The sequence below is a fragment of the Musca autumnalis genome, unplaced genomic scaffold (assembly GCF_047663935.1).
Source record: "Musca autumnalis isolate F117 unplaced genomic scaffold, ASM4766393v1 scaffold_4, whole genome shotgun sequence".
NCBI classification, from domain to species: Eukaryota; Metazoa; Arthropoda; class Insecta; order Diptera; family Muscidae; genus Musca; species Musca autumnalis.
The window spans coordinates 69,895,659-70,039,837 of record NW_027411977.1 but is presented as its reverse complement, the minus strand read 5'-3'; the positions used below and the strand labels follow the sequence as shown (position 1 = coordinate 70,039,837).

The following is a 144,179-nucleotide window of genomic DNA, read 5'->3' as shown; positions in this document are numbered from 1 at the left end:
ATAAAAATAATCCTGGTATCAGAATCTATCTCTTTCGGTTAATAACACTGTGCAACATTTTTAAGGTAATCTTGTGCAAATAATTTGAAGTGAGGATTTTTTGAAAGTACAGACCCAAAGTACAAAGGCCCTAGTTCCGTTTTGTTGAGTCAGATACAGCTTGGATTTTATGGCCCCATCTAAACATTGTTAAATATCGACTTTTTAAACAACTCGGGGCTATATCTCTGAAACCAATGCAAATCTTCTTCTGACCTTTGCAGCAAATTTGTTGATAAGGGCCAAAATAAAATATTTGGAGAAATGAAAAAAACATTTTATAATATATCTAAAAATTCCATAATTTGTATACATTTCGCACCATATCTTAAAAACTGTTAAATAAAACGACAGCCGATATTCTTAAAAATTAGGCTAAGATCATCGAAATAGCGAAAATCTTGCTATAGCAAAGACAACGGCAATTCTTTGTGGTTGTAAAATTCTGCGATAAACCATAACGTGGACATGTATGATTAAAAACTTCAATATACTTCAATAAATTTTACATGGCGACATTCCGAACGTGGCCCGATATTGTCTATTTTCAATTCTAAATATCCTACTCTGTAAATATTTTAAATTGTATCCTTAGTCCCCATTTACATTAAACGATTTTTCTTGCGCAATTTTTCTCGTTCTCTTTTAAACTTGCCTCTTGCGTTTATACAGGCAATTCTGTTTTCAAAACAATGAATATAATGTTAAAAACGAAAAATATAAAAGGAATTGCCTGAAAATTGCCGGTACGAGTAATTTTTTTCACTTCCATACCCCTTACGTGTCTCTCCTACAAACTGAGACTTAATGTAAATTGGGACTAAATATTATGAATTCTTTCTATTGAATTTATATACTTTGTACCATTATTTCATATAAAATATAGAATAAAATATAGAATAGAATATGTGCCAAAATTTCCAGTCCATCGGACAAAAATTTACCGAGATATGAGCTTTCGAAGGGAAACATTTATTGTGTTTTGTATGTAGCATAGAAACTAAAAACATCTTTTCCTCGAAGTGGCACTTTGTATGTTTTTGTGGGACTATTGTACACATAAATCATGTGCTTAACCGAGAGAGTCTTTAAAAAAAAACTGCGACGGAGTCAGAAAAAATATCAATTTTGTACAGTGTTTTGTTTTTGTTAAAATCGAAATTTTGATTTTAACTGTTCAAAATTTTTAAAAATTGACTTTTTTAATTCCTTTTCGATAATGGACAAGATTATTAGGTTCGTAATGATCCCACAAAAATATATGCTGATCGGTTTATTCTTTTTCAAATTACAGTGGGTACCGCAAACTGTTTTAGTTAAAACAGTGCTTTATAAGTGGGCATTTTTGAATGTAAGATTTTTCAAAAAAAAAAAAAAAAAAAATAGAAGGTAACTTAAGGTTTAATATATTTTTTATAAAAAATGCATGAAAATAGCTTTTCTCATGCTTATAAGTGGCCATAACCCCTTAAAATAGCTTTACGTAACGCTACACAACATTTGAATTTTTCATGATTTTTGGTCAGGTTGTGCCCCCCCCGAAATGAAATCCTGCGTACGTCCCTGATTTATACCCTCCATATTATGGTGGATCGCATAAAAATGGAAAATTGAGATGCGGCTATTGCGATATCTCCGTTGTTTGACCACCTACACCGACCTATTTTGCATCGCTGTAAAGGTTATCTTTTCTACCAACATTTACAGGCTTTGACATTGGAATAATTTTAATAGAACGGAGATATTCGTATAAGAATGAGACGTTGAATTTTTCTCTAAATCAGTTTTATGCCCATTCCGATCCTTGAATATTATCCCATCATCAGCAGAATCATTAGGTTTTTCCTCTTTGGGAGACCCATCAACCACAAAGCTTTAGTGACTATCCGATCAAATTTGCCACCTGTAGCGTGATTACAAGATTTAGATGGACAAACGGACGGACGGACACACATACACCACTATGTGGAAAGGTTATTATAAGTTTGTTTTGCCAAAAATTCTTGTAACTCCGCGAAATATTCGTCGGAGATCCCTAATGTGGTATACCAATCTTCATATCTCGACGAGATAGAGTGATTTTGAGATGTGTGTCCGTCCGTCCGTCTGTCCATTATAAATTGTAATCAAACTCAAGGCCGCAATTATGGACCGATCGTCACGAAATTTTACATGGAGGTCGGGTTCAGACCAGAATAGATCCCTATTTTTATTGGTGATGATCGGGAAAGATTTAGCGGGTGAAATGGACCAAAAACATAATTTTTATCCACTTTTGTAGCGGCTCTGTAGGTGGCAATAATAGTCCCATCGCCTCGAAATTTTAAATAAGGTAAGAGTATATGACCAAGAAGAAGGTTACAAGTTGAGAGGATGATCAGAAATTTGCGAAAATTGTATAAATGTTTAATTTACAGCTTAAATCTTTATTTCTGGAAGAAACATTCCGAGTAATCAAGCTATACTGGGAAAATGAACTCTGGACCTGTCTATTGATGCCAATTGTGTTGGTGTGCATGGTCAGATAACAGAACTACATATGGTCAGATAATATATTACATATAACATATCCAGTTAATTGTTTGTAGTGTAATCATAAAAACGCTAGAGGTCGCAATTTTAACGCAATAGTCACGGAATTTTGCACGAGGTAAAAGTTTAGGTAGAAGAAGACGCCTACAATTTTGGATGATGATATGATATTATTTAACGGGTGAAATGGACCATTACTTTTGTATGAAAATATAAAAATTTCATTTTTCGTCCATATTTGAATTCTTGGAGGGCATTTACCGCCAAAGTAGCCTACATATGGAAAACGAACTACTGACTTTTCCCCTGATGAAATTTCAATAATATGTCTGCTAGATAACGGGCCTGCGGCCTAATATATAATGGGTTTTGTGCAGAGAACCACATTTTCCTCCCATGCTACAAATTGTCCCTCTCTTGACAGAGAAAGTCCAGTTTTTGCATTATTGCAAATTACGTGGAGCCATAGCGTTTTAATTTTCCAACTGGATGTTTTTATACATTTATTGCAGCATGGGGTCGCTTTGCCAATTTTTTTTCAAAATGTTCTCGATGTCGCTACCGTTAAAGTTTTTTGAAGTAATAATTTTGGTGAAGGCAAAGGCAATCAATTTTAATATCAAGAATCGTGGATGTACACTCACAACAAATTTTTGGGATACATCGGATACAGCTTCCAAACCGTGTGCATTATCAAGCATTAGTATGGCACAAGTGAAATACAAGTGGTATCTTAGGACAAGCCGTTCTGGTCAGCGATAAACTGTAGGTCCAATGTCATTGAATCAATATGAATCGGGGTGCACTCATTGATATGAGAGGAATTTTGATTTGTTGAAAAATAATTACCAGGGGTAGTGGCATGATCGGCCCCGTCTGACTATAGCCTTTGCTTACTAGTTTTGGTATACATATAAAAATATAGATAGACAACCATTATTTCGATGTGTTACAAATGTTTAGGCCAAAACCAACACATGTTGGTGTAGGGTATAACAAGGGTATACCCCTTGTGGCAAGATTCACTGTCCTTTACTCCATGATCTAATCTAACCCCACTAATAAATAAAAGTCTGAGCAAGGAACATTTAGCAGGTAGTGACATAGGTGAATTTTGCATTATGTCAAAATTTGTAAACGTGGTGAATAAAAATTAATCAACTTAACTCTTCCAATTAAAGGAACATTATTTATTATACTCTACACCACTATGGGGGAGGGTACTATAAGTTGGTTTTAGCCAACAAGTTTGTAACGCGTCTAAAAAATGGTCGTAGACCCATACATATATATACCAAAATGAATACGTCGAGAAATCAGTCGACCTGGTTATGTGCATCCGCCCTTCTATCCATCTAAACTTTGTAATTACGCTACAGGTCGCAATTTTGATCGGATCATCACCAAAGTTTGGGTGTTGATGGGGGTCTCGGAGGGGAAGAAGCCTATTGATTTTGGTGATGGTCGGATAATATTTAGGTGTCGGAGTAGGCAAAAAACTTATTTGGAGAAAAAGTCAACGTTTTTGCAAAGCGAATATCTCAGTTTCTATAAGCAAAAGCAAAACCTGTAAAGTAAGTTTTTGTAGGTGGTCATGCAACGAAGATATCAAAATAGTTGTAAATAAAACCCAACTTTTGATTTTTGGGATTTTAATTATAATGACGACTATCACAGATTTGTTTAGGGACTTTCCAAAAGCAAAGCCTGGCTATGAAAGTAGAAAATCCTATCTTTATAATGATGTAAAATATGTTGGTGCAGGTGACCAAATAACGGAGATATCGCAATAGTCGGTAATACATCCCATTTTTTCATTTTTTTTAAACCACGCTACAGGTCACAATTTTGGTCGGATCGTCACGAAATTTTGGTGATTAATGAGGTACCAGGAGGGGAAGAAGTCTACTGATTTTGGCGATGACCGAATTATATTCAGGAGTCGGAATGGGCAAAAAACTTATTTGGAGAAAATGTCAACGTTTTATTCCAAAGCAAATATCTCAGCGTCTGTAAGGGGTATATCAAAAGCAAAACCTGACAATGAAAGTAGAAAATATAACCTTGCTAGCGATGCAAAGTAGGTTGTCGTAGGTGGTTAAACAGCGAATATATCGCAGTAGTCGCTTATTAAATCCAACATTTTCATTTAATTATAATGACGAATATCACAGCTTTAGTTGGGGACCTTCTCAAAAGCAAAGACTGACTATGAAACTAGAAAATCCCATCTTTACAATGATGCAAAGTAGGTTGGCGTAGGTTCCCAAATAACGGAGATATCGCAATAGTCGGTAATACATCCCATTATTGCATTTTTTAGTAATCACGCTACAGATTGCAATTTTAATCGGATCATGACGAAATTTTGGGGTTTAATGGAGGTCCCAGAGAGGAAGAATTATATTAATGTTGGTGATGGTCGGAGAATATTCATGGGTCGGAATGGCCAAAAAACTTATGTGGAGAACATTCAACGTTATATTCATATGCGAATATCTCCACTTCTAGTAGGCGTATTCCTAAAGAAAATCCCGTCAATGGAAGAAGGTAAGATATCCTATACATTGTTGCAAAGTCTCACTACAGGTCGCAATTTTTATAGGATCGTGATTAATAGGGCTTCCATATAGGAAGAAGCACATTCAACGTTTTATTCATATGCGAATATCTCCGCTTCTAGTAGGCGTATTCCAAAAGGAAAGCCAGTCAATGTATGAGAAAAACATCACCTTTATTATGATTCTAAATATGTTGGCGCACATCCCACTTTCCACTTTTTTGTTTGAATTGTACTGAATTGTCTCAGTTTTGGTTGGATGCGTTTCAACAATGAAGTTTGATAATGAAACTGCACAATCTGAGCTTTAAATTAGCCGGTTAAGGATTGTTTAGCTGCAGGATTTTTAATTTTGGCTAAGAATGTATAAAACTAATCACCGACAGCTGAAGTGGAAATTTTTACTAAGAATTCTCCCTTAAACCAGTTATATTCAGTAATTTGGTAAAATAATACATTTCTTCCGATTTTGTTTTGGGCATAAAATTAATCAGTAAGTATTTTCTTTTTGTACTATTACTAAGCGATATTTCCAACTCATTTTCTTTTTTTAATTTAGCTTCAAATTCTACTAACGACTTGAATTCACAATTTTACTGATCGAAAAAATCACAAGAAATAGTTTACAAACGACTCTTTGTTAAATTAAATAAAATTAGCTTCAGTCGAAATTAAAATTATCTTACAGGTTTTAAATCAGTGTTCTTTGATTTTTTTTTTAAATCATATATGAAATTAATAATAAAATTAAACTTTTTATATATTTATTTAAATGGAGCACTTTAAAAATGTAGGTATACAATTTTTAATTCAACCATTTCGCATTGCAACATTAAATATTGTTACTTCTGACCAAAACTATTTTAAATTGCAAAAATAAATATTGTTACTTCTGACCGAAACTATTGTAAATTCTAACAATATTTAGTATTCACTTTGACCAAAACTATTGTGAATTGCAACAATAAATATTGTTACTTCTATTGTTAGTTCCAACAAGATGTATTGTTCATTTTGACCAAAACTATTGTGAATTGGAATGTTGTCCCACCTCTCGAATCGGGCTGAAATTTTCACCATAGGTATTCCTTGGGACCCTGATCACAACTATATATATCTTTCCCGAGATATGGGTCTTGACATTTCGGGAAAGTCTTACTTTAACACCATTACTTTATTTATGGGCACCTCCTTGGGACCCTGATCACAACGATATATAACTATTCTGGGGGAATTACATATTTCCCGAGATATGGGTCTTGACATTTTACTATTTTTATTTGGGCAATATGGGTATCATTTTAAAGCTCGTGGTGAGTACTTTTCTTTGCTATTACGACATTTGCTTCAGATTACAACAATATATAGCTTTTTCGGCCGGGATCTAAGACTTTCTCCTATGGACAGGAGCAAAAAGTGGGCTACGCGAACAAAAGTTTTTCCAAAATTATAAGTTTCTTTAAGTAGACGGCCTTCGGCCGGGATTTAAGACTTTCTCCTATGGACAGGAAAAAAGTCGTAAACGCAATCAAAAGTACTCACCACGAGCTTTAAAATGATACCCATATTGCCCAAGTAAAAATAGTAAAATTTCAAGACCCATATTTGGGGAAGAATGGACTTCCCCCGGGAAATATATATATAGTTGTGATCAGGGTCCCAAGGACTACCTATGGTGAAAATTTCAGCCCGATCCGAGAGGTGCCCCTAAACGAGACTTAAGCCAAAATTCAGATATGGTGCACCGAAAATTTTGTTAAATTTTTGCCAAAAAGGCTAAAAGCTGTAAAGGATAACAAAGGATGTAATACCAAGGGCTGAAACCCTAACAAATCCTTTTTGTTTCATGAAACTTTTAGAGCGGATACTTTTCACTGTGAGGTAGATCTCGATGTTGTTTAACCATTTTTATACCCTCCACCATAGGATGGGGGTATATTAAGTTTGTCACTACGTTTGTAACTACTCGAAATAATCATTGTAGACCCCACAAACTATATATATTCTTGATCAGCGTGCAATTCTACATCGATATAGCCATGTCCGTCCGTCTGTCCGTCTGTCTGTCTGTCCGTCTGTCCGTCTGTGGAAATCACTCTAGCGTCCAAACGGATTGACGTAGGTGGATGAAATTTTGGGAAAATCTATTATTTGTACGTAGGACTTTTGGTATTGAAAGCGGGCTATGTAGGTCCACGCTTTCGTATAGCCCCCATACAAAATGACGCGTGACGCGTCGTCGTTTTAAGGAATTTTTAAGATATTTGTCCCATTTTACCACCGAATTGGTTGTAATTTGGTATTTTGTGTCTCCAGAGGCCAAAAAATATTCCTACCAAAGTTGGTTTATATAGGTCCACGTTTTGGTATATCCCCCATATAACGCCCCATATAAAGTACGCCTCATTTTAATATATTTTGAATGTATTAGTTCCATTTGACAACAGAATCGGTTGCAACTTTGTATTTTGTGTTTCCAGAGGCTAAGAAACATTTCTACCATAAAATGTTTATATAGGTCCACGTTTTGATATAGCCCCCATAGGACGATATCTCCCGATTTTCGGTATTTTGAAGGTTTTGGCCTCATTATCACACCGAGATGGCTGAAATTCGGTATTTAGTCTTCGTTGGGGGTATAAAACTTTCCCCCAGAAATTTGTAGGTATAGGTCCATGCCATCATATAGCCCCCATAGAACGGTAACTTCCGATTTTCGGTATTTTGAAGGTTGTGGCCACATTAATCCACCGAAATGGCTGAAATTTGTGGTGGAGGGTATAAAAAGTTCGGCCCGACCGAACTTAACGCTTTTCCCACTTGTTATTTTTTATCTTAATTTACCTGAATTTCTTCAATTTTATTTTATTATATATAAGTTAAGACACTAATGTAAAAATATAAAAAAGGAATGAAATCGCTGTCATTAACCAATTCTTAGCAATCGCAGTTTTAATGAAAGAAACTGAAGTGGATACTTTTGGCTGTGATTCACTGTAAATTCAACAAATGGGGAAAATCAGCTCATTTAGAATAGAAATTTTTTTGTAGTATGGAAAAAGTAAATTAAAATCAATTGAGACACTGAATGTGTATTCATACTTACCTTTCTTTCGAAACGAATGAAATACTCTTGAAGACAATTGTTTTGGATAGATTTTGAAATAAAATTTTATTGAGTTTTATTTTGTTGTCTGTTTATAATTTAAAACACATTTATTAAGTTTTGTTGGGGAGGGGTTTTGTTCTTGTATTATAATAATTTGTTTTTTTTCTTCTTCTTTTGTTGTCGATAAATTTTATATTTTTTGTTATACTTATGAAATAATATAGATATTATTAATATTATTATTATTTTGCCATAACTTTGTGTTGTTATTTTTATTTAATTTTTTTATTTTAATAATAATATTGTTTTTGATTATAACAAATGCTGTTGTTGTTTTGTAAATTATTAATTTGTTTGTATGCCATTTTTTGAATAAATGTAAATTGGTTTATTTTTTGGGAAAATTTTCTTGATTTTTCTTATTATTTCTTGACATGTTTTATTAAATATAATTTTGAATTTGAATGTTTTTTGTTTGTATTTTTTTCATTTGTTTTAATATATTCTTAAATTGTAATATTTTGAATAATTTTGATTTTTGCTCATGTTTACTAAATAATATGGGGTTTTATAACTTAATAAAACATTTAAGTTGTTGGTTTGTTTGTTTTTTTTTTAAATATAATTTTAAAAATTGTTTTGATTTTGTTGCCAATGTAAATTATGTTTTAATTTTTTGGTTTGTTTTTGATTTAATAGCCAATTTTTTTTGTGTAAATTTAGCCAATTTTTTTGAGAAACTTAAAACTAATTTTGATTTGTGGCGCAAAATGGGAAAAAATCCCATTTTGCAACCATTTTGATTTTGCGCTCAAATGTTTGTTTTTGATTTTTTGAAAATTTTGTTTTGTTCTTAACATAAAACAAAAAAACATTTAAATATTTTGGGTTGATAAAATTTTGTAAATAAAAACTTTACCAATTATAAAAGTTGTTTCCTTTTTTGAATAAATTATAATTAAAGACAATAATTTTGATTTTGCTTACGTTCTAGGTTTGGATTAATCCAAAAATTTTGATTTTGTGCTCGTTTCCTTAATGTCTAAATTGGGAGAAATTAAAATGTTCTTTAAATGAAAAAAAGTTTTATAAAAAACATATAAAAATGTTTAAAAATTTACCATTAAAAATAAGAATTTGTTGGAAAATATAAAAATATTTTTTCATCCCATTGAAAACCAAATGCATGTCAAATGAAATTAAAATTTCATCAATCGCTTGTATGATGTTTGTTGATGTTGCATTGTCCGAGATTCGAACTCCCGACTTTCATTATAAATGGCATTATAAAAAACGTTTAAAATTTCAAAGATTTCATGGTAAGATCGTGTTGTGTGAATCGTAGAATTGGTACTGCCACAAAAAAATGGATGTTTGAAAGCAGTTCAAGCCGAAGGAAGTCACCTAAAAATGTAATTTTTGTGGGAGTTGCAAAGGAACCGAAACCACGGTGTTCTTGAACCAACTTTAAATGAAAGGCGCTTACACCTCGGAAGTTTTTGCGGATTCTGGAACTACAATGATCATAGATGGGAAAAAATCAAAAAACACAAAAAATAGCCGTAGCGCTTTTTAAATAAATTGCGGTTACTGTTCACATATTTAGGGCTTTTTTTAGGTTTTCACGATTTTGCTGGGAAACTGAAAGCCCTATCAAAATAAAACTAAGGAAAATGTTGTAGCAGTGAAAATGTTCTACAAAAATATAAAAATATGACCTTAACTTCTATACCTCAAAAATGGTAAAACCTAGGAACAAATCATAACGTCAATCCTCTAGATTTTTTTCTGCTACAACAGTTTTTTTAATCCCATTTCGATAAGACGTGAAAACCTTACTTACTTACTTAGCTGGTCCATTACAGAACATTTGTTCCATAGGCCGAACTAAGAAAAGATCTCCATTTCTCTCTATTTGTTGCTTCGCACTCTGGAATACTGCGCCTTTTCATCTCATCATCCACTTGTTTGTGCCATCTATTCCTTGGCCTACCAATTCTGCGTGCACCGCCAAGCGGTCCGGATTTATACACCTTTTTAGCGGGTTCATCATCGCTCATTCTGCTCAGTCTTATAATATGGCCTAGCCAACGCAATCGCTGCATCTCGATACGCTTAACAATATTGATATCGTTGTATAACAGATACAGCTCGTGGTTCATACGACTTCGATATTCACCGTCAACGCAGATTGGTCCGTAGATCTTTCGAAGACTGTTTCTCTCAAACACACCAAGCACTGCCATGTGTGCTTGCGCAAGTACCCAGGCTTCGGAGCCATACATCAGCACGGGTAGTATCAGTGTTTTGTAGAGCGTTATTTTTGTTTGACGAGATGTGGCTTTGTTTTTAAACTGCTTACTTAATCCAAAGTAGCATCTGTTGGCCAATACAATTCTTCTTTTTATTTCACAACTGATGTCGTTTGTTGTGTTGACGGAGGTGCCGAGGTAGACGAAGTCTTTTACTACCTCAATATTATAGGAACCAACTTCCACAGTCGGTCCGAGCTCAATGGACGCATTGCGCGTCGACACCATCAACTTGGTCTTCTCACCGTTTACCGCCAGACCCACTTTAGCAGATTCTCCTTCGACCTTTATAAAGGTATCAGTTACTTCTTTTACTGATCGACCCATGATGTCTATATCATCAGCATAAGCAAGTAACATGTGACTGTTGGTGTAGATTGTGCCACTTCTTTTGACGTTTGCCTCTGGTATAACCTTTTCCAGCAGGATGTTGAAGAGATCACACGAAAGGCTGTCTCCTTGTCTGAAACCTCTTTTCGTACCAAACTCTTCGGAGAGGTTCTTTCCTATTTTAACTGAGGACCCCGTGTCAATTAAAGTCATTTTACAAAGCCGGATGAGCTTTGCGGGGATACCAAATTCAGACATGGCTTGGAATACCTTTGAACGCAGCGGCCTGTCGAAGGCTGCTTTAAAAAGGTGGTAGGTGTCGATCTGCATCTCTTGGGTCTTCTCCAGGATTTGCCGCAGGGTAAATATCTGGTAAATGGTGGACTTGCCAGGTCTAAAGCCGGTATGGTCCAATTATCTCGTTGACCATAGGCTTTAGTCGTTCGCACAATATCCCTGAAACGATCTTGTAGGCAACAGGGAGTAGACTTATGCCCCTATAGTTAGAGCATACAGTCTTATCTCCTTTCTTGTGGACGGGGCACAGGATACTCAGGTTCCAATCGTCGGGTACTCGTTCTTCCTGCCAGATGGTGCTAACTAGCTGATGAATACATCTTATCAGCGTGTCGTCTCCGGTTTTGAACAGCTCGGCTGGTAAGCCATCGGCTCCAGCTGCCTTATTATTCTTCAGCCGATTTATTGCTGTATTTACCTCATCTTGGCTGGGCGGTATACATTCAATACCATCTTCTGGGATTGGGATTGCGATATCTTCGTCGTCTTCGCTGCTATTGGATACCAACAGTTTTGAAAAATGTTCTTTCCATATCCTGAGTACAATTTCGGTATCAGTTACCAAATTACCTTGCTGGTCTCTACAGGAGGATGTGCCTGTACCAAAGCCATCAGTTTAATGCTTGTCTCTTTGGTAGAATTTTCGGACTTCATTCTGTCTCCTGTACATCTCGATTTGTTCACACTCCCGCTTTTCCATCTCTCTCTCTCTCTTTTTCTTGGGGAAAAGACGTTTCTCCTCTCTCCTTTTCTCCCGATAACTCTCACGTGCTCTATACGATGCAACTGATTGTAAAGTAGCCCTATATGCTGCATTTTTCTCTTCGATAGCAGCACGACACTCCTGATCATACCATGGATTCCTTGGTGGAGGTCTCTGGTATCAAAGTATGGATTTTGCGGCTGTTTGCATGGAGTGGGCAATACTTTGCCATTGCGCTGATATGTTATCGGGATGGGGAGTGCTGTGATTAAGCAATTGGGCTAGTTGAGTGGAATATGCTGTGGCTATCTGTTGTGATTGCAGCTTACCGATGTCTAACTTTCGTGGTGTATCTGTTCGTACTTTGTTTGCTTCGTTAAAGCGGGTGCGTACCTTTGTTGCAACAAGGTAATGGTCCGAATCAACACGCTCGATGAATGTCTTCCATCTATCACAATATGATCAAGTTGATTTCTTGATTTCTGATCTGGAGACAGCCAAATGCCCTTATGAATATCGAGATGATTAAATCTGGTACTGCTAACTACCATGTTTTTTGCAGCTGCAAAGTCTATCAGCCTCATACCATTGTCAGATGTTTCACTGTGGAGACTGAAATTCCCGACTGTTGGGCCAAAGATATTCTTCTTTCCAATTTTGGCATTTCTGATCTGGAGACAGCCAGGTGCCCTTATGAATATCGAGATGATTAAATCTGGTACTGCTAACTACCATGTTTTTTTGCCGCTGCGAAGTCTATCAGCCTCATACCATTGTCAGATTTTTCGCTGTGGAGACTGAATTTCCCGACTGTTGGGCCAAAGATATTCTCCTTTCCAATTTTGGCAATAAAATCGCCTAGAATGATTTTAATGTCATGGGCAGGGAAGCGGTCATATGTTTCTTCTAAGCGCTTATAAAATATATCTTTGGTCTGTTCGTCCTTTTCTGCAGTGGGAGCATGAGCGCAAATAAAGCTGATGATAGCTTTTATTCGAATTGCAGCAAGTATTTTATTCACTGGTGTGAAGCTTGATACCAGATGTTTTAGCCTCCGACTAACTACGAATCCGCCACCAAACTCATGCTTTACGTCATGGCACCTATAATACAGTGCGTCACCTTTAGGTATTGTTGAGACGCCTTTCCCAATCCATCGTATTTCCTGTATGGCAGTAATATCGGCCTTGTACTTTTCAAGTACGTCTGCAAATGCGAAGACTGCACCTTCTCTATAAAGAGTGCGTACATTCCAGGTGCAGATTCGCAGATCATGGTCCTTAAAACGTTTGAGGGGTTCGTCAACTTTAGAGGGGTTTGTTTTTCTTTTCTTTAGTTTTTTCATAGTGGGCTGTTTTTTTTCTAGGGGAGGGTTACTAACCCGACGCCCAAACCCAAGTTTTTAACGTTACTATGGGTGAACGCGCGGCACATGTTAGCTCACTACCATTAACGAATGTTAAAGGCAGTTCCCCAGGTGACACCAAGGGGAGGTCAGTGTCCACTTGAGATGAAAGAGGGACCAAGATAAATCCTCGGTTTTGCCATGTAAAAACCGGTCAGGACCGTTCCTTGGTATCTTCCATCCCCTACGACGTGAAAATTTAAAAAACCCTGAAAATGTGAACTTTGACCCCTATTTATTTAAAAAGCGCTCCGGCGATTTTTTTTGGTTTTTTGATTTTTCTCATCTATGAACATTGTGGTTTCAGAATCCGCAAAAACTTCACAGGTCTAAGCTCCTTTCGTTTAAAGTTGGTTCAATAGCACCCTGAAACATTTTCAAATCCAATATTCTAAGTTCGGCATCAAGAATAAAGGTGTTGTTTTATTACATTTACCAAAGTAAGCATTTGGTTGCATGTTACAGAAATTTGTTCTGCTACAAAGTATTTCGTACCAGAAAGTAACACCTCATCCCCCCCTCATCTGATGTCTGGCATAAAATTCTAACCTGACGTTTGTAACAATAGTCATAAATTAAAATATGCAAAAATTATTGACTGCAAATACTTTTGTATACACTCACACAAACACACGGGCAATGGAACAATTGTAATTTTTCATTAATTTTTCTTGTAAAGTACGGAAAGGAGGGTGCAAAATTTGATTTGATTTCCAAAAAAGAAATCAAATAAATATCCATATAAAATTTGGCAGAAATCAATAGAAATTGTCTCGACGAACATAACAATGGCATTATGCTAATGTTGTAATGGTTGCGATTTGCATATGACATTTATAAAAACTGTCATATGTGGCAGAATTGCTTACAGGCAGACAAACATACATACGTACACACAGTCCTAACTAAACACATGGCCATCCATGCACATCCCTATTTTTGCATATTCAAAGAAAAAAACATTAAATGTGCAAAAACCACGAAATCAAATCCAATAAAATAGGGGTGCATTTAAATGTTCCAAAACCATATAAAAATTGTAACATTTTCCAACAAAAATTCAAACATTTTCGTTAAAAACTAAATTGCTTTGTTGTGTACATTGGATTTCTTTTCGTTCGATTTTCTTTTGTGTTTGCATGCAGGATTTGATTTTTAGGAGATTTTTAAACATGCAAATATCCTCAATGCACCATTACTTACAGGGAACAGCCATCTATCCACCCTTATATTCCTCTGTTGACAATAAAAATTGAGGATTATTATTTGGTGAAAATATCGAAAATACCATTCATTATAAATTGGCATAAATTCCCTTAAAAAGGAAACAAAAATCATTTCAAATTTTCCATTTGCATTTTTTTTTCCAAACAACAACAAGAACGTTGTCCTCGTGCATAGATGTCATGTGAATTTGAACCCATCAAGGAAAAGGTCGTTAACGTATTTTCATGAATACCCCAAAAAATCAGCGAACGACACCCATCTTAAGGGTGTTTTTTTCCTTCTTCCTGTGGTTGTTGTTGTCTTTTGTTATAAAGTTAGTGCAAGAAGGTGGTGGTGGTGGAAGATTGAAAATAGAAAAAAACTTTTAGTTTGTAGGGCTAAGAAGTAGGGGGACGTTTCAATTTTGAAACATTTGCCCTCAGCATGCAAACACGAATAGGCAATAATGTGATTTCGACTAGTCAATTTTAACGATTGGAAAATATCGAATATCAAAAAATAACAATAAATATAATAATGATGATAAGAAATAATTATAATTGCTGTTGTTGTCATGGTGCTGTTGTGAGAAACATGGAAGGACATCTCATGGCATGCATTTGCATTTTTGCCACGTGTGCGCTTTAATTTTTCTTTTGTTGGACATTACAAATGGCCGGCATGCCATACATTTTTGTCGACGAATTCTTAATTGCAAATTACATACATCCCAGGAGATTCTTCAAAAAATATATGCGATTTAGCATCTAGTTCCATTCTATTATTAAACCACCTACCCCAATGGTTCAGGAATCGATTTTCCTGGCCAAAACGCAATTTTTTTGTCCTTCACGATTGTTAATTTCTATATGAGTTGCGACAGTAAACACAATGAAACTAAGGAAACCAAAAAATTAGGTCAAAACATTGGAAGGTACGGGCGTGGCGTGCTCCTTAAGACAACAGTTTTTTTCCCAATTTTGGAAAATTCGTAATTTTTGCAAATTTAAGAAGCGTTTACACGTTGAGAGCTATTTTATATTCTTTTATAAATTTATATATACATATATAATTTTGTATATAGACTTTAGTGAAATGCCAAATTTTGTGGTGTAGAACTTTTAGGGAAAAAACATGGTAGTTAGCAGCACCAGATTTCAACATCTCGACATCCATAAGGGCACCTGGCTGTCACCAGATCAGAAAAGAAGAAATCAAATTGTTCACGTTGTGATAGATGGAAGACATTCATCGAGCTTGCTGGATGTGCGTTCGTTCCGAGGAGCAAACATAGACTCGGTCCACTACCTTGTTGCAGCAAAGGTACGCACACGGTTAAACGTAGCAAACAAAATACGAACAGACACAAAACGAAAGTTAGACATCGGTAAGCTGCAATCACAACAGATAGCCACAGCATATTCCACTCAACTAGCCCAATAGCTTAATCAAAGCACTCCTCATCCCGATAACATATCAGCGCAATGGCAAAGTATTGCCCACTTCATGCAAACAGCCGCAAAATCCATACTTGGATACCAGAGACCTCCACCAAGGAATCCATGGTATGATCAGGAGTGTCGTGCTGCTACCGAAGATAAAAATGCGGCATATAGGGCTACTTTAAAATCCGTAGCAACGCGTAGCGCACGAGAAAGATGTCGGGAGAAAAGGGGAGAGGAGAAACGTCTTTCCCGCAGGAAAAAGAGGGAGATGGAAAAGCGGGAGTGTGAAAATATCGAGATGTACAGAAACCAGAATGAAGTCCGAAAATTCTACCAAAGAGTCAAGCATCAAACTGATGGCTTTGGTACAGGCACCTCCTCCTGTAGAGACCAGCAAGGCAATTTGGTAACTGATACAGATAGTGTGCTCAGGATATGGAAAGAACATTTTTCAAAAGTGTTGGTATCCAATACCAGTGAAGACGACGAAGATACCACAGACCCAATCCCAAAAGATGCTATTGAATGTATACCACCCAGCCAATATGAGGTAAAGACAGCAATAAATCGGCTGAAGAATAATAAGGCAGCAGGAGCCGATGGCTTACCAGCCGAGCTGTTCAAAACCGGAGGCGACACGCTGATAAGGTGTTTTCATCAGCTAGTTAGCAACATCTGGCAGGAAGAACGAGTACCCGACGATTGGAACCTGAGTATCCTGTACCCCGTCCATAAGAAGGGAAATAAGACTGCATGCTCTAACTATAGGGGCATAAGTCTACTCCCTATTGCGTACAAGATCGTGTCAGGGATATTGTGCGAACGACTAAAGCCGATGGTCAACGAGATAATTGGACCATACCAATGCGGCTTTAGACCTGCCAAGACCACCATTGACCAGATATTTACCCTGCGGCAAATCCTGGAGAAGACCCAAGAGATGCAGATCGACACCTACCACCTTTTTGTCGATTATAAGGCAGCCTTCGACAGCCCGCTGCGTTCAAAGGTATTCCATTGGTTCATTGGTATCTCCGCAAAGCTTATCCGGCTTTGTAAAATGACTTTAACTGACACGAGATCCTCAGTTAAAATAGGAAAGAACCTCTCCGAAGAGTTTTGTTCCAAAAGAGGTTTCAGGCACGGATACAGCCTTTCGTGTGATCTTTTCAACATCCTGCTAGAAAAGGTTATACGAGAGGCAAACGTCAAAAGAAGTGGCACAATCTACACCTATAGTCACATGTTACTTGATTATGCTGATGATATAGACATCATGGGATGAGCAGTAAAAGAAGTAACTGATACCTTTATAAAGGTCGAAGGAGAATCTGCTAAAGTGGGTCTGGCGGTAAACGGTGAGAAGACCAAGTTGATGGTGTCGACGCGCAATGCGTCCATTGAGCTCAGACCGACTGTGGAAGTTGGTTCCTATAATTTTGAGTTAGTAAAAGACTTCGTCTACCTCGGCACCTCCGTAAACACAACAAACGACCTCAGTTGTGAAATAAAAAGAAGAATTGTATTGGCCAACAGATGCTACTTTGGTTTAAAAACAAAGCCACATCTCGTTAAACAAAAATAACGCTCTACAAAACTCTGATGCTACCCATGCTGATGTATAGCTCCGAAGCCTGGGTACTTGCGCAAGCAGACATGACAGTGCTTCGTGTGTTTGAGAGAAAAATTCTTCGAAAGATCTACGGACCAATCTGCGTTGACGGTGAATATCGACGTCGCACAGTGTTGCCGTTTCCATACAAAAGTGGACAAAAATAGAAGGATTTGACCTATGTTGATGAATTTTTGCACAAGTACTTATAAGGGCATAGGAATGAACATTTTCAACTTTGGTCCATTTTCCCCGATTTTGCTATAACTCGGTCAATTTCGATCGGATAGCCTTCAAGTTTGATATGTGATATTTTCATAGGTTCCTAAATAGGTTCACCCATTTTCGTAAAAATCGGTTCAGATTTGGATAAAGCCCTAATATATCTTATTTCTAATCTAATATATCTATTTTATCCGGAAGTATGAACTTGCCCCTGAAAAAAACTTGTAACGTCAAAACAGGGGCAGCGAATACAAGCTGCTACACCAAAGATCAAAACGATTGGAGAGCAAACGTTAAACTGCATTTTTCCAAAATTTTGTGTGGGAGGTACCCGAAGGATTTGACATATATAATCCATATTATAACCTGATCTATGTATCGTAAAAATATTACGATGAGCAAAGTATGGACCAAATCGGTTACTGCTTTCGAGAGTTATCGTGCACACCATTTTACTGAAAAGTTTTGAATTTTTATGGGGGATGTACCTAAAGGCTGAGGCAAATTTTGCCATATGAAAGTGTATACATATACCCTCGTTAGCATAAATGCTGAGGGTATAAAACAAGTTTGACATACGCTTTTGTATTACAGAGTACGGTGATGCTAGATTTGCGCAAATTGGTTGCGAAAGGAGATACGAAAACGAATTAGAGAGTACCAACTACTTACTCCGATACAACTTTCCTTACGCATCGCAATACAGATTAACCCAACAGAAGACATCTTGGGGTATTCTATAGGTAACAGAATGGGCTATGGGTTACAGAAGACCTCTTGAGGTATTCTAAAGGCAACCAAAGACTTTTTGAGGTCTTCTATAGGCAACCGAATACTTCTTGAGGTCTTTCAAAGTCTACAGAAGATCTTTGCCGGTCATTTAAGGCAACAAAAGTCCTTTTGATGTCTTATATGAGCTACATAAGATCTCTTGAGGTCTTCTAAGGGCAACCAAACACTTCTATTGACAACATAATACTTATTGCATCTTCTATAGGCAACAGAAAACTTCTTCAGGTCTTCTGTAGGCAACATAATACTTCTTGAGGTCTTCCAAAGCCTACAGAAGACTTTTTCAGGTACTGTAAAGACAACAAAAGACTGTTTCATGTCATGTAAACAACATAAGACCTCTTGAGGTTTTCTAAGGGCAACCAATGACTTTTTGAGGTCTTCTATGGACAACATAAGAGGTCTTGATGTTTCCTATAGGCAACAGAATACTTCTTGAAGTTTTCAATAGGCAATAGAAAACCTCTTGAGGTCTTCTTTAGACAACAGTTGACTTCTTCTGCTCTTTTATGGACATCATAATATCTCTTGGTATCTTCTAAAGGCAAAAGATAACTCTTCCATGGACAAGAAATAGCTCTTGAGATCTTCTATAGGCAAAAGAAAACCTCTTGAAGTCTTCTATAGGACAGAATTTGAGGTCTTCAATGGACAAAAAACGATATCTTGACGTCTTCTGTATTGCGGTCTTCTGTATGCACCATCAGACCTTTTTAGGTATAGTCAACAGAGGACCACTTAATGTTATCTATAAGTACCGGAAGACTGTTTGCGGTCTTCTATAGATAACAGAATGAGCTATGGGCAACAGAAGACCTCTTGAGATCTTCTTAGGACAACCAAAGACCTTTTGAGGTCTTCTATGGACAACATGAGACTTTTTGAGGTCTTCTATAGGCAACCGAATACTTCTTGAGGTCTTTCAAAGGCTACAGAAGATCTTTACATGTCATTTAAAGCAACAAAAGTCCTTTTGATGGCTTATATGAGCTACATAAGATCTCTTGAGGTCTTCTAAGGGCAACCAAAGACTTCTATTGACAACATAATATTTATTGGATCTTCTATAGGCAACAGAAAACTTCCTCAGGTCTTCTGTAGGCAACATAATACTTCTTGAGGTCTTCCAAAGCCTACAACAGACTTTTTCAGGTCCTGTAAAGACAACAAAAGACTTTTTATGTCTTCTATAAACAACATAAGACCTCTTGAGGTCCTCTACCATTGACTTTTTGAGGTCTTCTATGGACAACATAAAACTTACTGGATCTTCTATAGGCAACATGAGACTTCTTGATGTTTCCTATGGGCAACAGAATACTTCTTGAAGTTTTCAATAGGCAATAGGAAACCTCTTGAGGTCTTCTGTAGACAACAGTTGACTTCTTGTGGTCTTCTATGGGCATCAGAATATCTATTGGTATATCCTAAAGGTAACAGATACCTCTCCCATGGACAAAAAATAGCTCATGAGATCTTCTATAGGCAACAGAAAACCTCTGGAAGTCTTCTATAGGACAGAATTTGAGGTCTTCAATTTACAAAAAAAACTATCTCATGACGTCTTCTATGTTCAAAAGAATACCTATTGAGGTCTTCTGTATGCACCTTCAGATCTCTTTGGGTATAGTCAACAGAAGACCACTTAATGTTTTCTATATGTACCAGAAAACATCTTGCGGTCTTCTATAGATAACAGAATGGGCTATGGAAAACAGAAGACCTCTTGAGATCTTCTTAGGACAACCAAAGACTTTTTGAGGTCTTCTATTGAAAACATAAGACTTATTGGGATCTTCTATAGGCAACAGAAAACTTTTAGAAGTCTTCTTTAGGCAACAGAAGATCTTTTCAGGTCCTGTAAAGGCAACAAAAGTCATTTTGGGGTCTTCTATAAGCAACATAATAGTACGTTTATATATAACCGGATTTAACAAACGCACTGGGTTTCAAATGTCAACTCCCTTGCGTATACGTCAAATAAATCCTCATTAAGAAGGTTAACCCTGCAAAAGGCTACAATATAAACATGGCCTAAGACATATTGATGTTTTCTATTGGCAACAGAATACTTCTTGCAGTCCTGCTTAGTCGGCAGAAGACGTCTTGAGGTCTTCTGTAGGCAACAGAAGACTTCTTAAGGTTTTCTTTAGACAACAGTTGACTTCATGTGGTCTTCTTTGGACAATAGATGATCTCTTTGGGTCTTCTATAGGCAACAGAAAAACTCTACTATGGAAAAAAAGAGCTCTTTAAATCTTCTATAGGCAATAGAAAACCTCTTGTGGTTTACAGTAGGCCAGATTTTGTTTTGATTTAGGTATTATGCGTTGGAAAAGTATTTCGTATGCGTCACATTTACTGACAGACCATATCTGAAAATGGTATCGGAGAAGCGAGATATTTATGGATAATGGATGGTGAGGTTGAAATATTTTCATAATTCGGCTTATGGAACAAATATTCTGTATCAAGCCACCTGTATAAGTAAAGTTTCGCAATAGTCTTAATGTGGTGGCTAAAGTTAGATATAAATGGGATGTCGAAAATATTCAAAAGCAAGAGATAGGGGAAGACAACAGCGCAGCTGCGAAATGACTGGACTGTGTACTTGAAACTAGTGTATTGTTTCCACCTTTAGTTGGTGAAACTTGTTACTGATTTTCTGCAGTGGATGCATTTCCGATTATGATCTAGTTTTTTTGGCTACGACTTTACTACCAGTGCACAGTGGTCGAAATCATTGATATAGCGGCGTGAAATGAATAACTTGGAAACTAATGGAGATATCTTTCTGAAATTTTGCACAAACTCAGTGTGTGTCCGTTTGTAATAATGGACTAAATATGAACAACATCGGCTAATATTTTGGTATAGCCCCCATATAACGGTACCTCCGGATATTCGGTATTTTGAGGATTTAAGCCACCCTTTCCTTCCAAATTAGTTGTAATTTGGTACTTAGGGTTTCTAGTGATCACTAAATCTTTCCACCAAAAATTGTGGACATAGGTTCACGTTTGGGTATAGGCCCCTTTTAAGGTACCTCCCGGTTTTCAGTATTTTGGGCGTTTAAAGCTACATTTTCCGGCCAAATTAGGTGTAATTTGGTATTTGGGGTTCCCAGTGGACACAAACATTCTCTACCAAAAATTGTGGACATAGGTCTTCGTTTTGATATTGTCCCCGTATAACGGTACCTCCCAATATTCGGTATTGTTAGGATTTTGTCTACATTTTCAGACCAGTGCAGTGGTGTCGTAAGACACGTAGTCAAACTCGGCTATAAAATGTAGGTGCCATTTCATTTAGCTAAGGTAAATCGAGGTGCACTCAAAGTCTCCATTGACTCTTTGGGGAGTTTAGTCGATATACTATATGGAGATATTATGGCTAGGAGGAGTCATATCATACCTAGTGAAAAGAAATCATCATCGCGGATCCTTTAAATGTTCGTAATGTGTCATCGGCGAAAGTTTAAGTTGTTGAATGATTCTTCAATGAAGAAGCGTGTAGATTACAATGAATAAATGAAATCATTGAACTTTCTTTATAGCACACCTAGACACTTGACCTTTTTGCATTTGCAAAAAACATCTGCCTGGCCTGAGGCCTTACCCGTGTCCGACGGCAGATTTGTGATATAAGTGTCGATAAATCAAATAAATTCCATCGAAATGTCCTTATGCAGGATTATAATCAGCAATTATTGCCCATGGGCCGCAAATGATTAAGCGCAAAAAATTGAAAGCGTGTGTCCTTTGTTTTTGGTATTTTTTGTTGTATTTTTTTTTTGCTGGGATATTCAAATTTTCTATTAAGATTTCATCTGACAGTGACAACTATTTTTTGGCTGTTTCAAATTTCAGCCACTGAAAGTCAACCCCCTGTCCACTTATGGTTAGCCAAAACCAAAAAAAAAGTAAGAGAGCGTCCCTAATCGGAAGTAACCAAATCCTTTTTTAAGTAAAATTACCCTCCCCTGATTAGTTTTTTTTACTTCTTTGGAATGACCACTATCATGAAAAAAATTATAATGATTTTTAGTTTTATAAAAAAACAAAATTTTCCCCTAAATAGCCTTGATTTTTAGACCAAACACATAAAACCGGCAACAGCCTGCATTAACAGCTGGATCCGCATTGTTAATTGTGTGTGTATGCCGGCATGTTTTTGTGTGTGTGCGAGTTTTTGAATACGATTTGGGTGCATTTCCTCTTGTTTTGGGAAAACTAGGAAATTTGAATAGAATCATTTGACCGTATTATGTTCTTACTGTCCCTTGTTGTTGCTGCTGCTGTTTTTCCTTTAAACGCACACAAGTGCCAGTTATGGACATTAGTTGGCTTTCCTTTCCTCCTTTGCAGATGGACATGGACACGTGTATTGTTAGTTGAATTTTTTATAGTTTTTGTTTCGTTTTTTTTTTTACTTGTGCTCCCATAATAGGGGAGTTTTTTTGTGTGATTGTGTCAAGTTTTCAATGCAGATGCATTTTTTGTTTTGTTTTTTAAATACCAGTGGATTTTTTTGTTGTTGTTTCGTGTTTTTGCCACGATTTCTTTTGTTTGTCACGCTGCTTAGCACTTATTGAACTCAGCAGGAGCTGCAACATATGACGATTATTGACTGTTTTATTTGATTTTTTGCAGTAACACACATTTTTAATGCGGAAGTGATTAGCATTTCATTGATTCTTGTACAAGATCATGGCAATGATAGAGGGTAAACAATTGCCACAAAAAAAAAAACAAATAAAGTGAATACAGATGAGGGCGTTTTAGATTTGGTTTCTATTTTAGAGAAGACTAATTGATGATTTTATTTGAATATTTTTTAGGGTCTGAGAAGTTTGTTCGCTTATGCAATGTTAGATCTGTGCTTATAAATACATACATATAAAAGCCATACCTTTGTGGCATAAGGCTAACGGGACCCAAAGCTTTAAATCGCAAATAATTTTATATAGAAAATGTTCTCAATATATGTAAAACCTAAAATCCTTCGAAAATTCCATTTGAAAATAAATTAAAGAAAAATCGAAAGCACATCTACGATTTTTGGTATAGAGTTTAAAGTAAAATTCTGGTTTCAAATCTGTTCGCGTTCACAAAATAAAGAAAATAAAGAAAAAATATTTTAAAACTGGCTTATTTGTATTTATGAGAAAATTGATGCATTAATCGTTAACAGCATTTCATAAATATTCGATAAGAAAATAATAAAAAAATCTTGAAGTAAATTATGCTGCCCCGGAGTACGAACAACCCTCCCTTAGAAAAATGAATTAAAACAAGTAAAAAAGTATCAATCGGCTTTGCCGGCAGAGGTATGTACAGCTGTGTTCAAAATAATAGGAGTGCCCATACACAAAATGGAATGGTCCAAAAAAGCATGGTTAAACTTCTAAATGTTTGCCAATTCTGCATTTTTTTAACATTGTTGGCATTCCAACTGTTAATTCATTAGCAGAAATATGGTAATTTGTTTTAAATTATTAACTGTTTACACCAACATTATAAATCGCCTTCAAATTTTTTGTTCAAAAAAATAGGAGTGTGGAATAAAAAGGACAATAAAAATATATTTAGTTGAGTTTACAACCAAAACTGTAAATATTTTAGTTAATAGTAGTAAATTCAATAAATTTGAAGTTTGTTTGAAAACAAAAATCCTTTGGTGGTAGCCAAAAACCGGATATTGTCCTTGTGGCGACTTTTCCTATAAATTGAGCAATTATTGAGCAATTCAATGCATTTTATAGGCAAAACCTTTAGAGATTGGAGTTATTTAACTCTCTGACTGTTACATCTAACAGTATATAATGATTAGTACCCTATTAAGTTGGGTATTTTGATCCTTGAGCCCAGGATAAGTCAATTTCCACTACCCCTTTATGTAAGGATCGGCCAAAAAAGCGTATCTATAAGGCATTTATTCCTCGACCAAAGAATGTTTTGAGGCCTTCAACATCTTATCTCCCCCCAGAATAATTCGTTTTTTCATATTCGAAAAATTGGATGATTGGCTGATATGATACATTATTTTACACGCTTTCTTAAAAAGCAAACTTTAAAGAAATACTTTTGAAGTTGCCCTACGAATACGTTTATTAGGTTTTGAATCGAATAAAACACAGTTTTCTAATGGAATTAATCTAAATGAAGTATTTTTGAATGAAAAACGTAAGTTTATGTAGAAAAATATAGTACGATGTATACCAAACTTAGTGTAGTCAAAGTCTGCCTATCACAAAATGGGGTATAACTACATTTCAAGGTATCACATTTTAACAATTTTTTGAATAGAAGCGAAATTGTTTGTGAACACAAAACTTACATCCTAAGGACCTCAAAATATTATTTGGTAGAGGAATAAATGCCTTATAGATATGCTTTTTTAGCCGATCCTTACATAAAAGTCTAATGGAAATTGACTTAACTGGGGCTCAAGGATCAAAATACAGAAATTAATGGAATAATAATCATTATATGTATATTGTTCGATGTAACATACAGAGTGTTAAAGAACTCTAATCACTAAAGTTTTTGTCTATAAAATGCATTGAATTGACCAATAATTGCTCAATTTATTGGAAAAATAGCCACAAGGACAATATCCTGTTTTTGGGTACCCCCAAAGGATTTTTGTTTTCAAACAAACTTCAAATCTATTGAATTTACTACTATTAACTAAAATATTTACAGTTTTGGTTGTAAACTCAACTAAATATATTTTTATTGCCCTCTTTCTTCCACACTCCTATTTTTTTGAACAAAAAGGTTGAAGGCGATTTATAATGTTGGTGTAAACAGTAAATAATTTAAAACAAATTGCCACATTTCTGCTAATGAATTTACAGTTGGGATGCTAACAATGTTAAACAAATACAGAATTGGGCAAAATGGAGAAGTTTAACCATGTTTTTTGGATCTTTCCATTTTGCGTATGGGCACTCCTATTATTTTGAACGCAACTGTATACCCTCAGCCTGTGTGAATTGAAGCACCTTTTTCCAAAAAAACGTACGTACGGTCTTCAGAATTTTCGACGTATGAACTTGCCGACAAAGGTAGGGACGTGAAATAATGGACCGACATAGTCCATTTTGGAAGTGTCTTTTTTGGTCTTTACTCTCGATAGAACCAGTATGTCATAAAACATGGACTTGCCAACGAAAAACCTAATATCGCTGCAAACAGGGCTACTAGGAATACCTTCGGTAAAAATTTCCAAAGGATTTTCGCACAGGCCCTTAACCCCACTTAAAGAAAAATGTTGATAATTTGCGTGGGTGGTACTCTAAGGAAAGGGCCCACTGTTGAACATAAACTAAGTTTGGACAAAATATTTCGAGATCCAAAGTTTGGACCAAATTACTAAGCTATTGTGCTTACCATTTTAGCGAATATTTTCGAACTTTTGTGGGTTAGGTACCGGAAGGAGTGGACCTATGAACACAACCTTCGAATTATTCCACGTGTAATTCGAATTATTCCATTTATAATTCGAATTATTTTATTTGAAATTACAAATAAAAGGGGAGTAAGGGCTGCATAAGGTAAAGTGGCTAAAGCGACCCTTTCTAAGACTTACAATCCAAATAAGCAGAAGGTAAAGTGTTCCCACAATCCTTAATAAGACAAGTCAAGTCGGCTCGTAAATCAATATCTTGGTCCCATTGCAGAAGCAATGACCTCCGCGTGGTACTCCCTGGGGACCACTCCATAGTTATGTAGTGGAAGGTAATACGAGCGGCGTTTTGCCAGGCAAAGCTGGCAACCCCAGCACCAGTCTAGGATGCCTTAGACCAATCATCTACCCATTCGAATACACATTGATTACTGAAACCGTTACAAATGAAAATCAAACACCAACCCCCTCGATGACGACCATTGGAATGAAACAAAGGATACGAATAGGCTCTTGGAATGTACGTACTATGTTGGAACCATCGAAGCTTGCTCAGATAGAAAAAAAATTCATCAACTACAAAATGCTGATACTTGGTTTAAGCGAAGTGAGATGGCCGGATAGTGGGGAAATCAACACTATCGGTGGATCAAAATTTGTGTACTCGGGAAAACCTCCCGACCAATCCCAAGCTAGCGGCGTTGGAGTCCTCCTTTCTGCAGAAGCCAAAAAAGCTCTAATTGAGTGGAAACCACACACATATAGAATAATTGCGGTCCGACTTAAAACAAAAGCAAGACCCATATCATGCATTCAATGTTATGCACCCACCGAACTCGCCGACATGGAATGCAAATCAACATTAATCATGGAGACATCAAAATTCTAATGGGTGATTTCAATGCACAGGTTGGGAGTGACAACCGCAACCGTGAAAATGTCATAGGTAAACATGGACTTGGTCACCTGTCTGGAAATGGAGAGCTGCTACTAGAAATATGCGACAACTTCAACCTTGTATTAGGCGGAACACTTTTCCCGCACAAATAAATTCACAAAGTATAATGGGTTTCCCCGGATAGGCTAACTGAGATTTAGATAGATCATATTGCCATCAGCAAGATGTGGAGAGGATCGCTGCTTGATGTGAGAAACAAGAGAGCAGACGTTGCGAGCGACCATCACCTGATTGTAGCTGATATACGATTAAAACTTCGATCTGTAATCTGCGTTCACTGAAACAGCAATAAATGAAATTGGCTACACCAAAAAAGATAATAAACCATGGATTTCAGACACAACATGGGAACACATTGAAAAGAGGAAACAGTTGAAAGCCGAAATCAACAAGGCCAATTCTCCCAATCAAAAAGGAGAAAAGTTAACACAATACAGCTCTGAAGATAAGAAAGTAATCAGAAGTGCCAGGAAAGATAGGAGGAACTGGATACAAAGTCTTGCAGAAGAAGCAGAAAAAGCCAGCGAGACTGGAAGATTGAAAGACCTATACGAAATAACAAAACAAATTGCAGGAAACAACAAATGCAGCGCAAAACCCCTCAAAAATGAAAATGGAATCCTTACATGCGATAAGGACAAGCAGTTGAAAATCTGGGAAAAGTACTATAAAGGACTATTGACAACGAGCAACAATGAAAATATAGATATATGTGACTGTGATCCAATGCAGCACACAAACAACATCAGAGAAGATATTAATGTTTTAACTCCAACACCGGCCGAAATATCGGAAGCAGTCCAGCAACTTAAAAGTGGCAAAGCGGCAGGGCCAGACGGCATACCGCCTGAAATCTTAAAAATAGATATTCAGCTAACGAAAAGATTAATATATCCAATTATTAATCACTTTTGGACAAACGAGCACCTGCCGAAAGAACTAAAAGAGGGATTAGTCATTAAGTTACCCAAAAAAGGCGATCTTCAAAACGTTAGCAACTGGAGAGGAATAACGTTGCTAAATATGTTAAATAAAATCATTACACTTATTCTTCATAAGCGCATATCAACAATTATTGAACCCCAACTAAGACGAGGTTTCAGACCAAACAAGTCATGTGTAGACCACATTAACAGCATCCAAGTGGTCGTGTAACAGTCTGCTGAATGGCGTTCTCCACTGTATCTAATATTTGTGGACTTTAAACGAGCGTTCGACACAATCCACCACAACGCTATTTGGAATGCATTGTAATGCAATGTAAAGGTGTACCCCGTAAAATAATTAACCTGATCAAAGAGCTATATAAAGATGCACATTGCCGTATATCTCACGAAGGCCTTGTAAGTGAAGAAATAAAGGTTAATGTTGGAGTAAGACAAGGTTGCGTCCTATCGCCGCTTCTATTTAACATTGTTATTGATGTTATTATTAGAAGAGCTATGGCAGAACAATGTGGAGTGACAATAGGCCTACATGGAAATTTAGATGATCTTGACTACGCAGATGACATTTGCCTCCTGTCACACCGTTTCTCCGACATGTCTTCAAAGCTTACAAATCTTACGGACAGAGCTGTTAGAGCTGGACTTCACATCAATGTTGCAAAAACCAAATCAATGAGAATACATAGCGGAAACACCAACCACTTCCAAGTAATGAACCAGCCAATTGAAGATGTATCCTCATTCAATTATCTCGGCAGCATTATAACAACAAATGGCGGTAGCGACAAAGACTTACAATGTAGACTCAACAAAGCTAAAACTGCACTTGGAATGCTTAATAAACTATGGAGAGATAGGACTATATCCTCGGGAACCAAACTAAAGGTATTTAACAGCAATGTAAAATCTGTTATGTTATATGGCTGTGAAACCTGGATGATTCCAAAGAACCTAATGCGCTCCATGCAAGCATTTACGAATAGGTGCCTGCGTCGCATATATGGTATTTACTGGCCCAACATCATAACCAACAATGCTCTGTGGAATATGTCGAATCAACAACCACTAGAAGAAGAAATTAAACGAAAAAAATACAGATGGCTTTGTCATGCCATGAGAAAAGCTTCGACTGACGTAACCAAACAACTAATCGAGTACAATCCCCAAGGTTAGAGACGTATTGGTCGACCGAAAAGCACCTGGAAGCGCCAAAAAGAGAGCCGAATAACATGGAGATAGATGGAAAACATTTTTTGACGGCCCTATGTTCCAGTCGGAATTAAAAGGACTATATATGCGTATCAGTCAGCTGTTAGTTATATAAAATATATTGATTTTATATTACGAGTTTGCTTTAAAATCTGTAGGTACTGTAACGTGGGCTTATACCAAATCATTGACATATACTAAACATTTTTGACTGGACATGACTGGATGAAATAATACGATGCGCAAAGCCTGCACCAATCAGAAATTCCCTGCGAGGATTATCTTGCGGATTTGCCATTTTGGTAGGTGCCGTCAGGGTTTCTTGGAGCTTTTAGGCCAATATCTCAGGAAGTATGGACTTCCGTAAGAAAAAAATTATACCGTCATAAAGGGAGGCGCAAGGAAAACTTACTAAAAAATTGCAAAACCATCCGAGAGGACCCTTTAAACTTCACTTTATCCGAATTTTTTGTGGGAGGTACCCGAAGGAGTGGACAGATATACATATTTCATATTCGAACCAGATCTATATCTGTGCAAAGTTTTGACCAAATCGATTGCTCCCTTCGAGAGTTATCGTTCAGACCATTTTACAGAAAAATGTTGAACTTTTGTGGGGGAGGTACCAGAAGGAGTGGACCGATATGGCCCATCTTCGAATTATTCCATTTGAAAATCGAATTTTTCCATTTGTAATTCGAATTATTCCGTCTGAAATTCGAATTACAAATATAATAATTTTAATTTCAGATAGAATAATTCGATTTACAAATGGAACAATTCGAATTTCAAATGGAATAATTCGAACTACAAATGGAACAATTCGAATTACAAATACACCTTTTTCAGATGTAATTCGAAACATTCCAGTTGTAATTCGTAACCTTTTAATTGTAATTCGATAATAATAATTGTAATTCGAAACAGTTTAACTGTTATTCGAGAATTCCATTTGTAATTCGAATTATTCCATTTGCAATTCGATTTATTCTATTTGTAATTCGAATTATTCCATTTGTAATTTGAATTATTTCATATGTAATTCGTATTATTCTATGTGTAATTCGAATTATTTCATTTAAAATTCGAATTATTTTATTTGTTATTCAAATTATTCCATTTGAAATTCGTATTATTCTATTTGTAATTCGAATTATTTATTCGTTATTCGAATTATTCCATTTGAAATTTGTATTATTCTATTTGTAATTCGAATTATTCATTTGAAATTTAAAACAAAAAATTTCGAATTACAAATAAAATGTTTCGAACAACAAATGGAATACATCGACTTACAAATGGAATAATTCGAATAACAAATAAAAATGCGAATTACAAATCAAATAATTCGAATTACAAATGGAATAATTCGAATTACAAATTAAATTATTCGAATTACAAATGGAATAATTCGAATTACAAATGGATAAAATCGAATTACAATTGAAATGTTTCGAATTAAAATGGAATTCTCGAATTACAAATAAAATGTTACGAATTACATATGGAATTCTCGAATTACAACTGAAATGATTCGAATTACATCGGAAAAGCTGTAGAAAAATTCTAATTACAAATGTAATAATTCCAATTACAAGTGGAATAATTCGAATTTCAAATGGAATAATACGAATTTCAAATGGAATAATTCGAATTACAAATGGAATAATTCGAATTTCAAATAGAATAATTCGAATTACAAATAGAATGTTATAAATTACAAATAGAATTCTCGAGTTACAAATAAAATGTTACGAATATATGCAAGGATTTGTGGTCTAAATATCCCACCGAAATGGCTGAAATTTGGTATTAAGTCTTCGCAACTTTACAACTGATATCTGTCCGCATAGGTCGACGTCTTCATATAGCCCCCATAGAACGGTACCTACCGATGTTCGGTATTTTGAAAGTTGTATCCTCAATGTCCCACCGAAATTACTGAAAATTGGTATTTAGTCTTCGTTGTAGGTATAAAACTTTCCACCTGAAATTTGTCGGTATAGGTCCACGTCTTCATGTAGCCCCCAAAGAACGGATTTCTGGTATTTTGAAGGTTGTGCCCTCAATATCCCTCCGAAGTGGCTGAAATTTGATATGAAGTCTTCGTTGGGGATATAAAACTTTCCACCTGAAATTTATCGGTATAGCCCCCATAGAATGGTACCTCCCGATTTTCGGTATTTTGAAGGTTGTGGCCTCAATATCCCACCGAAATGACTGAAATTTGGCATTTTGTCTTCGTTGTGGGTATAAAACTTTCCACCTGAAATTTTCGGTATAGGTCCACGTCTTCATATAGCCCCCATAGAACGGTACCTCCGGATTTCTGGTATTTTTAAAGTTGTGCCCTCAATATCCCTCCGAAATGGCTGAAATTGGGTATTAAGTCTTCGTTGGGGATATAAAACTTTCCACCTGAAATTTATCGGTATAGGTCCACGTCTTCATATAGCCCCCATAGAGTGGTACCTCCCGATTTTCGGTATATTGAAGGTTGTGGCCTCAATATCCCACCGAAATGACTGAAATTTGGCATTTTTTCTTCGTTGTGGGTATAAAACTTTCCACCTGAAATTAGTCGGTATAGGTACACGTCTTCGTATAGCCTCCATAGAACGGTACCTCCGGATTTCTGGTATTTTTAAGGTTGTGCCCTCAATATACCTCCGAAATGGCTGAAATTGGCTATTAAGTCTTCGTTAGGGGGTATAAAACATTCCGCCTGAAATTTATCGGTATAGGTCCACGTCTTCATATAGCCCCATAGAATGGTACCTCCCGATTTTCGGTATTTTGAAGGTTGTGGCTGTGGTTATACATTTCTCTATTTTATTGACTTGTCTGAATAGAATTTTAAACGGATAAATTGTACACACACACATTTTTGTACCTATTATTGAAATATTTGTTCCCTAAGAAAATATGTAAAATGCATAAATTTTGTATATGCAAAAATTTATGCATTTTGCATAACTTTGCATATGTCATATGTTTCGATTGCAATGTAATCAGAAGCCAAAAATATGCCCAGTCCCAAAATTTGACATGAATCGGACTAAAAATAGGGGTTGCATAAAATTCCGCTGTCTAATAATGACTAACGGATCCGAATTTTTGCTTAGTATTATCAGTTTCATATATTATCCCTTTGCGAGACCGGATTATTAGAAAAATTTAAAAAAACCCTCGAAATTTAGGCTTCAAAATGGCAGCATCAATTTTAGGTAGATGAGGTAGATATATGGAAAAATCATACACCAGCATCATGTCACCCATGGAGTATTCTTTGATTCGTTCTTTGGGCATAGGTTTATAAAATGTGGGTTTAAGCCAGAAATCGGAATGGAACATAAAAAACTTGTTGGCTTCAAGCCAATTTTACCCATTTGTTTACATTAATGCCAACACAGCTTCCACGTAAATTATTTTTAATGGCCGATGAAACATTCATTTTAAAGAAATTCAGAATATGTCAACAGTTCGCGAATTCTGATTCGAATTCATCGACAGTAAAACTTTGGTTTTTACCATATACCAAGTTGTATAATTGAAATAAGAAAATCCCAAAGCTGATTTCCATAAAACAAGTTCAATGAATTTATTAACAAACAAAATGAATTCAGATAAATTCCCCGATATAATATGATTAAGCTTTTACTCCTGCTATTTAATATTAAATTCATTGTAATTTCGCATAAGAGGGATTTTTCATTTAAAACGCTAAACCAAACTGGGATAGTCTACAACAATATTGTAACTTTATCTACAGGAGTGTTCAAATTCTTCCCACAACCACTTAGTGTCCATTTGGACCGGACACCGTTTGACGTCAGCAATATGTCTGGCATTGAAACATTTCGTTCTTAAAACCCTGAAGATTTTTACTAATATTTGTAATTAAGTTTAGTTAATGAGAAACGCGTTTTTGTGTCAGACCTAAAATGTCATCTACAGATAGATTAATTTTCAATCACATTTATGATTTGGAAATCACTTTTTGCTTTCAAGTAAAATATTACCGACATACATAAAGCCCTCAAGCCGTTTTCGTAAATATTCAATTAAAAATATACACACTTGAATGTATTCATGAATGTAGTACACATGTAAATTGTAAATATTAACAATTAAAAGTTCACCATTCATTTTCCCCTTTTCTTTCATAAAAATTAAACAAATTAAGTTATTTATGAAAAAATTCAAATCAAATTCAATATCTTTAAAATCCAAGTTAATTGAAACAAATGTAATGTGTGCCACTTTAAGCTATGATGCTGTCAATGACATTTGAAAACGACACAAAAAAATAATGACAACAAACACAGCACATTATTACAACAAAACAAACTACTAATTGAAAACTTCATGTTGTTGTATCTAATTAAAATGTCATTTATTACAAGAAACCCTACAAAGTGAAAACCCATCATTGGCGGCATTCAAGAAGAAGAAGAATGTGAATCACAGCATGAGACAGACAGACAAACCTACATAAATTGGAAAGATCAATAAAAAAACAAAAAATAGATTATATTACACACAAATCGAATAACAAAAGTATTTAAAAAAAGGCGTTTAACCAGCATCTCAAGCCACAAAACAATGGAAAGAACACGCCCGTATCGAAAGTGGGAGAAGAAAATAAAAGAAATATTACTGGGAAAAGATGAGGAGCAGTGATGAAACTCAATAAGAACAATTATTTAAAAGCAACCCGAAACGCAATACACATAACATCCCTTTTTGCACTTAGTTTAGGGAAGGAGAAGGACAATAGAAAGGATATCAAGAAAGTGGAAAATAAATTATTAAGTGAAACCCTAAATCCTTGAAAATTTCTTCGGTAAAATTATAGCGTAAATGATTATAGCTTTAAGAATTGTTTTATTATTAATACAATAATGTTATCGTATGAAATTATATATAACAGTTCAATTAATCATTAAATAGTTCGACAGAAAAATGTTAGAAACGATTCGGTGGAGGGGAAGGTTTACCAAGAAACACTACTTACAAGGCAATTTTATATAAGGTAAATGCATGAATTACAACAACTATCAATTTTACAAAAACCGCATTGCACAGTGGATCCACTTGTATGGAGAAAGTGGCCAAACATATTTATAGTGTAAAAATCATGTCAATGCGCCGGTTACAGCTTTGTGCTGCTGCGAAAAGTGTTTTAAGAAACCACGAGCGTAACATCCCCCCTCTTTCCCCTCTGGAGGGGGTATACGGTAAGAATTGTTTTATGCTGTTAATACAAAATGACATGAACAAAGGCCCCGATTATCTTATGATGCAAAAATAGGCTTGGGGAAACAAAACAAACCCCAAAACAACATAAAATCCAACCTATTTGCGGGTTAAAAAAAATCAATATTTTTGTCTGAAAATTGGTAAAATTTTAAATATAGATTTTAAAGCGTTCTTCCTTGAAGGCACATATTGCCACGTAAGACTTATTTGGAAGAAGATTTCTTCATCTTGCCACTGATGCCAATTATGTTAATGTGGTCAGTAGACAGCGGAATTTTATTTTAGGACTGGGCATATTTTTGTCTTTTGATTAAATTGCAATCGAAACATATGACATATGCAAAATTATGCAAAATGCATAAATTTTTGCATATGCAGCTAACTAGAATTCCACAACACGCTAAAACACTATTTTTTAATGAAAATTAAGCTATTACCCCCACCTTCGAAATCCACTGTAATGTTTTGTTATACGTAGTATACTACTATAGTTTCGCGATATTTTAAATATATTTATTTTAAAAACAAAAGCCCAACAAAACATGAAATACAATTCATTGCAAAGGAAAATTAGTTGTTTTACGAATGAAAACATTTAAGTAAGTTTCGGTCGTGGATTTTGTGTTTTAAATGTGATTTGGGACTCAACGTATTTGGGTAATACGGACGCTCAGAGAGCGTTGTTTTGGTAGGTTGGTGAAATATTTGTGTACGTCCCGTCGTTATTTAGGTTTAGCAGTCAAAGAAAATATTGAAGAATGGGGTCGTTCTAAAAAATCTCAGGAAAAACATAAATACATTTTGAAAATCTTCTAAAATAGAACAAATTTGAATCAAAATGTAAATAAAAAGCATTCAGAACTGTCGTAGGTCATTGTTATTACACGTTTACACGATACATGAGAACTCCTACTGATTAAATTTTGTCTTAGGTTCAGTTTAAGAATTTTTTGCGCATGTAGTCCTTATGATCAGTATTATACTTTTACACCTAAAACCCAACGGTGGTTTTTTTATACCGAATTGACACGTATCCAAAAGAGTTTCGGTCAGCGTCTGCCAACCCAACATCACATCTATGCTGCAAACAATAGTAAGAACTTCGACTCAACAGTACTTTTGTGCGGCTGTATGAAGGAGTGGCTATAAATATTGAGATATCTTGGGCCTTTACTTTCGCCGATGTATTGTTAATTGAAACTTTCTTTTATTGACAATATTGAATATTGGTTATGCAACCGAAATCCTTTTTTTCAACAATTAAGTACTGTGGATCTTTTTGGACATATGAACTTGCCGACAAAGCAAGTAAAAAGAATCAGACGGCTTTGTCTGTGGGAATGGAAACACCCTTTTTCCAAAAAAACGTATGTATTTAGGATAAAATCTCAAAAGTTTTGCGGGGGAGGTATTTATAGGAATGGGCCGATATAGTCCATTTTGAAAGTGTGTCTTATTTTGGGAGTCATTCCTCTCGATGGGACCATTATATCAGGAAACATGGACTTGCCCACGAAAATCATCATATCGCTGTATTGAAGGAATACCTTCGGTAAAAATTTCCAATGGATTCTGGCACAGACAGTTAAACAGAAATGTTGATAATCTGTGTGGGTGGTACCCTAAGCAAAGGGTCCTCTTGTGAATATAAACTAAATTTGAAAAAATATTTCGAAATCCAAAGTTGGGACGAAATCGTTTGTTCCGTTTTCAAGATATTGAGCTTGCCATTTTAGAGAATATTTTCGAACATTTGTGAGGGAGATACCGGAAGGAGTGGACCTATAGGCACCATCTTCGAATTTCAACTAATCGAAGAAATATTACGATATGCAAAGTGTGGACCAACGCAGTATTCGGTTAGGGGGTTGTCGTCCGCACCAACCACTACGCATGATGGCAGTAGGAATTTTTTACAGTTTTCGGGTCATTTTTTTAAGAAGTACATATGTACTTGCCACTGAAAAAAATTGTACCATCGTAATTGGGATCTTCAGTGCAACCCGTTCCAAGAAAAATCAAAACAATTCGAGAGGAGGTCCTAACTTCCACTTTTCCAAAATTTGGTGTGGGAGGTAACCGATGTACTTGACATATATAGTCCATATTCTAACCTAGTCTTTCTCTCGTAGAAATATTACGATATCCAAATATAGACCAAATCGATTAATGCCTGCGCACCATTTCTGGGTAAAGTTTTGAACTTTTGTGGTGCAGGTACCCAAAGGAGTGGATCGATAAAGCCCATCATAGAACTTTATTGCCAAATGTTGGATCGAATCGGTTTATCAGTTCGATAGTTACCGCGCTCCATCCACACCACATGGTGCCATAGCGGGTTTATACAAAAAACTTACACCGTCGTAATGGTTGCTGCGAATGCATGTTGTTTAAACCAAAATCAAAAGGATTCGGGAGGATATCTTAAACTAGACTTTCCAGAAATTTTGTGTGGGAGGTACCCGAAATAGGGAACCGATATAGTCCATATTCAAACTTTATCTATGCTAGGTAGAAATATTACGATGCGCACAGTATGAACCAATTCGGTTAATCCCTTCGAGAGTTAGCGTGCGCATAATTTTGCGAAAAAATTTAACTTTTGTGGAGGAGGTACCCGAGAGAGTGGGACGATATGGCCCATCTTCGAACATAAGATAGGGGGTCGATTATGCATTGCCACTAAACTTGAGTTGCGTTGTCAATTGTCAGCACAACTGAGATGAAATGTTGTGTTATTGATGTCAACCCATGGCGGAATAACAAGGTGTTACATCGATAACAATAATCGTCATTTACCACACCAAACGTCAAAATAACGCATTACTGTGCATTGCTTGTTTACCATTTGTATGTAATTTTATTCACAATAATGCATTTTGACAACTAATGTGATAATCAGCTGTTTTTGCCGTTGTACCTGTATTATTGTTCCATGTGTCAACCCAACTGGGTTGTCGATAAACGAGTTATCGATCAGTGTTTTTTTTTTTTTCAAACTTGTAAACTCTATATTAATGCAAAAGGCACAATTCGCCAAAAAAAAAAAAAAACTATTTTAAAATGATAATTTCATTGGAATTATTTTTTAATGATGAAGAAAATGTACAGTAGAGTTGGGCAATCTAGTTCCTGGAGCGGATCGATCATTCTAGTTCTTTTTCCCAAAAGGAACTAGTTCCTTAATATAGATCCACAGTTCCATATAGTTCAGAGAGCCATATTATTAAATGAATCTTTCTCTTTCATCGTTCATTCCGATTCCTTCGTTCCAAATAGTTCCGAGACCGATATAGTTCAATGAGTCTTTCTTTTCCGTCGTTCTTTTTATTTCCTTCGTTCCAAATAGTTACGAGAGTGCAGTAATTTAACGAATCTTTCTCATTATTTTTGCTTTCATCTTATGGTGGATGAATTGACATAGAAATAAAGAAATTGCAGTGATGTAACGAGGATGTTATTTACGTTTATTTTACAATGTGACCGCATCTGAATGATGAACAAACCGAACGAGAAAGAATGAAAATGAACTATACAAATGAAAAGAATTATATGCTCGACTGGAACTATATGAACTAAAGAAACTATATAAATGCAAGAGCCGGATATAGTTCCAATAGTTCCTCGTCGGGAATAGTTCCTTGGAACTAGTTCGTTCCGAAACTACACAACCCTAATGTACATGACATGACATCTATTAGAAGAAATTTGTGGGACAAGTCGAATCCATTGGAATTGCCATCTGCACTGTATGTTAAAGCTCATGTTGGAAAGATCTGTGTAATCAGTAAATTATTTTAGGTTTAAGGCGCATTTTCGATTGAAAAGGATGCCGTAGTTTACATTATGGAAACGTTAAAGGATGATTTCAAAGTAAGTTACAGATCAACCGCAATACCGCCACTTTTAAAAGTGTGTGCTGCGTTGAGTTTTTTTGTGGAGGGAAGTTTCCAAAAGTTCCATGACAATGATTACAACTATTGCATTACTCAATCTATATTGTCTAACGTATTGAAGGAAGTTGCCAAAATTGGATCGTTTCGAAATTGCCGGAGGAGAAAAAAGATAAAACAAAAATCATTTTTTATTGAAAAACGAAATTCCTGGTGTTGTCGGCTGTATAGATGGAACCCATGTGCACATTGGATTTGCACTCAATTTATCAATAAATATTTCAAACTGTTGTTTTGTTGTTATTTTCGCCATATTTTTGATACACAAAATTAATTAATCATGCAAATAATCAACAATTGTTAAAAAAATGTATTTTTCCTTTCAATTTTACTTCTGGTTCCTTCAAAATATTTACTGCAACTGAAAATAACTGGTTGCTGAAAAATAGCCGGTTCCTCCACTGAGATTCGCAACTTTAGTTGAAGGTTGCCATACATAAAGTAATTTTGACAACTGACAACTTCACTCAACGATAATTGCTATCGATAATCGACTCCAAGGTTTGGGCAAAATATTACGATGTGCAAAATGGACGGACGGTCATGGCTAAATCGACTTCAAATTGTCTGGAACGAATTTCGTCCAAATATACTTGGGGTCTATAACCGTTATTTCGATGAAGGTGTATATACCCTCGTTAGCATAAATGCTGAGGGTATAAATATATTTGGATTAAAACTAAAGATGAGGAATGGAATCGATGTAGACCATTTTGAAAGTAAATATTATTTTTGGAGTCATTTCTTTTCGATAGATATCGCGCCACCAGTCTTTTCACTTGGTCAACCACCGTATAATTTAAAGCTTTTAGCGTACTACTTATATGAGGTTGTAAAAAAATCATAACCCTAATAACGGTACCTCCCGATTTGAAGTATTGTAAGGCTTTTAGTTCTCTACAAGATTGGTCTTTACGGTATTTTAGTAGGTTTTACCATTTTTGAGCTATTGAAATTCAAATTGGGCAATGCACTGGCTGTATCGGCCCCTTATAAAACAATGTCATGAAGGGTGCGCCTTAACTAACATTTAATGAAAACCGCTTACACAGGGAAGTTTTTGTGAATTCTGAAACAGTTATGTTCATAGATGAAAAAATCCAAAAACAAGAAAAAATCGCTGTAGGGATTTTTAAATAAATCGTTGTCAAAACTCACATTTTTAGGTGTTTTTTAGGTTTTCACGATTTTGCTTGGAAACCGCAAGTCCAATCGAAATGGAGCTAAAGAAAATGTTGTAGCTGTGAAAATTCTCTACAGGAGTGAAGTTTATGATTTGTTCTTCAGCTGTACCATTTTTGAGATAAAGAAGCTCAGTTTACATTTTTAGGTTTTTTTGTTAGGGTTTCGCGATTTTGCTTGAATACGGCAAGTCTTATCGGCATGGGACCTGAGAAAATCTTATAGCTGTGAAAATTCTCTACAAGACTGGCTTGTGTAATTTTTCCTACGTTTTACCATTTTTTTAGATATATAAGTTTAAGTTGGAAAATTGCTGTCATGACATTGTTTTATAAGGAGACGACACAGAATTGAATTGAATTTGAATTGTCCCAATTTCAACTTCTATATCTCAAAAGTTGTGAAACCTACAAAAATATCTTTAAGGTCAATCTTGTAGAGAATTTTGATTGCTACAACATTTTCTTCATTCCCATTTTAATAAGACTTGCGGTTTTCAAGCAAAATCGAAAAAACCAAAACAACCCCTAAAAATGTCAACTTGAATCGCGATTTATTTAAAAAGCGCTCCGGCGGTTTTTTTTTGTTTTTTAATTTTTCTCATCTATGAACATTGTAGTTTCAGAATCCGCAAAAACTTCCCAGGTGTAAGTACCTTCCATTTAAATTTGATTCAAGAGCACCGTTCACTTTTTTTGCTTGTCTTAATTGGAAACATAAATTAGATTTGCAGACTTTTTTGGTGAAAAGCCATAAATGCTGAGAAGTTTTTATTGATTTTTTAGTTCCGAAAAAAGGTTTTGCTTAGTTGCAAATCAATTGTTTCCAAAACCGAAATGCCAATTTACAAATTATTCGGTGGGAAAACGTGACTGAAACCTTCCAAATACTATTTTACGGAGGCTATACCAAAACATTAACATATGTTAACAATTTTTTATACGGTCTGGCTTATCTTCGATAGATCAGTTTGAGAGTTGTCGTGCGGACCATCCGGTCGACTATAAATTGTCTGAAACAGATTTCTTCCAAACAAACTTTAGAAAGGATGCCTTGCACAAAAAAAGGTGCAATAATGACAACAAGGGCTGCCCACTGTAAAATGTCAAAACGACCATCTAAAAATACAGTAGAATCGCGATAATTCGTACCTCTATAAATCTCTATAATTCGTATAAATTGTTGGTCCTTTGAAGCCATTTCCTTCGCATTTTAACCTCGCTAATTCGAAATTCTCGATATGTCGTATAAAATTGTCGGTCCCTTGGATTACGAATTTTTCAGGTTCTACTGCAACGTTTATAGAGGAAATTCCGGAAGAATTTGGCCGTTATAGACCATCTTGGAACTAGATATAAATTTAGAAGAAAAAAAACGATTGCAAACTTTGCACTAAATAGGGGGTAAGCTTTTCGAAATGTATTGTATATACCAATAATTTTAGTTGGAGGTCACAGCTAGACAAGGCTAGCCCCATATGGGTGGGAGAATAAAAAAATCATGTGAAAAATGTTTTTAAGGATTTAAGTCTATCACTAGAAGATTGATTTGTTTATTCCTAATATAGGTTGAAGAATTCCCTTTCCGCAATATTTTTCTGCTGTTATCCAAGTTTAAGAGTTTCTTATTCTTTCCTTGGTTTCAATTATGACAACAGTGCTGTTTATTTCGATCCATTTAAAAAGAAAGAAAACCGGAAGGCCCAACGTCTGAAGTTTGGAACAAAAATTAAATAAATAAAATAAATGAAAACAACAAAAATTACATGTATTTTTAAATAAACAAATAATATTTTATTATTTATAATTGATATTACATAAAAATTTAATATTTTTTACAAATTAAAAACTAAATTATATAATAAACTTAAATTAAAGAAAATGTTTGAATTAAATTGTTTTGATATTAAAGAAAAGAATATAACAAAATAAAAATAAGAGTAGAATATTTTTAAAATTAATTATGCAGCAGAAAAAATTACTATTAAGGCACGCAGCATGTAAAATTCTTATGTCGTTTTGTTATTTAAATAGTAATTGCTTTAAAGAAAAGAGATTTTCCAAGAAGAAAGGAAAATTTTGCCAAAAACTAAAGATTGTTTTAAGAATTTTGTCTGCCAAATGCCCAGTGTTTGTGATTTGTAGTACATACTTAAAAAATAATTTTGATTGTTGCTACATATAAATTTTTAGTTTTGGTTTTATGGTCAATGGAATCAGGTAATAGTCTTATGCCTTCCATGCCTTTTGTTTTTTGCTATAAGTTATATACACGCTCAGCATGTAAATGATAATGTGAAGCTTACAAACTAATTAAAATTTAAATATATTGTGACTAGATTGTTTAAAATAGGATTTTTCGTTTTGGTAATTGTTTTGACTAGTTTCGTTTGGTTTTCAATGGAATGGAAAAAGTTAATATAAAAAATAAAAATTAATGTAAATTTTAAACAAAAAAAAATAAAACTAAAAATATATATTTTTTAACTTTTTGTTATTAATGATTTTCGTTTTCTATCCATCCTTTTTTTGAGGTAGTTGTCGTTTGTTTTAAAAAATAATATTTTGTTTGTAATATAAATTTGTTTTATAATTAATTATGTGTTGCTAATTATTTTCTGTAGCAATTAGTGTTTATTTTTGTTGTTTGTTTTTAACTACAGAAATTGTACTTTTGCCCTGAGAAAAGTTCATAATGTTATCCGTTTTTTGTAGTTTGTGATTTTTTTTTTGGATATTCCTGATTTTTTTTTTTTTTTCATATTAATTTTCTACGCCTTACCGGTCCCGCCAAGGAGTTTTTAGGGGGAATGTATTTTGTTTATGTTTTTTCTTCTTTTTCTATTTACAAAGTGTATTTTACACTTTTGGCCTATATTTACTATAGTTAAGGGATTATTATTTTAATAATAAATTCTGGACTTGATGTCGGTTTTGTTTTTTTCGGTTTCCATTTGACTTCAGTTATTTTGAGCAAAGCAGTTATTCTTTTGAAATGTTTTTCGTTTTTTATGTTTGGGGGGGGTTATAGTATATATTCTATATATTAGTATATATAATTGTGTGTATATGTATATAAACTGACGTTTGTAGTGCTGTCAATTAAATTCTTCTTTTATAAACCCTGCTATGTAATTTTTAACTACGGTTTTCTTAGTGTTCCTTTTTTCTTTGTCTTTTATGTTAATGTTTGCTGCTATTTTATAGTGGGTACTTGGTATAACTGATATTTGTTTATAAGTTACGTATGTATGTGTGTTTTATTTTCTTTTTATAATGGTAGATATTTTGTCCTAGCATAAACTACAACTGTTATACATAAGTCGTGTATAAAAGATTAAAAACAAAAAAAAAAATAAATTTTAAACCAAGAAACCATAATTTCCATATAAATAATTAGGAACTTTTTCTAACTCACATAAGAAATTAATTAACTCAAAACCGTTATGCTGTAAAGAAATTCCCGTTACAAAGCATTTATACCACGGTACTTTTGAGGCCAAGAGGAAGAGCTTTCCAACTACACATAAGAGTACTTTTACAATGGCCTTTATTATCACGATAATGGCTCTATCCCCCGATAAGGAATATTGTTCAAGCAAACATCATCTCAGAGCTAAATTGGGTAATGTAATTATGTAAAAATAAATATTGTTGAAGTAACCATATATTTTGGGACATTATGGTGTTCAACAAAAAATATATGGTTGCTGCAACAATGTATATCTTTAACATATTAATTATGTAAAAATAAATATTGTTGAAGTAACCATATATTTTGTGTCATTATGGTGTTCACCAAAAAATATATGGTTGCTGCAACAATGTATTATTTTAACATATTAACAACTCGAAAACAAAGTTTTGTATTACAAACATGTAAAATAGATAATATTTGAATTATTGTGTTCAACACCAGATATATAGTTGTTACAATAATATATATTTTTACATATTTAAAATACAAAATTTCGTCTGAGAGTAAAGTTGGGTATTGTAACAATGTAAAAAAATATATTTTCATGCAGCAACCATATATGTATATCGTGTCAAAATAGTGTTGGACATTAATATATGGTTGCTGCAGCAATAAATATATTTACAATAATACCCTATGTTGCGCTCAGAATATGCTTGATTTAACAATGAAATTTTTGAAATAACCATATATTTTTTGATATTATGGTGTTCACCAAAAAATATATAATATTTGAATTATTGTGTTCAACACGAGATGTATAGTTGTTACAATAATATATATTTTTACAAATTTAAAATACAATATTTCGTCTGAGAGCAAAGTAGGGTATTGTAATAAGGTAAAAAAATATATATTTTTATGCAGCAACCATATATGTATATCGTGTCAAAATAGTGTTGGACATTAATATATGGTTGCTGCAACAATAAATATATTTAAATATTTACAATAATACCCTATTTTGCGCTCAGAATATGCTTGCTTTAACAATATTGCATAAATAACCATGTATTTTCTGTCATTATTGTGTTCGACACAAAATAAAATAAAATACTTTGTTGAACGATATTTTCAGACGCACATAAAATCGAAATAGACCATTTATCACGATAATAAGCGGTAGTGTAAACATTCCTTTAGATGGATGTACGACCACAAAGTTATATTCTATGTTAGCCACAGATATTCCCCGGTATAAATTATGCCACAAGGCCACTGTTCTTGATATCTAATTATGTAGTGATGTGATGAGCGAGCGAGAATCTTTCCTCTTTCTCTCTCCCTCTTTCTCTGATATTTAACCATGTTTCTGCTAATTATGTTATTTATTTATGAACTTTCAGTCTTTTTAAGTTTACTATTTTGTATTAGGAGCTTGTCAAAAAAATGAAAAACAAAAACAAAAAAGCTCTGCAACGAACAGTGACCTTGTTCCGGAAATTTACCACACCAAATAAAACTTAACGCAAAACAACAAAAACACTGTTCTGCTTCTTAGACTGGTGTCAAATTAAATGATAATTTCATGGAACCTGTTATACGCTCTCTAACCGGTAAATAAATAATAGCTGGCACAAACCTGTTATCCGCTGTTGGTTCCTCTATGACAAAGGCCTGCATTTGCGGTACTTGCTCGTTGGACATTTCACGTGGCACAGCATATGAGGCGGTTTTACCAAACTGTTCAGCCATTTCTTGTAGCATCATTTGCTGGGGCATGTTGAATATGGGAGAGCAGGCAGCCGATTGCATGGAACGCCTAGGGGGTGGTGTGGCATAGCTGCTATCATGCTCCATGGCCGTTTGCTCCTTCAACTGAAGGGTTAAGGGAGATTTTGCTCCTTGGGGAGACGGAGTTCGCATTGACAAATTTGTGGGCTGAGAATCGGCAATGGGCATCATGTCACTGTTCTCCTTGTCAGTTGGTTGATATTTTTCCAAATCAACGTTTTCTTCCACATCTCTTTCGTTTTCATCTTCTTCTCCGCCATCTCTGGATTTTAGGTCCATATCTTCTTTATTTGTATCTTCCGCTGTAGCCTCCTGTTGTTCCTGTTGTTCTTCTCCACCGCCACCACCGGTATTCATTATGGAATGCGTTCTCTCGTGAATAAACAGAAAAGCATAATACGGTGTGGTAAAGGAACACAGCGAACACTGATATTCCTTGGGCCTGGGTGGTGAGGGAATGTTCCTTTCCATTTTATAGGGCAGTTGAGGTTTGGGCATCTGCTGCAACAATTGCTGGGCATTCAGATTCTGCAATGCCTGAGCCAATTGTGCCGGAGATGGTACACTGGGGTGGGTATTGGGTGTGCCGGCATTCGAATTCGAACCGGCCGAATTTGAGCCATTGGGTATTTTCAAGGTGGGACTTGATGATTTACTAAAACTACCAAATTGTTGTTCCAATTCTCGTAGTTTTTCCATGCCACTGGCGCCATGATCATTGAGCAAATGTGAACGCAACCATTTGGGACTGCGGAAACGTTTACTGCACAGGGGACAATTGTCGCTGTAGTTTGTAATTGGTGTTTCGCTCTTCACCTCTGAACCATTACTGCCAAAGGGACTTACATTCAGATTTCTATTCAAACTCTCCGCTTCTGTACTTGCTGCGGCCTGTGAGACTTCGGAATTAACACCATTCTGGCGGGGCTGGGGCAGAGGTGAGCCATCATCAATTATGCCATGGGTATTGTGTTTGTGTACCCTGAGGAAGTATTTACTGCACAGTTCCTTGTTGCAAATATTACACACCACACCTCCAATTTGGGCGCCATTTTCAATTTCAATGCCATGCATGCGCTGCATGTGGGTCTTCATGAAATACTTGTTGCACAGTTCTTTGTTGCAGATTTCGCAATAACTACTGGTTGGAGTGAGGGTATAGGGTGGCCTTGTGGCACCAGCAGCTGCTGCAGCCAAGGCGACTGAGCTATTTACCGGCCGGTCGGGTGTTACAAATCCCTCACGCTTGGGACTACCTTTGATGCCGTTGTTGCCCAGCAAATGAACTTCGGTGATATGTTTTTGAAATTCTGGCAAGTTGGAGAATTCGCGATCGCAGGGTGTACAACGTAACTCGCCGCCACTTAGCGCTCCCATGCCGCTTGCCATTAGAGGTGGCAGCAATGCTCCCGGTGAACCACCAGGTGGCGATTGTTTCATCATAAGTTGTTGTTGTTGTTGTTGCTGCTGCTGTTGTAGTAAGAATTGAGGAGGAAAACCTGGCAATGCTGCCGCCATGCCTTCCATGCCGCCACCAGCATTATGCTCGGCCATGATGTGGGCCTGCAGGGCATATTGATTTTCCATTTCACGGCCACACAGATGACAGGCCACTGGCCTCTTACCATTCAAATCGTTTAGCTGTTGTATCATGGATTGCAACTTTTGCAGATTTTGTAAACCCATGACCGTCTCAGGGCTGGCAGTTTGTGGTTTCTGGGGTTCTGGAGTTGAGGGCACGCTTAAGTTTTGATTATTTTGATTATTCTCATTGCGATTCTCTTGATTCTCATCATTGTTGGAATCCCTCGTGGCCATGGCATCGCCGCCCTCACACACATCCGAGTCGGGGTTTTCTAGTTTGATGCGTTTATTGGGTTGCTGGTCACTGGCGGCTGTTTCTTCTTGGCTATTGTCTATCGGTGAAATCATGCGTTGGCTTGCCATCATTAGATTAACAGCTGGCATAGCTCCAGCCATATTCATAAACGGCCAATTGGCACCGAGCTTGGCAAGATTTTCATTTTCCTCTGGTGGTATGAAAATTCCGTGGCGTTTCCATTTGTGGGTGCGTAGAAAATACTTGTTGCAGTATTCCTTGCAGCACAGCTCGCAGAATGCTTCTGGGTTTATAACACCCAAACGCTTCAATTTGTCATGGGCGAAATTGGCGTCACGGGCCTGTTGTTGCGACTGGGGTGACAACTTGCGTGGCTGGGGTGTAAATGAGACCTCTTCCTGTTCCAGGCCAAAATCTTGTCTAAAGCCATCGGGCATTTGGAATTGTTTGTCATTGGAACCGGTGCCGGAACTGCTGGTGGCTGCTGCTGATTCTGCCGATTGGCTGACATTCGAGGGACTGTTACGTTGCGATGTGGCATTTTGTTCGTGTACCTTGACTCGATGACGACGCATGGCGAAAATATTGGTAAAACGTTTTGAGCAAATATCACAATAAACCGTTGACGATGCCTGTCCTTGGTTGCCACTGATATTGGCTTTGTCTTCTCTGTCCTTGCGTTGGTTTTCATTCAGGAGTTTATTTTGGGAAATTTGTTGTTGCTGCTGTTGTTGTTGTTGTTGAGCTGCCAATTCCATTTGCATTTGGTGTTGTTGTTGCAAATGCTGCTGCTGTTGTTGCATTTGCAGCTGGAACATTTGATTCATGGCATTGAGGGTGTTGTTCTGTTGGGCGCCACTACCGGAAGCGGCGCCGGGCTCTCCCACTGGATCATAGATTCCATGTTTGTTGGCTTTGTGGGTTTTGAGAAAATATTTGTTGCAAAACTCCTTGTTGCACAGTTCACAAAATGCCTCGGGATTGAAAATTCTCATGGGCGGTCTCTGTAGACCATCAACTCCTGGGAAACCGGGTACAGCCAACAATGGCAAATAGCCACCGGCCTGGAGAGCTGCTGCTGCAGCAGCTTCGGGGGGAAATGGAAAACCCATAGGCGGCATTTGTGGCTGCCTTAGCCAAGGTTGTTGTTGTTGCTGCTGCTGTTGTTGTTCTTGTTGTTCCTTTGAGACATTGGTCGGATCCACCATTGAGCTATCCTGATTGGCCACAGGACTTTCGGTTTCTGGCCTTTCCATTTTCACATTGACCGAGGCCAAAATATCCATGGGTGTCATGGCTCCAGTATTTGTGGCCTCATTTCCCGTTTCCCCGCCATTACTGTTGTGTTCCTGTAGCATGTGCAGGCTCAGCTTAAATTCGTTTTCAAAATTCTCTCCACATTCTTTGCAAAATGTATGATATGGATTTTGAGCATAATTTTCATTTGGTTCGTATGCCATAGCTTGAGAGGATTGTTGTTGCGGCGGTTGTTGCTGTTGTTTGGCTTGTGTTGGGTCTGATATGTTTTCTTGTTGCTTTTGTTGCAACATTTCGAATGTTTCCTTTAAATGTTCCATGGATTTGGGTAGAAACATTTTCGCTAATCTATCCTCATAATCAAGCTCTGGTGCTGCTGCCGTGTTATTTGCAATTGGTGAAGTTTGTTCGCGTTTGATTTCCGCCAATAGATTATTATTCGCTACTGTGTTGCCACTGTGTTTATCTTCATCCATACGTGTGGGATTGTGTTGTTTACGACGCTTTTTGGCAGCATCATTGAGAGCTTCCAAAAATTGCATTTGCATTGCAGCATTGGCAGCAGCAGCCACAGCTGCCATGGCGGAGGCATTATCTGGACCGTTCGAAAGTAAGGATTCTCCTTCACTGTTATAATTGGAAGAACTAATGTTGTGGTGGGGGTGGTGTGGTGTTGCTGTTGTTGTTGCTGATGATGATGATGACGTCGGCGATGATGTTGAAATATTCCTATCCTTAAAAACATCGGCAATTGTTCGTTTATTTTTATTTCCGCTGCTGTTCGTCACATTTGGCGATGATTTTGTTTCACAGGTGTTGGTCATGGTGTTGCTGTTGTTGTTGTTGGATTTACCAAGCGAAGATAACGATGATGATGTTGGTGATGGTGATAAATTAGAAGACACCGTTGTTGATGAAGATGAAGTCACTGTTGCGGCAGTTGTTTCCGTCGTTGATGTGGTTGTGTTGTGTTGAATGTTTTTGTTGCTGTTGTTGTTGGTTGCAGTGGCGTGGGTGTTGGTGGAGATGGCGTTTGTTGATGATGTGTTCGATACATCTGATAGAGCTGTATCTTCACTACTTAAATCGGGCGGTGGGGTTGCGTATATAGATGCGGCCATTTTTGGTATTACTGTAAAAATTTGGAGGGAGGGAGGGGAGAAGAGAAAAAAATTTTAAAATTAGTTAAATATTGAAAAATTGTTAAAGTTTGTTTAATATTTTTATATGTTGGTAAGTGTAATGGATTTACATGCCCATTCATGCATTCTCATAATATTATGTGATATTAGGGTATATATTTGTATTTGTAATTGTGAGATGATTTGAAAAACTGGAAATGTATGGAAATTAAAAAATTGGTAGACGTTTTCGAGATACAAATTCACTCAATCTATGACTCAACAAAAAGTGCTAAAATTTCATGTAGATTCATTGAAAAAACTGTTTGACATCACCAACTTAAAAGGTAAAGGGACGAAGAAAGAGGAAAAGAACCACTATTGGTTACTATATCAGCGAACCTACTGGTACAAATATCACCCACCCCTCTAAGCGAAAGAGGTCAATGGAAGCGACTGTGTCCACGCTTGCCAGGTTAGCGCTGTCTTCCCACAAAGTACACATTCAACATCATCGGTTGCCAACATCATGAGCTGGATTGCGTTCTTCGCGTTGTCGTGGAAGATAAGCTCCATTGACTACTTCTTTGTGCAAGATTTGTTGAACAATTATTCTCAATTGAAGACAGTTTTCATTAAAAGTAAAACTGAAATTAAGGGAACCGGCGCATTGTTCAAAATAAATCCTGGCAAAAACTCTAAACTTGTTTCTATCTAACTTCTAAATTTCTAGATGGGAAGCGATAGAAAACATTTTCAAACTTGCAAAATCCATAAAATTTTTGTCAAAAGATTTCTCCATTCCCATTTAGGAAAATATTGGCCTGTTTCACTAAGACGATTCGAATACAAACTCGTTCGAACTACTACAGAACATCTGTTTTTTGAAAAAATTTGATTTTCAATCAAACAAAAATTTCCTACAACAAAAGGGGTTTGGTAGTAGTTCGAACGAATTTGTATTCGAATCGTTTTAGAGAAACCGGCCCTATGTAAATTTTGCAAAATTCTAGATAAAGAAGTAGAGTTTCCAAATTATACATTTTAGATTTTTTTTTTGAAAATTTAAATCTCAATTTAAATTTTTGAGTTTTTTAATTTTTTAAATAATACATTTTTTTGAAAAAAAAAACAATTAAATAAAATTTAAATTTTTTTAGTACAAGTTGAGAATTTTTTTGGTAAAAACTCGTTCGAACTTATACAGAACTTCTGTTTTTTGAAAAATATTTGATTTTCAATCAAACCAAAATTTCCTACAACAAAAGGGGTTTGGTAGTAGTTCGAACGAATTTGTATTCGAATCGTTTTAGAGAAACCGACCCTATGTAAACTTTGCAAATTTCTAGATAAAGAAATAGAGTTTCCAAATTATAAATTTTGGATTTTTTTTGAAAAAAAAAACCTAAAATTTTTTCCAAAAATTTGAAAATTTTTTTCCTAAAAATTTAAAAATTTTTTCCTAAACATTTAAAATTTTTTCCAAAAAATTTAGAGAATTTTTTCAGAAAAATTAAAAAAAAATTAAAACAGTTTTGGAAAGAATTGAAAAACTGAATACTGAACAAATAAACATTTTGTTTATAATTTCCTCTTTGATTTTTTAACAATTTAAATTTTTGAGTTTTTTAAATAATACATTTAAAAAAAAATTAAAACTAGTTTTTGAAACTAAAACAATAAAAAAAATTTACATTTTTTTGGTACAAGTTGAGAATGTTTTAAGCAAAAACCTGTTGAACAGAAAATTTAAACATTAAAAAAATTAAGAAAATGTTAAGGAAGGGAAACTTGAATTAAAAAAAAACTATTTTAGAAAAAGCAGGAAAAAATATTGAACAATTAATAAACAGAAACGATCGAAATTTTCTTTGGAAAATCTTGAAAAATTGTTTGTTAAAAAATTTAAATTGGAAAAAATTGTTGAATAAAAAATTACAATATTTAAAAAAAAAATTAAAATTAAAAATATATATTTTTTTAAAAAAATAAAATTCTTTTAAAGAACTAAAATTTTTTGAAAAAAAATAAATTTTTTTGAAAAAATATAATTTTTTAAAAAATTGAAATTTTTTGAAAAAAAAAATAAAATTTTTTAAAAAATTTAATTTTTTAAAAAATTACAATTTTTCGAAAAAAAATTGAAAACTTTAAAAGAAAATTTGAAAAAATTTTTGAAAAAATTGAAACATTAAAAAATTTTTGAATTCGGATTGAAAAGTTTTTGAAGAAAAAAAATTATAAAAATTAAAAAGACAGACTATATTTTATTTATTTAAATTTATTAAATTTACTAGGCTAAGAATGTGTGTTTTTTCTTATAATTTTAAATATTTATAATCGATTTTTAACACCAGTAAACATTTAGTTTATAATTTCCTTTTTGATTTTTTTAACAATTTAAAATTTTTGAGTTTTGAATGGTTTAAATAATACATTAAAAAAATAAATAAAAACAATTCTTTAAAACAAAAACAATTAAATAAAATTTAAAATTTTTTTGGAACAAGTTGGGAATGGTAAAAGCTTTTTGAACGGAAAATTTAAACATTAAAAAAAATTAAAAAAAATGTGAAGGGAAAACTTGAATTAAAAAAAATATTTTAGAAAAAAAATTTTGGAAAAAATATTTTAGAAAAAGATTTTTGGAAAAAATATTGAGCAATTAATAAACAGAAACGATCAAATTTTCTTTGGAAAATCTTGAAAAATTGTTTGGTAAAAAACTTAAATTAAAAAAAAAAAATTTGAATAAAAAATTACAATATTTTGAAAAAAAAAATTTAAAAAATAAATTTTAAAAAAATAAAATTTTTTTAAAGAACATTACAATTTTTTTGAAAAAAAATACTTTTTTTTGAAAAAAAATAAAATTTTTTGAAAAAAAATAAATTTTTTCGAAAAAAAAATAAATTTTTTCGAAAAAAAATAAACACTTTAAAAGAAAATTTTACAAATTTTTGAAATATAAATTGAATAGGTAAAAAACACTTTTTGAAAAAATTGAAACATGAAGCCTTTACATAATTAACTGCGTGTTGCGTGTGCGTTCAAAAAACAATAACAAAATACATGTATTTGTTTTCAATTTGAAATACATGTATTTTGTTTTTGTATTTTTGAACGCACACGCAACTCGCAGTTAATTAGGTAAAGGCTTTAAAAAAATTTTGAATTCGAATTGAAAAGTTTTTGAAGAAAAAAATGATAACAATTAAAAAGTCTGACTATATTTTATTTACGTATATTATAGATTATAATTCGCATTTTTAATAAATAGAAACTTGAAAAACTCTTTTTTTATGCAAAATTTTGCATAAAAATATTTAAAAGTTCCAAAGTTGAACTTTGCTAGGAATTCAACCCCTGCAACAGCTGAATCTAATTTGATTGATTTTAATTTAGCGGAAAGCTGATTGTGTTATCTGTCTCTATCTATATCTCTATCCGTTCAAAAGTTACAAAATTTTGACCACGAAAAAATAATTCTTAACCAAAATCGACTTTATGCTCGAATTTGGAGCCATTCCTACGAAAAATATATGATAGAAGACTTGTAATCCATTTTTTTTAACTTTCCAAAAAAAAAAGGGATCGAAAATTAATTAAAATTTTGACTATTTTTATTATTTTAAAAATATTACTTTGAATATTTTTATGACATCATAAAATCCCCTTCATTCCCCCTCCCCTTTACATTTAAATAGTTTCCATAACTTGCTTTTTTATTCACAAAATATTTTACATTATTACAGAGCATTGAAAATTTATGAAATATTTCATCAACTCTTCTCCTTGCTCTCATATTCTCTAGCATTCAACTGGAAACGACCGACCCGACCACTGCTGAAAGGCTAGCTAATGGAGCAATGTCAAAAAAAAAAACACCGAAGCAAGCAACACAAAATGGGTAGGAAAAGGAAGAACAATTTAATAAAAATGTTTAATTAAAATATTTTCCAATATTGAGATTTTTTGCGCATGACTAATTTATTTTCTGTAATTTTTTTTTCTCATAATTTTTTGCCCTGCAACGTATATTTATGTATGTTGCTATATGTGTATGTACAGAATATTGGTATATATTTCATTATTAAACTTTTTATAATAAGCTTTTGCAAACACCAACCAACAGACTGGCAGAACACATACCCATTCATTCATTTATTCTCACCCACAATAAAATATCAAAACCCCCACTCTAGCCCCAACCCCCCAAACAACTCCAACTTAATCATAATCTGAACACAAGCAACGTTTTTTTCGGCTTATGCCACAGGGTTGTGGAGGAGGTTTTGCCTGGTAACACTTTTACAACCTTAATTCATATTGTAATGGCATGAAAGTACGTTGTGTGTGTATTTGTGTCTCTCCCACTCTTCTTTACTCTGTATAATTCAAACAGTGAAAAAAGAAAGCAACTGGCGGGGGCAAACTTAAGAAAAAAATTGAAATTTTTCCAACCAAACAATAAGTATTTTTGTTACTTTATATAAATCTCCCTTCCCCCGGCCAGCCGAAAAACAAATTTCCCAATAAGACACACTCACTCACACATATTCCACTCCACGTGCTCATACACATATGCATGTTTGTGTGTGTTGTGTACATCCTGAATGGCACATCCTTGCATACCACAGAAATTTATTTTATTTTTGTTTAGTTTTATTTTTTTTCATTTTTGTGCAAATTTCTTTGAAAAGAAATTTTCCATTATACATAATTTTTCGGTTTTTCCTACGTTTTTGGCATGCCTCACCCTTATTTATAGAGAAGCAATGTTAGTGGAATTGCTGCTGGTAATAAGTCACGGAGGTTTGGGGGAAGGAGGTGGTGGAACACAAGAAATATGAGCAGAAAATTGTAAGAAAGCAAAAATATAAAAATTAAAGGAAAAATATCAAACGGCCTAGTCAACACAGTCAGCCTGCCTGCCAGCCAGGCAACCAATATTCACGCCCCCACCATCAAACCAATAAGAAGAAGCTCATACAAACACACACACATGTATATACTACATATATATGGGCCATGCACACCGGATTCTGAGCAAGTAATGGCAACAGAAAATAAATGAAATAAAATAACGAAGACAAAAAAGCTGAATTTTTATACAAAGTCATTCGATTTAAGAAGGCATACCAAAATATGTACGTTGTAGTCTTTATCGTCCTTGCTGCGGCTGCTGTCTTGTACATCACACACACACACATGCCTATTCACAGAACCACTTGCCTCGCCACAGTCTTCCATGGCAGAAAAAAAAGTATGTTGTAAACTTCCTATCATCATTCCCACACCCTTCCTTCACCAACAACTGTTGGCGTCCAGCTTTTTCTTTCGTTTTTGGCTCATTTTGTCTTAATACCCCCAACCCCTTTCATTTTCCCTTAAGACATGTCCTGTTGTTATTCCTAGAGCACTCACTGAGTTCTCTGTGGGCTTTTTTGGTTGTTGTTGTTGTTGTTGGTCTTGCTAGGCTTGAGTTTGATGTCTTTTATAAAACTTATAAATTTTTTTCTTTTCATTTTGGCCTCCCTTACCATCCACAAGGAAAAACTATGCCTTTCATTTTGATTCCCTGCTTCTTCTTCGTGTGTTTATTGTGACTTTCATTCGGTAACATGACTTGCTTGAAATAAATTTCATTCTTAAGAAAGAAGCAAAGAAAAAACTTTCGAGTGTAAGAAAAATATACCGCAGCTCTCTGATGGGAGAACAGTGGGGGAAAAGGGGAAAAATAAAAATCCTTTTTTTGCTTACTTTTGTACTTTTCAAACATTTTATTCAATTGAACAAGTTGATAAGTGGATTGCTATAGAAAATTATGGATCTTTTATAGAAAACCATGGTCTTGGTGGGTGTACTAAGGTTTTCCCATAACTTAAGATGATCTGAATAGCAGAGAACTAATTCCACGTGATGAAATGATGTATATCACCTTGAAAAGTAAGGAAATGAAGCTAATTAGTCGACTGCAGAGTAATAAGCTGGCAGGCTACCAACTGAAGTTTTTGAGGCCTGTGACAAAATGTCGATAAGTATTATACATCAGCCGATAAATACAATTTATTTTGAGAACGCTAGCCAAACTTCACCATAAACACTTTGTTTCCTCTTCAAAACAACCATTCTAAAACATGCTATACTCCAGATTGTCCAACTCAAGTTGACGCCAACATCAAGTACGTCAAATACACCGCCAAACAGAAGAAGTCCACTAATAAGTATAACAAGTGGCAACAAGGCATAACATAAATGATCAACATTTTTGAAGCTGGGAGTTCCCAAACCTCTGCACAACACACTTCTTTTTTCTAAAAATGCTATTCTCAAAACACTCCAATTCAAGCCGATGCCCACATCAAGTATATCAAGTGCACTTCTAAGAGACAGTTGATTACTACGATTTGCTTGGCGGTTACTAAACGGTTACTAAAACTTTGCATAGGCAACTCCTAGTTTCTTCTAAATATGTTATAAAAACAAACATAGGAAAACACTTCAGTTCAAGCCGATGCCAACATCAAGTATATCAAGCGTACCGCAAAGCAGAACAAGTCTACTATAAGTATAATAAGTGAAAGCCTTATAACATAAATGGAGGACCTTTATAAATTGCGGGGGGAGAACGCTCCCCAAACCTCTGCATAAGACACTTCTCTTTTCTATCAATCATAGTTAACCAACTAATTCTAGAAATGCTATGCACCAACACTCCAATTCAAGCCTATACAAGCATCAAGTATATCAAGGGCACCGCCAAGTAGACATCATGTATCAGCTGATTAGTAGAATTTGTTTGGTGTACGCTTACTAAACCTCTACATAGCTAACTCTTTCTTCTTTATTCAAACATTGTTATAAAAAACATACATAGCAAAACACTTCAGTTCAAGCCGATGCCAACATCAAGTGAATCAAATGCACCGCAAAATAGAACAAGGCCACTAAAAAGTATAACAAGTAATACAACTTTTGAAACTGGTGGAGAACGTTCACTAAAACTCAGCATAAATCAATTCTTTTAATCATTGTTATATAAAAAAAGCCAGACATGCTATGCCCAAGACGCTCCAATGGAAGCTGATGCCAATATCAAGTGTATCAACTTCACCGCCAAGTCTTATGACATAAATAATGATCTTTGTAAAACCTGTAGAGAACGCTCAACAAAGCTATGTTTAAACCACTTCTTGTTTCTTCAAACATTGCTACCTATAAAACAACAAATCCAAGACGTGAGCAAAACACTTCAGTTCAAGCCGATGCCAACATCAAGTGAATCAAATACACCGCAAAATAGAACAAGACCACTAATTAGTATAACAAGTAATACAGCTTTTGAAACTGGTGAAGAACACCCATGAAAATGCAGCATAAATCAATTCTTCTATGCATTGTTACATAAAAAAAGCCAGACATGCTATGCCCAAGACGTTCCAATGCAAGCCGCTGCTAATATCAAGTATATTAAGTGCACCGCCAAGTCTTAATACATAAATAATGATCTTTGTAAAACCGGTAGAGAACGCTTATGAAAGCTCTATATAAACCATTTCTTCTTTCTTTCAAACATTGCTACCTATAAAACAACCAATCCATGACATGAGCAAAACATTTCAGTTCAAGCCGATGTCAACATCAAGTGAATCAAATGCACCGCAAAATAGAACAAGGCCACTAATAAGTATAACAAGTAATAAACCTTTTCAAACCGGCGGAGAACGTTCACGAAAACTCAACTTAAATCAATTCTTTTAAGCATTGTTATATAAAAAAGCCAGACATGCTGTGCCCAAGACGCTCCAATCCAAGGCGATGCCAATATCAAGTATATCAAGTGCACCGCCAAGTCTTATGACATAAATTATGATCTTTGTAAAACCGGTAGAGAACGCTCATCAAAGCTATGTTTAAACCACTTCTTGCTTCTTCAAACATTGCTACCTATAAAACAACAAATCCATGACGTGAGCAAAACACTCCAGTTCAAGCCTATGCCAACATCAAGTGATTCAAATGTACCGCAAAATAGAACAAGGCCACTAATAAGTATAACAAGTGATACACCTTTTGAAATTGGTGGAGAAAGCTCACGAAAACTCAGCATAGATCAATTATTTTAAGCTAGTTAGTTAGCATTGTTATATACACAAAGGCCAGACATGCTATGTCCAAGATGCTCCAATGCAAGCCGATGCCAAGATCAAGTATATCAAGTGCACCGCCAAGTCTTATGACATAAATGATGATCTTTGTAAAACCGGTACAGAACGTTCATCAAAGCTCTATATAAACCACTTCTTGTTTCTTTCAAACATTGCTACCTATAAAGCAACATATCCATTACGTGAGCAAAACACTTCAGTTCAAGCCGATGCCAACATCAAGTGAATCAAATGCACCGCAAAATAGAACAAGGCCACTAATAAGTATAACAAGTAATAAACCTTTTGAAACTAGTGGAGAACGTTCACGAAAACTCAGCATAAATCAATTCTTTTAGCATTGTTATATAAAAAAGCCAGACATGCTATGCCCAAGACGCTCCAATGCAAGCCGATGATAATATCAAGTGCACCGCAAAGTCCTATGACATAAATGATGATCTTTGTAAAACCAGTAGATAACACTAATGAAAGCTCTATATAAACCACTTATTGATTCTTTCAAACATTGCTACCTATAAAACAACCAATCCATGACGTGAGCAAAACACTTCAGATCAAGCCGATGCCAACATCAAGTGAATCAAATGCACCGCAAAATAGAACAAGGCCACTAATAAGTATAACAAGTAATAAACCTTTTCAAACCGGCGGAGAACGTTCACGAAAACTCAACTTAAATCAATTCTTTTAAGCATTGTTATATAAAAAAGCCAGACATGCTGTGCCCAAGACGCTCCAATCCAAGGCGATGCCAATATCAAGTATATCAAGTGCACCGCCAAGTCTTATGACATAAATTATGATCTTTGTAAAACCGGTAGAGAACGCTCATCAAAGCTATGTTTAAACCACTTCTTGTTTCTTCAAACATTGCTACCTATAAAACAACAAATCCATGACGTGAGCAAAACACTCCAGTTCAAGCCTATGCCAACATCAAGTGATTCAAATGTACCGCAAAATAGAACAAGGCCACTAATAAGTATAACAAGTGATACACCTTTTGAAATTGGTGGAGAAAGCTCACGAAAACTCAGCATAGATCAATTATTTTAAGCTAGTTAGTTAGCATTGTTATATACACAAAGGCCAGACATGCTATGTCCAAGATGCTCCAATGCAAGCCGATGCCAAGATCAAGTATATCAAGTGCACCGCCAAGTCTTATGACATAAATGATGATCTTTGTAAAACCGGTACAGAACGTTCATCAAAGCTCTATATAAACCACTTCTTGTTTCTTTCAAACATTGCTACCTATAAAGCAACATATCCATTACGTGAGCAAAACACTTCAGTTCAAGCCGATGCCAACATCAAGTGAATCAAATGCACCGCAAAATAGAACAAGGCCACTAATAAGTATAACAAGTAATAAACCTTTTGAAACTAGTGGAGAACGTTCACGAAAACTCAGCATAAATCAATTCTTTTAGCATTGTTATATAAAAAAGCCAGACATGCTATGCCCAAGACGCTCCAATGCAAGCCGATGATAATATCAAGTGCACCGCAAAGTCCTATGACATAAATGATGATCTTTGTAAAACCAGTAGATAACACTAATGAAAGCTCTATATAAACCACTTATTGATTCTTTCAAACATTGCTACCTATAAAACAACCAATCCATGACGTGAGCAAAACACTTCAGATCAAGCCGATGCCAACATCAAGTGAATCAAATACACCGCAAAATAGAACAAGGCCACTAATTAGTACAACAAGTGATACACCTTTTGAAATTGGTGGAGAAAGCTCATGAAAACTCAGCATAAATCAATTATTTTAAACTAGTTAGTTAGTATTGTTATATAAAAAAGCCAGAGATGCTATGTCCAAGACGCTCCAATGCAAGCCGATGCTAATATCAAGTATATCAAGTGCACCGCCAAGTCATATGACATAAAAGCTCTATATAAACCACTTGTTGTTTCTTTCAAACATTGCTACCTATAAAACAACCAATCCATGACGTGATATACTGAAGACACTTCAATTCACCGGCATGTGGAACAAGCCTACTAATACCTACAACCAGTAAAAGTCTTATAAGACAAATGATGACATTTTTAGACCGTTGGTAACTGGTTGCTAATGATAAATACATCATCTGATTATCTCAGTTTGTATAAGGGATTAAATACCCGGTAATTGGCACATAAAATCTGAACAAGCCACAGCATATCTTGGTTCAAGCCGATACAACCACAAATGTTCTTAAGCAAGTATAACCAGTATCGCATCAAGTGTAACAAGTCATAAGCAAAAGCAAAAACCTGGCTTGATGATGAGTTTCCAGAAACTATCTAATGTAAATCAACCAATAAGAATTGTTGTGCTTAGTTTAGATGTGGTTAAAAGAGCTCCAAAGGCAATTTGTGTCGACATGGCATGTCTTGGTTCAAGCCTATGCAATCACCAAGTAGAATAAGTTCAGAAGTTTTACAATTTTAAGACTCAGAAATTTCTCTTGAAATATATCTAAGGGCATAAATCGCCTCCTTTTGAAAAAAATTCTCATTTCTGCCACACTACAAAACCATTTTCTTTAAATCAATATTTTGCCATGTTCTTAAGCAAGTATAACAAGTACAGCATCAAGTGTAACAAGTCATAGTCTTACAACACAAATGCTGACATTTTTAGACCGTTGGTAACTGGTTGCTAAGTATAAATACATCATCTGATTATCTCAATTTGTATAAGGGATTAAATACCTGGTAATTGATACTTAAAATCTGAACAAGCCATAGCATATCTTGGTTCAAGCCGATGCAAGCAAGCAAGTATAACAAGTATCGCATCAAGTGTAACAAGTCATAGTCTTACAAAACAAATGCTGACTGTCATGTAAATTGAAGCAAAAACCTGGTTTGATGATGAGTTTCCAGACACTGTCTAAGGCAAATCAACCAATAAGAATTGGTGTGCTAAGTTCAGATGTGGTCAAAAGAGCTCCAAAGGCGATTTTTGTTGACATGGCATGTCTTGATTCAAGCCAATCCAATCACCAAGTAGAATAAGTTGAGAAGTTTTAAAATTTTACGACTTAGAAATTTCTCATGAAATATATCTAAGAAATTAAAACGCCTCCTTTTGAAAAAAATCAGATTTTTGCCACGCTACAGAAACCATTTTCATTAAATCAATATTTTACCATTCTTACCACTGTTTCCGGTATTGTCTTCTGTGCTTTCTCTCAATTATCCTAGCATACTATTTCTCCCCTCTCAAAAAAGAAGCTGAGTTGAAAAATACAAGTCAAAACAAAATCAGAAAAATATATGGCAGCAGCAGAAAATTAAAAACAATCAAGCAAACATACCAACATACATACATATTCCAGTTGAAAAACCCCCCAAAACCCAAGACTTTGATGAGGACGAGACGTAAACAAAAAAATATGCCAAAGAAGGATAACAGCAAATCAACAACAACAAGACGATGTATACAAGAGAATATCCTTTACAAAGCTCACTCCCTTTAAGCAAAAAAAAAAAAAACAAAAATAAATCGAAAACATGAAAACAGAGAAAAAACCCCAACAAAATAAGGAAAATTGAGGCAAATTTTATATTGAAAACCAGAGAAGAAGAAAAAATCTTAAACTACTTTCGTGGAGCAAGGGGTGGATGGCTGGCATTAAATAGACGAATGCAGAAAGGGGGAAGTTATAAATTAAGTTTCCTTGGTTAAAATTGTTGGTTGGTTGGCAGCGGACAGAGAAGCATTGGCGCTGACTACAACAATTCTGTCTTTATTTTTTTTTTTCATAAAACCAGAACACAAAACTTGCCTGTGTATATACGAGTATTTTTCTTTTTTGCACTGTTTTTCTCATTTATTTCCCAGTGTTAACGTTAATAGGAGTCTTTTTTGCATTGTTTTCCTGATTTCGAAATTTGGATTAAAGGAGATTAATTTACGCACACATGCACAGACAAAGGATACTAATATAATAATAATGAAACTATCTTATGTGGTTAATGATTATAGAGAGTATATTTTTTGCTCTGGGAAAAAGGCAAATTTTACTTTTGAAAATCGAAATATTTCAAATTAGAAAATATGTATTATTTTAGTTTCCAATAGTTTATTAAAAAAAATCCCACAGAACACTAGACATAATACAATATACCAAAATGTCATAAAAGAATATGATAAAAATATCCATTCGTTTTAAATCTAATAATTATTACTATGAGACTTGGTTTACATTTACGAAATCCACTCGATTTCAATTGTCAATTCTTTTGAAAACTCATCTAAAATCCATTGGATTTCATTTGTCGTTTAAGCAATGGAATTGACAGTTGCAATCGAGTGGATTTCGTAAATATTAAGTTATTGCTATCCTAAACTAAATTTTTGATTTGAAACCACACAATTATTTCGATTATATTTTCTAAGTTTATTGAAAATATTTTTGTAAGTTTTCTAAGCTTAATTTATTAGCTACTATTCTGATATCAATGCCACCAGTGAGTCCACCCTTATTTGTAAATTTCTGGCTGGCTGCCTGACTAATGATAAATCATTTGACACGTGTTGGTTTTAATGACCAACTGGAGATAAGAGAGCGAGAGGAATAAATGATAACGGCCATGAAATTCACAGGAGTATGGGTAAGAAATTGAATAGTTTTTTTTTCTATTTCGGTATTAAATTTTAATTCAACTTAAGTTTTATCTAGCCAAAAACAAATGGGTAATTGTACTCTAATATGTTTCAGAATTAGGAAATATGGAATGTGGATTCCAACATATATTATTTCGTGGTTGGCATTCTTGATTCTATCAAAGTGTGTATATTAGGGTAATGATTTTTTGACTTTTTTCTCAAAACTGTTTCCTGTAGTAGGAATGAATGAATTTTGACGAACAAACCAAATTGAAATTATATTTTTGTAAAAAAATAACTGTGTCTTTATACGTGATAATTTGAAATAATAGTTACTGATATTGCAGATTTTGACATTTGTTTAAAGGAAAAGTTGCGGAAAAAAATGTTTCACCAACATTTAGTAATTAAAGACACACCTAATATATATTTTTATTTTATTATGATTCTCACAATTGAAGAATAACAAATAAACTTCAATAAACTCTCCTCAATGTATGTTGAATTTCTCTTAGGATTCTTTTCATAGGAGTTTTGATGTGTGTTTTTCCCTTGACTATCTATCACGGATTACTTTTTACAGAAATAACATTCATGGGTGGCCATTATTTAAAGCCCTATTTAAAGCATAGATCCATCCATCCCATGAAGCAAAATATTGCACTTGCCGCATATGTGTATCTGATCAACCATTTTGCGCAAAATGTGAACCAGGTTGGGATTCGAACCAGGTCTTCAACAACCAAGTGACAAGGTTGCCAACGTCTACGCGTTCTAAGCCTCCATCAATTTGTCGAAACTTCCGAAGACAAACATTGATGATCAAATCTCCAGTGGCAATATCATTCACAATGGAAGCGACTGTGTCCATGTAACCATACGGGATTGTTCAAAAACAGCACGGAATCATCCGACAGCATTACATATAGCCCTTGAGAGGATGACAATGCCAAAAACAAAATAGCCATTCCAGGACGCTTTGTTATAAGCCCAGAAAGCAGTGATGGTATTCCAAGAAACTTCCTCTGAGGGCATTGAAATCCCAAATCAGGAATCCACAAGGCCGTCTATAAGGAAGCGGCTCGGATGAAAGAGTACTTGGAAAGTGGATCATGTACATTGACGACACTTTGAGAGGTATGAATATGAAACCGTGGTCCACAAGAATGGAGCTATAGAAATTAATGAGAAAACTCATACAATCGCAGAAGAACTCCGGAATGTGTTAGATGAGTTCAACCTGTAGTGATCAATTGTGATGATTGTTGCCGATACAACAAGCGTGAATATCAGCTGAATAACAGGCTTTGTATTTCGACTGCAGGAAGTGTTCGAAGAAAAAAGTCACCCCATCATGTGCTGTATTGCGTTCTTCGCGTTGTCATGGAAGATGAGGTCCATGGGTCGACTAAATAACCCAAACATCGATTATTTTTCTTTACACTATAACAGGCGACTGCAGAGACGACATGAAATTCTCTTCCGTCACTTCTCTGTGAGGAGGGAGATCAATTTTGTAAAGTTTAAGCAGATCCAAAACATCTGCCATTCTTGTGTTTATTCTAATTACTGAAACCCGGAAAAGGTTGCGTGAAATCGGTTTAGTAACCAATTGTTTCGCGCTGAAGTTTTTGATGAACTATCTGTTACTCTGAATCACCTTCCAAAAGCTCTCAAATGTTTGAAGACCCTCTTGAAAAATATAAATCTCCAATCAGAATTGCAACCAATGTTGTTAACATGCGATAAAAGTTATGCAAGATTTATACAGAAGGACAACCACACACTGGGATTTATCCTCTTCAATGAGAAGGCGAATATTTAATTTTCTTGTGTGTTTGATTATCCTTGTATTGTAGTGGAAACCACGGTGGTGCAGTGGTAAGCATGCCCGCCTTGTATTCAGATGGTCTAGACCAGAAAATCTCCTCAGCGTAATTTTGACTTACTGAGTATCCCAGCCATTAAAAACGTCTCCATAAGTGGTGTCGTAAGAAACGCCGTTCAGACCCGGCGCACAATGGTTCAAGAAACGATTTTCCTGGCCAAAAATCCAAATTTTGTTTTGTCACAGTTATTTAATTTCTATATGGGATTCGATAGTAAACATATTGAAACTAAGGAAACCAAAAGAATTGGCTCAAAATATTAGAAGATGCGGGCGTGGGATGCCCCTAAAGACGAACATTTTTCCCATGTTTGAAAAATACGTAATTTTTGCAAACTTCTAGAGAAAGAAATACCTGTTTCTCGGAAACTATAACAGATATTGCTTTCATTGTTTTTTTCCTAGGTACGTAAGATTGTGGCCTTTAAAAATAGTTTAAACTAATTAGCGTAGGGTTTACACAACATGAGCTATTTTATTTTTCCTCAGGTACTAAATTTTATGAAATTCCAAATTTAGTGGGCTACAACTTTTGTGGAATAATATTCTGTTTTCACAGAAAGATGCCCTAAGGTCTCCTCTTTCAGCCCATATATACTGTTTGTTTGTTCATGTCCCGTTCCGTACATTTAATACTTTTTTAAATTTCTTGAAATTACATGGATAAAAATGTGTGTTTCTCCATACCATTTTCCATATGAATTACAGCTTTTTTACACAAATTAATTTTTTTGGATTATATGAGTTTTTATATGAGTTATATAAGTTTTAGGAAAACCCAAGGAGTATTTTTTTTTAATTCTTGAAAAAAAAATTATTTTTTTGAATTTTTTTTTTTTGTGGAAAAAATTAAAAAAAAATAATTTTTTTTCGAATTTTTTTTTTATTTTTTTTTTTTGCATTTTATAGTTTTTGTACCCTCAGCCTTTATGCTAGAAAGGGTATATACACTTTCCTACGGGCAAAATGTGCCTCATCGAAATAATGGTTTCAGAACCCAAGTATGTTTGGACGAAATGTGTTTCCGACAATTTGGAGTTGATTTAGCCATGTCCGTCCGTCTGTCTGTCTGGCTGGGTGGAGCGCACAATAACTCTCAAACGGATAAACCGATTCGGTTCAAATTTTGGCTTTCGTAATCTGTTACCCAAACTTAGTTTAAGTTCGAAGATATGCTATATCGGTCCATTCCTTCCGGTACCTCCCCCATTTCGGATAAGTTCAGTTTAGGACCTGCTCTCGAATCGCTTTGATTTTAGTTTTAGCAACTTGTATTCACTGCCCCCCGTACGACGGTACAAGTTTCATCAGGCGCAAGTCCATACTTCCTGAGAAAATAGCCTGAAAGTTGTCCAAACATAGTTTAAGTTCGAAGCTAATCCATATCGGTCCACTCCTTCAGGTACCTCCCCCACAAAAGTTCAAAAATGTTCGGAAAAATTGTTCGTACGTTAACTCTTGAAGGGAGTAGCCGAATTGGTCCATACTTTACACATCCTAATATATCTACCAGGTTCAAATATGGACTATTTTTTCCACTCCATCCGGTACCTCCCACACAAAATTTCGGATAAGTTGACTTTAAGACCTGCTACCGAATCACTTTGATTTTTGTTGAAGCAGCTTGTATTCACTGCCGCAATTGCGATGGTAAAAGTTTTTTTTGGCGCAAGTCCACACTTCACAAGCAAAGAGCCCGAAGGGTGTAAAAACGCCCTATGCCACCATATGTAGAGGCTGGAGATCCACTTCCGTAATGATCAATGTCGATCCATTCCTTTAAGTATCTCCTGCGCAAAACTTTTGCTCTTTAATCCTAATCAACATTTTTGTCGGTTTATACGCCGAAAATTTTTAAAACGTTTTTTTTTTTTGGGAAAAAATTGTTGCAATATACACAGGCTGAGGGTATATGTATCTCTGTCGGCCAAGCCGACAGATACTTTTTTACTTGTTTTGAGTTCTACAAAAAATCTTATTGCCATTTAAATGCACTAAGAGGTTTTTCGTTCGTTTAACATTTTTATATAAATTAAATATTTTCCTCTACTCTATTTATTTGTATACGTTAATTTTTAATTGTAAAATAATTTAGCTTGTTCTCAGTTTTGTTGTTTGAAATTTGCAAAACAAAATTTTGCAAGTGGGAAGTGGTTGTTAATTTTTGTTAAATATTAGTAATGTTTTGTATTTGTCACTGTTCAAAAGATTAATTAATTTTTTTTATTTTTATTGCTTTTTTTGTTCGAACATTTAAAATTTTCATTTTTAATTTTTTCATTTAAAATTTCCACATAACACAGTTTATTTCTTTTAAATTCTAAAATATTTTATTTTAAATTCTAAAATTCTTATATGAATTTCGTAAACCACAGATACCTACTCATAAGTTATGTGTTATTATTTTTAAGTTTCCTTTGTGTCTTATATATTTTTTTTAATTTTTCATGAAATTTAAAATTTCATTTCACATTTGAAAACAATCACAATTTTTATTATTTAAATTCAATTTTATTTTTTAAATTTTTAGTTTACGTAAATTTTTTTGTTATTGATTTTTTCTTGCGAAATTTAAAAAAAAAAATACGAAAAAACATTTATAGAGCACATGCGCAACGTTTCTATTTGACATGTGTATCCTTTGGAACGTGCACTTTAATACTGGATGATGCAGCAAAAAAATCAACACCATAAAAGCACCAGTTTTTTCCCCTAAAAATGCATTCAATTTTTTCACTTTTCACAATTGTGTTATTGTTGTTGTTGTTGCTGCTGCTTTTGTTATTAGTGTTATTATAGTAGTTGTTGTTGTTGTTGTTGTCTGCTTTATGAATTTTCACCCATCGATTGAATGGATGGATGAATGGTTACCGTCAACCACACAAATCAACCAAATCAAAAATCGAACATATCGAACCTGGAGCTCGTGTGTGTGTGTGTCTGTGTGTTTGTTTGGTTGTGGCAAAAGTGAACAACCAACCCCCTCTTTTTTCATAGAGAATTGTCGACGACAGTAAGTAGACGTAAACGACTATAGTAAAAGTAGTTGGAGGGACAAACGTTGTTGCACATTTTATTGCGACAATTTTTTCCCTATCAATATTTTTTGTTGTTTTTGTGTAAAATTTTTGATAAGAATAATACCCAATAATGGAAAAATAAACAAGCACTCACACTTTGTCGATGTTGTCAAAGTTATAAGGACACACATGAGGAAAATTTCACAAATTGGTAGAGGAAAAAAGAAAGAGAGAGAAGAGAGTACATTAACTTTTTTTGGGTGTTTGTAGTAAAAAAGAATTTATTTTTCGTTGAAAACCCCGCTATAAAACACCCCAAAAAATATGACAAAAGTCAAAGATTTTTCCTTAAAAACTAAACGGAAACTAGCAGACACATACAAATACAACAACATACATATATGTTTTTACATCCGTAATACAAACAATTTGCTGATAAAGTCATGTGTGTATGTTAACGTTGTATAGAGTAAACAACAGTGTTGCCGTTTAAAACAATTAGGAAAAAATTGTGGTCGAAAGTTTTCTTTAAATATAAAATTTGGTCAATTGTTATTTAGCGTTTTAGTCGCATTAAGGAGAGCAAATACTCATAAAACGTTGGCCAGACAACTTTACATTTTATACCCCTGAACGTAATGTAGGCAAACTTTCCGGAGTATTTCAGCCATGTAAAACTTCTCTGAGCCTCAATTAGCTCCATGATATGGAGCCTCCTTTTTACAACCGAATCGATGTGATGTAGTAAGACACGTTGTCCTGGGTTTGTGATGTGACCGATAGGGTGATAATTTTCCGATTTTTTTTTCAAAAATTATTTCCTGCTACACGAATGAATGAACTTTTGCCTATTAAATACAAAAGTAATTTTTAAAGAGTTTAAATATTGAAAGTGAATTTTTTTGGTAAGAGTGGGACAGAAAATCATAACGGTAATTCATTGTTTGACATCACCAAGGTAAAAGGCGAAGTACGCTTTGACGGGAAAAGTGAAGCATGCTCTTTGACGACAAACGCTTGGATAGCTTTGTATATTAGACCGTGGTCCTCAATAATGAATGACTAACCCAAAGCTTTCAAATGCTTGAAGTCCCACTGGAAAAAAGACTAAAGACTTGACAGAAGCAACAACTGCCTTTATAGTGAGATCAAAGTTATGCAAGACTTATAGAACTCCTGCCGCAGGGAGACTTTATATGAATATTTTACTTTCTTGTAATAATACATACATATATGTGGTTCTAAAGCAGACATGAACACAAAGAGAGTATTTGCATGGTGCATCGTACGAAAACGTAAAGGCGAGTGCTCATATTGTCCATCTATGTTCTAAAGAAGCGATGGTCACCAACAACAAATTTCCTCATCTAGCGGGCACACATATGTACACTAGGGATATAACTTTTTGCACTTTTTTGCAGATATCGAAAATACCACCACATAGCCGTGTAGAGCATGAAAAACTAAGTTGAAACACGGTGTCAATTTTTCTCTATCGCGAAAAAAGTTTCCGCACCAAATGCATTGAAGTTCAGTAATGAATTTTTATATTTTATCTGTCATAACAACATGATTGCTTTTCATTAAAATTTTTATTTTTTTGTAATCTAATTTAAAATCATTATCAAAGCGTTCTGGACCAATTTGTTCTCAAATCGCGCTATTTCGGAGCATATTAGGAAATTTTGACACTATTGCAATTTTTGGTTTTTATTTATAAACTCGTGAATTTTATGTTTATATTTTTTTACCTATCAGACAAGAGAATATGGTGTCATTTGCAACAAATTCGCGAAAGTTACAGACCTTTTTAATGACTTTGCCTGTGAGAAATGTATTTTTGTCTATAAATATTTATTCAAACAAAGCAAATTTAAAATTATAAGTAGAAAAAATATCAAAAGGGTTTTAGTAATTGCGGTCGGTGCTCAAACTTTTTTCATCGAATCGATCTTAGAAACGCGTTTTCATTATTAGGACAAAATTCCCCACATGGTACTGGTGTTGTATTTTTGTAGAAGACAAATACAATTCTCACAGGCAAGGTCAACAAAAACAGCCTGTAACTTTCGCGAATTCGTTGCAAATGACCCCAAATTCTCTTGTCCGATAGGTACAAAAAATATAAACATAAAATTCACGAGTTTATAAAGAAAAACCAAAAATTGCAATAGTGTCAAAAATTCATAATATGCTCCGAAATGACGCGATTTGAGAACAAATTGGTCCAGAACGCTTTGATAATGATTTTAAATTAGATTATAAAAAAATAAAAATTTTAATGAAAAGTAAATATGTTGTTATAACAGATAAAATTAAAAAATGCATTTCTGAACTTCCATGCATTTGGTGCGGAAACTTTTTTCGCGATAGAGAAAAATTGACACCGTATTTCATTACAGTTTTCCATGCTCTACACGGCTATGTGGTGGTATTTTTTGGTTATAGCCCTAATGTACACTATAAACATCTTCGTGTAACTAATTCCAATGTTGTGCATTCTGGGGTTTTCCACTCACACTACTCGTAGAGCATTCTATAATCTGCAAATGTGTGTTTTTGGACATCGCTGCACAGTGTCACGACCGTGGCCAAAAATGGTAAAAACTAAATACTTCGCTGAACAAATTTATTAATGGGGAGTGATAGAAAACATATTAATTAAGAAGAATCAGAATTTTGGTACTAACACGTGAAGTAGTTTTTGCTATATGAGGATTTAAATCCGACAATTTTAGTTAATACGTATTTTTGTGTTTTTTTTTTCTAAAATTAATAAATTATATTATGCGTTAATATTTAAAATTTAAAAGTAACGGTCGCTGCAAAAATGGTTCCTAAGTTCTCCTGGGATGTAATAAACTTGGCTATACTTTTGTTTGCATGTAAATATTAAGCATATGGTGTTTACATTTACCCAAACATTTATTACTAAGTTTATTAATTTTCTGAAGCAAATTTTAAATTAATGGAGTGGGAGAAAAATTGTATAAAAGTGTATATCGATATTTTTTGCTGTATGAGTAGTAAAAAGTGAGTACTTCAAATATATAAAGGTCCCAGCTGCAGAGGTTTGCAGACGAATGTGTCATTTCTCTTTTTCAGTGACCACCTCACTGAGAGGATACCCCTTTTTTAACAAATCGTTTTGCGGTGTTGGCTATAGCGCGAAAACGAATGAACCGATCATCATATATTTTTGTGGACTTATTAGGTACCTAATAATCTAGCTTTCAAAAGAGAGAATTAAAAAAAAACTATTTTTAAAAAAATTGTGAGCAGCGAATATCAAAATTCGAAGTTTTGCAAAAAATTTACCTTTTTTGACCACTAATGGGTCCAAAAAATATGTTAAAGGAAATTTCTCATATATAAAGACCATAGTTTGATATATTCAATATGCTCACAAACAATATGAAGACTAAAAACCAAATTTCAGTCATATCGGGTGGATATTGAGGCCACAACACTCAAAATACCGAAAATGAGGAGGCACGGTTCTATGTGGGCTATAGGAAGACGAGGACCTATACCGACATATTTCTGGTGCAAGGTTATAAGTCCCCCAACGGAGACTTAATACCAATTTTCAGCCATTTCGGTGTGATAAAAAAAAAACATTGTTCCACAACATCCCATACGGGACAAGGGAGACTTCTCTCATATCAATGAGTGCACCCCGATTCATATTTAGCTCAATGATATGGGACCTACTGTTTATCGCCGAGTCCGAACGGCGTGTCCTAAGACACCACTTATAGAGAAGTTTTTCAAGGCTGAAATACTCAGGAAATGTCGCCAACATTACTGAGGGGTATTTTGCCACCGTTGAAAAATGTTTGGTGTTGCCTGGCCGGGGAATCGAACCACCGACCTTCTGCGTGCAAGGCGGGCGTGCATACCATTGCACCACGGTGGCACCCCATTTCGGTGTGATAATCAGGCTAAAACCTCCAAAATACCGAAAATCGGGATTACCGTCCTATGGGGGCTATATGAAGGCGTGGACCTATGCAGACAAATTTCAAGGTGAAGGTATAATGCCCACTTCGAAGACTAAATACCAAATTTCAGCAATTTCGGTGTAATAATGAGGCTAAAATCTTCAAAATACCGATAATCGGGCGGTACCGTTGTATGGGGGCTATATCAAAACGTGGACCTAAGCCCACAATTCTCTGTTGGAATGTTTGGTACCTCTGCCGAAGCTAACCACAAAATTTGAATACTTTCGGTTGGTCATTGTATCTAAAAAATACCGAAAAATACCGAAAATCGGGAGGTACGGTTCTATGGGGGCTATATCAAAGCGTGGACCGAACAACCCAATTTTTTATCCTGAAGATTGCAAGTCAATAATAGGTACATGTACCAAAATTGATGCACCTACAACAACTCCTTCTATTTTTGGCCATAGTTAATATGAACTCGCGACATTGTGCGCTGTACTAAAGCTTGTATTCGTTTATATATCTGCCTACGGTGACTGTAAATCTTAGGAGATGTTCCAAGATGATACTTGTCGGTCTACTCCTCCCGGTACCTCACCCACTAAAGATCATATATATTCGCTAACATGGTACGCGCAATATCTCATAAAAGGAGCAAACGATTTGCTCCAAAATTTGGGTCTCGTAATATTTTGTCCAAACTTCCCTCACAAAAATTCAATATTTTTTATACCCTCAGCATTTATGCTAACAAAGGTATATACACGTTCATACGGGCAAAATGTGCCTCATGAAATAATGGTTTTAGACCCCAAATATGTTTGGACGAAATCCGTTTCAGACAATTTGGAGTTGATTTAGCCATGTCCGTCCATCTGTCTGTCTGGCTGGCTGGAACGCACGATAACTCCCGAACGGATCAAGCGATTCAGTCCAAAATTAGGATTTCGTAATATTTTGTCCAAACATAGTTTAAGTTCGAAGATGGGTTATACCGATCCACTCTTTCTGGTACTTCGCCCACAAAAGTTCGAAAATGTTCGGAAAATTTGTGTACACAATAACTCTTAAGGGGAGTAATGGATTTGGTCCATACTTTGCCCATCCTGAAATTTCTACCAGACTTAGATGAGGTTTCAATATGGACTCAATCGGTCCACACCTTCGGGTACCTCCCACACAAAATTTCGGAAAAGTTCAGTTTAGGACCAGCTCTCGAATCACGTCGGTTTTTGTTGTAACAACTTGCATTCACTGCCCCCCATACGACGAAACAAGTTTCATCAGGGGCAAGTCAATACTTCCTGAGAAAATAGCCTGAAAGGTGTAAAAAAAAAACCCTATGACACCGTGTGTAGTGGTTGGAGCGCAAGATAACTCTCGAACGGATCTGCCGATTTGATCCAAAATTTGGCCTTAGTAATATTTTGTCCAAACTTTATTTAAGTTCGATGATAAGCCATATCGGTTTACTCTTTCAGCTACCTACCCTACAAAAGCTCAAAAAATGTCCGGAAAAATTGTTCGTACGGTAACTCTTGAATGGAGTTACCGATGTAATCCATACTTTGCACATCCTAATATATCAACTAGATATAGATCAGGTTCGAATATGTACTATATTTGTCCACTCCTTCGGGCACCTCCCACACAAAGTTTTGGATAAATTCACTTTAAGACCTGCTCTCGAATCACTTTGATTTTTGTGGAAGCAACTTTCATTCGCTGCCTCAATTGCGACGGTAAAATTTTTTTTCAGGCGCAAGTCTATACTGCTTGTAAAAACAGGCCGAAAGATGTAAAAACACCTATGGCGCCATATGTAGTGACTGGAGAGCGCTATAACTCTCGAACTTATCAACCAATTTGGCCGTCATATTTTGTCCATAGTTTCTGTTCGAAGATGGGCAATACCGGTCCACAACTTCCGGTACTTCCCCCCAATGTCACTAAAATGGTATCCACGATATCTCTTGAACGGGCAACCAATTTGGTCAAAACTTTGGATCTCCGAATATTTTGTCCAAATTTAGTTTAACTTCTAAAATGGTCCATATCGGTCCTCTCCTTAGGTTACCTCCCCCACAAAAGTTCAACATTTGTGTCTAAGTGCAGTTTAGGGTCTGTTCGAAGATCCTTTGGAAATATACCGATGCTGTTCGCTATGGCCCTGTTTACAGTGATATTACGTTTTCCGTAGACAAGTCCATGCTTCCTGGTATACTGGTCCAAAAGTTATACGATGACCCACTGAAGTGACTATGCGATATCTATCGAAAAAATATGACTCCCAAAATAAGATTCACTTCTATAATGGGCTATGTCGGTCCATTCCTTCAAGTACCTCCTCCGTAACACTTTTGAATTTTAATCCTAATCCACATTTTTGTCGGCAAGTTAAAATGTCCAAAAAGGGCCACAAAATTCTGAGAAGACCCTAAATACATTCGATATGTCCGTATAAATTTTTTCAATATTTTTACCGAAGTTACTCCTTGTGGTCCTGTATACAGCGATATTATGTTGCTCGTAGATAAGTCCATTCTTCCTTATGGTCCAAAAGCTCTAAATTATACGATGACCAACTGAAGTGACTGGCGGGAGCGATATCTATCGAAATGAATGACTTCCAAAATATGACCAACTTCCAAAAGTCGAACCATTCCTTCAGGTATTTATTTGCCCCGTAATACTTTTGAGATTTAATCTACATCCATATTTTAGTAAGCAAGTTGATACACAAAATTCTGAAAACCCTTTAAATACAAAATTTTTAAGGAAAAACAAGTAAAAATGGCGTTATGTTCGGCCGGGCCGAACTTGTTATACCCTCCAACACAAGTTGTATTGAATTAAAATATAATAATTTGTTTCCTTTCGTGTATGAAGAAAACTTAATACTACATTTCAGCAATTTCGGTAAAACAATGTGAGGCACCATTCTATGGGGGCTATTTCAAAACGTCGATCTATACCGACAAAATTCTTGCGGAAAGTTTTTAGGTTCAAAGTAGACTAAATACCAAATTTCCTATATTTCGGTAAGAGAATGTGGCTAAAACTTAAAAAATACCGAAAATCAAGAAGAACGCTTCTATGGGGATATAGGAAGACGTGGACCTGTACTGATAATACTCTTCTGGAATATTTTATAACTCTTGGAAGACGAAATAACGAATTTCAGCCATTTCGGTTGGATATTGACGTCGCAATCTTCAGTATTACGAAAATCGGGAGGTACCGTTCTATGTGGGCTATATCGAAACGTGGACCTATACCGACGAATTTTAGTCAGAAATGGGGCAATATGAAAGCGTGGACCTGTACAGACATATTTCTGGCGAACAGTTTTATATCACATTGAAGACTAAATACCAAATTTTAGCAATTTTGGTGGAATATTGAAGACACAACTTTCAAAATACGAAAAATCGGGAGGTACCTTTCCATGGGGGCTATGTGAAGGCGAGAACCTATACCGACAAATTTAAAGGAGAAGTTTGAGTACCCCCAGCGAAGTCTAAATACCAAATTTCACCCATTTCGGTGGAATATTGAGGCCACAACGTTCAAAATACCGAAAATCGGGAGGTACCGTTCTATGGGGTCTATATGAAGGTGTGGACCGATACCGACAAAATTCTGGGAGAAAGTTTTGTACCCCTAAAGAAGACTACGTAGCAAATTTCAGCCATTTTGGTAGGATAATGAAGTTAAAACTTCAAAATACCGAAAATCGGGAGGTACCGTTCAATGGGAGCTATATGAAGATGTAGACCGATACCGGCAAAATTCTGGGGGAAAGTTTTATACCCCTAAAGAAGACTACGTACCAAATTTCAGCCATTTTAGTAGGATAATGAAGCTAAAACCTTAAAAATATCGAAAATCGGGAGGTACCGTCCTATGGGGGCTATATCAAAACGTGGACCGATATATCCCATTTTCAATACCAACCATCCTGCAAGTAATAAAAACTTATGTACCAAATGTTGACTCTCTCTCTCTTTCAAATTGCGAGCTGTATCTTGATTTCAACAGACAGACGGACGGACTGACGGACGGACAGACGGACATGGTCAAATCGACATAGAATTTTATGCTGATCATTAATATATATACTTTATAGGGTCTCCGACGAATATTTCGATGTGTTACAAATGGAATGACAAATTTAATTATACCCTCCATATGGTGGAGGGTATAAAAAGAGATTCAATTCACAAGTATCTGTCGACAAAGCCGACTAATACCGTTTTACTTGTTTTGACACACTTAACATTTGCCGTAAAAGGGAAATAATTATTTTACATACAGTTTGTCAAGTAATTGTTTTCACACTACGAAAACGAACACTTTTTTATGTATTAATTAGTGAAAAAAGACAAATAGTTGTGATACAAATTTCGACCAGATTGAATGTATAATTAACGAATTAATCCACGTAGTTCAACAATAATATCCAAAACCAATATTTAACATGTAATGCAAGGTGTCAAAGAAATGTTTTTAAAATGTTGTGAAGTTTCCAAAAAACTCCATCTTTTCGGTAAATACTTAAAACTAATGAAATTTTATGAATTATATTCTTAATAAGAATTAACTACTATCAAGTATCAACAATATTAGGTGTAGAATATCTTTACTAAGAGGGTTACCATATGGGGGTAACAGATGATATTACATGTAAATAATGTCCTATTGATTTAAAAACGGTAATATCTGAAAACTAAGACGTTTTTTGAGTTTTTTTACATTCAGCAGAACTCGATCGGGATGGTTGCCAGATCGACTAAAAAGTAGCAGACCATATTAACAGTAAACGAGACCACGTACGTCCATAAAAAACCAGTGCCTAAAAGTGAAAATTTAGTATGGCAACCCTCATATTTTCCTTAGGCATTTGTCGCGCTACGTTCGCTCACTGTCACAGTAATAGTAAAAAGTTATAATAATATGAGTAATGTTTACTAAGTAAATATGAATATTTTCGATGAAAATTGTGTGTGCGTATGTATGTGTGTATTTCATTGTTGTAGTTGTTGTTCTTGTGTTATTTTTCCTATCCGTTATTACTGTTGCTGTCGTTTGACAATATCTCCAAGTGAGAGTAGTTTTTTTCTTGTTGGATAGTTAAAATGTATACATATGTGTGTGTGTAGTGTGAGTGTGCCTTGCCTGCCCAATGTGGTATGATGAAAAACCAATCAGGCTCCGCCTACTTTACTAGTAATAATATTTTTTTTTTATTTTCCAATTTCTTTGTTATTGGTTTGGTTGTAGTAAATATCGATGATGATGATGGTGGTAGTGTTGTTGTTGTTGCTGCTGCTATTTTACAAATTTCCTCGAATATCATTTGCTATGTGTTATTTGCAGTAATTGTAACACATTCACAGTTATATGTATGAGTTTAGTATGGCATCGATATGAACAAAAGGAATTTTTAAATATTGTTGTGCTACGTCTCTTGTTGTTGTTGAAAATTAATACAAGGACGGACAATAATATATTTTAATAACAAAGATTTTAGTTTCTTTTCATAAAATTCATATACACAGGTATTTATGACGAGCCCATTGTGATGATAGATACCAATTAACGGTCATAATTGATTTTAACCTGCTGAATTCCAGGTGAAGAATCTGAGATTTAGCATCATTAAGCACAAATCAGCAGAAGCTCAGCAAAAAGGAAACAACGATTACACAATGTACAGAGAAATCATTACCAGGAAAATACCACGAAAATTTGCAACACTTTAGTACAGTCGAACCTCGATTATCCAAGAATCGATTAAACTTTAAGGAAGAGATGCATTTTTGCACAACGCGAACATTTATATAATCCGGGATTAAAATTTCCCGACCCCAAACGCAAAGGTAACGGACAAAAACATGAATGTTTGATTAAGAACTTATGAGAAAATAGTTCTGAACACTGATATTCTTTTATCTTGGAAAATCTATTATCCGTAAGGCCATCATATTCGCAAACCAATAAAAAGAGGAATATCGGGGCTAAAAAGGAGAAACGAAGGAGCTGCTAAAGACCAATTTTATAAAATGGAATATATATACAATGTTTGCATGGAATTTTCCAATCGAACCTCTTAATATGCTATGAGACAAGATATTAATTTCCTAGAAAATACCTTTTGGAAGACTATTGAAGAACCAGGGGTCGGTCGATGAAATCAACTGTTCTCACAAGAGAAAACCAAGTGGTCTTTTGTAAGAAAATCTACTTGGGCTTTTGTATTTCAATGAAAATTGTTCTCGTACACTATGAGAAATCCACTTGATATTCAAGAGCTACCGAACTTCACATGGACGATATGGGCCATTTTTATACTAAGTTATACTAAATTTGGACAACATATTAGGAGATCCACAGTTTGGAGTAATTTGGTTGCCCCGTTCAAGAGATGTCGTCAATACCATTTTAGTGAAATTTTTTAAATATTGGGGGGAAGAACCGGAAGTTGTGGACCGGTATTGCCCATATTCGAACTGAAACTAAGTTTGGACATAATATCACGATGGCCAAATTTTGGCCTTTTTAAATCAGTTCGAGAGTTATCGTGCTCTCTAGCCACTACATATGGTGTCATAGACGTTTTTTACAACTTTCGGGCTGTTTTCTAAAGAAGTATGGACTTGCCCCAGAAAAAAACTTTTACCGTCGTAATTGAAGCAAATTGCTTCAACAAAAATCAAAACGATTCGAGAGCAGGCCTTAAAGTGAACTTATCCGAAATTTTGTGTGGGAGATACCCGAAGGAGTGGACAAATATAGTCCATATTCGAACCTGACCTATATCTGGTAAATATATTAGGATGTGTAAAGTATGGACCGAATCGGCCACTCCCTTCAAGAGTTATCGTGCCCACAGTTTTTCCGAACATTTTTAAACTTTTGTGATGGAGGTACTTGAAGTAGTGGACCGATATGGCCCATCTTCGAATTTAAACTAAGTTTGGGCAAAATATTACGAAGACCAAATTTTGGACCAAATCGGTTCATCCGTTCGAGAGTTATCATGAAGTCACTGTAAGCAGATATTTAACAGCAAAAAAGATATAGAGACACACGACATAACAAATATGACATAACCGTTTGTTTCTCACTAATTTTATCACCGTATTATGACATATATATCATGTACATTTAACTTTATTTCATATATCATAAAAATTAAAAATGGTTTGTGCGGGATCTTTTTTAAAATTTAAATGGAATGGAAGTAATTTTTTTATTTATTTTGGGTGACGTAGGGGATGGAAGATACCAAGGAACGGTCCTGGCCAGTTTTAACATGGCAAAGCCCAGAATTTATCTTGGTCCCTCTTTCATCTCAAGTGGACACTGACCTCCCCGTGGTGTCACCTGGGGAACTGCCTTTAACATCCGTTAAAGGTAGTGAGCTAACATGTGCCACGCGTTAACCCATAAGAACGTTAAAAACTTGGGTTTGGGCGTTGGGTTAGTAACCCTCCCCTAGAAAAAACAGCCTACTATGAAAAAACGAAAGAAAAGAAAAACAAACCCCTTTAATGTTGACGGACCCCGCAAACGTTTTAAGGACCATGATCTGCGAATCTGCGCCTGGAATGTTCGCACTCTTTATAGAGAAAGTGCAGTCTTCGCATTGGCAGACGTACTTGAAAAGTACAAGGCCTATATTACGGCCATACAGGAAATACGATGGACTGGGAAAGGCGTCACAACAACACCTAAAGGTGACGTACTGTATTATAGCTGCCATGACGTAAACCATGAGTTTGGTTGCGGATTCGTAGTTAGTCGGAGACTAAAACATCTTCACCCCAGTGAATGGAAGACTTGCTGCAATTCGAATAAAAGCTAAATTCTTCAACATCAGCTTTATTTGCGCTCATGCTCCCACTGAAGAAAAGGACGAACAGACCTAAGATATATTTTACGAGAGCTTAGAAGAAACATATGACCGTTGCCCTGCCCATGACATTAAAATCATTCTAGGCGATTTTAATGCCAAAATTGGAAAGAAGAATATATTTGGCCCAACAGTCGCGAATTTCAGTCTCCACAGTGAAACATCTGACAATGGTATGAGGCTGGTTAGCAGTACCAGATTTAATCATCTCGATATTCATAAGGGCACCTGGCAGTCTTCCGATCAAATAACAAGTAATCAAATTAATCATGTTGTGATAGATGGAAGACATTCATCGAGCGTGTTGGATGTACGATCGTTCCGAGGCGCAAACATTGATTCGGGCCACTACCTTGTTGCAGCAAAGGTACGTACCCGTCTAAACGTTGCAAATAAAGCACGAACAGACACAACGCGGAAGTTGGACATCGATAGGCTGCAAACACAACAGATAGACACAGCATATTCCACTCAACTAGCCCAATTGCTTAATGCGAGCACTCCTTGTCCCGATAACATAACAACACAATGGCAACATATTGCCCACTCCATGCAAACAGCCGCAAAATCCATACTTGGATTCCAGAGACCTCCACAAAGGAATTCATGGTATGACCAGGAGTGTCGTGATGCTACCGAAGAGAAAAATGCGGCATATAGAGCTACTTTACAATCAGTAGCAACGCGTAGCGCACGAGAGAAATATCGGGAGAAAAGGAGAGAAGAGAAGCGTCTTTTCCGCTAAGTACAGGAGCATAGATGGGCTTTCTTGCACGCCAGCGTTGCTATGTTTTGTTTCTCTTTTTTATTGTTACAACATAAATAAACATTTACGGGTAATTTTGCACATTTGTTTTTAATATAATAGTTTTTTGGACTTGTTAAGATACCGTCTGTGTTTAAAAAATATTAAAAAAGCAAACAAATTTTAAGAAAAACCCCGTTCTAATTTTCCCTTAAATTCTATTTAAGAGAAATGTTGCCCATCTATGTACAGGAGCCAGAATGAAGTCCGAAAATTATACCAAAGAGTGAAACATCAAACAGATGGCTTTGGTACAGGCACATCCTCCTATAGAGACCAGAAAGGTAATCTGGTAACAGATACAGATAGCGTGCTCAGGATATGGAAGGAACATTTCTCCAATCTGCTGGTATCCAATAGTAGCGAAGACGATGATACCACAAATCCAATCCCAGAAGATGGTATAGAATGTATACCGCCCGGCCAAGATGAGGCAAAAACAGCAGTCAACCGGCTGAAGAATAATAAAGCAGCAGGAGCCGATGGCTTACCAGCCGAGCTGTTTAAAACCGGAGGCGACGCGCTGATAAGGTGTATGCATCAGCTAGTTAGAACCATCTGGCAGGAAGAACGCGTACCCGACGATTGGAACCTGAGCATCCTGTGTCCCGTCCACAAGAAAGGAGATAAGGCTTTATGCTCCAACTATAGGGGCATAAGTCTTCTCCCTATTGCCTATAAGATAGTGTCAGGGATATTGTGCGAACGACTAAAGCCAATGGTCAACGAAATAATTGGACCATACCAATGTGGCTTTAGACCTGGCAAGTCCACCATTGACCAAATATTTACCCTGCGGCAAATCCTTGAGAAGACCCAAGATATGCAGATCGACACATATCACCTTTTTGTCGATTATAAAGCAGCTTTCGACAGTCCCCTCCGATCAAAGGTATTCCACGCAATGTCTGAATTTGGTATCCCCGCAAAGCTCATCCGGCTTTGTAAGATGACTTTAACTGACACTAGGTCATCAGCTAAAATTGGAAAGAACCTCTCTGAACATTTCAGTACCAAAAGAGGTTTCAGACAAGGAGACAGCCTTTCGTGTGACCTATTCAACATTTTGCTGGAAAAGGTAATACGAGATGCAAATGTCAAAAGAAACGACACAATTTACACCAATAGCCACATTGTTCTTGCTTATGCTGATGACATAGACATCATGGGACGATCAGTAAAGGAAGTAACTGATACCTTCCGAAGCAGAATCTGCCAAAGTGGGTCTGGCGGTAAACGGCGAAAAGACCAAATTGATGGTGTCGACGCGCAAAGCGTCCATAGAGCTCGGACCAACTGTGAAAGTTGGTACCTATAATTTTGAGGTAGTTAAAGACTTCGTCTACCTCGGCACTGTCATAAACACAACAAACAACATCAGTTGTGAAATAAGAAGAAGAATTGTATTGGCCAACAGATGCTACTATGGTTTAAGTAAGCAATTTAAAAACAAAGCCACATCTCGTCAAACAAAAATAACAGTATACAAAACGCTGGTACTACCAGTGCGAATGTGTGGCTCCGGCAGGCCTAAGCATACAAGTGTAAGAAGAAATGAAAAGGCGCGGTATTCCAAAAAGCGAAGCGAAAACAGAGAGGATTGGAGATCTTTTCTTAGTTCGGTCTATGGAACAAATGTTCTGTAATGGGCCAGCTAAGTAAGTAAGTAAGAAGTTATTTTAGTCTTTACTAGGCAAAAGACCATTCATTCGCGTAACAGGAAATATTTTTTGTGAAATTTTGTTTTTTTTTCATTTCATAGAATTTTCTCAAAAAATCTTTTTTTAAAGTGGTTGGTGCGGAACCTTTTTTATAATGAAATGGAATGAATATTATTTTAGGCATTAATAGGCAGAAGTTCATTCATTCTCACTACAGGAAATCATTTTTGAGAAAAAAAATTCAAAAAGTCATAACCTTAATACACACTTTGATACGACCAAAAATGTGCCTCATCGAAAAAACGGTTTTAGACCCCAAGTATGTTTGGACAAAATTAGTTTCAGACAATTTGCAGTCGATATAGCCATGTCATTCCGTCATTCTGGCTGGTTGATGCGCACGATAACTCTTGAACGGATCAACCGTTTCGAACTTTCGAAAATTTTGGGTTTGATAGTATTTTGTCCAAACTTAGTTTAAGTTCGAGGATAAGCCATATCGGTGCACCCCTTCTGGTACCTCCCCCACAAAAGTTCAAAACTTTTCTGTAAAATGGTGTGAACGATAACTCTCAGAGGGAGCAATTGATTTGGTCCAAACTTCGCACACCGTATTATTCCTTCCAGATATATATCGGATATGGACTACATCGCTCCACTCCTTCGGGTACCTCCCACACAAAATTCGGAAGAAGTGAAGTTTATGAACTCCTCTCGGATCATTCTGATTCTTTTTTCAGTAGGTTGTTCTAGCGGACTCATTTACAACAATACTTATACTTTTTTCTGGAGTAATTTAATACGTCCTGAGATAATAAAATGGCTGTTGTGCAAGATAACTCTAAAACTAATTTAATATTTCGAGTCCATTATGAAGAAGTTTGGTTACTAAAAATGTTTGGTATGTGCCCCACATTACAGTACCTACAGATTTTAAAGCAAACTCTTGATTCGATACATTTTATAAACGGCATAATTATTGTATTTGGTTTGGTTTTTTTTTTTTTTGACAGCGGCTGAGAGTGTATCTTCGTCAGCACAGTTGACTGATATTTTTTCACTTGTTTTGTCGGCAGGTTAATACGTTCAAAAAGTTCCTCGAAAATCTGAAAATCTCCTGAATACATAATTTTTGGGGACAAATATTTTTTTTCAATTAACACAGGCTGAGGGTAGTCTCCGTCGACAAAGCCGACTGATACTTTTTTACATATTTTAATTAAATTTTAATCAAATTTAATATTTTTATTAAATGATACAGTTTACCTAAATTTTAAATTGTAACTCAAGATTGAATATGGCATATTTTATCACAGTACAAAGGAAATCCACATTACACCCACCTAAGATTTACGAATTAATATTTGTTCACAAAATACATATATTTTACCCAAACAACTAATATTTTTATTTTTTTTAATTTTAAAATTTAATTCTTCTACTTTAAAATGTTTATTCCCTTTAAATTCAAATCACTTTAACACTCCCACCCATTACTCCCACCACAAAAAGGTAGTTGACCTTTAAAACGCACATGTTTACAGTGTTATTTTAAAATTTCAAGGCTAAACATCTAAAAATAGCCATAACATCCTATATTGGTCTAGTTCGTTAATGGCTGTGAGGGTGGAATGGCGGCATTTGGCAAATGTTTAAAATGCTCTTCTCCATCCGCAACAAAATTGTGGCGAGGAAGACCGAAGTGAAACGTGAATTGAGTGTGTTGTGTGTGCCAATTCAACAGGTTAGAATGTGTATCCATCCATCTATCCATCCAAAGCCAAAGCAACTAACAACCAACCGTCTATTCATTCATCTATCCAAACATACGCATGCCGCAAAAGGACAATGTAACGATAAGTCGTAATACTATATACGGTATGTTGTAGTTGTGTATTTGTATATAAATTTAGTATATATGTCAGGATATATTTGTATGTATGTGAAGATATATTGAAATTACACACATGCATTTCAATGTACATATGTATATATAGAGACGAGACAAGGAATTGTACACTACTATGTTATAGAGTATGTATGTTTAGAAGTATGTGTTGTGCATATCAAATACGATACGAAATTCCTAAAATCTGTACAAAACATGTTTATATTGTTATATGTTAAACATTTGGAGATGTATGCTAAGTGTATGTATAGAAGTAGATCTAAATACATTATATGGGTTATGTATTGCTACATATATATGTATGCAGGAATATATTGACGTACATATATATTAGATAAGAAATCGTACAAAATATTTACAATCAAAATAATAATTAGAAACATATAAAATATCTCACTCCCTTTCCATCAGAGATGGAAGTTCTATTATAGATTTTCCAAATTACATTACTTTTGAATCGAGAATTGTTTATTAATTTGTAGAGTCTATTATCTTCCCTATAAATACAATAAAAACTGCCGCAATCCCAAAAATCTTGACAAATAAAAAGTAATTATGTCTAACCTTTAGAACCCACAAAATATCAGAAAACTTGCCCTGGAATTAGATTTAGGTGTTAAAATCTGCAATAGTTTTGTCTTGAGGAAGTCAAAATCTTATCTTCTGTGTAACCCCTTTGCGCACGTCCCTGTCATTTAAGGTCCACGGTACTACACAATTTTTATACCCTCAGCATTTATGCTAACGTGGGTACATACGCTTTCATACGGGCAAAATGTGCCTTATCGAAATAATGGTTTTAGACCCAAAGTATGTTTGGACGACATGTGTTTCAGACAATTTGGAGTTGATTTAGCCATGTCCGTCCGTCTGGCTGGAGCACATGATAACTCTCGAACGGATCAACCGATTCGGTCCAAAATTTAGCTTTCGTAATATTTTGTCCAAACTTAGTTTAAGTTCGAAAATGGTTATATCGATCTCCCACACAAAATTTCGGAAAAGTTCAGTTTCGAATCACTTCGATTTTTGTTGTAACAACTTGTATTCACTGCCCCCCATATATCTAGCAAATATAGATCAGGTTCGAATATGGACTAAATTCACCTTAAGACCTGCTCCCGAATCACTTCGATTTTTGTTGAAGCAACACGCATTCGCTACCCCAATTACGACAGTAAAAGTTTTTCAGGAGCAAGTCCATACTTCTTGAGAAAACAGCCCAGAAGGTGTCCAAACTTAGTTTCAGTTCGAAGATTGGCAACGAATTCCTGTACTTCCCTCCAATATTTAAAAAATGTCACTCAAATGGTGTGCACGATATCCCTTGAACGGGGCAACCGAATTGGTCCAAACGTTGGCTTTCATAATATTTTGCCCAAATTTAGTTTAACTTCTAAAATGGCCGATATCAATATTCTATTTATGGTACCTCCCCCACAAAAGTTCAAGTTCAACAATTGTGTCGATCTGTCCGTAGATGAAAGTTTCAATTCACATAGGTTGAGGGTATATCTCTGTCGGCAAAGTTTTTTAATTGTTCTCCTTGGTTCTCATCAACAGTTTATGTATATTTGTTGCGGTGGTGCTCAAAATATTTTGTGGATTAGTCTCTATGAGCGAGTCTTCCCATTGCTGAACCACGACAGATGAGAATAAACAGACATGGATCCAAACATATTATATGTTTGCAACAGTCCCTAACATAAAATATGTTTGGATCCAAACATATTTTATGGTATAACATATATTTTTTTATTGTTTGGTGCAAAAATGTTAAAGAGACCGTTTTTTCTTCCGTGTAACCATAGAAGACTATGGCAAGGTTTTTTAACCATAGAAGACCTTTGGAAGTTATTCTAAACAGAGAATACCTTTAGAAGGTCTTCTAACCATAAAAGACCTATAGAAGACTTTTCAATCAGAGAAGGTCATTGGAAAGTCTTCTGTTCACCACATGGACGGCACAGTATGGAAGAGAGTTGAATATCAGGGTCGATGGTAGCAGAATTCCGACCACAAACTTCCCCAAAATTCTAGGGGTCACATTCGACACCACTTCCACGTCGTCCGCTCATGCCACAACTATCTGCGATAAACTGAAATGTAGGAACAAGATCCTTAAGTCCCTAGCCGGCAGCACTCGGAGTGCAGATAAAGAAACCTTATTGACCACGTATAAAGCGATAGGTGGGTCTGTGGTAAGCTATGCGGCGCCAGTTTGGTCCCCGAATTTATGTGACACCCAGTGGAATAAAATTCAAATTTGTCAGAACAGCAACAGGGCGCCTCCTCAAATCTACAGTGGACCATCTACATGAGGAGACAAAGATTTTTCCAGTACGATAACATAATGAGATGCTATCGTTGCAGTACTTGCTCGGGTGTTACCGTGAGAGCCATCCCAATCACCATCTGCTGGCCACGGATACACCCAGGCATATCAAGAAGGATATTCATGATCTAGAGACGGAGGTCCAACAGGCAGGTTTGAACAGCATTCGCACGGACACAGTTGCTAAGGCCATAAGCAATCACTGTGTGTATGCAGGGAGTACATCCCCCATTTATCGCAGCTCAAGAGCGTCAGCTGCCACGACAAACCAGAGTAGTTTTGGCTCAATTACGCCTGGATATTGCAGTCGCCTTAATTCCTATTGGGCGGGAATCGATCGCACCGTGCAATACATTTGCCCAGTATGCGGCATGGGCCCGCTCGATAGTAGCATCTATTCAACTGCCCCGCCAAACTTACTCATCTAACTCCAGTGGATCTGTGGTGACATCCCATCGAAATAGCCACTTGCCTGGAACTGGAGATAGACCCAGAGCCACACACAATAATAAAACACTGTTACAACAACAACATTGGAAAGTCTTCTAACCGCAGAAGACCATTAGAAGCTCCTCTAACCATAGAAGAACCTTAGAAGCACTTCTAACCCTAGAAGGTCTATGGAAACGACTTTCGGACAGGCTTCTAACTATAAAATACCTTTAGAAGATCTTCTTACCACAGTAGATCTTTGGATGTTATTCTTACCATAGAAGACCTTTAGAAGCTCTTCTAACCATAGAAGACTTTTATAGGCTCTGCTAACCATAAAAGACCTTTGGAAGCTCTTCTACACGTAAAAAACCTTTGAAAGGGCTTCTAACCAGGGAAGCGTTTAGAAGGTCTTCTATCCGTAAAAGACCTTTGGATGGTCTTCGAACCGTAAAAGTTCTTAGGAAGATCTTCTAACCGCAAAATACCTTTGAAAGGTATCTTAACCGTATAAGACTTTAAGAAGCTCTTCTTACCATAGAAGTAGGTCTTCTAACCGTAAAAGACCTTTAGAAGGGCTTCTAACAATAGAAGACCTTTTGAAGGTTTTCTAACCAAATAAAGTCCTTACCACAGAAGACCTTATAGAAGTCTCTTAGAAGCAATCTTCCAATAGAAAACTTCTAGAAGATCTTCCTCCTATAGAAAACCTATAGAAGACCATTCAAAGGACTTCTATGATTAGAAGACCTTCCAAAAGCCTTCCATGGTTAGAATACCTTCCGAATGTATAGTTAGAAATCGTCCCAAAGTATGTTTAGAAGACTTTCAGAAGGTCATCTGTGTTAAATAGACCTTCAAAAGTTTGTCCTTGAGTAGAAAACCTTCCACAGATCTTCTGTGGTTACAAGACCATTCAAACGTACTCTATAGTTAAAAAACCATCCACAGGTCTTCTATAGTAAGAAGACCTTCCATAGTTCCTCTGTGTTCAGATGACCTTCCAAAGGCCTTCATTGGTTAGAAGACCTCCCAAAGGTATTCTAGGTTAGAAGACCTTCCAAAGGTATTGCTAGAAGATCTTCAGAAGGTTTACTACGTTTAGTAGACCTTCAAAAGTTCGCCTATGATTAGAAGAGCTACTAAGAGCTATGATCATAAGACCTTCCAAAGGTCTTATATGCTCAGCTGACCGCCCAAAGGTCTTCAATGGTTGAGAGACCTCCCAAAGTTGGCTAGATGACCTTATGAGGGTCGTCTATGTTTGAAAGACCTTCAAAAGTTTGTCCTTGAGTAGAAGACCTTCCACAGATCTGTGGTTACAAGACCATTCAAAGGTATTCTATAGTTAAAAAACCATCCACAGGTCTTCTATAGTTAGAAGACCTTCCATAGTTCTTCTGTGTTCAGATGACCTTCCAAAGTTCTTCTATAGTTAGAAGACCTTCCAAAGGCCTTCATTGGTTAGAAGACCTCCCAAAGGTATTCTAGGTTAGAAGACCTTCCAAAGGTATTGTTAGAAGATCTTCAGAAGGTTTACTACGTTTAGTAGACTATCGCCTATGATTAGAAGACCTTCTAAAGGCCTTCTATGGTCATAAGACCTTCCCAAAGTTGGCTAGATGACCTTATGAGGGTCGTCTATGTTTGAAAGACCTTCAAAAGTTTGTCCTTGAGTAGAAGACCTTCCACAGATCTGTGGTTACAAGACCATTCAAAGGTATTCTATAGTTAAAAAACCATCCACAGGTCTTCTATAGTTAGAAGACCTTCCATAGTTCTTCTGTGTTCAGATGACCTTCCACAGTTCTTCTATAGTTAGAAGACCTTCCAAAGGCCTTCATTGGTTAGAAGACCTCCCAAAGGTATTCTAGGTTAGAAGACCTTCCAAAGGTATTGTTAGAAGATCTTCAGAAGGTTTACTACGTTTAGTAGACTATCGCCTATGATTAGAAGACCTTCTATAGGCCTTCTATGGTCATAAGACCTTCCAAAGGTCTTATGTGCTCAGCTGCCGCCCAAAGGTCTTCTATGGTTGAGGGACCTCCCAAAGTTGGCTAGGTGACCTTCTGAGGGTCGTCTATGTTTGAAAGACCTTCTAAAGGCCTGCTTTGGTTAGACCTTCTACAGTTCTTCTATGGGAAGAAAAACTTCTAATGGCCTTCTTTCTTTCTAAAGAAATCTTATGTTTAGAAGACCTTCCAACGGCCTTCTTGGATTAGCAGACCTTTCAACGATACTCTATGTTTAGAGGGTCTTCTATGGTAAGTAAGCCTTCTAAAGTTCTGTTATGGTAAGAAGGATGAAGACATTCTAAATGTATTCTATGTGAAGAAGTCATTCTAAAGGTCTTCTATGGCTAGAATACCTTCAAAGGGTTTTCTATGGTAAGGAGACTTTCTGAGGGTTCTTGGATTAGAAGACCTTCCAATGGTGTTCTATGTTTAGAGGGTCTTCTATGGTAAGCAAGCCTTCCAAAGGTCTATTATGGTAAGAAGGATGAAGACATTCTAAATGTATTATATGTGAAGAAGTCATTCTAAAGGTCTTCTATGGCTAGGATACCATCAAAGGGTTTTCTATGGTAAGGAGACTTTCTGAAGGTTCTACGGTTGGAAGAATTTCTGAAGAACTTCTATGGATAAATGAACTTCGAAAGGTTTTCTATGGGAATACTACTTTCTACACGTCTTCTGTTTGTTGCTAAACTTCAACTGTTCTTTTTGGGAAGAAGACTTTCCATAGCTCTCCTATTGGAGAAGACATTCTAAAGTAATTTTAAGGGAAGGATATTTTCTAAGCAACTTTTACAGAAAGGAAAGATACGTCTTCTAGGGGTAGAGGAGCCCATAAAGCTCTTCTAAGAGAACATGATTTTCAAGGGGAAGAAAACCTGCTTAAACTCTTCCATTGTTCTTCTATAGGAAGTGGACCTTTTTGTAGGTCTTTGGTAAAAAAATCGTAAATGTATACATTGGAAAAAGTTTTCTATGGGAAGAAGATATTTTGAAGTTTTCTAAGCGAAGATGATGTCAACTTCCAAGAAGACTGAAGGGTAGCATATCCATAGAATTTTTAGACTACAAAGACGTTGTCGATAAGCCGTGTCTGAATTTGGTATCCTGCAAAGTTCATAGTTTGACCATTTTTTGGAAAACTCAACTGCGAATGAACTTTACGCCGACAAAGGCTTAGTGAGTCGCATAGAATTGCCAAGGTTAGTGTATAAGTTTGGTACGTTCAAGCTTAACTTCTCGAGGTCAGTCGATCAAGGATGCTGACTGGCATCTCTTCGGAAGTACCCTTTGCGGAGACCGTAGAGCGTAGATGTCAATGTGCGAATGTTGTTGAGCTAATGGTAGTAGTAATTGCAATCCTCTGTGTAGGGAAGAATCTGTGCGTTCCCTTTTATTTTCCTGTTCTCACTCTACTGTTCATCATTCGGAGATTAAATAATCGATTCCCACCCTATCAATAACGATGGCTTAGTCATGTTTGAATGGCTACATCTAGAGAGTTGTTTCAACAATAATTCATTGGCGGTACACCCTGAAAGGTGCTTCGATTGAAAGGTCAAGAAGAAGAAGAACGTCTTTGAAGAAACTATGGCATGTGACCTCCTTCTTCTAACGCAGCCCGATAAGCTTTCGAACATAACACGACTTGCAGTTACACTTAAAACCAACTGTTTGTAGAGGGGACTAATTGCCTTTGAACTAGTGATGGACAATATTTCCGACAGATATACCCTGAAAACACTTCGACGTATGAACAAATCCAACATTGATACAGAGAATAAAAAATTCGCTTCAAATCTTGGTGTCCACCACTGTTACATCTATAAAAATGCATAAAAAACATCAATATACTTTATAAGATACTCCAATGCCATTTTTATATAACAATCTTTCAGCCATTTCTGTAATAAACATCAACAGTTTAATCATCAGAGACATTTTACAGCCCTTTTCCAGCATTCCATGTATCATCTCTGGCGCATAACTCCTCAAAGCAATTATTACATATGGAAATAAAATTCTAAATTTTCTAGATATAAAAGTATCGGTTATAAACAAAATGAAGGCAAAGAATGAGAGAGAGAGAGAGAGAGAGGGAAAAAGCAAGGATAACTCACTCAAATATTTAAAATTAAAAAAACAACAAACTTGGCATTTTCCATGGATTCGGCGCATAAGTTCAACTAAAAACAAAACTGAGAAAATAAAAATACTTTCCAATTCCACGAGAGAAAAGAGACGGAAAAACAAAAAACGTTCACAAGCAACAATAAGTGCAGATGTGCCAACACAGTGTATCGGTGTGTTTACATGCGTATGAGTAACAAGGATTAGAATTTATTTTGTGGACAATTCAATCGTTCGGTGAAATGAGAGAATGTTCTCTTGTTTTTAGTGCACTTAAATGTATAGAGTATGGAACCGGCAACATGTATTTTCCCCCAAACCTCCATACCCCCCTCACCCAAGTTTTCAAAATATATTTGTTCAAAATACAGACATGTGTACTCACTAGTCACACGTCACATATTATAGTCGAATAGTAATGTCGGTGGGGATACCATGTGTAACTACGTAAGAGTGTGTGTGTGTTTTAGAGTATTTGAAAACATGGCTAGCTTTTGAAAACCTATTGGTCAAGCGGCAGCAGCAGTAAAATGAATGGTCAAGGTTTTCTATTGACTTTCACTTTTAACAAATTCTACATTTCAGTGAACGAATGAATGAACACCCATGCAAACATGCACACACACATATATACATATGGACATACATTTGCACGTAAGTAATGATAGTAATATCATAACGAATATAATAATTATGTTTATTTAATTAATAATTTCATTTAATAATTTTAATAACAAAATATCATTCCTTCTTCCCACTTCACTTCATTTACCCAATATCTGTTTATAATATCTCAACATATATTTTTATTATAATTGATACATTTATAGATTTTGTCCTACCCATTATTATTATACTAATACTTTGTACAATCCTCCTGTCGACATATTTGAATTTACTGTTATTTCATAATTTTCATTTCCTGTTAAACATATTTTTCAAACAATATTATTTTGTCACTTTCATATTTCCCTTTGAATAAATAAGTTGTACAATAAAAATCAATTTCAATTTGAATTCAAAATATATTGAATTTTCAATAAAAGATTAAAGAACGAATATCAAAAGGATTTAATAATTAAATAAACCACCAAAAACATTACTGGCGCAGTCGATATAGGATTCTTTATTTCAAGAAGCTGAAGCTTTCAAGATAAAAGGAACGAATCTGCAATTCAAAAAGCTTAAGCTTTAGAGGATAAATAACAAATAAGTCAATTTTCAATTTTAAATTTTTATAGGGAAATTTGCAACGAAAGCATAGATATAGGATTCATAAGAAATTATAAATCTGTTAGACATAAGGAAGAACTTAAATTCAGATTTAGTAATTTAAACAATGTTGATAATAATAAGAATAATATAAACAACGTGAAGCCAAATATTAATTAAATTACATAATACTTAATTTATGATAAAAAATTTCAATATTTATATAATATGTAATCATTTAGACATGATCTTAATAATGTATAAGTATTTTTATTGTACTACAAACAAACTACATTATATTATTGTTTAATGGGGGAGAAGTAATGATAGTAATATCATAACGAATATAATAATTATGTTTATTTAATTAATAATTTCATTTAATAATCATATTTTTCAAACAATATTATTTTGTCACTTTCATATTTCCCTTTGAATAAATAAGTTGTACAATAAAAATCAATTTCAATTTGAATTCAAAATATATTGAATTTTCAATAAAAGATTAAAGAACGAATATCAAAAGGATTTAATAATTAAATAAACCACCAAAAACATTACTCGTATTTATGTATGCCGTGCCGTCGTATCTATATGGAACATGCCAACAATTCTCAATTTTCACTTTCATTTTCTTTCATTTGAAAAAGGGGGGAAATTTCTAAAAACCCTCTCATACATGAAAAGGAATAAAAGAATGCGTAAGTTTTAGATATGTGTGTGTAAGTTCGATAGTGAATTTCTTGGGTGTACATTGAACTTGTGCAAATATACATACATACATAGTTAGTGTATTGGTAAAAGGCATATTGTTAAGTTTATAGGTAAGGGTAAGGACTTGTTTCAAGCCTGCAATTTGATATGTAAACAAAAGTTCATGTCCACGAGCAGTAAAATGTGTGTGTGTTTTTTGTTCTTCAGAAAACACACAGACATACATACAACATTAAGTTAAATGTTTCAGTAAGAAAATGTACCACTTACTTTAAAAGCATATCCGGTTCGTTTAATCAATTACAAGAGGTTTAATATGAAAGTATTTTTGTAACCAATTAAACATTTTAAAATTTTAAACAATGAAAATTGAAAATTTAAAATATGTTTGCCGTGTATATATAACCAAATGACCACAAAACAGTTTCCAACGTAGGATATTTCTGATCACTTCTGCCCAGGAGAAATTTATTTTAGAGAAGTGACTGCAATGCAAGGCTGATAGTTTTGGTCTTTTAGGATGCAATATGAATACTAGGGTTATGACTTTTCGAATTTTTTTCAAAAATGATTTTCTGTAGCACGGATGAATGAACTTTACCTATTAATCACTAAAATAAGGTTTTTTCATTGAAAAGTAAAAAAAGTTCACGCACAAATCGATATAAAAAGATATTTTTTTGAAAAAAATGTATGAAATGAAAAAAAAATTCTCAAAACTTATTTCCTATTCCACTCAAATATTGAAAAAGTCATGCACAAACCACTTTAGTTTTTATTTTACATATATATATTTTTTTTTTTGGAAGAATTATATCTTTGAAAAAAGCATTTACTACACTTTTATACCCTCAGCATTTATGCTAACGAGGGTGTATGGTAAAAAACCAAATTTCCTTTACAATTCCATTTGAAAAAAATTAAAAAAAATTTTCCGAGCACATCTACGAGTTTTGGTTTCAAATCTGTTCGCGTTCACAAAATTGACCGATGCGCGCAAAAGTTATAGCGATTTTTATTCTCTAATAAGGAAAAAAATATTTTAAAACGCCTTATTTGTTAATTAAAACTGTAGTGGGGCTTGCACTGCATAAACAAGTCAGCAACTGAATTCAAAATAGACCAAACTGTAACGGATATCCTGTAACACCCTGTTGGGGAGTTGTGATTGTTTAGATACTTTTATCTATTGCCATTTTTGCATTGTCCTATTTCGCTTTAGCCGGAGTTTTAACTCAAATGTTGGAAAGGAGTTCTAATTATGAACTTGGCCGAGGGCTGAAGCTGCCATGAAATCAGTTTCTCGTTCATTTTGTCATTTGTTCCTTTAGTGGTAAAGTCGGACTTTATTTCACGTAAAACAAATATTTCTTAAGTTGATATATTTAGTACTTTTATTTGAGATAAAAAGTGTGCCATAAAACATCGTGAGTTCAAAAAAAAAAAAAAATAAATAAATAAATAAATAAATTCATTTTGTCAGCATTTTATTACAATAATTGGTTATTCCCAGTAGAAATAACTCCCTCCAAAATCTGTTAAGATTTATTTGGCAATTCAATTTTGTGAATCCCATGCCATATAATGAAAGGTAACTTAAAGAGTTAGTCAGTGTTTAGACTATTCCCTCATTAATATAATTCCTCTTTGATAGATTGGATATAAATGTCATTGTTCTGCATAATTGCACAAGAGGAGCAAAGGAAAAAAAAAGCTTTCTCTCTCAACAAGTATAACAAAGCCTTGGTCTGTTATACGGTCAAACCTTATTGACGGCCCACGATGCTCATTTATTCATTTGCTTATATGCTGTTCAGTCACCATTCGTAAGATCATTTGTGAAAACCTGTTCGTCTATTAAAAAAAAGGAAGAAGACGCGACAAATTTCAATTGCCACAATTTTAAAAAGAAGAAGTCCGAAAGAATTCCAACTTATTCCTGATTAAAATTTATCGTGGAATCAGCAGAATCCCAAAATTGGCGGCATATTTCTGTTAAACGTGTGGTATGAAGAATAGTTATAACCAACCAAACCCCTCTTCTCGAAAATATTACCAGTGAATTTTAAGCAACTATACACAACTAATTATAGAATTACATTTAGTAATAGTGAAATATTATAAATATTGTCATTTCCAAATCAAGCAATATCTCGAGTGAACGATTTTAATTAACCAGCGTTTTCGTGTTTTTAATGTGAATACCTTAAATATAAATTCGTTACATTCATTTGCATATCGACGATCGCAACAGTACAGTTGTTTTCTTTTCCTCTAATGTTGTCACCTACATCATCAACATCATTTGCAAGTTCACAATCTCAATGATCATTGGCATTTTTGTCAATTCTTTTTCTTCTTTTCGCCTACTTCTTCATTTGATGTAAGGGACAACATTAGTTGAAACAGAACAACGCTCATAACCTAAAAAAGAATCTAGCATTGCAGCATCATTTAACAACAACTACACGATTGTAACAGTAACCTCTCTCACCAGAATTACAACATTACACCTTAACATTACATCAACGAGATCACGCAGCACTGAGAACCCAACGAAAGTACTTTCGGCGAGGGAACAGGAGCGTAATCCACGTAAGTTTTTTTTTCTTAGTTTTGTTTTGATTATTGATTTACCAAAAACAGAAAAGATCATCTGAATTCTTAAAGTGCACTGACCTGCTGTTACAAACTAACAAACATATTTGAGATTCAATGACAAATATATTTGTTGAACATTGTAACTTCGGCAGATGATATAAACTGTAAAGGCTGCATACATCAAATGCGAAGAATGTATCACTCGAAATTTTGCGTGGTTATAGATATGCATAAAATTATTAATCAACTCCCTTTCATCCTTTGCCTTTTAAGTTTCTTATATTAATCACTGCTTTCAATTTCTAACTTAATTTCTACTCATTCGAATCTTACATAGTTATATTTGCCATTTATAATTTATAATTTATTTTGCATGCAAAACCTTTTACATTGATAATTTATCTTCTTGATTAGGATAGCTCTTATGAATTCCCAGGGCTTAGCTTTAAAGTCAGTTTATAAGAACAATTTTGTATGAAAATAAAAGCTAACATGAAATGTGAATAGATTTTAACCATGTCTGTCTGATTTCCCCTAAGTGAGAGAGCTTGCTCAGAGTAAGTAGGGAGTTACAGATTATCTTATAGTTTTTCATTTGGATTTTCCAGTATGGTAACTACGGACGGGAGGGCAATAGAGCACACCAACACCGGTGTTCTGACTCATTTAAAGGCTTTACCAACTTCATTTTCCAAACTCTTTCTTTTTCGTTATCTTGATTTCCTGTTTCCTTTTACTCCATTGTTTTTTTGTCAACTTCAACTATCAATCCTTCTACTTAATTATCACTTTTCCGTTACACTCAGAGAAAAGTGGTAGTGCACGTACAACAAATAAAACATGTATTTATTGTGTCATTGTGGCCCTTTCAACCAGGCAGTAACGAACCCTACCCAGCCGACGAGCAACAAGGCCGTGTAAATGCGTGCACCTGCCAGAGATAGGTTGAACCACATCATCTGCCACTACAATATCAGTTATATGCTACAAAACTACATACAGAATCTAGACAACGCGTAAAAATATGAAACCAAAATTATAAACATTGGCTTTATAAATTGCATATTATAGCAACAACAAAAGAGAAAAAACTTATTGTTAAAATATTATTCGAAATATATTTTTTGGTTCGATTAGAAAAGTTAGAAAAAATATTTGGGAGCTCTTCAACTGTTTTGCTAAAATCCCATACAATAATTATTGTATACTGCAAAAACTTCATCAAGAAATATGGTTTACCATCACGAAAGCATAACTGCTTACTACGATAACTTATAAGGATGGGAAATTAAGAGTAATATTGAAATTACAATCATTCAAAAAATATGAAAATTAAAAAGCCTGTTATTTACAAATTAGTTAAAATCGGTTGATGCGCATCCGATTTTAGATACAGCAAATCAGTCTCATTCAATATCTATGCATATTTCGATGTTTCACTCAGCGGCCATTGTGTACCGTCAGTTGCATCTCACTATGCCAAAAAACTTAAAGTGGGTAAAAATCGCGGAACATGCATACGATTTCATTAGCGCCCATCAAATATAATTCAATACACTTACTTACTTAGCTGGCCCATTACATAACATTTGTTCCATAGACCGAACTAAGAAAAGATCTCCATTTCTCTCTATCTGTTGCTTCCACTCTGGAATACCGCGCCTTTTCATCTCATCTATTCCTTGGCCTGCCAATTCTGCGTGCACCGGTCCGTATTTATACGCCGTTTTAGCGCCTTATGATATGGCCTAGCCAACGCAATCGCTGCATCTCGATACGTTTAACACTATTGATGTCGTTGAATAGCAGATACAGCTCGTGGTTCATGCGACGTCGATATTCACCGTCAACGCAGATTGGTCCGTAGATCTTTCGAAGAATTTTTCTCTCAAACATACCAAGCACTGCCATGTCTGCTTGCGCAACTACCCAGGCTTCGGAGCCATACATCAGCACGGGTAGTATCAGTGTTTTGTAGAGCGTTATTTTTGTTTGACGAGATGTGGCTTTGTTTTTAAACTGCTTACTTAAACCAAAGTAACATCTGTTGGCCAATACAATTCTTCTTTTTATTTCACAACTGATGTCGTTTGTTGACGATGCCGAGGTAGACAAAGTCTTTTACTACTTCAATATTATAGGAACCAACTTCCACAGTTGGTCCGAGCTCAATGGACGCATTGCGCGTCGACACCATCAACTTGGTCTTCTCACCGTTTACCGCCAGACCCACTTTAGCAGATCGGCCACTGATCGGCCCATGATGTCTATAACATCAGCATAACCAAGTAACATGTGACTATTGGTGTAGATTGTGCCACTTCTTTTGACGTTTGCCCCTCGTATAACCTTTTCCAGCAGGATGTTGAAGAGATCACACGAAAGGCTGTCTCCTTGTCTGAAACCTCTTTTGGTACCAAACTCTTCGGAGAGGTTCTTTCCTATTTTAAGTGAGGACCTCGTGTCAGTTAAAGTCATTTTACAAAGCCGGATGAACGTTGCGGGGATACCAAATTCAGACGTGCCTTAGAATACCTTTGAGCGCAGCGGGCTGTCGAAGGCTGCTTTATAATCGACAAAAAGGTGGTAGGTGTCGATCTGCATCTCTTGGGTCTTCTCCAGGATTTGCCGCAGGGTAAATATCTGGTCAATGGTGGACTTGCCAGGTCTAAAGCCGCATTGGTATGTTCCAATTAACTCGTTGACCATAGGCTTTAGTCGTTCGCACAATATCCCTGACACGATCTTGTAGGCAATAGGGAGTAGACTTATGCCCCTATAGTTAGAGCATACAGTCTTATCTCCCTTCTTGTGGACGGGGCACAGGATACTCAGGTTCCAATCGTCCAATACACTTTATTAGCGTGTCGCCTCCGGTTTTGAACAGCTCGGCTGGTAAGCCATTGGCTCCTGCTGCCTTATTATTCTTCAGCCGTTTTATTGCAGTATTTACCTCATCTTGGCTGTTACCAAATTACCTTGCTGGTCTCTACAGGAGGATGTACCTGTACCAAAGCCATCAGTTTGATGCTTGACTCTTTGGTAGAATTTTCGGACTTCATTCTGGCTTCTGTACATCTCGATTTTTTCACACTCCCGCTTTTCCATCTCTCTCTTTTTCCTGCGAAAAAGATGTGTCTCCTCTCTCCTTTTCTTTCTATATCTCTCTCGTGCGCTACGCGTTGCTACGGATTGTAAAGAAGCCCTATATGCCGCATTTTTCTCTTCGGTGGCAGCACGACACTCCTGATCATACCATGGATTCCTTGGTGGAGGTCTCTGGTATCCAAGTATGGATTTTGCAGCTGTTTGCATGGAGTGAGCAATGCTTTGCTATTGCGCTGATATGTTATCGGGATGAGGAGTGCTTTGATTAAGCAATTGGGCTAGTTGAGTGGAATATGCTGTGTTGTGTCTGTTCGTACTTTGTTTGCTACGTTTACGTGGGTGCGTACCTTTGCTGCAACAAAGTAGTGGTCCGAATCAATGTTTGCGCCTCGGAACGATCGTACATCCAACACGCTCGATGAATGTCTCCCATCTATCACAACATGATCAATTTGGTTTTTCTGATCTGGAGACAGCCAGGTGCCCTTATGAATATCGAGATGATTAAATCTAGTACTGCTAACTACCATGTTTTTTTGCAGCTTCAAAGTCTATCAGCCTCATACCATTGTCAGATGTTTCACAGTGGAGGCTGTATTTCCCGAATGTTGGGCCAAAGATATTCTCCTTTCCAATTTTGGCATTAAAATCGCCTAGAATGATTTTAATGTCATGGACAGGGCAACGGTCATATGTTTCTTCTAAGCGCTCGTAAAATATATCTTTGGTCTGTTCGTCCTTTTCTTCAGTGGGAGCATGAGCGCAAATAAAGCTGATGTTGAAGAATTTAGCTTTTACTTGAATTACAGCAAGTCTTTCATTCACTGGGATGAAGCTTGATACCAGATGTTTTAGCCTCCGACTAGCTACGAATCCGCAACCAAACTCATGTTTTCGTCATGGCAGCTATAATACAGTGCGTCACACACCTATTTAAAATAGATTCTTCAAGAAACACGGATGCGCCTTCACATTCTATTCCGCGTAAAAGGCACATATTACTCGCGTATCTGTTAAATTAATGACACGCGTTTTCGCAAATTTTGTAATCGCATATAAAGGATTCCGTTTATGTAAAAAATTTTAAAGAAAATCGCGGTTTTTTAATCGGTTTTGTCAAAATACATTTTTTCCGATTTTCGTATTTCCAATGTATCTATATCCGCGGTTTTAGTGGATGGATTCGATCGCGGAAGGTTTCAGTAGATCCGTCGCGTAAAAAAACTAAATTCACGCGGGGTACAAAGGATTTTAATGAAACTTGTAAATTGTAAACGCAAAAAAGAGGTTTTTAAAAAATTCACGCATCAAATTTTGGCCTTTAGACTCCGATTACTAGGATACTGTAAGTATCACACTCATGAGATATACATTAAACGACTTAAAATCATGGGTTCTATAATCCTATTATGAGTTTGGAATATTATCATGTTGCTCGTCGGGATTATTAAAAAAAAACTCCCCAAATTCCGTCTTCAATATGTCAGCATCAGTTTTAGGTGGATGCATTGGATATATCGAAAATTCATACACTAGTATCATGTTGTCCATGGAGTTCTTTGAGTCTATCTCTCGGCATAGGTCTATAAAATGTAAGGTTAAGCCAGCAATCGAAAGGGAACATACTAAAATGCTGGCTTCAACCCATTTTGTAGAGAATTTTCAAAGCTATAATATTTTCCCTAATTCCATTACGATAGGACTTGCGGTTTCCAAGCAAAATCGTGAAAACTTAAGAAAACCCTAAAAATGTGAACTTTTATAGCGACCATGGAAAGCTCTACAACGTTTACAAGTCGTTCAACTTTATTACGAAAATTCGCGTTATGTGGGGAGTGTGTATCGTGGCCTAATTTTGTTCAGTGATGAGGCACATTTCTGACTGTATAGGTATGCAAAGAAGCAAAATTGTCACATTTGGGAAGAAGAGCAACTTAAAGAGCTGCCACTTCATCCAGAAAAAATTACGGTTTGGGGGTCGGTGGAATCTTCGGTGGACTTTATGGTCAATGGCGGCCGTTATTGCGCCGTGATAAACGACTATTGGTTTAAACAAAACGGCACCACTTCTCACACATCGCATCAATCAATGGATTTATTGAAAGAACACTTCGGTGAGCACGTTTTGGACCAGTCGATTGGTCACCAAAATGGTTTCATATCACTCCGTTAGACTTTTTCCTGTGAGGATAAGTCAAAATTGTATGCGGATAAAACTGCTTCGATTCCGGTCTTTTTTTGTATGTTTGAAGCAAACGATGGTATTTTTGGATTTGCAATTGCAATGCTTCAACAAAACAAATGAATTGTTAGAACAAAAATTTGATATTGTTGTTCCAACAAAAGCGAAAAAATATTTTTTCTCTGCGTATAAATGGATCACCCTTTATTTTCCAAAACAACCTCCATATCTCAATCTGTAATTTCAACAGCAATCTTAATTTCAAATTTCAATATTTCAGCTCTATTAGTTGATCCGAATCCAATTGTTCAGAATTTATTTTTTGAAATTTTGCCTGTTTGGGCGAAGATCATTTTTTAATGATTTTTATTAATTTTCTCATTTTGAGTTAAGCTTGATGATCGAAAATTCTTTGCAAGTGAAAAAGGAAAGCCAAGGACTCGAACCCACACAATCACCAAATTACGTGACCTGGTTTCGCTATTAGTTGAGTAGCTCTTCAGACGTATCGACTGTGGGATGGCTTCTCTGTCCTAGAACTTTTGGTTTTTCAAATGCAAATGTGTTTTTTATACATTCACGGATATTTGGCCGTAGAACAGGAGGAGGCATTGTGACTCACAAGAGAGCCCATTTGCTCTAAGTGAGCGTAAATTTGTTATCGCTCACAGCCTGTGTAGATGCTAACACGTTGTGAACAACAACAAATTTACGCTCATTGAGAGTACAAGAGAGACCCAAAAATGTTCTCTGCCTCACTCTGCCGTAGAACAGCGTCAGGCACCATACTTTTCTATTGCATACTTTACGAGGCATCATTGTGTGACTGCATGCTTTTTCAATGGGTTGAATTGTGTGTGTGGAGAGAGCAACGTTAAATGAGCGCACACGGGCGCCTAATCGGCTGACGCTGACGCTGCCGTAGAACAAACCCGTTCGTTGGTATTGATATGGTTACGAAGTTTTTCGGCAAATCACACACACGCGACCCGAACGCAAAGTAAGAGAGCAAATGTTTTGATTTTTTTACTTCAGTTTTGTACTGAATGTCATGCAAGCAGGTTGATGCCGCTTTATTTGTTTTTTTTTTTTTGGTACACTGAAAAGATTTTGCAGTTGTACAGCAAATATGTGGAGGGAAGAATTTGAAAATGATTTTTTGTTTTGTATTAATATTTTTAATGACGCAGAATGCCTCGTCTGCAATGCAACAATAAAAAAATGTATATCCATCTTACCTTAGGCGTCATTATAATACGCATACAAAATATCATTTAATGACGGGAAATGTGCGAAAAAAAATAATATGAGTGGATCATTTCACTGTGAGGTAGAAATCGATGTTGTTTAACAATTTTTATTTTTTATCTAAATTTACCCGAATTTCGTTAATTTTATTTTATTATATTTAAGTTAAGACCCTAATGTAAAAATATAAAAAAGAACGAAATCGCTATCATTAATTAACTCTTAGCAATCGCAGTTTTAATAAAAGAAACTGAAGTGGATACTTTTGACTGTGATTCACTGTATATTATTTTTAATTTTAGTCATACAAAGCGAACGCGCCAACAATATATTTTTTCTATTTGAAAATTTTGCCTTTTTAGGCGAAGATCATTTTTAGTATTGATTTTTTTTTAATTTATTAATCGAGCTTTTTTATGATCTATAATGCAAATAAAAAGGAAAGCCGACGATTCGAACCCACACACCCACCACTATGTTTGGCTCTGAACGCTAACACGCCGTGACAACTTTTTTCCTGTGTTTTTCATTTCATACTCAATATGAAAATCATCACCCTGTTGTGTTCTGTCAGTGTAATTTTACCCACACATAAACAATTTAAGCGCTCGCTCTTCTTGGTCGGCTATGCCGTAGAATTGTATTTCTTCATGACAAACGCATTTTTTGCGCAGTCTTTGAACTTACGAGTTTGGCTCTGAACGCTAACACGCCGTGACAACATTTTTTTCATATGTTTTCACGGACGCGGGTTCAAATCCCAGCCGGGAATTTAGTTCTTTCCGAAAACATATGTAGCTTCGAATTTTCAAAACTATACTCAATCTTTCACTCCAACAGTAATCTTTATTCCAAATTTCAGTATTGTAGCTCCATTCGTTAAACCAAATCCCAATTGTACCAAATTTAGTACCATTTTTTACTTTTCTTAATTTTACGAAGTACGAATTTTAAAAATTATCTAAATCCTTCACTCCAATAGTAATCTTTATTTCAAGTTTCAGGTTTCCAACTCTACGTTCGCCCAAAATTTCAAGTTTCTAGCTTTTGCCGTTTCGTCTGAGCCTTTTAGATCTGTCAGCCATCACCACTCAACTTTTTTATATATATTCCCGAAAGGACAAGGGATACTTCTCTCATATGAATGAATGCACCCCGATTAAAATTAGTTCAATGTTATATCTGAGTAGATCGGCGTGATAGTCACCACTTTGCATGGTTGAATGATCGACATGGTCGACCTATATAGAGGCGTATAAACAAATTTGGGGATTTAGATGTATGTATACACGCTACAATATGATCAAAAATGGGCCTAGTCAAAATAATTGTATTTTTACCCTACTTAGGAAATTCCCTGTTTCATATTACAGAGCTTCGAATCTTCTTTTTGACGTGCGACTTGCGTCCGCCCATGTGTATATCACCCTTTGTTTCCTTGATATCTCAAAACAGTGTCGTAATTCATGGTTTTTGATAGGTCAAGCAACACTAGGTGGCTTCGGATACTACAATCTTAGCAAACCTTAGATGTTTAATTTAAAATATAGCACGGCCTTAATACAGATTCGCACAATATATATAATATCCACTAAGTCATGATTTATAATTATTTTATAATTTCAAAAAATAAAATAGAATCCGCTTGTCCCACCACAAAACCAAGCCGCCTCTCAATGAAATGTTCTTTACTTTTATTTAATTTTTCGGCAGTTGTGTCCTGTTTTGCTTTTAATTGACTGATATGGACAAACCAAACAATTTAAGATAGTGATGAAAGTGGTAAAAACGGGGGTGTTTCTACATGTAAATGTCCTATTGGTTGTTGTTGCTGTTATTGTAAAGGTGTTACACGAAAAAGGATACAACGACCCACCAGACAGCCGTATTTTTAAACAGCAAGTAGCTGTGACAGACATACACACAAATCAATCATAAATCAACAAAATTTTTATTTGGAAAACTGCATAATTATGATAAATGAATGAATGAATTTAAAGCTGTCACACTTGGCACTGAAGGGTAACCGGAGGCATATGGAATTTATATTTCGATTTTAAAATTTCCATTTATTAAATTGGAGGGGGAGTGTGTGCGCGGGCACATGTAGTGTTGATCCTAATGAGTTTTAGTTTTGAATTGTCGGTTGGTTTTATGTGAAACAAACGTAAATGTATGTATGTATGTGCGTGTGAGTGTTTGTTCCGATTCATGCGCTTGAGTTCGTAATAGGATTATTGGTTTTGTTTAATTAATCGCAAGGTGATATTTTATCAGAATTTAATTGCAGGACACTTTTATTGTTGATGTTGCTGTAGTTTTGTATGTAAACATTACGAGAGTGATCTATTGATTGAAAGGGGGAAAATGTTGAAAGTCTAAATAATTACTTTATAGGGGTTATTATAATAATTGTAAGAAAATAAAGGTGGAGTAATTTCATCGTAAACGGAGAATAATCATGGTGGGTGTACGTCCCACCAGAATCAGTGAAGAGTGCTATAATTCGACAAACCTAAACACAATTTTACTTGTCCTAATAAATGATGTCACTTGACATTTGTCTTTTATCTTTTTACCTCTCCTTATAATCGTCTCCATAAGCAAAACGGCCGACGCCTTATTATCGGACTGCTACACTTTCTCCAACCATGTAAAAGAACGGCCTCATACAAATTTGCAGAATATTCCGGCCCAACACCAGCTCTATGGAATGGAATTTAACAAACCAGGAATCCAGACAAAAGCAGATTAAATGTAGGAAATGAAGATGGAAAATCTTTATAGCATAACCAGGATGAAACTTGAATCGAACAATGACAAAGCAATGTCAACTAATCATGTAAGTTGCGATGCTTTGTGAATGCCCTGTAGGAATAAGAGAGAATTTTCCTAGTATTAGAGAAAACAGGCTAATTTGTTATTATGGAAATTCCTCCTTATCTATGGGTCCGAAATGCTAAATATTTTAATTAAGGATATATTTTTTAAATAATAAAGGTAAATCTATCGCAGAAAAAATGTGTATTGCCCGAAACTAGAAACTACTGGCTCCTGGCGGTTGAGATACAAGTATGTAATATACTTCCTGAGATAAAAGTTCAATTTAGTCAAGTTTAAAATGTTCACTTGTACATCGTAATTTCTCTTCCAATCTTAGAGCAACTTCGGAGAAAGGCTATATCGGTCCATCGGTCCACCCCCCATAAAAGTTCAAGTACACTGTGCAACATTTTTAAGGTCATTTTGTGCAAACAATTCGAACTGAGAATTTTTTGAAAGTACAGACCCAAACGACAAGTAACCCTAGTTGGGGCTCGGATTTTATGGCCCCATCTAAACATGGTTAAATATTGAGTTTTTAAAGAAATTCGTGGCTATATCTCTGAAATCAATGCGAATCTTCTTCTGACCTCTGAAGCAAATTTGCAGATAAGGACAAGAATAAAATATTTGGAGACATAATGATCTCGAAAAACTACACTTATTGCCTAAAATTTCAAAATATATGCAAAAATTCCACAATTTTTATACATGTTGCACCGTATCTCCAAAACCGTTAATTTTTTCTGAATATTTTCTTTTGTAGAAATATTCCCTGGAATGTAATACACAACTCTTCAGAAAATGTCATTGTTGTAAAATGTCTCTATGCCGTTGTTTTCAGTACATTGTTCAACGACGATTTAATAAAAATGTCAATAAAGTAGTGAAATCCGAAATGCGAGAATAAACTCTTGGTGTAAACTGTGTTTCAAATACGTGTTGTAAAAGATATGATGCAAAATACCGCTGAAACAACATGAAGTAAACATTTTAGGGTTTCAGAATGTTCTCAAGAATTGTTGAGAACTTTATTTGGAAGATTTTTGCAAAAGGTTACTTGGTTCAACTCCCAATAGTTTAGCCGATACTGACCAGAATTTCAGAAATTATGTAAAATTGTCTATATTTTATAGATTTTGATGCCCTAGATGGTGTTTTTCTTATGTGGTTTTTTCAAAAGATAAATTATACTAGTTAAGGGCTACTATGTTGCTAAAGACAGCAAGGCCAAATTCCTATTCGTTTCTGAGATAAAGGCCTGATAAATGCAAAAAAGTGTAGATTTAGCCCGGTTTAGATGAGGCCATAAAATCCGAACTGGATCTGACAGGACAAAACCCTACTAGGGTTTTTGTAGTCTAAATATGTATGTACTTTCAAAAAATGCAGACTAGAAGTTGTTTGCATTTTCAGTGTTGCATAGTGATATCGTTGTGGATAGCATCAAATCTAAAGCAGTTCTTGAGTGCAGAACAGCCTTGAGAGATGAAAAACAGGCAAGACTAGTAATCACTGACTCTATCAAGCCACCTATGTACGAGTATATGTTACGTCATTCAAGCAATTGATACGTTCTTTAATGAAAGAGCCAATGAAACATGGCACATGGAAACATTATGCTAAGTGTCCAAAACCATTTCGTCAACATTAGCAATGCAACCTTGACAGCGTTGACTACAACAGGTTCTGTGAAGATGAAGTGGAGACTGAAACGATAGAACATCTATTATATTGCTGGCCATTGTTATCTCGCCAATGACATATAAGCATAGGGTTTCCCATTCCTATAAGTCTGACTTTTTACTCTAACAATGAACCCTTTACCATCAGCTGGGATCGCATAACCTGGATTCGTAAACTACTTCTCCGAAGAATTTATACGATCGTAACTCTTTCCAAAACTCCCGCTAGAACTAGAAACGCTACATTAACATTATCTGAACATCCCTTCTTTCACATAAATTTCTTAATATTTCACCAGTGAATTGATCGTGACAGCTACACCATGTCGAATATAGAAAAATATCCCTTAGTCTTAATCTCGTTTTTACTGTAAATACTTCGAATGCCTTCAAAACATAGGAACCCAACAACTATAATAAAGTACCTCTGGCCCTTTTGTCTTTTTGTATTGACAATTTTTTCTGACATGTATTGAAGAAGATGAAGAAAAAACATACTCATGGTTTATGCTTTTGAGTACGAAAAATGCTAAAGAAAGTAAAGAAATTGATGGTTTACAAAGTCGCAATTTATACAAGACCAAGGGACGGACAGGGTTTGCATTGTGTGTGTGTGTGTTTCTACAATTTTATACATACTTGCTGCGTACACATATGCATGGTCTTTTATACATCAATGGATATGATTGAAAGAAATTGTGGGATGGAAGGTGGAAGGGGATAGTGTGAAGATGCCTTATTGAAGGTGGTTGGCTTAAAGTTAATATTCTGCCAAAACTAGGAAGGGTGGTGGTGGTCCAGTAAACTTATTTAACAAATGTTGAAATGTGGAAAATTCCAAGGAGTTGGAGGAAAAGCCAGCACACCGAGCGACCAACCGACCGACACATGCCAGCCAGGCAACCGGGCAAACAAATAACCAAAAAAAAGTAGAAAATATTCCTGTTCTGTTGCTATTGTAATTTTCTCAAATTCCTTATTTCTCATTTTTCTTATTTTTTTTCTGTTCATTCCTCCCTCCGCTAGAGACAAACAATTCAAGGAATTTTCAGCAAGTTTTCGGAATATTTTCCAATGTTTTTCAAAGATTTTTTCGTTCTTTGCTTCATTATAGTTTGGTTCGTTACGTTTTGGTTTTTAGAATATTTTCATCAACTGTGAGTGGGTGTGGGTGGGAGAGTGTATGTAGCTTTGTTGGTATCCCCAGTTGATTGGAATGGAAAAAAAGGATATTTGTTGGAAGGGGGTTTTACTGTAACATTGTTCGTACATACATTGTTATAAAGGAAATAAGCGCCGTGTACCGTGTACCGGCCTGTAACTTACCATGGAAAAAACATTTTGATATAAAAGAGGAAAAAGTTTGGGATACTTTGTGTTATTTCCAACAACAACAAAAACTAGTACGAAAATTGTGAAAAGACAAAATCTCAAAAGATAAAATTCAGCAAAGTGTTGATAATTAGTAATGCGAAAGAAAATCTAGAAAAAGTGGTGTGCAGAGTGTTGGTGGCTGCAGGAAGGTAAAATGTCCGTAACGTTAGGAGTATATATGTATGTATTGCGTAGAAAAAAAAACCATATACGCACACACTTATATATCTTTAGAAAATATTGTGAAGTAATTATATGTATGTATGTATTTTTGTGTTTGAGAACTTATAATTTGACATAAGGGAAAATCTGCCAGCATAAAATTGGAAATTCTTTCATATCAGTCACACACACTTGTGTCCGTAATTATGAAATTTCTTGCGATGAAAGAAAAAACATCTTTGCTACTATTTCATTATTTTTTTATATTCTTCTTTACTACAAGAGTAGGGGTTATTGGTTTTTTGGTAATTAAGCTAAAAAATGTCCATATCGACCGCCGTACAGATATTAATGTTAATACTACTTCAAATTATTATATTCCATCCTTTAGGCTAACGAAGATAGATACACTTTGAGACGATCAAAAATGTCCCGCTACGAAATAATGGTTTTGCCTATGGACTATATCGATCCGGGTCTGCGGGTATGTTTCACATAACATTTTCGCAAATTTGTAGATTACAGATATGTTTCGGGTCGTTTTTCTCTCTTTACGAAGGCAAAATTTTTGGGGGGGGCAAGTATGGACTTGCTTAGATAAATCTGTGAACACAAAATTTGGGCAGAGATAATTCCTTTTGCAGATGAAAGCCATTGGTGAGTATATTAAGAATCCCAAAGGACAGATCAGCCGTGAATCGAACTTCCGCGTTATGGCGTGATAAAGTTGTTGCTAGAGACCCTGTAAGCCATCAGGAATTAGCGTTGTGCTCACTGTTGCTTTAGCTTGTTTTTGAGATGACATGTCTTCAATCGACCTTCTAAATCTCTTCGTTCAATGTCCTTTTCGTCCTTTATTTTAAGAGCCGCTATAAAAGTACCACAAAATGACGTTTTTCAGTTTCGAAATGTTCTGCAAAAATGTCACTTAGAAAATTTTAGGTACGACTCTCACTGACAACTAATCGCGTTGTTATACCCTCAGCATTTATGCTAACGGGGGTATATAAACTTTCATACGGGCAACCTGTGCCTCATCGAAATAATGGTTTTAGACTCCAAGTATGTTTGGACGAAATGTGTTTCAGACAATTTGGAGTTGGTTTAGCAATGTCCGTCTGTCTGGCTGGCTGGTGCGCACGATAATTGTCGAACGGAGCAACCGATTCGGTTCAAAATTTGGCTTTCGTAATATTTTGCCGAAACTTAGTTTAAGTTCGAAGAAAGGGTTATATCGGTCCACTCCTTCCGGAACCTCCCCCACAAAAGTTCGAAAATGTTCGGAAAATTTGTGCGCACGATAACTTTGCAGGGAGTAACCGATTTGGCCACCACTTTGTACATCGTGAAAGTTCTACCAGACTTAGATGAAGTTTAAACATGGACTCAATCGGTCCACTCCTTCGGGTACCTCCCACACAAAATTTCGGAAAATTCAGTTTAGGACCTGCTCACGAATCGCTTTGATTTTTGTTGTAGCAACTTGTATTCGCTGTCCCCCATACGACGGTACAAGTTTCATAAGGGGCTAGTCCATACTTCCTGATAAAATAGCCTGAAAGTTGCAAAAAAACCCTATGACACCGTGCGTAGTGGTTGGAGCGCAAGATAAATCTCGTACGGATCTGCCAATTCGGTCCAAAATTTGACCTTCGTAGTATTTCGTCCAAACATAGTTTAATTTCGAAGATAAGCCATGTCGGTCCACTACTTCAGGTACCTCCCTCACAAAAATTCAAAAATCTCGGAAAATATATGCGCACGATAACTCTTGAAGGGAGTGACTGATGTAATCCATACTCTGCACATACTAATATATCTACCAGATATAGATTAGGTTCGAATATGGACTATATTTGTGCACTCCTTTGGGTACCTCCCACACAAAATTTTGGATAAGTTCACTTTAAGACCTTTGATTTTTGTTGAAGAGATTTGCATTCGGTACATTACGACGATAAAAGTTTTTTCAGGAGCAGGTCCATATATCTTGGGAAAACATTCCGAAAGGTGTAAAAAGCCCTATGTCACCATATGTGGCTCTCGAACTGTTCTACAGATTTGGTGCAACATTTGGTCTTCGTCATATTTTATCCAAACTTAGTTTCATGGGGCAATACCGTCCCCAACTTCCGGTACTTCTCCCCAATTTTTAAACAAGTAGGAAAAGCGTTAAGTTCGGTCGGGCCGAACTTTTTGTAACCTCCACCACAAATTTTAGCCATTTCGGAAGGTACCGTTCTATGGGGGCTATATGATGGCGTGGACCGATACCTAAAAATTTCTGGGGGAAAGTTTTATACCCCCAACGATGACTAAATACCAAACTTCAGCCATCTCGGTGTGATAATGAGGCCAAAAACTTCAAAATACCGAAAATCGGGAGATATCGTCCAATGGGGGCTATATATAAACACTTTACGGTGGAAATGTTTCTTAGTCTCTGGAAACACAAAATACAAAGTTACAACCGATTCTGTTGTCAAATGGGACTAATACATTCAAAATATATTAAAACGACGCGTACTTTATAAGAGGCCTTATGTGGGGGCTATACCAAAACGTGGACCTATATAAACCATCTTTGGTAGGAATGTTTTTTGGCCTCTGGAGACACAAAATACCAATTTACAACCAATTCGATGGTAAAATGGGACAAATATCTTAAAAAATTCCTTAATGGGGCCTACACGAAAGCGTGGACCTACATAGCCCGCTTACAATACCAAAAGTCCTACGTACATATAATAGATTTTCCCAAATTTTCAACCACCTACGTCAATCCGTTCGGACGCTAGAGTGATTTCCACATACGGACGGACATGGCTATATCGATGAAGAATTACACGCTGATCAAGAATATATATAGTTTGTGGGGTCTACAATGATTGTTTCGAGTAGTTACAAACGTAGTGACAAACTTAATAAACCCCCATCCTATGGTGGAGGGTATAAAAATGTCACTAAAATGTTAGGACGATATCACTTGAATGGTGCAACCAATTTGGTCCAAACTTTAGATCTTCTAATATTTTGTCAAAATTTAGTTTAACTTTTAAAATGGCTCATATCGGTCCTCCCTAAGGGTACCTCCCCCATAAAAGTTCAACATTTGTGTTAATTCCTAATCCACATTTTTGTAGGCAAGTTCAAATGTTGAAAAAGGGCTACAAAATTCTGAAGAGACGCTAAATACATTCTATCCGTAGATGAAAGTTTCAATTCACATTGGCTGAGGGTATACCTCTGTCGGCAAAGCCGACTGACACTTTTTACTTGTTGTAGTATTTTTTTTACATTTGACAGGAATTAGCGTTTTATTCCTGACGGCTTACAGGGTCTCTAGAACAATATTCATCACGCCATAACGCGGAAGTTCGACACATGGCGGATTTGTCCTTCGGGATTCTTAATATACTCACCAAGGCCTTTCTTCCCCAAGAGGAATTTTCCGTGCCCCAGACTTTCACCTCCATTTTGTTACACAGTGTAATTACCCAAAAGCTGTAAAAACCTACGGCCACCAACTAAAATGTCTAATACGAAAGAAAACTCTCGAAGAATCCCAAATCCATCGGTAGTAACAAAAGTGATGATAAGGGGAGGTGTCAGGGACGTAACCATACCCCAAATTCATTGATGGTATGAAACGTGAAGTTGGTATGTATATGGAAAAACTCTGATCTAGAGACTTTGCATCGCCTAACTAATTCTCAATTCAACAACTGTACCCCTACGCAATCCAATCTCACGCATACATGCTACGAGTAAAGTGAGTATTATCGAAGAGATCATAAATCGTCCAAACATTGCATGGACAATAGAAACTTTCAAATCCTTTAATTCGCATAAACCAGATGATATTATACCCGCATGCTACAATGCTTCAAGAGGCACCAGATCCTGGAAGCTATTTTCAGAGCTTGTTTGTGTTTATCATTCATCCCCATCTATTGAGGGAAGTCCCGGTGACAGTAAAGCCACACACTACCAAAAGACTACATACCGATCAGTCTTGTTTGTGTTTATTGTTAATTCCGGTTCTATGGAGATCACGGAGTCACGGTAACATACATCCCTAAAGCTGGGAAGTTATAGATATATGTAAGGCTCAAACTACACGTTATGAGCATTTCTTATCACAGCAGATAATTTCAATAATGTTAAGCTTAAAAAAACACTAATTCACTCATAAACATAGGTGTTTCCTTCATTCTAATCAATTGGATTGACAAAATACTTAGAAAGAGGATTGTCAACTTAAGCATCGGTAGAACTTTAATTCGGAATTCTGTTAACACCATTGCTTATGCTGACCACCTAGCTATCGTGCTAAGCGGGAAATTCTCCAGTTACATTTATGAGATGGGCACATCACAATAATGGGAATGAGCCCATTAAAGACCGAACTGGTTCTCTTCACTAACAAGTCCCGTCGATTATTTTTAGCGAAGAGATGCGCGTGTTATTTTAACCGGCAACTTGTAGAGCACCCAGAGACTGATAGGTCGAAGAGGAGTGTGATACGCCCTATAAGAGCCCATTCAGCCGATGAGGTACCACCACAATTTAAGATTAACTATGTTGCAGAAATAAGAAGTCAAAGATTCATAGAGTGAAACTGGAAGTGTAATATCTCGTATGACTGTACGATCTTGGCGTCGGGTGCTATCGTTGATAACATATGTAATAGGTTAAACATCTATGTACATAGCTGACTGAGACTACACCTGAACATACAGGTCGATGTGGACTTTATTCCGACCACAAACTACCCCAAACTATTGGGTATAACGTTCGATAGCATGTTTAAGCTGCTCAGACCACAGCTCTTTGCGACAATATTAGAAATAGAATGAACAAGGTCATGAAGTCACCGACCGGCAGCACTAAGGATGCAGACAAAAAAACACTGTTGACATCTACAAAGCAGTAGACCGTGAAAAGTTTACGCAGTGGAAAAATATTCAAACCTGTCAGAATGCCCCCAGAGGACTGCAACAGATTATTTTTCATGATTATTTCCTAAAGAATATTTTGTCGCTGCATCAGCACAACGGGGTCTAATCGATGTAGTACCTGCTTCGGTTTGGGCATTCCTGCCAGAATCTAGTGGACAGGCTGCCCCCACCCAGGCACGTCACGAGAAATCTTTTTGATCTGGAGAAAGATAGGCATAGAAACTCTATATTACTGAGCCCATCAGACAGGCTTGAATAGCATTCACACTGATGCAGTTGCGCATGCAGTACAAAGGTACAGAGTTAAGATCAGAAACACGCAGCCGCCCGAATTGATGGCGCTATACCCAACACATGTGGATTGGGAACGCACAATACGCTGGATGTGTTTAGCTGCCCAGCTAACCCCACTCACCTGTCTCCTGAGTAGACGTGCGTTGCGGGTGGTATATGGTGGTCTGCTTGTTGCCTGTGCAACATGCGGGGCCCCCATATGGCACACTGCAGTTACAGGGTATGGGTATCGCAAGATACTGTCATGTCAGCGCATTATGATGCTTGTCTCCCTGTATGACGCACAGTGTCTACTGAGGCTATGCAGGTCTTGTTGGGTGTTCCTCCTCTTGACCTGGAAATGATACGTGCAAACGTGTCATTTTTAGCCAAGAGAGGTTTGCCGATCGTTTCCACTGATTGGGCAGTAGAAGGTGTGGAGAGCTTGGGTGCCTTGAATCGCAAGGCGCGGCTGCGTGAGCTCGTAACATCTAGATGGAACGAGTGCGAGAATGGGCGTGTAACATTTAAGTTTATCCCGGATGTTACTTTTGCCATGACGAACCCCGATTTTGGTTTCGGTCTTCATCTGGGACACTTGTTGACTTGGCATGGGTCTCTCAATGCATTTTTGCATAGTAGAAACCTTTCTGGCACTTCATCGTGCAGTTGTGGGGCTCCAGTCGAAGACTGGCTGCATGTGTTGTGTGAGTGTCCTCATTATGAGGACTTCAGAAACCTAGATTCCATGGGTGTCACCAGAGTTGATGGCCAATGGGATGTGAGTAATGTGCTCTCCGCTAACTCTACTCGTGCTAGTCTTGGGGACTTTGCAAATAAGGCGTTCCGCCGTCGCAGAGCGTTAGTGCAGGTGTCATCGTAGGAGTTGTTTTTATGTTGTTGTGTTGGAGCTTTATAGGCTTAATCGCGTATATTACCAGTCCCCTGGTCGCATGGGACCGAAACTGGAAGTAACTCAGTTACGAGATCTGACCAGAGGTAATTTTTCTGGTACCGCAGGTGGTATGGAATAATGGGGAATCTCAACTCTCCACCATGCCATCACAGATCTTTTATATCTTGTCGGGGGCACTTTCAAACATAATCGGTTGCCGTTCGCCAGCTTCAGAGCGGAATAAGTGAATGGGCCTCGCTCCTCGCAGTGAGAAAGCTACGTCCATGTAAACGTGGTGACTAGACTGCTACATCAGTGTAACACTTGTGTTGCACTCTTCCCATTCCCCGATCGTGCCTAAACTCTTTCTCACTTTGGGTGACCAGTCCCGTGTTGTATGGAACAAAAACTGGTAATAGTTTCGACTACGAAGTCTGACCGGAGACTTTCTGGTACCACGGGATTCAGGAGCCACTAGATCTGTTCATCTAGCCTGACTATGGAGAGGCACCTATTGGTGGCGGTGGTTGTGGTTTGGACCGAAATCGCGGGTAGAGCTTCGGCTCGATGTGGAGTTGCATTATCAAACGGGTGCTGCGACCCATAGAGCAGCAGAGGTGTAAGATAGTCCTCAAACCCTTACCAAGAGGGAGGTGAAGCCCATAATTGTGAATCTTCGAATTGGTACCTACGGAATAGACTTGGGGACTCTGTGGAGAGCCACCACTCTCTAAGAGTACCCTGGGTAATTTCAAAGGGGCGCTGGCCGACGCATTGTATCGCGACCCCCGGTGCAATGGTGCACCATGGTTAGAGCCGTCAAGGTGAGAATCATGTAAAACCCCCTCGACTTTATGTCTCCTGATTCATTATGAACGCAGCCAGTCCAGTTTTTTAATTTGGACACAAGGAAACCAATACCAAATACAGTAGAATCTCGATAATTCGTAATCCAAGGGACCGGCCATTTTATACGAATTATCGAGGTTTTCGATTCAGCGAGGTTAAAATACGAGGGAAATGGCTTCAAAGGACCGACAGCTTATACGAATTATCGAGATTTTCGATTTATCGAGGTACAAATTATAGTAATTCTACTGTAACTGAAAAAGATATACGAATGAACATATTTACAATAACCAAAGAGCGTGGAAATCAAATGGCGGGGCACGAGCTAAGAACGGTCCAGTATCTCTGTATTCCTGCAAGAATCCTTTTGACAAGAGTTGGCTCTCAATGTTCTACTTGATCTCCATCCACTGGATCATGTAGTACAGGAACTGTCATCCTCAACTAACGACTCTCATATAAGTTAAACAAAAATGTGACAGTTACTGCAAATATATCAGGATAAGGCATGCCATATTTGGCAAAACGAAACGAAGGTAGAGCTTTATAATTTGGTACAGAATTATATTATACCCTTAGGATGATATTGAAAATGGGCTATATAGGTCCATGTTTTGATATAGTCGCCATAGAACGGTAACTCCCGATTTACGGTATTGTGAAGGTACCGTACCGAAATACGTCCACTTTTTGATTTTGCCTCCATAAAACCTACCTCCCGAATTTCGACGTTTCGAAAGTTCATCTCACCAAAATGGCTGAAATTTGGTTTTTAGTCTTCGTTATGGGTAAAAATATTCGGCACAGATCCATCTTTTGATACAGTTTCCATGAAACGTATCTTCTGACTTTCGATATTTTAAAGGTTTTCGCAACATTTCCAACGGAAATGGCTGAAATTTTGTGTTTAGTTTTCAATACCTGGTTCTTAGATTGGGAGGTAAATAATACCGCTCTATGTGAAGTCTTCTAAAGGATTTTTACTGAAGAAGCTGTATTCTGGTATTTCGAATTCTCAGTATGTAGAAAATATCCATGCCGCATTGGTATTAAACCTTGTTTAAATGGAATTTATATCCTTCAGATAGCACATTTCACTTCTCCTAGCAATAGGTCTTGACGTGGCGGAAGAGCTTAGTACTTTCATAAACGATAGGAATCTAAATTTTCCATTTTACTTCATTACAAGTTGTGGTGGAAGGACATAAAAAGTTCTACACAGCTGAACTTTATGACATTCTTATTTGTTTACAGTCAAAGTATTCCACACACACACACACACACATAATTTTGGCACTTTTAAATGTTCTCTCACATACATTCTTTTTAAATATCCATAGAATATTTAAAATGAAAATATTTTCATAACATGGTGAAGATATTTTACAATTCCCCAAAATAGCTCCACAACAACAACAAAAACAATATCCTCTGAAAAAATGCGAAAGTCTGAAGTGGGTACACTTTCCGACAAGGATGTTATCCACAAAGGCACCAAACGGATGTGCAACAACATTACAACAAAGTAAATACAAAACATAGCTGTAAAATATAAATTAATTTTTGTACTTTATTTTAGCACATTGTTGCGGCGTAAAGCCTAGGATGTATAAAGTCGTATACTCAGCAAATAATTTTGGTTCTTAAAAAATGCAAAAAAATCCATATTTTAATGGCAGATATTAAGTACATTTTTCAGAAGAATATTTCTTCTTGAAACGTTACAAAAATTAATAACAGAAAATTATTTAATTAATGTCTTGATAATAATATTTAGAAAGTGTATATACATACATATGTATAAAGTATTCTACAAAAGAAAAAAAAACGAAAACTCTAACAACAGGTCCGAAATCATATAGTGGGGCATCTTGAGGTGTCTGAGGCATTCTAATTAATAGTTTATCTTGTTTATTATTTTAAAAATAATACATAACCTGAGAATTGACTTCCTATAAATTTCTAGTAAATTTGAAAACTTTTTTTTACTAAAGCAGCGATTACATTTTTCAACATCAAAAAATTCTAATTCTGTTATATTTATGATAGAGTGAACTTTTGGTCTAAATGTTGTAACTAACCGGCAACATTTCGCTGTATTCGAAGGAAATAAAAACATATCGCCAAACTCCCCCACAATGTTGAGTTATTAAATAAACAGCAAGATAGCACCCCAAACACGAAACAGACAATAAAAAGTAAACGAGAATACAAACAAACAATTGAGAATTTATTGATTTTTTATATAAAAACAAATATTTTTTAGCCCAAAAGCGCTATATTTAACGATAAAGAGATACGCAATTTTGTTGTACTTCAAAAACAAATAATATTCACACAGACAGACACACTCATACTCATACATACCCAAATTTCTTATCATCCAATTGTTTGGGGTTGGGGCCTGGAAAGCAAAAACAAAAAAAGAGGGAGAATTTTATATTTTCATTACTGAACATTATTAAAAATTGTTTTAATCTTTGGCAAATAACTCATAACTGCAGCGGCGGCAGCAGCAGCCAGCCGTATCCACCATACACTCACTCGGCTATACAGCGAAACCAAAAAAAAAAAACCGACAAAAATATTATATGAAAACTGCCCACCCACACACACAGAACCAGCCACCCTTTAGCCTGCAATCACTTCGTTGGACGCCAGCACTTGTATACAACCAGTTAAACAGTGCTATCGCTTCTAGCCTGGCTAACACTTAAAACCACCCTCACGATTTTGACTTCCTTTTTTCAATCGTCAATGATGATAGAAAATATCGGAAAACGTGTGCAACACATTATGTGAAATATTATCGAGGCCAGGACACAGTAACGATAACAACAACAAAATACACACGACATTATCGCAAAACGCACAGCAAAACAGAGAGGAACATTTTATTACGTTTTTGTTAATAATTATATTCTATTGTTGAGGCGAACAGTGCATTCAAAATATAATTCCAAAATGGAGTTATTTATTATTAAGAATGATGTATAAATGTATGTACGTATATCATACATAAAATGTCGTAAAGCAATAAATAAAATAATTTTAAAGATTTGAGACCCAAATCTGTAATTTTCATAGAAATTAAGTCGAAATTTGCCCTTTTCTAAGCCTCAGCCTTTAGACTGATGTTACAATCAAAAATTTGTCCCATCTTAAGTAAAAACTCATCAAATTGCGATATGATATAAGCTTGTTCAAAATGCATCGAATCATCACATTTTCCTTATATTGAGAGTAGAGGTAACATTTGTTAACAGAATTAGCATCTGTGAACAGGAAATCTCCAAATCATAAATTGCTGACGTAGGCCCATATTCTTGTACATTTTCTCACCGAAAGAATTGTAATTCGAATTCACTATGAAAGACAATCTCATTGCCAAAACGTTTGAATATTGTTCATGGTATAGCTCCATTCAAGGTATCCACCGATATCTCATATTTTGAAGGTTTTAAGGCCTGGGTACAAAAGCTTCCTCGCCTGCTTGCCTTGCTCGCTTCTGATAACATAATTAAAAAGAAAAGGGGAACCCAGTTCGAAATTGGCTCGGCCTTCTTTATTCTTTTATTTTTATTACGTCAGAAATGAAGCAGGAAAGCAGGCGAGGCAGCTTATGTACCCAGGCCTTTAGAAACGTTTCCTTACGGAATCAACTTTCAGGAAATACCAAAAAATTTTTGACTTATATGATTTGATATAAAGGCACAAACGATTTCGCGTATTTCGAACGATACAAACACAGAACATACTTATCAAAGGTCTTTGTTTCTGTATAGAGTAGACTACACTCCGAACAAGTTAGAAATGTTGCTATAGTGGGTGTCAGCCAATACGTGGAATTCAGCAACAAGAAGTCAAAGCCCCATAGAATGAATCATGGTGTTAGCAAACAAAGGGTTGACATCTCCGGAACTGTTTAACCCTTGCCTATCCTCTCATTACTTGCCAGAAAAATCTCGGTTTTGTAAACTGTTCATTGTATTCACCAATCAGATTTTACTACATGCGGAACGTCAAGTTATGCTAAAGGCCTGCGTACATAAGCTGCTCTGCCTGATTGCCTTGCTTTCCTGCTTCATTTTTGACATAATAAAAATAAAAGAATAAAGAAGGCCGAGGAAATTTTGAACTGGGTTGCCCTTTTCTTTTTTATTCTTTTATCAGAAGTAAGCAAGGTAAGCAGGCAAGGCAGCGTATGTACGCAGGCCGTATTGTGCCTCTAAAAAACGCAGTTAGTGCCTTCATCCGTCTGTGTAACATCTGCACAATTTACAAACAGAGACTCCAAAATCAATTAATGTCCGCTCTGCCTCTTTAACGTTGTACTTTTTCATTGCCATTCATTTTGCTGGTCCCTTCGACCTAAAAACCTCCCGCTTGCGCAATGCTAAACTGCAGAAAGGCTACGCAGCCATCTTTGTCTCTCAACCCGAGCAGTACACTTATCGTCCGACTTATCGTCTGATGCTTTTCTTGGAACTTTCACCAGGTTTGTAGGTCGAAGAGGTCTTCCTAATCATGTTTTTTCGGACAACGGAACTAATTTTGTAGGAGCTTAAACGGTTAGTTCAAGAATATAAACAATTCATATGTTTAGCCGAACAGCATCTCGCGTCTAAATCCATTTTACACGGGTTCACATGGCACCTTTATTCCGCCACATGCCCCACACATGGGTGGCCTATGGGAGGCCGCTGTAAAGAGCACGAAAACCCAGGGAAGTGGCCGGGCATTATAAATACACTTACGAATAATTTGCAAATTTGCTCATCAGAATAGAAAGTATTTTGAACTCCAGACCACTATCCCCGCTTACCGACGATCCCAATGAGCTTGTACCACTCACCCCAGGTCACCTATTGAGAGGAGCACCTCTAATTGCAATACCTGAGCAATACTCCGGCAACTTAACATTGATGAATCGATGGCAAAAATTAAAAGCCATCCAATTACAATTTGCTAAACGTTGGAAAAAGGAATATATTACCGAACTCTAACGAAGATATAAATGGAAGAGAGTCCAACGTGATTTAACAAAAGACGACTTCGTTGTAATTAAGGAAGATAATCTTCCTTCAACTGAATGGCGTCTTGGACGAGTTATACAAATATTTACGGGTAAAGACGCCAGAGTTCGCGTTGCAGAAATTCGCACGCAAAATGATATCATTGTTCGTCCACTGGTAAAACTATGCGTTCTTCCAAACTGCTTATTCCAAACCCTGCTCACATATTTAACAATATTTTACATTTAATACAACTTCCAGCTTACCGAAATGCCGCATTTGTCAGGACAGACATTTCACTAAGTCTTGCCCAACGTTTTCAAAAATGGACGTCCTAACTAGAAGAACTCAAGACCGACAAAAAGATTTTTGTTTTAACTGCCTTTGCACGGCACATACACGGGAATTCTGTCCAAGCCGACTAAGATGCATGGTCTGTCACAAGGGACACCACACGATGCTACATATTGATGTTACCTCCACTTCCAACTCCAAATCAAAATCAACGCGCTCCCAAAGATCAACCTCCAGAGGTTCTAGTCCTGAACCACGCACCACTACTCGACAAAATGAAATACTCAACGAGACACGCGACATCCTAAGCCAAAACCATCCACTTCTGTTCCAAATCAACGCCAACGGTCTAACGTGAGTGATCTGCTGAGCTGCCGCTCAAGACAACATATCGACGCCTCCAAACAATAGTATGCTAAGTCGACTTAGCATGTTTTCAAGTTCTTTACATTTTTATATTTAACGTCCTTTAACTTAAATTCTGTCAAATTTTGGTAATAATCGGACAATCCGAACAGAAGTTATAAACAAATATTTACTTAGTATAGTACTGAAGGTCAAAGAAATTTCCAAACTTTTAGAGCTTGTCCTGCAAAACTCACTGTTCAGAATTAGCAAACTATTATTTGGAGGTGTCGATCGTCCTTTAACTTAAATTCTGTCAAATTTTGGTAATGATCGGTCAATCCGAACAGAAGTTATAAACAAATATTGACTTAGCATAGTACTGAAGTTCAAAAAAATGTCCACACTTTGAGAGCTTCTCCTGCAAAACTCACTTTTTAGACTTAGCATACTATTATTTGGAGGTGTCGATATATTCTTGTCAACAGCTCTGGCTTAACTACTAACGGCTGAGGGATGTGATAAAGTTGCTGAATTCGGGGATGGCACAAACTCAGATCTCCATAAAACTAGTAGAGAGATTAAAGCTTGCGTAAAGGTACGGTATGATCTTGAAATGATTGCAAGCTTTTTGGGTGATTAGAAGCTTTATTTCTGTTAGAGAAAATTTGCGACACTAAACTAATAGTCAAGGAAAAAATAATTATAGATTTTCTCTCCGATACGCTGCAATCCTCTTCAACTTGTGAAAGGCTAAACCTTTTTTTAACCGATCTTAACATTTTTGCCGCCAGTAAAATGTATGCAAATATCCGTCACTAAATCTACACTCTGCTTCACACGTGGACTGCGAATGTGGAGTGAAACATCAAATACACTGGTAGTTGGTAACCGAATTAGGGCGGTCAGTGTGATCCGCAAATATAAATAAGTTCAACTCGATGGAATAATATTCAAACCTCGCTAAATGCCTCCTCATGTTATCCGTGGACCATCTACATAAAAGACAATGAATCTTCTATACAGTAGCGTGATCTAGTTGACTCTGGTCTTACCGTGACAGTAATCATAATCGCCACCTGGTCCTATCATAATCACGACACACCGCATCCTTTTAACTGCCCTGCAAAACTTACTCAACTAACTCCAGAAGTTGTGTGTGGTTACTACACATGAATACGAGGGGTACTAAAAACATTCTGACCTAGGCAACTCGCAGTGTCGCCAGGTGTCATTTGACATTTTTTTGGAATGTTTAACAGTTTTTAGCCTCAGCGTACTCAGATCAGTTTGAAATATGACCATGTGTTGGGTTGTTTACAGTGGCTTGATTGAGACAACCTCCAAAATATGGTTTTTGAACGCTTTTACAACATCTTCTGGCGACGAAAATCGTTGACCACGCCTTTTTTCTTGATCTGCTGGAATCAAATGAAGTCATTGGATCCCCAGTCGGGGCTGTACGGCGTATGACCCATCAATTCCACGTTTTGTCCGGTCAAACAGGCGCTGTTTTGAATTGATGTGTGAGAGCTCGCATTGTCATGATGCAGAATGATTCGTCTTCTCTTGTTCGTTTTTTCGAATTTGTTAGGAGACTCAGGCAAACAAACTGTAGTGTAATGCTCAGAATTAACCGTCCTTATTTGTCAAGCCGTAGGGTGGCCACACCGTCAGTATTGCCGAAGAGACAGGCGAACATTTGCTTCGAAGGTCTATTTTCATGAACAACTCTTGTTGGATTTGGCTCGCTTTCGGAGACCCAAACGGTCGATTCCTGCTTTGTTTCGGGCTTTTTTGCATAGATCCAAGATTCGTCATCTGTGATGATCTTATAAATGCCGTTTGAAGCACCGCGATTGTTTTTATGCACAATTTCTTTGCACTAATCCACGAGATCCTTTTTTTGACCGATTGACCAATTTTGCTGAATCTAGCGAGAAAAATCCATTTTTGCGGCCAGGTGTTTATGCAATATCGAATGTTAGTTGGTGGAATAAATACCCAAGAATGTCTCTATCTGACGGTATTTAACATGGAGATCTTGGATTATCCGTTCACGCACGGCTTAATTTTTTTCTGGCACAACGGCCGTTTTTGGATGACCTTCACGACCTTCATTTTTAACGAGTGCCCGACACGATTGAATTCATTGAACAAGTTTTTCATAGTCCTACAGGATGATCCTTTATCGACATATAAAGATTTAGTTTGATCGATGCACTCTTGCCGTGATTATCCACGTCGAAAGTTGTTGAAAAATTTTCAGACGAAAATGTTCACAAAGTAAATTCCATTTTTTTCGCAAAGTATTTTTTTCAAATCACTGTAAAGAACCCAACACATGGTCATATGTCAAACTGACCTGAGTACGCTTAGGATAAAAACTGTCAAACTTTCCAAAAAATTTGCAAATGACACCTGGCGACACTGCGAGTTGCCTAGGCCAGAAGGTTTTTTAGTGCCCCTTTTTGTAACACTTCGCAATATTCTTCGAAGTCCCTATAAATTACACATTTTTCTTGATCAGCATAAAATTCAATGCCGGTATAACGATGTCCTTCTGTTTTGACGTCCATCCGAGCGCCCGTATATCTGTTGAAATCAAGATACAGCTGACAATAGTTCAGATAGAGCTCTATAATTTGGAATAGAAGGTCCTATTATTTCTAGGATGTTTAGTATTAAAAATGGGCTATATCGGTGTACGTTTTTGATATAATCGCCATAGAACGGTTACCTTCCGATAGCTGGTATTTTAAAGATTTTAGCTACGTTATCTCAGCGAAGTGGCCGAAATTTGGGATTTAGTCTTCTTTGAAGCTACAAAACTTCCCCCAGAAATGGGCCAGTATATTTCCATATTTTCATATAGCAACTATAGAACGGTACCTCCCGATTTTCGGTATTTTGCAGGTTTTAGACACTTTGTCTTTAGCCAAATTATCTCACTGAAATTTGGTATTTAGTCTTCTTTGCGGCTACAAAACTCTCTACCAAAAATTGGAACATGTCCACGTTTTGATATAACACCGCCCCCTCCTGCGAATACGTCTGAATCTGTTCTTCAGCGTAAACGTTAGAATTTTTGTGGTGGAGGTATTTATCCCCATCATTGAGGTTATTTATCCCCATTTTTGGCAAAGCACAGAATTGTGAAAAACCCAATATTGGATTTTGCAAACCAACTATGAACCACCGTGTTCACCGGACTTGGTCCATGCTTATATTTTTTCTCTTCCCAAAACTGAAGATACCGATGAAAGGAAAGTGTTTTTCTACGTTTTTGATAAAAGAAAAATCAAAATAGGACAGAAATGCTTCGTGGATTTTAAAAACCCTGATGAATAAATAAATACTTTTTGAAGAAAATTAATATAACTGTTATTTTTCAGATCAGACCTCGCTGTACCCTTTTAGCGTAAAAGCTGAGGGTATAAAAATATCAATAAAATTTTTCTACGAAAAGTTGGGCTCAAACTATCGATAGTCCGACTATCGTTTTGATTGCTGTCGTAAAACAAAGGTTACGGCAGCCACTAAAACAAGTTATTTGGGTTATCTATTGGGAATGATTTAAAACATAGTTGCATCCGAGTCCGTTATTAACAAGTCCGTTATTAACGGATTAAACGATTTGGACCAAAATTTGGCTTTCGTAAAATTTTGTCCAAACTTATGCGCACGATAGCTTTCGAACAGACTTACCGATTTGACCCATACTTTGCACATATTTCTACCAGACATAGGTCAATCTCGAATTGGACTAATCGGTCCACTCCTTCGGGTACCCCCACACAAAAGTTCAAAACTTTTCGCTAAAATGGTGCTCATGATAACTCTCGAAGGCAGTAACCGGTTTGATCAATACTTTGTACATCGTAATATTTCTACGAGACCTAGATCCGGTTAGAATATGGACTATATATGTCAACTTCTTCTGGTACTTCCCACACAATATTTCGGAAAAATGCAGCTTAGGACCTCCTTTCGAATCGCTTTAATTTTTCTTGCAACATGTTGCGCTCATAGTCCCTTTAACGATTGTACATGTTTTTCGAGTGGCAAGTCCATACTTCTTGCGAAATGACTCGAAAGCCAGCATGTGTACTGGCTGGTGCGCATGACAAATCCCGAATTGAATACTGCCTTGGTCCACACTTTGCGTATCGTAATATTTCTTCGAATACTAATTGGGGTAACACCAGCACAAGGGTCTGTTCGAGTATCTTTGGAAAATTTTACCGAAGGTACTCCTAGTGTCCCTGTTTACAGTTTACAGTGATATTATGCAAATAAAATATGTTATCCAAACTTAGTTTATGTTCAAAAGTGTGTAATTTGGGTCCACTCCTTGGGGTACCACGCACAGAAGGGTCTGTTCGAGGATATTGGAAATTTTTACCGTAGGTACTCCCAGTGTCCCTGTTTATAGCGATATTATGTTTTTCGTAGGCAAGTACATGTTTCCTGATATAACCCAGCAAAATTTGAAGGAAGGGTTTCCATGCGATGACGTGATTTCATGGCATCTTTTGCATTGGTTCAAACGAAGTCGTGAAAGATCCGATCTTTTTATTAGCATTTCAACCAATACAAAGGAAGTCGTGAAAGATTCGATATTTTCATCAGATGAGATCCGATCTTTTCGTAAGCTTTTGAACCAATTCCATCTATCCTATAGAGATGAATTTTTATACCCTCAGCATGTATACTAACGAGGGTATATACACTTTCATACGGGAAAAATGTGCCTCATCGAAATAATGGTTTTAGACCCCAAGTAGGTTTGGACGAAATGTATTTCAGACTATTTGGAGTTGATTTAGCAATGTCCATCCGTCCGTCTGTCTGTCTGTCTGGCTGGAGCGCACGATAACTCTCGAGCGGATCAACCGATTCGGCCCAAAATTTGGCTTTCGTAATATTTGGCCAAACTTAGTTTAAGTTCGAAGATGGGTTATATCGGTGCACTCCTTCCGGTACCTCCCCACAAAAGTTCGAAAATATTCGGAAAACTTGTGCGCACGATAACTCTTTAAGGGAGTAACGGATTTGGTCCATACTTTGCATATCGTGAAATTCCTACCAGACTTAGATAAGGTTCCAATATGGGCTCCATCGGTCAACTCCTTCGGTTACTTCCCACACAAAATTTCGGAAAGGTTCAGTTTAGGACCTGTTCTCGAATCGCTTTGATTTTTGTTGTAGCAACTTGTATTCACTGCTTCCCATACGACATTACAAGTTTCATCAGGGGCAAGTCCTGAGAAAATAGCCATAAAGTTGCAAAAAACCCCTATGACACCGCGTGTAATGGTTGGAGCGCAAGATAACTCTCAAACGGATATACCGATTAGGTCCAAAATGTGGCCTTCGTAATATTTTGTGCAAACTTAGTTTAAGTTCGAAGATAAGCCATATCGATCCACTCCTTCAGGTACCTCCCCCAAAAAAGTTCAGCAATGTTCGGAAAAATTGTGCGTACGATAACTCTTGACGGGAGTGACCGAGTTGGTCCATACTTTACACCTCCTAATATAACTACCAGATATAAATCAGGTTCGAATATGGACTATATTCGTTTTGTTCACTCCTTCGGGTACCGCCGACACAAAATTTTTGATAAATTAAATTTAAGACCTGCTCTCGAATCACTTGGATTTTTGTTGAAGCATCTTGCATTTTCTGCCTCAATTACGACAGTAAAAGTTTTTTCAGGGGCTAGTCCATACTTCTTGAGAAAACAACCCGAAAGGAGTAAAAATCCCCTATGGCACCATATGTAGTGGCTGTAGAGCTCGAACCGAATACTACGTTCGTCCACACTTTGGATATCGTAATATTTCTTCGAATATAAGATGAAATTCGAAGGTAGTGCTTATAGGTCCACTGCTTCCGGTTCCTCTCCCACAAAAGTTCAAAAATATTCGCTAAAATGATAAGCGCAATATCTCACAAACGTAGCAACCTTAGTTTATGTTCAAATTTGGGCCCTATTGGTCCAATCCTTGGGGTACCATGCATACAAATGTTCAGCATTTTTTTAGTTAAGGGTCTGTTCGAGGATCCTTTGGACATTTTTGCCAAAGGTTTCCCTAGTGGCCCGGTATTATGCTTTCGCATAGTATGGTTAGTATGGTACAGAAGCCCTATCTATCGATATCCCCCGCAAATTTTTGAGCTTTAAACCAAACCATATTTCTGTCGGTTTATACGCCCATACATTTTGTGTTTTTTTTGGAAAAAGAGTGGATTGAACCACACAGTCTGAGTGTATATCTCTGTCGGCAAAGTCGACTTATACTTTTCTAAACTTCCAAAATGGACTATGTCGGCCCATTCCTTCAGGTACCTCCCCCGCAAAACTTTTAAGCTTTAATCAAAAACCACATTTTTGTCAGTTCAAGTTTTTGGAGAAAAAATGTTTCAATTCACACATACTGAGGGTCTATCTCTGTCGGCAAAGCCGACTGTTACTTTTTTACTTGTTATCAAAGAACTCTTGTACCTCTCATGCAAAGATAAAAAAATCCATTTAATATATAATACATTTTTGTGGAGGAAACCACATTATGTCTCACACCATGTCCCATAAAAATCTTTAAATATTTATAAGACCTAATGAATAGTTGTTTTTTTATTTTTAAAAGAAAGACTGGTCCATTTGTTAATTGTTTTTTGTTAAATTTTTCCCATAAACTACGGTTAGAGGTGGTCATAAATTTTATAATTGAAATTAAAGATTTTTTTTTCTTAATTTATGTTAGAATATGCTGCAAATACCAACTAGAGGTATACATATGTATATTTGTACGTAAATGAGTAACTAATGCTCAGTAGATTGTATATTATATACAAATGTAAAATATTTAATATTTATTTGTGAAAAGAATTCGAACGACAATTTTGCTTTTGTTTTCCAATTGAAATGGCAAATTTTGAACAAGCATATTTCCAATTTGTTGCAATACTAATATAAATTTTTATAATAAGTAGTATGTATATTTTATTTGGGTCTTTACATTTGGGAGGATACGGATGTGGATATGATGGGGGGAGAACAAATATACAAGGCATCTACAAGGCAAACAAGCTGTTATTTGATTGTATATTGATATTTCTTTGTAATAATATTAAATATGGCATAATATGCATGTATGTTTGTATTTACATATATGTATATACGATATTTATATGGGGTAGCGTTAGGTTAAGTAGAATGATTTGTGGGACTCACAATGTCTTTAGGCATAGTCCTTTTATAACTTAACTGTAAATGGATATCAAAAAATTTAGCAAATGGCAACAACATCATGTTGAGAATCAGTTGAAGAAAACTTAAATTTGTTGTTGGTTGTTAATTTGTTGTTATGTTTTATTTTGCAATTCAATTTAGTAATTTATTTGTTTTGACTTTAATGTAAATTTATTGTATATTCTGTTGATTCTGTTGTCTGTATCCATCTATCCACAAATCCGTTTATCCAACCATCAGCTCAATTAATTTTTTTAAGTCATTAACATTGCATTTATTGTGTTTTTCTTTATTTTATTTTTTTGTTTTTCAAAAATTGTTTTTATAAATTTAGTATTAATTTTTCTTATTTCTTATATCCTTGAGAATATCCTTGTTAATGATCTGACATGTACCACTATATGCATTATTGCCACTATGCATTTTTGAATGGAAAATAATTATTTTATTATTGTTTTCATTTTTTTCTGTTTTGTAGAAACATTGAATTTCCGAGATGTATGGGGATGAACTCTCAACAAAAGTTTCTTTGTTGTTTTTGTTGTTGTCGTGTATGGCAGTATTTCTCTCTTTTGTCATTTCATTTTCTTGCAATTTGGTTTTGTTTTACTTATTTTTGCCTCGATTAAAACAACATTTTTTGTTTGTTTTGTTTTTTTTGCTATCCTATTTGGCTTGAGGCTCAACTTACTGAACTTTTACAGGGTGTATCACTTATTTATCATACCGACAAAATATTACACGCCGAAAGTGTAGCCGCGCCGGCTACTTCTTGTTCACGTACGCGTTTTCTGTAGACTGATTTGAATTTTCCGTCTTGAGCCGTTTCCAAGCAGTTAACAAGCACGCTGTTGACAAGGATGCGAGAGCGCAATTTTCCAACTGCACACACTCCTTGATGGGTGGCTCTCTGTTACTGGACTTGTGTGGTTGTTGTTGTTGTTATTATTACTGTTTATTTGTTATGCTGCTTATGTACGTATGTATGCTGGAGTGTGGGTGGTAGGGATGAAATACTTTCTATAGACGTACTTTTTTCAGTACTTGGTCAGCAGTCACAAGGGCGCACAACAACACTTTAACAAATAAAAAAGAATAAGCCAGCTTTGTGAACATTTAGACACCCTCAGTCCATGACTTAGCAATAATAGGAGTGGTGAACTTAAATGTAAAGTAATAAGATTCCTAATTTTAAAAGTAGAAAATGTTATATTTCCCATTGTAAATTGTTGTGCATTATACAGTGGGACCCACAGTATACACTAGGGTTACGACTTTTTGAAATTTTTTCTCAAAAATGATTTCCTGTAGTGAGAATGAATGAACTGTTGCCTAAAATAACATTCATTCCACGTTATTATAAAAAAGGTTCCGCACAAACCACTTTGAAATTTTTTTTTTTAAAAAATTCTATGAAATGAAACAGTTTTTTCTCAAAAAAATATTTCCTGTTGCACGAATGGATGGTCTTTTACCTATTAATGCCTAAAATAACTTTTATTCCACTTAAATTTTAAAAAGGTCCCGCACAAACCACTTTTAATTTGTATTATTTATGAAATAAAGTTATATTTATGTACATATGTATGTATATATAAAGTGTAATATTAAACAAGTAAGAACGGCGTTAAGTTCGGCCGGGCCGAACTTGTTATACCCTCCACCACAAGTTGTATTGAAGTAAAATGAAATAATTAGTTTCCTTTCGTGTATGAAGAAGACTTAATACTAAATTTCAGCAATTTTGGTAAAACAATGTGAGGCACCATTCTATGGGGGCTATTTCAAAATGTCGATCTATACCGACAAATTTCTGACGGAAAGTTTTTAGGCTCAAAGAAGACTAAATACCAAATTTCCTATATTTCGGTAAGAGAATGTGACTAAAACTTAAAAAATACTGAAAGTCAAGAAGTACGCTTCTATGGGAATATAGGAAGATGTGGACCTATACTGATAATACTCTTCTGGAATATTTTATAACTCTTGGAAGACGAAATAACGAATTTCAGCCATTTCGGTTGGATATTGACATCACAATCTTCAGTATTACAAAAATCGGGAGGTACCGTTCTATGGGGGCTATATGAAGGCGTGGACCTATACCGACAAATTTAAGGGGGAAGTTTGAGCACTCCCAACAAAGTCTTAATACCAAATTTCAGCCATTTCGGTGGAATATTGAGGCCAAAGCGTTCAAAATACCGAAAATCGGGAGGTACCGTTCTATGGGGGCTAAATGAAGGCATGGACCGATACCGACAAAGTTCTGGGGGAAGTTTTATACCACCAACGTATACTAAGTACCAAATTTCAGCCATTTCGGTGTGATAATTAAGCTAAAACCTTGAAAATACCGAAAATCGGGAGGTACCGTTCTATGGGGGCTATGTAAAGGTGTGGACCGATACCGACAAAATTCTGGGGGAAAGTTTTATACCCCTAAAGAAGACTACGTACCAAATTTCAGCCATTTTGGTAGGATAATGAAGCTAAAACCTTAAAAATACCGAAAATCGGGAGGTACCGTTCTATGGGGGCTATATAAAGGTGTGGACCGATACCGACAAAATTCTGGGGGAATGTTTTATACCCCTAAAGAAGACTACGTACCAAATTTCAGCCATTTTGGTAGGATAATGAAGCTAAAACCTTAAAAATACCGAAAATCGGGAGGTACCGTTCTATGGGGGCTATATAAAGGTGTGGACCGATACCGACAAAATTCTGGGGGAATGTTTTATACCCCTAAAGAAGACTACGTACCAAATTTCAGCCATTTTGGTAGGATAATGAAGCTAAAACCTTAAAAATACCGAAAATCGGGAGGTACCGTTCTATGGGGGCTATATCAAAACGTGGACCGATATATCCCATTTTCAATACCAACCATCCTGCAAGTAATAACACCTTCTGTACCAAATTTTGACTCTCTATCTTTAAAATTGCGAGCTGTATCTTGATTTCAACAGACAGACAGACGGACGGACTGACGGACGGACGGACGGACGGACAGACGGACATGGTCAAATCGACATAGAATTTTATGCTGATCAATAATATATATACTTTATAGGGTCTCCGACGAATATTTCGATGTGTTACAAACGGAATGACAAATTTAATTATACCCTCCATATGGTGGAGGGTATAAAAACAGTATCAGTTGAACTCCAATATAAAAGGTACATGGAGGAATGGTCCGACATTGTCTATCTTGGAACAATATTAAGTTAGGTTAGGTTTTATCTTCCTTGATCTCAACCTAACCACCTAAATCGCTTCATGTCCATACACACTTGAGCCAGTGGGTTCTTGTATGCAGTGTATCCGGTCTGAATTGAAAATCGTTCAGATGTCGTTCTGAACGATTTTTCGGAGGGAAAATAGATTTTGTGCCGACTCTGTTCCGATATCGGAGCGAATGTCGGAATTAAATGTCCCGTCCGAATTTCCCAAGGATTTTGTTCGGAAATCGAAGAGAAATCGATTCGAAATTATGTCAACCACTTCATGCAACTTTCGTTAAGATATCGTTACGATTTCAGATCCGACATCGGACGTAGCGTCCGAAATTTGTTCCGATTTCTTTACGATATCGGTACGATTGGTTTGCTGGGTACAGACGAGTACTAGTATTTCATGTTACCTGTTTTCTTCTCACCAGCTACTTACTATAGTTCCGACAAGGGTTTCCTTGGCCAGTAAGAGATCGCCAAATCTCACCACAAGTCCCATTCCATATCTTCACGTCCAAGCCCTCATTATACCCTACACCACTATGTGGTAAGGGGTATTATGTGTTAGTGCATTTGTATGTAACATACAAAAGGAAGCGAGATATACATAGAATCACTTTCTGAGTCGATTTATGCATGTCCGTCCGTCCGTCCGTCCGTTCGCAACGTACAGGTCGCATTTGTTGACCGATTTCGCTGAAAATTGGGGAATACCATTTTTTTAGCCGTCGGAAGATCAAGTTCGAAGATGGGATATATCGGTCCACGTTTTGGTATAGCCCCCATATAACGGTACCCCCCAATTTACGGTATTTTTACGTTTTTAGCTAAATTTTCAGACCGATGTAGGTATAATTTAACATTTAGGGTTCTTAAGTGTCAATAAACATATATAACAAAACTTGTGGACATAGGTCCACGTTTTGGTATAGCCCCCATATAACGGTACCCCCCGATTTGCGGTATTTTGACGTTTTTAGCTACATTTTCAGACCGATTTAGCTATAACTTGACATTTAGGGTTTTTATGTATCAATAAACTTATATAACAAAAGTTGTGGACATAGGTCCACGTTTTGGTATAGCCCCCATATAACGGTACCCCCCAATTTACGGTATTTTGACGTGTTTAGCTACATTTTCAGACCGATGTAGGTATAATTTAACATTTAGGGTTCTTAAGTGTCAATAAACATATATAACAAAACTTGTGGACATAGGTCCACGTTTTGGTATAGCCCCCATATAACGGTACCCCCGATATACGGTATTTTGACGTTTTTAGCTACATTATCAGACCGATGTAGCTATAATTTGACATTTAGGGTTCTTATGTGTTAATAAACTTACATATTGGAAGTTGTGGACATAGATCCACGTTTTGGTATAGCCCCCATATAACGGTACCCCCCGATTTGCGGTATTTTGACGTTTTTAGCTACATTTTCAGACCGATGTAGCTCTAATTTGAAATTTATTGAAATCTTAAATGTCAATAAACTTATATAACAAAAGTTGTGGACATAGGTCCACGTTTTGGTATAGCCCCCATATAACGGTACCCTCCGATTTGCGGTATTTTGACGTTTTTAGCTACATTTTCAGACCGATGTAGCTATAATTTGACATTTAGGGTTCTTAAATGTCAATAAACTTATATAGCAAAAGTTGTGGACATAGGTCCACGTTTCGGTATAGCCCCCATATAACGGTACCTCCTGATTTACGGTATTTTGACAGTTTTAGCTACATTTTCGGACCGACTTAGCTATATTTTGATATTTAGGGTTCTTAAGACTCATTAAACTTATTTAACAAAACTTGTGGACATAGGTACACGTTTTGGTATAGCCCCCATATAACGGTTCATTTAAGTTCATATTTTCGTATAGCCCAGATACCTCCGAACTAGCTGTTAATGACATTTGAAGTTCCCACGTTATGTACCGATTTTCGATATTTTGAAGATTCTAGCTAAAGTTTTTAACCGAATTAGGAGTTATTTGACATTAAAGGCTCCCATCAAAAACTGTCAATATAGGCCCATGTTTTATTATAACCCCTATATAACAGTACCTCCCAATTTCTAGCCCACCAAAAATTGTCAACATACATAGTTAGATATAGGCACCATAAAAAAGGGCCTCCCGAATGAAGCATAAATGTACATAAACATTTTCTGACATTTTAACGTACCCACTTAAAGTTGGGGACAGGAATGAAAAGTAATTATTCCATTTTAGTACAGAATATTTTATGGTGGAGGGTATGAAAAGTTCGGCCCTGCCGAACTTAATGCTTTTTTACTTGTTTTGATTGGCAAAGGCTACCAGCATGCGTTCCGTCTCGAGATTGCGTACCCATTGGCATACACCGGCGCTTTGGTCAGGCGAGGAATTTCATTCTTCCTCACCACTCTTCCCCGTGAGCGGAAGAGTTCGCATGCGAGCCCAAGTGGTGCATTAGAAGGTTTCCCTTATGTTCACAGCTGATAACTGCTATTCACCCATGCCCTTGTAATATGTGACCATTTTCTTAATGATTTCCTCCTAATCCTTATGTAGCCTGTCAAACATTCTACCTGTAATGTATTATGTATTTATCTCATTGGAAGCATCCTTCTTTTGCTCAGCCACGCCTGCTAATTCTTAAACGTTTGTTTACAGCTGCTTCCATTCTTTTGTGAGCCTTGCACACTCTCTGACTGTGTTCGTTTTGCTGCTCAAGTAGGTTGCTGGCCTATGCTTCTGTCTCCTCCTCCATTTTTCCTTCAATCACTTATGCCAAAGCACCCACATCTGTAGAAGAGAGTTACTTACGATCTCTCCGTAACGACGAGGCATATCCCCGCAGGTAATGGGTTATAATGGTCTTGCATCGTAACTTTGTTTCTTTATAGGGGACCACCCCCTCGGCAAACTCAAAGGTCTCTAGAGGCCAATATAGTCCACATTCGAATCCGATCTATAAGAATTATTGGGATTCGTATCTTTTTAGCGTAAACTTTTTAACTTTTATGGGGGCAGTTCCCCATGGAGTAAACCAATATTAATGTATCGGTAGATAAAATATTAAGACATTTTTATACCCTCCACCATATGGAGGGTATAATTAAATTTGTCATTCCGTTTGTAACACATCGAAATAATTGTCGGAGACCCTATAAAGTATATATATTATTGATCAGCATAAAATTCTATGTCGATTTGACCATGTCCGTCTGTCCGTCCGTCTGTCTGTTGAAATCAAGATACAGCTCGCAATTTTAAAGATAGAGAGTCAAAATTTGGTATAGAAGTTTTTATTACTTGCAGGATGGTTGGTATTGAAAATGGGATATATCGGTCCACGTTTTGATATAGCCCCCATAGAACGGTACCTCCCGATTTTCGGTATTTTTAAGGTTTTAGCTTCATTATCCTACCAAAATGGCCGAAATTTGGTACGTAGTCTTCTTTAGGGGTATAAAAATTTCCCCCAGAATTTTGTTGGTATCGGTCCACACCTTCATATAGCCCCCATAGAACGGTACCTCCCCATTTTCGGTATTTTGAAGGTTTTAGCTTCATTATCCTACCAAAATGGCTGAAATTTGGTACGTAGTCTTCTTTAGGGGTATAAAACTTTACCCCAGAATTTTCCCCCAGAACTTTGTCGGTATCGGTCCATGCCTTCATATAGCCCCCATAGAACGGTACCTCCCGATTTTCGGTATTTTTAAGGTTTTAGCTTCATTATCCTACCAAAATGGCCGAAATTTGGTACGTAGTCTTCTTTAGGGGTATAAAACTTTCCCCCAGAATTTTGTTGGTATCGGTCCACACCTTCATATAGCCCCCATAGAACGGTACCTCCCGATTTTCGGTATTTTGAAGGTTTTAGCTTCATTATCCTACCAAAATGGCTGAAATTTGGTACGTAGTCTTCTTTAGTGGTATAAAACTTTCCCCCAGAACTTTGTCGGTATCGGTCCATGCCTTCATATAGCCCCCATAGAAGTGTACCTCCCGATTTTCGGTATTTTTAAGGTTTTAGCTTCATTATTACACCGAAATGGCAGAAATTTGGTACTTAGTCTATGTTGGTGGTATAAAACTTTCCCCCAGAATTTTGTCGGTATCGGTCAACACCTTCATATAGCCCCCATAGAACGGTACCTCCCGATTTTTGGTATTTTGAACGTTGTGGCCTCAATATTCCACCGAAATGGCTGAAATTTGGTATTTAGACTTCGGTGGGGGTTCACAAACTTCCCCTTTAAATTTGTCAGTATGTGTCCACGCCTTCATACAGCCCCCATGGAAAGGTACCTCCCGATTTTTCGTATTTTGAAGGTTTTGTCTTCAATATTCCACCAAAATGGCTGAAATTTGGTATTTAGTCTTCAATGTGATATAAAACTGTTCGCCAGAAATATGTCTGTGCAGGTCCACGCTTTCGTATTGCCCCATTTCTGACTAAAATTCGTCGGTACAGGTCCACGTTACGATATAGCCCCCATAGAACGGTACCTCCGGATATCCCCATAGAAGTGTACTTCTTGATTTTCGGTATTTTTTAGTTTTAGCCACATTATCTTACCGAACTACAGGAAATTTGGTATTTAGTCTTCTATGAGCCTAAAAACTTTCCGTCAGAAATTTGTCGGTATAGATCGACGTCTCGAAATAGCCCCCATAGAATGGTGCCTCACATTGTTTTACCGAAATTGCTGAAATTTAGTATTAAGTCTTCTTCATACACGAAAGGAAACTAATTATACCATTTTACTTCAATACAACTTGTAGTGGAGGGTATAACAAGTTCGGCCCGGCCGAACTTAACGCCGTTCTTACTTGTTTTCTAAAACTTTGATCGTTCATATGGGTGAACGCTTCCTGGCACATATACTCCTTTATCGTGAGTCAATTGTAAAAATGAGATTTAATTTATTTTCTTATCCTCCCAGCCAACATTTTTTTTCCGAATTCTTTGCGAATTCGGTCAGAATCTCTGCACAAGTTGCCGATTCTGATGCCGAATTCATTCCGAATTCGGTACAAAAGTTGTATGGACGTGTCGACCGAATTCGGAAAGAATTTTCTAAGAAAATTCTTACAAAATATTAGAGTTTCGCAACGAATTCGGTCCGAATTCGGAAAAAAATTCTGGAAAATTTGGTGGAAAATTTAGATTTTTTGAAGAAAATCGGTCCGAATTCGGAAAGAAAGACTGGAAAAACTCGAAGAAAAGTTTAGATTTTCTGAAAAAAATCGGAAGAAATTATTGGGCGCTGACGCCTTTGATATTGACACACAACACAGAACAAATCCCCACTCACACACAAATTTCTTTTAATGTGCTATTTATGGATGATTCAAATTTCAAACGTCCTAATGATTTTCCTTGTTGTTATCATTTTGTGATTAATAGTAGAGAAATGTGCACGAATATGTTGAAGCTATCAACACTAGCCTAAGTTATTATATGTTGCATTTATATTAAAAGAATTCAAAAACTGTATATGCGAATTTTATGAAAAATCACTTTGTTTTCGACAACAATCGAACAAAAAAATCCCTTAGAAAATCGATTAGAAATCGGAACGAATTCGGAACGAGATTCTTAAGGTTCTTCAGAAAATGTGCAGAGATTCTTAAAAAAAGTTTTAGAAAATCGGTACAATTTCTAGAAAAATATTAGAGAAATCGACAAATATCTAAAAAATATTCCGAAAATTTCGCAAAAAAATCGGAAATAAGAGCCCTCGGAAAAAATTGTTAGCTGGGCTATTTGTGAACCACGTCTCAAATCATATTACGTAATATGTAATATTTTCATGGTGGTTACGTCTTCCGGCATTTATGGTGACGATATGTATTTCCATATAAATTTGGAGAGAATATTGAAAAAAAGTAAATAATTTAAAATCGGAAAAAATCCATTCACTTTCGTACCATTTTCCGTACTTTTTGGAATCATTTTTTCCATCATTGGCGGGTGGTTTTGTATGGGCATTTTTTCTGCTCTCACACTTGTGCCCCGACTGATTATTATTGACTGAGCATAACTTTTACCACCACCTTTTGCTCTCATAATTTAAGAGGACGACTCAATCGCCACCCCCTATTAACATGACTCTTACTGAAATTCCTTTCAGACTCATAGAACGACCAACACACAAATAGCGTAAAAGGAACAAAAACAAAACAAAGAAACAGAATAACAAGCATGCAGAAGAAGAAGAAAAAGCGGAAACAAAGTTTTTCTGTTTTTGACAGTATGTTTTGTTTGTTGTTTCATTGCATTGTTTACATTTACTCCCACTATTATTTCGAAGAGAAAAACCCGAAACTTACATTGTTTTGTAATTTTCTCACTCACCCACACAAACACACCATCCCCATCCCCCTCAACTACATGTATATTTTCCTACAACCACAAAATTAGCAAAAAACTTGTCTCTCGCTCTATTATTTTCTTGTCAAAAAGGATTTTGCCTCAAATCTGTGACGATTTTATTCATCAATATTGCAATATGTACAATTGTGTGTGTGTGTTTCTTCTTGTATGGGTAGTATACACGGTAATGTGTGTATACATATCGGTGTTTCTTATGGAATACGGAGTTGCTGTGATTTATGACCATTTAATAAATTTGTTACAGTTTTCATCGAATCCTTTGTAAAGAAGTTGTAATTTTAATTGGTAATTAATTGTAAAATATTTAAAAATATTCCAATACCCAATGCAAAGCAAACTGCACGAAGGGTGTTTTGTTGTATGCCAGTATGTATAATTAAATAAAATCGTTACATTTGGGAATCGTTTCATTGTGAAATTTGAGAAATGCGAAATTACCGGTGATCGACCTATTTTATAAAACAAGTAAAAAAGTGTCAGTCGGCTTTGCCGACAGATATATACCCTCAGCCAATGTGAAGCGAAACTTTTACCCCCGTATAGATCGAATGTATTTAAGGTCTCTTCAGAATTTTGTGGTCTTTTTGGACATTTGAACTTGCCGACAAAAATGTGGATTAGGAATTAACTGCACTAAGACACAAATGTTGAACTTTTGTATGGCAGGAACCCTAGAGAGGACCGATATGGGCCATTTTAGAAGTTAAACTAAATTTTGATAAAATATTAGGAGATCCAAAGTTTGGACCAAATTGGTTGCCCAATTCAAGTGATATTGTCCTAGCATTTTAGTGACATTTTTTAAATATTGCCGAAAGTTGTGGACGCTATTGCCCACGAAACTAAATTTGGATATAAAATGACGAAGACCAAATGTTGGACCAAATCGGTTGAACAGTTCGAGAGTTATCGTGTTCTCCGACCGCCACATATGGTGACATAGTGGTTTATACACCTTTCGAGTTGTTTTCCCAAGCGATATGGACTTGCCCCTGAAAAAAACTTTTGCCGTCGCAATGGAGGTAGCGAATGCAAATCGCTTCAACAAAAATCAAAGTGATTCGAGAGCAGGTCTTAAATTTAACTTATCCGAAGTTTTGTGTGAGAGGTACCAAAAGGAGTAGACAAATATAGTCCATATTCGAACCTGATCTATATCTGGTAGATATATTAGGATGTGCAAAGTATGGATTACATCGGTCACTCCCTTCAAGAGTTACCGTGCGCAAAATTTTTCCGAACATATTTGAAGTTTTGTGGGGGAGGTACCTGAAGGAGTGCAACGATATAGCCCATCTTCGAATTTAAACTATGTTTTGATAAAATATTACGAAGGCCAAATTTTGGACCGAATCGACAGATCCGTTCGAGAGTTATCTACACAATGTGTCATAGGGGCTTTTTGCCCCTTTCCGGCCATTTTCTCAGAAAGTATGGACTTGCCCCTGATGAAACTTGTACCGTCGTATGGGGGGAAGTGAATACAAGTTCATGCAACAAAAATCAAAGTGATACGAGAGCAGGTCCTAAACTGAACTTATCCGAAATTTTGTGTGGCAGGTACCCCAATGAGTGGGCCGATTGAGTCCATATTGTGGTAGAAATTTCACGATGTGCAAAGTATGGACCAAATCTGTTACTCCCTTCAAGAGTTATCGTGCCCACAAATTTTCCGAACATTTTGGCACTTTTGTGGGGTACGTACCTGAAGGAGTGGACCGATATGGCTCATCTTCGAACTTAAACTAAATTTGGACAAAATATTACGATAGCAAAAATTTGAACCGAATCGGTTCATCCGTTCGAGAGTTATCGTGCGCTCCAGCCAGCCAGACAGACGGACGGATATTGCTCAATCGACTCCAAATTGTCTGAAACACATTTGGTCCAAACATACTTGGGGTCTAAAACCATTATTTCGTTGAGGCACATTTTGCCCGTATGAAAGTGTATGTACATATATACCCTCGTTAGCATAAATGCTGAGGGTATAATAATTTCTCCCATCAAAAAAGTAATGAGTATGAACTGTTAGTACAACATAAACAACAATTATTCGGTGAAGTAAGTGCAAAGCCGATGACTTATTTTGGTCCCTATTTTGTCACTCGTGGACACTCGTCTCCCTCCCTTTTACAAATTAATTGCAATGGACTCCAAGGTAAACTCCAGGATGTAGTTGATAACATGAGTCGAAAAATTATCATGGTTCGGTCTGGCACGAAACCAAGCTCAACAAATATTTTAGCTTACAGCGTTGTGGTTACTGAGAACAATTCAGCTTTCTTATTTCCAACATTCCTATGTTCAAAACAGATCTATTTCGTTTGAACCTGTCTGCAATGGCCCGTACATGGATTGTGAGTCAGATGTGAAACGGGCGAGGTAGAGTTGCTTAACGTATATATTCCGCCGATAATAGCTTACTTACTTAGCTGGCCTTTTACAGAACATTTGTTCCATAAGCCGAACTAAGAAAAAATCTCCAATCCTCTCTGTTTGCTGCTGTATTTTCCCAATCTGGGATATGTAGCTTACTGATATCTCGTTTCACTTGTTCGCTCCAACGAAGCTTTAGCCTTCCAGATCTGCGAGAACCTCCATGCGGCCCGTATTTATACGCCTTTTTAGCGGGTTCATCATCACTCATTCTTATAACATGGCCTAGCCATCGCAATCGTTGTATCTCGATTTGTTCTACTACATTGATGTCATTGTATAGTTGGTACAGCTCGTTGTTCATACGACGCCGATATTCGCCGTCAACACAGATTGGCCCGTAGATCTTTCGAAGAATTTTTCTCTCGAACACACCAAGCAATGCCTTATCTGCTTGAGCAAGTACCCATGCTTCGGAACCATACATTAGCACGGGTAGTATCAGTGTTTTGTAAAGTGTTACTATTGTTTGACGAGAGGTGGCTTTATTCCTAAACTGCTTACTCAGCCCAAAGTAGCATCTGTTAGCCAATACTATTCTTCTTCGTATGTCACAACTGATGTTATTTTCTGTGTTTATGGCGGTGCCGAGGTAGACGGAGTCCTTTACTACCCCAAATTGTAGGTACCAACATTCACAAATGGTGGGGGGTTTGTGGTAATATTACGCGTCGATACCTTCAGCTTGGTTTTTTCGCCGTTTACTGCCAGACCAACTTCAGCAGATTCTCTTTCGACTTTTGTAAAGGTGTCAGTTACTTCCTTTACCGATCGACCCATGATGTCAATGTCGTCGGCATAAGCCAGTAACATATGGCTGTTCGTGTATATCGTTCCATTTCTTTTGACCTTCGCGTCTCGTATGACCTTTTCCAGCAGGATGTTGAATAGATCACACGACAGGCCGTCTCCTTGTCTGAAAACTCTTTCGGTAATAAACTCTTCGGAGAGGTTCTTTCCTATTTTATCTGAGGATCTCGTTTCAGTTAATGTCATTCTACAAAGCCGAATGAGCTTTGCAGGAAAACCAAAATCAGACATGGCTTGGAACACCTTTGAACGTAAAGGGCTGTCGAATGCTGCTTTGTAATCGACGAAAAGATGGAAGGTGTCGATCTGCATTTCTTGGGTCTTTTCCAGGATTTGTCTCAAGGTAAATATCTGGTCAATGGTGGATTTGCCAGGTCTAAAGCCGCACTGATAGGGTCCAATAATTTAAAGTAGCCATATATGCCGCATTTTTTTCTTCGGTAGCAGCACGGCACTCCTGGTCATACCATGGATTCTTTGGTGGAGGTCTCTGGTATCCAAGTACTGATTTTGCGGCAGTTTGCATGGAGTGGGCAATATTTTGCCATTGTGCTGATACGTTATCGGGACGAGAAGCGCTTTCATTAAGCAATTGGGTCAGCTGAGTGGAATATGCTGTGGCTATCTGTTGTGTTTGCAGCTTAGCGATGTCCAACTTTCGTGTTGTGTCTGTCCGTGCTTTATTTGCAACGTTAAGACGGGTACGTACCTTTGCTGCAACGAGGTAATGGTCCGAATCTATGTTTGCTACTCGGAACGATCGTACATCCAACACGCTCGATGGATGTCTTCCATCTATCACAACGTGATCAATTTGATTTATTGTTCTTTGGTCTGGAGACAGCCAAGTGCCCTTATGAAATCTGATACTGCTAACTACCATGTTTTTTGCCGCTGCGAAGTCTATCAGTCTCATTCCATTGTCTGATGTTTCCGACTGTTTGTCCAAAGATATTCTCCTTTCCAATTTTGGCATTAAAATCGCCTAGAACAATTTTAATGTCATGGGCAGGACAACGGTCATATGTTCCTTCTAAGCGCTCGTAGAATATATCTTTGGTCTGTTCGTCCTTGTCATCGGTTGGAGCATGAGCGCAGATAAAGCTGATGTTGAAGAATTTTGCTTTTAATCGAATTGTAGCAAGTCTTTCATTCACTGGGGTGAAGCTGGAGACCAGATGTTTAACCTCTGACCAACTACAAAACCGCAACCAAACTCATGCTTTGTGTCATGGCAGCTATAATACAGTGCGTCACCTTTAGGTGTTGTTGTGACATCTTTCCCAGTCCATCGTATTTCCTGTATGGCAGTAATGTCGGCCTTGTACTTTTCAAGTACATCTGCCAGCGCGTAAACTGCACCTTCTCTATAAAGAGTGCGAACATTCCAGGTGCAGATTCGCAGATCATGGTCCTTAAAACGTTTGCGGGGGTCGTCAACTTTTAGAGGGGTTTATTTTTCTTTTCTTTCGTTTTTTCATAGCAGGCTGCTTTTTTCTATATTCCGCCGATAATAGCTACCCAACAAAAATTCGAACCTGTTAGGCACTATGTAACCCATTACAAAGTATTGTAACAAGGTAAAACTACTTACTTCACTACTTACTAAATAATGAGTATGGTGGCACAGATCGTGTGAGTCCGACTACAAATCTTGGGTTGTGTGTTCAACTCCCACCGTCGTTACGCGAGTTTTTTGTTAACAATGTAAAACAGTTGGTAGTGCACATTAGAGTGACCCAAAAAAAATTGGATTTCTTATTTCCCAAATTTTTTTCCATTTGATCCAACTTTTATATAAATTTTTTTAACCCGTGCCAACCTAGCTATCTTTGTTTCCAATGGTCCGATCAATGGAAAAACTTTACCAGTTCATTATTGTGGCTGAAAAATGATTTCAACAAAAAATTTTGAAAATCGGATCGGATTTTGATATAGCCCAAAATACCAAAAATTGGCCAAATATGCATATTGGAGCTATATCAAAATCCGATCCGATTTTCAAAATGTTTTGTAGAAATAGTTTTTAGTCACAATCAATCATCAATCGGGCCATAAGTGTGGCATTTAGAGAATTTTAGTGAAAATGCACCTTGGCCCCATACAAATTGCTATGGAAATAAAGATCGATAGGTTGTTTTTTATGTCACTCTTAATTGGACAGATATCAGGCGCACATTAGGGTTTACGACTTTTTTCCAAACGCATATCCCTGCATCATGTTTTGATGAGTCCTTATTTAAGATTAGATCAAATTTTACATATAAGGTGATTCGATGAAAAAACCTGAGACGCAAAATTATTTTAAATTTTGTCTTTATATTTTTGGACAATTAGTTTAAGTCACTGTTAGCAGTTTCAACTTCTAGTGGTCATAAAATAACTAGTTATTCTAGTGGTCATAGAATAATTAGTTATTTAGTGCGACATGCCCTTGTTAAAATAATGGGTTTGTAGGGGGTTTTGTAAGTGGTTACGACTACCAAAAAGTACTATAAAAACCCATTTTTAGTAAAAAAATAGAACTGTAAACCCGAAGGTCCAGTACACAATCGAACTGTAAACCCGAAGGTTCAGTGCCTAAATGAATCAGCCACCACAACTTAATGGGCGGCTCTCAAAAAGTTCTTCCCAACTCTGTAGCACCAAAGTGTACGTTGGCGGATTTAGAGCTGCCTTTAGTCCCAACCCGTGTAGCTAACTCCCTGCAGTAGAAAGCTCGCCATCAGCAACCAACTCTGAAATATATGAGTGACTCGAGGCATAAAGTGAATGCGAATTATTCGCCCTAAGCACTGACGACGATGGTTGCAAAAAATGCACTGGAGTTAAATTTACCAGTGTGTGGCCTGTTATACCACTAGTGTCAGGCAGAGACAATGTATGGTGGAGTGTTGTCAAAGCGCTGTTTACCCATGACTCTAAGGGGTTTCTTGGTAGTTGTTGTTGTGTTATGTACATGATCATATTGTCACGTTACAGTAGGGGGTTTTGTAAGTAGTTACGACTACCAAATTGTATACATATTCATAAAATTTACAAAGAACAAAAATTATCAAAATACCGATCATTTGGAAGGTAATGTTATAGGTGGGCTATTCCAAATCATGGACCTATGTTAACAACTTTGGTGGCTATATTTTGTGACCAGTGGCCAATGCCAAATTAGAGATAGTTCTGCCCGAAAATGTAGCTAAAATCGTAAAAATACCGAAAATCTGGAATATATCGTTATACGCAAGATATACAAAAACATGGACCTGTGTCGACAATTTTCGGTGGAGAAGTTTTGTGACTACTGGGAAACTCAAATGTCAAATTAGTGAAAAGTATCGATAGGCTATGCCGAGAGATATAATCTCAGCCTCAGTGAATTGAAATTTTCATCTATTTTTTTGCTGATTTTTTATTTAAGAATTTTCAATTTACAGTAAATACTTAACTATTACTACGACTAGTTCAGAATTGAGAATAGGTAGAATTAAATCGTTCGGATAGGCTTCTAGTTTTCGCTGGTGCTTTTCAGCCTGGCGTGCAATTTCATCAGTAACAGATGGGATTTGTAGGTCTCGCTGAAGATCGCTGTATCTTATATACCACGGCGCATTTACAATATTTCGAAGAACTTTATTTTGGGATACTTGGATTTTATTGATTATATTACTTCTGGCGCATCCCCAAAGTTGGATTCCATATACCCAAACTGGTTTTGCAATCTGGTTATATATAAGTATTTTATTCTCCACTGATGTTTTAGAATTTTTTTCTATCAGCCAACGTAATCTCGAGTATTTCATTTCAAGTTCTTTTTTCTTTATTTTAACGTGCTCCTTCCATTTTAGTTTAGTATCTAGGGTCATACCAAGGTATTTTGAAGTATTTCCTATCGGCACTTCTATATTGTCAATATAGATAGGATTTCTGAAAATGTTTTTGTTTGTGAAGTAGACAACGCATGATTTTTGACTATTCAACGATATTTTCCATTTTTTTGTCCATGATATTATTTCATTTAATGAGGATTGCAGTTTTTGTGAAGAAGCCTCTACTGTTTTTTTCAGTAGAAAGTATAACTGTGTCGTCTGCAAAAGTACCGAAAACACATTCATTGCAAGTTGGCAGATCCATAGTAAACAATAAATACAGTAACGGACCCAGTATACTGCCCTGTGGAACTCTAGACTTTATAGGCATAAGTTCTGAGTAAGATTCTTTTTCTTTAACTCGAAAGTATCTTTCTGATAAGTAAGACTTTAAGAGTGTACAAAAGGAATTTGGACGACAGCAACTCAGCTTATGTATTAGGTCTTTATGCCATACAGCATCGAATGCTTGAGATATATCTAGAAAGATTGCACAGCATACTTTCTTATGTTCCAGCGCGTCCTCTATAGTATTGGTGACTCTATGAACTTGATCTATGGTGGAGTGGAATTTACGAAAACCAAATTGATGGTCGGGAATGAGGTTTTTCTGTTCAATTATGTTATTTAACCTTTTACAAATCAAT

The 144,179-nt window shown here is 36.3% G+C and overlaps 1 protein-coding gene across 3 annotated transcripts; it reads right to left on the bottom strand.

Moving 5' to 3' along the window:
- Positions 1-42,488: 42,488 nt before the first annotated feature.
- Positions 42,489-127,593, bottom strand: LOC141401993 (uncharacterized). Of its 3 annotated transcripts, XM_073982591.1 has the most exons (3): positions 127,471-127,593; positions 116,235-116,271; positions 42,489-48,931 (listed from the first exon to the last, which is right to left on the bottom strand). In XM_073982591.1, the coding sequence occupies exons 2-3, from the start codon at positions 116,248-116,250 to the stop codon at positions 44,466-44,468; spliced, it is 4,482 nt and encodes a 1,493-aa protein (XP_073838692.1). In that variant the 5' UTR covers positions 116,251-116,271; positions 127,471-127,593; the 3' UTR covers positions 42,489-44,465. The 3 variants fall into 3 exon arrangements, with proteins under 3 accessions (XP_073838692.1, XP_073838694.1, XP_073838693.1); XM_073982593.1 differs by lacking the exon at positions 116,235-116,271 and having other exon boundaries at positions 127,471-127,579; XM_073982592.1 differs by lacking the exons at positions 116,235-116,271; positions 127,471-127,593 and adding an exon at positions 65,989-66,268.
- Between the last annotated feature and the right edge of the window lie 16,586 nt (positions 127,594-144,179).